Below are 144,179 nucleotides of genomic sequence, written 5' to 3'. Positions count from 1 at the left end.
CAGTGGAGGGCATGACTTGCCCTAGGCCTGCCTTGTGAGTTCAGGGAACTACAGTGGTCTCATGGAAGGGCTTGAGGACCTCCACCCTCTGGGAGAGGGTAAGCCAATCCATGGCACTGATGCACACCTCTCTTCTCCCAGGCAGAAGTGGCATGGAGGCCATGATGTCCTTTAAAACAGAAGTCCCCAATCCCTGGTCTGTTGTCCAGTGCCGGTCTGCGGCCTGAGCTGGACCGGGCTGTGGAGACACTTTCCCCCCACACCTGCCTGCACCCCCCTCACAGCCCCTTTGTGCATGAGCGCCCCCACCCATTAGTGCATGCACATGAGTGCCCTGAGCACCAAGCACACTTTGCACATGTGCATGAGCACCTGCACAAGCACCTTCCTGCTCCTTCGCACATGCGCATGAGTGCAGCAGGTGCCCTGCCTTCCCCAACCAGTCTGCGGGCTTAAAACAGTTGGGGACTGCTGCAAGTTCCAGAGGGTGGGTAGGTCCATAAGGAGAACATGGACAGAAGAACATTTCTTGCAACTTCTCCTGCCTTTCGTGCAGTGCAAAGTGCCCCACCAGGTGGTGGCAGTTCTCAAGGAGTGCCCCCGTCTCCCATGTGCCTGTGTTCCATTCAGGCTTGATCTGGCTCCCCAGGCCAATGGCACTGCACACAAAAAGATGCAACATGCACCATGCACACAATGCCCCCAAAGCCTGCTGCATTTAGCACCGCCAATATGTTTCTCCTGTGCCCATTGTGGTCCTCACCCTCCAGTACCCATTCATGCAGCATGGCCAGAAACTCATTGGTGATGTTCCTCCCCGTTGCTCGAGCTGCCATGTGCCACAACTGCAACAGAATGGCTCTGTAGCCTGGTGGCATGACAAGTGTTGCTGATGCCCTGCTACCCTTCAGGTCCTCTGACTGCCACCCCTGGGCAGTGAAAGAGAGGCACCCAGGGGCTGATCTAATAAAAGAATATTTTTAAAAGAAGGTGGGGTACTCAGAGGAGAGAAACAGGACAGTATCCTGAAGCTGAGGTTCCAATACTTTGGCCATCTCATGAGAAGAGAAGACTCCCTGGAAAAGACCCTGATGTTGGGAAAGTGTGAAGGCAAGAGGAGAAGGGGGACGACAGAGGACGAGATGGTTGGACAGGGTCATCGAAGCGACCAACATGAATTTGACCGAACTCTGGGAGGCAGTGGAAGACAGGAGGGCCTGGCATGCTCTGGTCCTTGGGGTCACGAAGAGTTGGACGCAGCTTAATGACTAAACCACAACATATATACTGGACCCCTTCAATAATAAAAAAGCCATATGAAAATGGTTCAACACATAGTCTCCCTCTAGCCCCCTCCACTGCTAGCTCTGGCAAAGAGTCTCCCAGACACACATTATCTCCACTAATGCCATCCACAAGGTCATCATTACTCAGGCACTGTGCCTTCTTTCAGAATAAATATTTATACAAAGCTGACCTGCGGCTGCTACATTTTCCTTTTATTTGATATCTGCCGCCTTTTGTATCTGGCAGCTAATATCACATTTTGGTCTTCAGTTTGTATGTGGAAATGTGAGTAAAGAGGGGAAGGAGAAGAGAATGTCTTCTCCCTCATACAAAGCTTTCCTTGACAATTGTGTGTGGAACTCTGAAGAGTACTTTAAAAAAAACAAATAGAAAACCAAGAGCAACATGTATCAGGAGCTCACCTAATTCTCAGCTCAGCAGTTTATAAAAGGAAGCATTATTTTTTTCAGTGTTGTTTCCATCAAAGGCTATCTGCAGTACTCAGTTATAGCAATTTGACACCTCTAAATCACAGTGGCTGCATTCTTTGGAATTTTGGGAGCTGTAGTTAGCTGAGTACTTAGAATTCATTGATAGAAAGCTCTAGTTTACTCCAAATTATAGCAGAAAATTCTTAGTAATCAAACTATGTATCCCACAATTCCACATGATGGATTCATGGCAGTTAAAATATTATTAAACCATTGTATTTGTATAAAGCAGAAGTTGTCAACCCCTGGTCCGCGGCCCCGGCCGCACCGGTCCCTGGCCTGAGCCCAACCAGGCCGCGAAGACAGATCTCCGCCCCCACACTCACTCCCGCAAAAGCTGTTTGAGCATGAGCGCTTGTGCGCATGCGCAAAAGGCAGTGTGGTGTTTGTGCAGGAGTGCTCATGCACATGCACAAATGGTGGTGCTGCCATTCACGCATGTGCACAAATGTCAGGGGGGGTGCCCCACCTTCCCCAGCCGGTCCACAGACCAAAAACATTTGGGGATCACTGGCATGTGAACAAGTTGCTATAAGACCATATTGAAATGCAACACTGCAACCAATTTGCGTTAATCCTAGGTGGCTGATTTTGGTTAACTCAACCTTCCTTTTGAGATTGGTAAACCTAGCTTGCTGGGGAGTGGGATTCAGATGTATAGCCTGCATAATTAAATTGTAAACCACCCAGAAAGTGCTTTAAACACTATGCGGCAGTATATAAGCAGCACACTTTGTTGGGTCATACCTAAAATTGTTTTCCCTCTAAATCAATAGTGTTTTTCCCCAAAAATGTCACCTCAAATGAGGACAAGAGGTGGAAATGATATCTAATCAGACAATATCCACAATGCTGCCACTACACACACCCAAAAGAAGGAGGTGAGAGAGGGCCAGAAATGTTAAAACATTTTGTTCCAGGATGGGCGGTTGGCATTCTATGTATTGTAGGGTTTTTTAAAAATTTTTGCTGCCATTTTTCACTCTCTCCATTCTTTCCTCTCCTAGCTCATGGCTTTTCAAACCAGCCCCTCCTTTATATATATGAGGTATATATATACCATCACCTTGCCTCACACCTCTTTCCCCTTTAGATGGGGGATGGAAGTTGTTTAAAAATGTGTACACAAATTAAAGTGGACCAAAACATGCAGGAATTTCCATGATTAATCATTCATCCTATTTCATAACAAATGCTCAAGTGGAGCTAGAGGACAGGAAAAGGAAGTCTGTAACTATGGAATATCGCCAGTACAGTGGTGCCCCGCTAGATGATGACCTCGCAAAATGACAAATCCGCATGACGATGAGGTTTTGCGATCACTATAGCGATTCGCAAAACAGTGTTTCCAATGACCGATTTTTGCTGGACGATGTTTGGGTCAGTTTCTCGCAAGACGACAATTTTGGCACTGATCGGTGCTTCGCACAATGGGTGTTTTCGGGACTGATGCTTCGCAGGACAGCCATTTTAACAGCTGATTGGCGCTTCGCAAAATGGCTTTCCTATGGGCGATCTTCACAAAACAATTACAACTTTTTCCCATTGGAACACATTAAATGGGTTTCAATGCATTCCAATGGGGAAATGGTTTTCACAAGATGATGTTTTCACAAGACAGTGATTTCTATGGAACGGTTTATCATTGTCATGCGGGGCACCACGGTACAAGTAAAATCATGCCAGTGCCACTGATTGTGATAAATGCTGCCTTCTTCTGCCCAGTGGCCTCCCAACCATGAAAGGAAATAAAATGGGAGCCTCAGATATTTGAAGTTTCATTTCCAAAATAAATAAATAAAAATCACTGGTGCTGCTGTGGTGTAACAATCAGATTTCATCCTATAATATAATGTAATGCCATCAACCTTAATATCTGAATATGATCTGTGAATTCTGAACTAGCCCTTGGTTTTTGAAGCAGGACAATCTGAGATATAGTAGAGAACCCCTCATATCTGTGGTGGATTGGTTCCAAGCCCCCCCCCCCCCAGGCTGAAAATGCAGATAATAGCAAAGTCCTTCCCACCTTTGCCAGCTATCTGCAAGGTGAAGGTAAGCCCTTGTAACAAAGTGTTCTGTGGGAACCCCATATCTCCTTCCAATCTACACACACCAAATAATTACTTGAAGGGAGGACGGAACATAGAGGTCTCCGCTGTCATCTTGGGAGGGCTGCTTATCTGCATGCTGAGCTGCTTGCCTTCATTCTACGTATTCTCAAGCCCCACAAAGCCAGCCAGCTGGCCCTAAATGCTACCCCAGAGATGTACCCATCCTGCTTCCCACTAGATCACCTGGCTGATGATTTCAAATCCCCTTATTTTTCCCCCAACTTTCGGGTAAACCAGCAGACTGGGGTAGCTGCCACCGCCATCACCTCTGGAAAAAAAGCTTGCATAAGAAGAGGTCTTAAACTGCCACAAACCATGCAATGTATTCTTCATAGCATGGCCTCTTGACTGTCTCTAATGGTTAGTTTATATGATACATGAGAAAATATTTTTCTGGATTTTTTTTCAGTTTATAAATTTAATATTTTCAAACTACAGATACGTGAATTAACAGATACTGACTCCATGGATAAGGGAGTCCTACTGTATCTGAAGTTCTCCTCTTCACCATCCAGGGGGAGGAGTCAAATCAACACACATATATAAAAGAATAACTTAGCCTAACTGCAGCCATCTTGCCTCTGTAACTTGCTTTGCTGCATGAATATCAGATTTCTGCTTAGTGAACAGAAATAGACAAAGGAGGGAGGCTGCCTGCATTAATTTACTTGCAAGAAAATAATCTAATTGATAGTATTACCTTAGTAGGCAGCCTCCTCGAATCAGACACTCTCTAATTACAAAGAAGCAACCTCATCGCCACCTACAGTTAGTGATTTGAATTTCCCACCCTTTTCCCCTGCCTTTTTGTGTTCATAAGACAAAGCTCCATTCGCAAGTCAAAGCAAAATTATGTGAATGGAGCTGTTCGTAACTCAAAATGTTCGTAGGTCAAGGCGTTCGTAAGTCAAGGCACCACTGTATTCCTTTTAGGATTATTCTCTGACTGATGATGGATTTAGACTGATGATGGATTTTGTTGAGATGATGATGGTGAGCATGTAGCTTGTAGTAGAAAGAAAGAAGGGGGCTCACCCTCTATAGCCTACCCTAGATTAGCTTTTAGACTTTATTATTTTAAAGGGAAGATAGTTATTTTATTTAACTGCAATGATCTTTGAATGTGTTCTTGAATGCTATGCTTTTGCAACATAAACTGAATTCCTATGAATATTTTTCTAATAAAAAATTCAAACTTGAAATCCGTATTGAGGACTGGTCTCTTGAACAGTAAAGTCTGGCTAATTCTAGTAGAGAACAGGGCCACAAATTTACTACATTTCAGAGTCCTACCTCACTGAGTTGTTGTGAGTTCTAAGGAATCACAAAGTCCAGGTGCCTGTACTTGCTAAGTTTCTGAGTAAGTGCAAAGTGTTCTTTTTCAAAGGGCTTATGCTATGCACTGCTGGGGTCTAGGGGACTTGATCTAGTGCAAAGGTGGTAGATAAGTGCCAGAGAACTCCCTGACCGAGTGCCCAGCGATCATTAGGGGGACCGTGAGCATCACAATATATATCCAATCTCCTTGTCCCTGGTTAATTGAACACATATCAGAGACAGGTTAATGTCCAGAAATTAGTTCTGGCACCCTTCATTTTTTGGCAACCATGAAGGGGCTTTGAAGCTTTTTTAAAAATGCCACCAAAATTGCCTGGCTGAATTGGTGGAAGGAAGACCCGGCTCCTGGAAAAACCTAGGATGGCCCTGATCCACCCCAGTGCACCCTGACCATATTTGCTGGGGGGACATGGTCTGAGCCTGTCTGGGGCAGACCAGAGATGCCACGATCGAACGCCTCACAGATATCCGTCAGGAAAATTAAGGGGGAATGGGAAGAAGACTCCAGACGTGAATATTAAATAGGGCAAACAAAGTATGTGTGAACTGTTCCAGTGTGCAAGAGGGGGTCCACATGGATGTGTGAATGTGGAGGGCCCCAGTATGCATTGCCATCTTTCTGAGACAAATGCAGTCAGAACAAGCTCGTGCGCATGTGTGTGTATGCATGGGACCATGTTTTGAACAACAGCAGTGAAAGCAGAGAACAAGGCCAGCTTTGACTCTAGATTGTCAGTAATTGACCAGATCCAAGAAATCTGCATAATCTATTGTAACAGAGTAGATTGTTACATGAGAGTAAACTGGGTAAATAAGTAATATGGGAAATAAACATAGCAGTTCCAGTTATCCCAATAGAATCACTGCGTTTAAATACATATTAAGGAATTGGGAAGTTTTACAAACGCCCAAACAGCAACAAATTATGACAGGGGAAACTGAGGAACCTCTGTACATTAATTTGGCCCACTTATAACCTGGGTCAAGATTTACCTCACTGGCCTTCTGCAGCAGCATGTGATGACACGCTTTTACACTTAATGAAATACCTAGACTCAAATTCTAAAACTGAGGAATGGCCCTATGTCTCCCTCTTCTTGAATCTTTCTAAAAGATGGGATCTGATGGCTTTTGTAACAAGACCAGCTTGCCCAAAAGCCTGGAATCATAGGCATCCTTCAGTCTAGAGAGACTATGGTAGTGTGCTCTGTATGGAGGACTTCCATGCTGTATGTGAAGTTGGAGTGTCCTCTCCAGAGCAAGAAGCCTGGGTAAAATAATATGGAGGATAGGCTGTTACCCAAGCAGCAAATCCCTCCTCTCCACATCACTGAAATATTCCAATGGAAAGGCAAGAGCTAATACGACTGGTTCCAGCGATGTTGCAGGAGTTGCCATAATGACATGAAGTGCCTCTGGGACCCCGGCTCCAGATTTTGCCTCGAGGTTAACTCCTGAAGCCTTTTCCATCAGTGGATATAGCCACAAGGCAGTGGAGGTTTGAAATCAGAGTTTTCCTTCTCCTAGATGGGCTGCCTTCTCAGGCTAACGAGTCCCACCTATCCAGCCAAAAGCCTGGAGCTCCCAATTAAATGACAATCAGCTGTCATTCCCTCTAGCCCCCCCATCCAGTCTCTTAAATTTCAGCCATCTACCCAGTCATCTGTGAAAAAGTTAAAATGGCTGAGGAACATGATTTTCCGCCTCCTGTTCAGCACCCCCAAAAACCCCAGAGGAGGCAGTATTGCCTCTGCCCCCCGAGAGCTTCCTAAACCCAATCAATCACTTTCCACATGATCATCTAAACAAACCATGTGGGGGGTGCCCCCAAACTGCTACACGCCTAAACCTGTTGGGAAAGTTCTCCCCTTAAGGCAGGTTCTGATGGGAAATAAATTGGTTCTGGTCCACACTCCGTTCTCCACTGCTGATTTATTTAACTGGAAACAAGATTTCCCACCATATTGGGAGGCCTGTTAGAGGTATGTGGACCTGATCTAATGAATCATTTACTACTCATCACCCCACAATCCCAGATCATTTCACCCTTTTGAGCAGCCTCCTAAGCGAAGATGAAAGATGCCAAGTTCTTGCTAAAACTTATGCCTGGTATGGCACTCATAGGGTTCAAGGAATAGCTGCTGGTAATGGAACAGTTGCTGATTGGCTGGAGGAGGCAGCCTTTATAACCCCAGCTTCACTGATTGATCCCAATCCGAATGAGCCTGCTGGGTCTTCCTTACTGACAGCAGCAAGGAATGTTGTGATTCATGGCTTTAAACTAGAAGTTCCAAAGGCTGTAAATTTTTACCATGTACATGAGATCATTCAAAAAAACCCCAGAATCCCCAACTGAATTCCTAACAAGGCTCAAGGATGGTTTCTGCCAATATACTGACCTTGATCCAGATTTGGAATCAAATGGAGGTGCTGTGGCCCCAACCGAAGGGAGGAAATATTTATATTTTAACCATATAATATGTTTTATGAACTGGCTGTACACCTTTTTAAATTGCATTTTGTATATTTTAGCCACATAGTATGTTTTATGAATTTGTTCTACATTTTTAAACTGCATTTTGTATATTTTAACCATAAATATGTTTTATGAGGTGGTCACCTGGCCGTAATAAATAAATTCAAAATGCAGGTGTGCTGAAAATGGATTTTGTTGGTCAAAGTGCCGCAGCCATTCGCAAAAAGCTCCAAAAGTTAACTGCTCCTACCATAATAGAGCCTCGTGGCGCAGTGGTTAAAACGATGTACTGCAGCTAAAACTGTGCTCACGACCTGGGGTTCAAATCCCAGGTAGCCGGCTCAAGGTTGACTCAGCCTTCCATCCTTCCGAGGTCGGTAAAATGAGTACCCAGCTTGCTTGGGGGGGCAATGTGTAGCCTGTATAATTAAAAATTGTAAACCGCCCGGAGAGTGCTTGTAGCGCTATGGGGCGGTATATAAGTCCAATAAATAAATAAATAAATAAATTCAATCCATGGACACCCTCCTCCAAACTGCATTCCAGTCCTATTTCCAGAGAGAGGAGGAGGAGAAAAATCATGATACGTGAATGAAGTGACATGCTGCCCTTTTGGCAGCAGCGTTACAACCACTTCCTGCTTTTGGCCCACTGAATGTTTCCTGCCAACAAGGGGTGCAAGGTGTCCACAGAAGGGGTGGGAACAGACCCCTGCGATGGGACAAGTGTGCTTCCTGTAAGGAAAAGGGACATGGTCAAGATCAGTGTGTCAGACCGCCACGGGGTTCTTTCCATTGACGTGACCAACGGAACCGCCAGGGTGGGTTTCAAGGGAGGTTTCAGCCCCACACGGAAACTGATGTCTTGGGCCCACCCAAGGTACATTTTGTTGATATATGTCAATAAGTAACATGCCTTCTCACTAAGGGTTAACACTGAAAGGACCTCATCTGTTTCCTGTAACTAATTAGGCTTATAAAGTCTCGTCTCCTTTACCCTCTTACACAGCCTTCCTCAATGGTGCGAAGTTACGGAGAGAGGCATAAGCTGTCTGTGTTTGCCTGTTTGTCGGTATTACCTAAACTGCCGTTGCTTACTCTGTTTACTGCTTTTGGTATGTTATGTGATACAGTTTTAGCACTTTGTTTGTTTTCTTAAGTATCCCATTTACCCTTCCCTAAGAGAACTAGATAAAATATATATACTATTTACCTCAGTATCTCGAAGCCTCCACTCAACGTTTTCAGCTGGGTGTAAGTAACAGCAGTGGCATATTTGCAATCCCAAAGCTGAACCAGAACAATTGTCAAATGTGGGATGCAAGATTAAGAGTTTCCCTTCAAGTACAGGACTGTTTAAATGTTATAGACCAAGATATATCTGAAAGCCAGCCAGCACAGAATGAATATAAAATTAAAGCAAAAGCTTTAATGATATTATACTCTTGTATAGAAGACCATGAGACTCCATTAGTAACCAAGTGTAAAAAAGCTAAATATGGTGCTTTCAAAATGAAATTGTTCACTAAATCCAGTAAGAATGTAATATTTTTGAAGGAAAGATTACATAGCATGAGAATGAAAGAAGGAACTAGCATTGATGAGCATTTGGATGAAATGTTGAAACTTGTCTCAGAGCTTCAAGCTGCAGGGTCAGAAATATCTGATTCTGAGTTCCATACTTGTATATTACTCAGTTTACCACAATCTTTTGCAAATCAGAAAGCCATGCTTGAGTGTACTGCAAAGTTTTGCTACATTGTTTCCTTAACCTGCTACATAGCGACCTTCTGTGTAAACTAAGAGCTACAGTGGGCCCTCTACCATTCTGGAAGGAAGTTTGTAAGTCGAAAAGTTTGTAAGTTGAATCAGCATTTCCCATAGGAATGCACTGAAAAACATTTAATCCGTTCCAGCTGTTTTTGGTTCTTAAGTCGAGCAGCGGTTTGTAACTCGAATCATTAGTTCCCATAGGAATTAATGCAAAGCCGTTCCTACCACTAGGGGCAGAATTTTTTTTCTTATTTTTTCTTTATTTTCCTTTTAACCTAAGATGACTTAGGTTTTTAAAAAAGGAAAGAAAAGAGGGAGGGAAGGAGGGAACAGACACCTTTTCAACAGAACACCTTGAAAAGCACATTTTCAGCCAAGACAAGCACCTTTTTTTTGAGGGGGGAGGGACAGCAAATGAGAGAGGGAACAAGCACCTTTCAGACAACAGAACACCTTGAAAAACACTCCTCAGCACAAAGAAAGACATGGCTCTGAACTCCATTTTTAACCTTCTTGCAAGCAAGCTTTCTTCCCAGCAGAATTCCTCAGCACAAAGAGAGACATGGCTCTGAACTCCATTTTTAACCTGCTTGCAAGCAAGCTTTCTTCCCAACAGAATTACTCAGCAGAAAGAGAGACATGGCTCTGAACTCCATTTTCAACCTGCTTGCAAGCAAGCTTTCTTCCCAACAGAATTACTCAGCAGAAAGAGAGACATGGCTCTGAACTCCATTTTTAACCTGCTTGCAAGCAAGCTTTCTTCCCAACAGAATTCCTCAGCAGAAAGAGAGACATGGCTCTGAACTCCATTTTTACTCGACCCCCCAGAGACACACACAGCAAGCAAAGATTCCAGCAAGCATGCAGATGTTTTAAAACTCTAAAATCTACCCAGGAAGACCCATGCCTCCATTGCAAAAATGCCCTCTGGGTCCACCAGACAGATTCAGAACACACACCCCCCACACACAGACAGACACACACAGCAAGGAAAGATTCTAGCAAGCATGCAGACATTTTAAAACTGTAAAATCTACCCAGCAAGACCCATCAGAGCTCAGAAATCCCCCCACCTAGCCCTACCCCCCCACCAACAAAAAACCCTGTACAGTAAAGTAAAAACATAGTGTACTCACCCAGAACAGGCAGTCTCTCTGCTTAAAAAAAGAATGTCAAAAATCAAAAATCCAAAAATTTTAAAAAGTTCAGAAAAATTAGAATACTGTATTGTACTGTCCGTACAGCACTGTACCAGTACCAGGCAGTACCAGGCAGTCTGAAGACTGTCTCTCTATCCTCTCTGGAAATGCTGGGAAGAGCGAGGAAGCAGACAAGCACCCTCTTCGCTGGCCAACGGTTAACTGAAAGTTCAAATTTCGTGTTTTCCCTGCCTCCTGCACCTTTTTTTGTTGTTGTTCATAACTTGAACACAAGTTCGTAAGTAGGGCCCACTGTTTTCTGAGATCAGGTTCGTAACTTGGACACACGTTCGTAAGTAGGGCCTGCTGTTTTCTATGAGATTGGGTTCGTAACTTGAAACATTCGTTACTAGGGCCGTTCATAATTTGAGGGCCCACTGTATTCTTCAGTGCTCCCCTGAGGGAATTTCACTGTTCTTGACACCTGAGATTGCCCAGCTCTGGTATGTATGTATGTATGTATGTATGTATGTGTGTGTGTGTGTGTGTGTGTGTGTGTGTGTGTGTGTGTGTATGTATGTATGTACAGTAGTGCCTCGCATAACGAGCACACAGTTTAACGACGAATCTGCATAGCGATCTATTTTTTGAGATGTTTCTAAAACAGCTGATCGGTGGTTCCAAAATGGCCACCGGGTGCCCAAAATGGCCACCGCAAACATTTTCGCACTATTTCCTCGCTTACCAAGGTGGCGAAAATGGCAGCACTTTGGAGGATCTTCGCATAACGGTGAGTTTTCGCCCCATAGGATAGTGACAATTAATCTGGAACGGATTAATGTGGCTATGCGGGGCACCACTGTATGTATGTATGTATGTATGTATGTATGTATGTATGTATGTATGTATGTATGTATGTATGTATGTATGTGTGTGTGTGTGTGTGTGTGTGTGTGTGTGTGTGTGTGTGTGTGTTTGTGTTTGTTTGTTTGTTTGTTTGTTTGTTTGTTTAACTTATATGCCGCCCACTCTACCCACTCTACTGTCCCCCATGCTGTTTAACATCTACATGAAACCGCTGGGAGAGGTCATCAGGAGGCTTGGGTTGAGGAGTCAGCAATATGCTGACAACACTCAGCTCTACCTCTCATTTTCCACCAATCCAGGTGAGGCAGTTTTTGTGCTGAACTTGTGTCTGGACCTGATAATGGACTGGATGAGGGTTAATAAATTGAAACTCAATCCAGACAAGACGGAAGTGCTGTTAGTGGGTGCTTCACCAGACAGGTTGGAGGGCCATTTCCCTGCCCTGAATGGGGTTACACTCCCCCTAAGGGACAGGGTCCACAGCTTGGGGGGGGTGCTCCTGGACCCCAGTCTAACTCTGGAAGCCCAGGTGGACTCGGTGGCCAGGGGCGCCTTCCTTCAGCTGCGGAAATTGTACCAGCTACGGCTCTACCTGGATGAGCGGAGTCTCATGACAGTTACACATGCACTGGTAATGTCCCGTATAGATTATTGCAATGCGCTCTACGTGGGGCTGCTTTTGAAGATGGTCCGGCGACTGCAACTGGTCCAGAATTGAGCTGCATGGCTGGTGAGTGGTGGAGCTGCTAGAGAACACATCAAGCCAATTCTGTTTAAGTTACATTGGTTACCAGTTGCTGCCTGGGCCCAATTCAAAGTGCTTGTTTTGGCATATAAAGCCCTAAACGGCTTGGGCCCTGGATACCTGGAGGACCGCCGCCTTCCATATGAACCTACCCGACAGTTAAGATCTAGCCAGGGGGCCCTTTTGAAAGAGCCGTCCCTCAAGGAGGTAAGAGGGATGGCTTGTAGACAAAGGGCCTTTTCGACAGCTGCCCCCAGACAATGGAATGCCCTCCCAACTGAAATTTGTCTGGTGCCAACATTGATGACATTTCAGCGCCAGGTCTAAACCTTCCTGTTCCAGAAGGCTTTTAATTGAAATAACATCAACTGTGGGTCCTGATGGCAATTTTAATGATCATTTTATCTTTTATTGTATTTTAGTTGAATTTTAATCATTTTATCTTTTATTGTATTTTAGTTGAATTTTAATTGTTGTAAGCCACCCAGAGAACTTTGGCTAGAAACCTCGTAATGTGGATTAGTTGTTAAACGGAGCGCCCGTCTTGCGAGGCACCACTGTATCAGGTCCAGACACGAGTTCAGCACAGAAACCGCCTCACGTGGATTGGTGGAAAACGAGAGGTAGAGCTGAGAGTCACCAGTATATTGCTGACTCCTCAACCCAAACCTCCTGATGACCTCTCCCTGCAGTTTCATGTAGATGTTGAACAGCTTGGGGGACAGTATCGAGCCCTGAGGAACCCCATGACATGAATGCCATGGCGCAGAGCAACTGTCCCCCAGCACCACCCTCTGGACATGGTCAGCCAGGAAGGAGCGGAACCACCGTAAAACAGTGCCCCATACTCCCAAACCAACCAGCCTATCCAGAAGGACACCATGGTCGATGGTGTCGAAAGCCACTGAGAGGTCCAGGACTATCAACAGGGTCACTCTCCCTGTCTCTTTCCCGGCAAAGATCTTCGTACAGGGCGACCAAGGCAGTCTCTGTACCAAAACCCGGCCTGAAACCCAATTGAAATGGATCCAGAAATGGATCCCTCCCAGAATTCTGAAGTCAATCTGGTGGTGAGGACAACTTGTCTCAGTCTCCAAGCCTCAGATGTGATAAACCAAAATTTAAAACAGAAGAAGCAACAGAATCATAGAATTAGGGTTTGTTTGGGTCTAAGGGGATGTGAAGGCTGTCTGTTGTCCTGGCCCAGTATTTTGTCAGATTGATTTGGATTCCTGCCTTTAACAGAAGGTTGAAGGCCTTCATTATTCTGTGATTCTATTGCTTCTTCTGTTTTAAGTTTTGGTTTATCACATCTGAGGCTTGGAGACTGAGACAAGTTGTCCTCACCACCAGATTGACTTCAAAATTCTGGGAGGGATGAGTTACTAATTTTCTGTGTTTTACATACTGAGGTCCAAAAGGGTTCTCCTTTCATCCAGGCAGCATTTAGGAACATGCTGAAGACAATGGTTCCTCAGTTTCTTCTGTTGGGGGTTTTGTTATCCCCTTAAGTTTTTTTTTTCCTATGAGATTTTCCCCTGCATCTGAAGCAGTGTGGTTGCTGCTAACTGTTCTTGGTTGTGTTTGGTGCCACCGACTACAATGGGGCTCAGTGACTGAAATGAATGATTCAATAACCGACTGGGAGCACAGCAGCCACTGAGGGGCTGCAGGCAGACATTTGTTTTTCTTAAATATACCCTGCTGGATCATTATGATGCAATGTTCTTGGATATAAGTTCCTGTAAAGGCACACAAACCAATGCCAACAGGGCAGAAAACACTGAGTGAACCCACTACGGAAATAAAGTTTTACCAACCTCTTCGATGAAATGTCAACCTCTTTGACGAAATGCCAGCTTCAAAATGTTTTTAGTGGGGCTTCCTGTTTCTCCAGCAGGCTTCTGGTTTTCCTGGTTGTGACATTTGCTCTGATACACTCAGACAGAGGGAATATGCACCAAGGTGGCTGGTGCTCCCTGCTCATAAAATGTCAGCCCTTATTGATGTCAGGCTGCAGAGCAGCAATTAAAGGTGCACCTGATTCTTTCTGCTCCAGCTCCAGGCATGCTGGTAAGAGACAGGAGTGGGAGAAAATGGGAGGGAGTAAAGGAGGTAGGTGGGGAGAAGAAGGTGGTGTGAAAAGAAAAAAGATAAAATGAGTGGTGGTGAGAGTGATGAAGAAAAGGAAAGTAGGAAGGAAAAGTAGGAAAGAAGAGAAAGGATAAATTTGAGTTTTCAACCATTTTAGTCAAGAAAGACATGAGAAGTTTTCTACAGGTTTTGCAACAAATTTGCCTTATTTTGTGAGACAATACACCAAGTACTTTCTCATTCAGTTATTTTCAATTTTTAAGATAATGTCTCTGTGCAAAATTATCTTCTTTTACCAATAGAAACAGCCAGCTGTTGCCACTTTTTGCTAGTTCACATAACAAAAGTGTCTAACTGCGGTTTAACATTTTCAGCATGTATGGAGATGCACCAAAATAATCCTTTAAGAAATGCAAGATCTTTAAAAGAAACGGAGGGGGGGGGGAACCTGTCTCTTTTAAAAGCTAATTATCTCATGTTCTCTTGTTTATAGTATGGGAGTGAAACAAGTCAAGCTTCACATGCTGTTGGAGGAATAAAGGGAGAAAGAAAATGCAGAATGTGAGAGTGAAGGAGGAAGAAAATAAAGCAAAGGAGCACTGATCATGTCATTGTTCTTTTAAACCCAAGTTTTAGTGCAAATAAAATTTAGGTTAATAGGGAGACTGGGAAAAAAATGAATCAATTCAATTGATTCAAACATAGGAAAAATACCAAAAACCTTTACCCTTTTCACTAAGCAGGCCTGAACTTAAGGCCAAAGTCTTTGAGCCTCCATTTCTTTATGAACTCACCTGTTTTGCCTCAATACACATTGCAGCATTATTCTTCAGCAATCTAACATGGGAAAGGAACAGCTTTCTTGTAGAGGTTGTCAGACAACTGGGAATCAGAAACACTTGCTGATCTATGGCAAAATTGCCCAGACAGTTTACCAGTTGCTCCTCTTCCAAGGGTTATGAAGAAATTCCTGCAGTCAACCTCACTTGGAAGTTATGAACTGGAGTGGAGGCATGCCTGCACAGGTGAAAAATTAAAGATTTGCCTATTTCAAATCTGATTGTCTGAAATGTAAACAAAAACCTTCAAAGAGTTCTCCCAAGCTTCAATCTGTGCTCTAGTCATTAAGTCTGGGACATAAACATTGATCAATAAACACTGAATATACAAGGGTGAGCTGTGAGGTGTTACCATGTTGCCAGGACTTAGTACTTGATCTTATGAATAATAATGACATCGGAGGTAGAAGTAGCAGAGAACTAGGCATGGGGAAATGGAAGCCTTCATTGCCTTATTATTCCTACATCTGTATTTCTCACCCACTCCTGCCAGAAAACGGTGCAGCCAAAGAGCTAACTAGGCATTAGGTTGGAGCTTTCTGGTACAAGCAGGCCTCTTGTTTTATTGCTCTTTCTTGTTGTGGAGTTCAGTGACAAAAGCAATTGTGATTTACACCTTGTCCCTTTTTGGTGGCAAAATGGTTTTGATTAAGGCACATACCATGATAATTAAGTCTTCCATGACTAAGTGCAAGGTCGAGTTTTGGCTGGGGCACATAAAAGGTAGGGAGATTTACACATCTCCCTGCAGGACTCATTTAATCTCTAGAGGATTTACTGACCTTCAATTAGAACAATTATGTACTGTTTACTTGGTTCTTAATTCAGGAAAGAACTTATTGATTAAACTCTGGCTAGAGTTTAATCAAGAAGGTAAAAACTGAAGAGGTCTAATCATGATGTGATTAAATGGTGGGGAACATAGAAAGTTTGGATCTCATAAACATCAAAAGAGGGAAGAGTTAACAGGACTAAAATGAAAGAAGCCATCAGAAGGGAGATAGTGGAGACATCAATAGGTGGAGGAGTTAGCTCAGTTGTAGGAAAACCTATTTTGAAATTTATTAAGCATTTCATTCTAGTCAGTAGTCTAAACTAGAGTTTCCAAGTATGAGGAAAGAAGATGAAGAATGGCAAACATTTGAGTAAGGAAATTAGTTTAATAACTTCACAAACCATCCTATAATCATAATTTAATGATACCACACAAACTACCTCCTAGTACACTTAACTTGTTATACACCACCAATTTACTAGATGGGTGGTGAATGAATGAATGAATGAATGAATGAATGAATGAATGAATAAATAAATAAATAAATAAATAAATAAATAAATAAATAAATACCCTATAAAGAGTTTGGGACATGGATATTCAAGGTGCCTATACAGTGGTGCCTCACAAGACGAAATTAATCTATTCCATGGTTAATGACTTCTAGTGAAAATTTCATCTTGTGAGGAACGGTTTCCCATAGGAATGCATTGAAATGTAATTAATGCGCTCCTATGGGAAAAAAAAGTCCAAAACAAATAAAATAATCACTTATCAGGTGCTGTAGATTGAGCCCGGCTCCTCACAGTGCCTTGGTAGCCCCAGAAGAGCCGGAAAAAGAGCGCCAAACAGCTGAGAGCTGGCACCCAGCAGGGAGCCAGCAGCCATTTTGTGCTTTTCTCCACTCCTTCCCCCCCCCGCCTCACACCTGAAGTGTAGGGTCTCAGAGGCTTCTCCGGGCTTTCCCAGCAGGTAAACAGTCAGTGGAAATGCACCCGGGGAAGTCTCTGAAAGCAGCTCTTTGCCATGGGTTGGGGGTTGGGTTGGGGTGGGTAGCAGGGGCAGGACCCCGACAGCCCCTTATGCCCCCCATGGCAAAGCACCACTTTCAGAAGCCTCGGGGGGCTTGTTCAGCAGTGGAAAAGCACCCAGGAAGCTTCTGAAAGTGGCACTTTGCTGTGGGGTGGGGGACATGGGGGGGCAGGGTAAAAGGACAGTCGTCTTGTGAAGCAGGGCCATAGGAACAATCATCTTGCGAGGCACCAAAACCCTCACCAGGTTTTTTGTCTGGTGAGGCAATCGTCTTGTGAGGCACCACTGTATATACATTCCTGATCATTAAGATCTAGTGGAGTAGGCATCCTCTTCACCATGGAAAATGATCCAATATGTAGAGAAATTAGGGAGGGCTGTCTCAGCTCTAGCATTTATGGAATGCTCGGATTGCACTGAACTGCTCCAAACCCTTTCACTTTGCACTGAAATCAAAGCTGGCCCATTTAGTCAGTAAGTCAAACTTCAACTGAAACAAGTGCACAATTAGCTTTTTGGAAAATGAATTTGTCATGACTTTGGAAAACCATGAACAGAACAGCAGTTTCCCAAGAAATGAACCCTGTTTTACCCTATTAGTCACCTCTCTTCAGAATGATGAGAAATTCAAGGTAGGGATGGTAGCATCATTTCCACATTTACGTCCTTGGCCACAAGAATATCATGAGTGACCTTGACCTATTTGGAAAAGCACCTCCCTCACTTCCTTCTATCTTTTACTTTGCCTCAGCTTCTTCCTGCCTTCTCAGAGAACACAAAGGCAAAATATTGTTCAGCAGTTAGTTTTGTCCTCTCTGTCAGTCATTTGTATTTGTGCATCATCTCCATGCAACATATTTTATTGTTCCTCTTCTTCCTTCAAGTGTACCTTTTTGTAATTTTTTAAATTTATCATGCAAGTCTGAGCTAAATTGTAAAAATATCAGTGGGACGTTGTCTGTGGCGATGACATTGAATACAATTTGAGCCTTTCCAGATTTAAAATTTTCAGAAAGGAAAAGCTGTACAATAGCAGGACAAAATTAGTATGGCTTCCTGGATAATTGGGGTATTATGTGCAGAAATAAAAGAGCTGATGTAGATGATTCCAAGGTGTTAAAATTAGAACACAATGTGTGAAGATGGGTGTGCATTTCTTGCTGTCATTACCTTTCAACTTCTTCCACCTAAATCCCCATGCACATACATAAATAACAGCACAACAATAGCATGAATGAGAGGCATTTCCCCACTCTCTTCTGGCTTGCTTAAATATCTCTTATTTTTAAATAGCAACAACTATTCAAGAGACTCCAATTTTTTGGAGTTGGCAAGGTGAATCTTGAAGCTAACCTCCCTTTTAGATTTACTTAAAGCAAATATGTTGCAAAACTGGATTTTTATTTCATGGATTTTGGTGAACCTGTAGCACTTCATACACTAGGAGAGAGCAGTCATGTGAATGCTCATCAAAAAAAGTCAGGCAAAATCCAAAGAAAGAAAACAAAGCAAGATAAAAACTTGTGGCAACTTCGTTTCGTCGTTTCGTCGTTTAGTCGTGTCCGACTCTTCGTGACCCCATGGACCAGAGCACGCCAGGCCCTCCTATCTTCTACTGCCTTCCGGAGTTGTGTCAAATTCATGTTGGTTGCTTCGCAGACACTGTCCAGCCATCTCATCCTCGGTCGTCCCCTTCTCCTCTTGCCATCACACTTTCCCAACATCAGGGTCTTTTCCAGGGAGTCTTCTCTTCTCATGAGATGGCCAAAGTACTGGAGTCTCAGCTTCAGGATCTGTCCTTCCAGTGAGCACTCAGGGTTGATTTCCTTTAGAATTGATAGGTTTGTTCTCCTTGCAGTCCAGGGGATTCTCAAGAGTCTCCTCCAGCACCACAATTCAAAGGCATCAATTCTTCGGTGGTCTGCTTTCTTTATGGTCCAGCTCTCACTTCCATACATCATGACAGGAAAAACCATAGCTTTGACTATTCGGACTTTTGTTGGCAAGGTAATGTCTCTGCTTTTTAAGATGCTGTCAAGATTTGTCATCGCTTTCCTCCCAATAAGCAGGCGTCTTTTAATTTCGTGGCTGCTGTCTCCATCTGCAGTGATCATGGAGCCCAGGAAAATAAAATCTGTCACTGCCTCCATATCTTCCCCTTCTATTTCCCAGGAGGTGATGGGACCAGTGGCCATGATCTTAGTTTTTTTGATGTTGAGTTTCAGACCGTTTTTTGCACTCTCCTCTTTCACCCTCATTACAAGGTTCTTTAATTCCTCCTCACTTTCTGCCATCAGAGCGGTGTCATCTGCACATCGGAGGTTGTTGATATTTCTTCCAGCAATCTTAATTCCGGCTTGGGATTCCTCCAGTCCAGCCTTCCGCATGATGTATTCTGCATATAAGTTGAATAAGCTGGGGGACAATATACAGCCTTGTCGTACTCCTTTCCCAATTTTGAACCAATCAGTTGTTCCATATCCAGTTCTAACTGTTGCTTCCTGTCCCACATATAGGTTTCTCAGTAGATAGATAAGGTGGTCAGGCACTCCCATTTCTTTAAGAACTTGCCATAGTTTGTTGTGGTCCACACAGTCAAAGGCTTTTGCATAGTCAATGAAGCAGAAGTAGATATTTTTCTGGAACTCTCTGGCTTTCTCCATAATCCAGCGCAAGTTAGCAATTTGGTCTCGAGTTCCTCTGCCTCTTCGGAATCCAGCTTGTACTTCTGGGAGTTCTCGGTCCACATACTGCTGAAGCCTACCTTGGAGGATTTTGAGCATAACCTTGCTAGCGTGTGAAATGAGTGCAATGGTGCGGTAGTTGGAGCATTCTTTGGCACTGCCTTTCTTTGGGATTGGGATGTAGACTGATCTTTTCCAATCCTCTGGCCAATGTTGGGTGTTCCAAACTTGCTGGCATATTGAATGTAGCACCTTAACAGCATCATCTTTCAGGATTTTAAATAGTTCCACTGGAATGCCATCACCTCCACTGGCCTTGTTGTTAGCCAGGCTTTCTAAGGCCCACTTGACTTCACTCTCCAGGATGTCTGGCTCAAGGTCAGCAACTACATTGTCTGGGTTGTCCGGGATATCCACATCTTTCTGATATAATTCCTCTGTGTATTCTTGCCACCTCTTCTTGATGTCTTCTGCTTCTGTTAGGTCCCTCCCATTTTTGTCCTTTATCATGTCCATCTTTGCGCAAAATGTTCCTCTAATATCTCCAATTTTCCTGAACAGATCTCTGGTTTTTCCTTTTCTCTTATTTTCCTCTATTTCTTTGCATTGTTCATTTAAAAAGGCCCTCTTGTCACTCCTTGCTATTCTTTGGAAGTCTGCATTCAACCTTTTGTAACTTTCCCTATCTCCCTTGCATTTTGCTTCCCTTCTCCTCTCTGCTATTTCTAAGGCCTTGTTCCTTAAATCTGTTCTTTACTTCCACTGTGTATTCATAAGGGATTTGGTTTATATTATACCTGAGTGGCCCAGTGGTTTTTCCTACTCTCTTCAGTCTAAGCTTGAATTTTCCTATGGGAAGCTGATGATCAGAGCCGCAGTCAGCTCCAGGTCTTGTTTTTGCTGACTGTATAGAGCTTCTCCATCTTTGGCTGCAGAGAATATAATCAATCTGATATCGATATTGCCCATCTGATGGTTTCCATGTATAGAGTCGCCTCTTGTGTTGTTAGAAAAGAGTGTTTGTGATGACCAGCTTATTCTCTTGACAAAACTCTATTAGCCTTTGTCCTGCTTCGTTCTGAACTCCAAGGCCAAACTTCCCTGTTGTTCCTTTTATCTTTTGGCTCCCTACTTTAGCATTCCAGTCCCCTAGAATGAGAAGAACATCTTTCTTTGGTGTCAATTCTAGAAGGTGTTGTAAATCTTCATAAAATTGTTCAATTTCAGTCTCCTCAGCAGTGGTGGTTGGTGCATAAACTTGGATTATTGTGATATTGAAAGGTCTGCCTTGGATTCGTATTGACATCATTCTATCATTTTTGAGATTGTATCCCATCACAGCTTTTCCCACTCTTTTGTTGACTATAAGGGCCACTCCATTCCTTCTACGGGATTCTTGCCCACAATAGTAGATATGATAATCATCTGAGCTGAATTCGCCCATTCCTGTCCATTTTAGTTCACTGATGCCCAGGATGTCGATGTTTATTCTTGCCATCTCCAGTTTGACCACCTCCAGCTTCCCAAGCTTCATAGATCTTACATTCCAGGTTCCTATGCAGTATTTTTCTTTGTAGCATTGGATTTTTCTTTCACTTCCAGGCGCGTCCACAGCTGAGCGTCCTTTCGGCTTTGGCCCAACCACTTCATTAGCTCTGGAGCTACTTGTACTTGTCCTCCACTCTTCCTCAATAGCATGTTGGATGCCTTCCGACCTGAGGGGCCCATCTTCCAGCGTCATATCTTTTAGCCTTTTGTTTCTGATCATGGGGCATTCTTGGCAAAGATACTGGAGTGGCATTGCCAGTTCCTACTCCAGGTGGATTGCGTTTAGTCGGAACTCTCCACTATGTCCTGTCCATCTTGGGTGTCCCTGCACGGCATAGCCCATAGCTTTTCTGAGTTACTCAAGCCCCTTCGCCACGACAAGGCAGCAATCCATGAAGGGGCAACTTAAAGACCATTATATTTTAATGTAAGTTTTTGTGGCCATGTCCACTTCGTCAGACATAGAAACAGAATAAAATGTCGAATGAAATATCAATTTAACAAGTAAAGCATTCCTAACATTCCTTGGCTCTTGGTATGGTACATCGACATGCAGTAGTTAAAATGTTTTACTTGTTGAACTGATATTTCATTCAGCATTTCAATCTGTTTCCATGTCTGATGAAGTGGATATTTTTTTCAAGTTACTAGTAAACTTTGCAAGAATTTGAGTGAATTAATGTATTTACCATTAAAGACCAAACAAATTGAACAATATAAAAGAATAAAACAATAAAACAACACAAAACTTGCAACATACTTTATATAAATCAATACAACCCAAAAGGTACAGAATTTATGTCAGAGTTTATATTGGAATAATCCAGGACCTCTTCTGGAAGGAAATTCACTAGGTAATCAAGGAACTGTGGCATAAAGTTTACAAGTAAAGTTGTAACGTTATGCATTCTTACTTGCAAGAAAGTATTGTGAGACTAAAAATGCTATCTTTTGACTTTTATTTTTAAAATTAAGTGTATTTGATTGACCTACCCTCCAAAAGTAGCAAAAAGTGGAAAAATTCCAACTGGTTTAAATTTCTGGTTGAACCCACCTAACCATCCCAAACATTCTTCTCTGATTTTGGACGTGAAGCAGGATTGATCCTGGTTAGTACTTGGGTAGGAGACCAACAGGAAATGCAAGGAATGTCGCAGTACTCTAGGAAAGAATGCTATCTTAAACCCTTGAAAGCCAATGGAATTCATAGTTGTCAATATTCGGGTAATATGTAATGCTGAGGTATAACGCAGCTTCCTATACAGTGGTGCCCCACATAGCGACGATAATCCGTTCCGGAAAAATCGTCACTATGTGGATTCATCACTATGCGAAATAAAAAAGCCCATAGGAATGTATTAAAACCCATTTAATGCATTCCTATGGGCAAAAAACTCACCGTTATGCGAAAATCCTCCATACGGCCGCCATTTTCGCTGCGAGGAATCGGCGCGAAAACATAGCGGGTGGCCATTTTTTTTACCAGTTGCCATTTTGGAACCGCCAATCAGCTGTTAGGAAAACATCGCTATGCGAAAATCGGTAAGCGAAACAGCTTACTGATCATCGCAAAGCTATTTTTTCCTATCTAAATCATCACAATGTGATCACAAAAGTGATCGCAAAAAATCCATCGCTATGCGGATTCGTCATTAAACGGGGCACCACTGTACTTCTGATATTCACTCTTGGATGGTACATGACTGCCACAGAAGAGAGTAGGCAGCTTCCATGGTTCTCCATCTACTAACTTGTATGATGGACATACAGTAAAGTAACATACATAATGTTACTTTATGTCCTTGACAATTTCAGTTTTGCTTTAAAGAAGAAACAAACCAAATGGAGTGCATTTATCTGCTTAATAAATACACATTCTCTATGTAACTATAGCCTTGGATTTCCCCCTGTATTTATTTTCATTTAAAACACACATGGTTTGCCTCACAGACACATATCTTGGTGGTTGGAGCACTTGGATTTAGAGTACTCAGAAAGAAATAGCTTCCTGTAATGAAGTGCCACACTGCAACCAAGTACAGGGTAAGAAAACACAGCAAATTTAGCAGCAGGGCGAGAAAGCCAGATACTGCCTGTTGCTCCCCTTGAGAAAAGGTTTTGCAAGCTCTAAACAAATATCAGCATGCAGTCAGACAGACAGACAGCAGTATCCCATGTTTTGTACTGAGTGTCATGTGTTTGACTATATGCCTCTTAGGCAAAGTTCATGGGTGTGTCCTCATTGCAAGGAGCTCCAGGAACTCAGGGAACAGGTTTGCTCCCTTGAGGTCTTGGTTGTGGACCGGAAGAAGCATAGATAGGGAGAGAGGGACCATGGTGAGACTTCCAGGGACCTTCAGGCATTGCCCCTCAGCTGCTGGGATTGGAAGCAGATTGTCTGGAGGACGCCAGTCTGGGCAAGAGGGAAAACATCCCCTGGGGGGACTCCTTCTACAGGTGATGGGCCCATATCCAGTTGCACTGAGGATACACCTTGTGGGGAGGGGAGAGGGGACATCAGGTAGTGGGTGTTTCGATTGTCAGGAACATAGAGCAAGGGATCTGTGATGGTTGTGAAGATGATACGTTGACTTGCCTGCCTGGTGCAAAGGTTGTGAACATCACGTCTCGTCTGGATAGGCTGGTAGAGAGTGCTGGGGATGAGGTAGCAGTTGTGGTGCATATTGACACCAATGACAAGGTTCTGGAGGCCAAACATAGGTTGTTAGGGAGGAAGCTCAAAGCCAGAACCTCAAAGGTAGCATTCTCAGAAGTCTTACCTGTTCCACATGCAGGGCTAGCTAGGCAGGCACAGCTCTGGGGCCTCAACGTGTGGATGAGACGGTGGTATCAGGGGAGGGGTTAGATTCATTAGGCGTTGGGGAGTGTTTTGGGACAAGCTGGGCCTGTACAAGAAGGACGGACTTCAGTTGAACAAACCTGGAACCAGACTGCTTCTGCATAACATTAAAAAGGTGCCAGAGCAGCTTTTAAACTGAATTCTGGGGCAAATCTGACAGGAGCCAAGCAGCATCCAGTTCGGGACTCCTCATCCCTATGGAATGAGGGTGGAGAGGGTAGAGAACCACAAAGTAATGACAGTGTAGGAATTATGACTGGGAGTACGATGGGACATGATATTTGGTCCACTGGAATGAGAGGCTGTGGAAAAAAGGAAACAAACAAGCAGCTGTTCTTGGAGGACCCCATACACAGGTGCTTTTGTGCAAATGCCCAAAGCATCCAAGCAAAGATGGGATTGCTGGAACTCTTGGTGGCCAGAGATAACATTGATATAGCGGCCATAATGGAAACCTGGTGGTATTTGGAGAACCAGTGAGATACCGCAATCCCAGGCTATACACTCTATAGGATGCACAGTTGGAGGTGGGATGGCCATCTATGTCAAAGAAGAATCCAGTAGAATGGAGATGGATGGCGGGTCGGACTCCATCATAGAATCCCTGTGGGTTAAACTACCAGGCCCAAGAAGTGATGTGATTGGGGTATGTGTGTCTGTGCAATCTGTCCTCCAGATCAAAACCTTGAGGGGAATCTTGAAATGGGGAAGACAAATCAGGAAGGTGTCCAAGAGGGACAGGATTGTAATCATGGGGGACTTCAATTATCCTCACATTGACTGGGACAATACGTGCTCAGGTCAAGAAAGAGAGACCGGGTTTCTTGACATGCTAAATGACTGTGCCTTGGAGCAACTTGTCATGGAGCCCATCAGAGGACAGGTGACTCTGGATTAATATTTTGTGGTACTCAGAACCTGGTTAGGAGTGTGGATGTCACTGAGCTGCTAGGAAATAGTGACTATGCTGCAATCTCTTTCACCATGCATGTTGGGGGGAGAGTGTCCAAAGGGCAGACTTCCCTCAGATGAGGAAACTAGTTAGAAAGAAGTTGAAAAGAAAGGTAAAAATAGTCCATTCTCTGGAGAGTGCATGAACCCTGTTTAAAACAAGTGTAGTACAGCCTTAGCGGAAGTGTATACCGTAAAGAAAGAACTAAGTCCAAGAGGGTGCTGGCATGGTTAACAAGAGGATGAGAGATGCTTTAAAGGGTAACGAGGGGTCCTTCCATAAATGGAAATCCTTCCCAAATGAGGAAAATAAAAAGGGACACAAACGCTGGCAAAAGAAATATAAGAAGATGATATGTAAGGCAAAGAAAGACTTTGAGGAGCATATGCTGGAGCCGCTGATGAGCCGTGGCTTCGGGCAGCATAGCTAGCTCTTTGCCTCCCACCCTCAGATAGCATGAGACCTTGTTTGGTCTCTTGAGAATTCTGAGAGTGAGGGAGGAACAGCAGGTTATTTAAGGGGCGTTACCCCTCTAGCCACCCTCTTCTTTTTTGGGCTTTGAGAAAGAAGGAGGTCCACTGCTGGCTGCTAGTTTGAACTGTGTCATTGAAGATTTGAGTGTTACTGAAGGAAGGTAGGGTAGCATCGGCTCCCTCCCAGGGTTCTGTTTTCAACTTATTCTTTTATAAGCATTTCAATAAGTTGTTTGTTAAATTATAGGAATTTTGTAAATTAAGAAGCAAAAAGAGGGGTAACTGTGGCGGCACAGCTTGCGTTGGCCACGCTTAGGCGTCAAGGAGGTTTGAATTTTAAAAAAGAAGAAAGAAATATAAAACATTAAAGAACAAGTTAATTAGTATTTAAATCAAATTGGTTTATACGGTTTCAGGCTCGGGTCCCAGATCAGTTGTTTGGGGTGGTGGTTAATTTGTACGGGGCCCCATTGTTCTGGAGTACATGTAGGTGGGAAGGGGTGGCATGACTTGTAAGCGGTATTGTTTGTATTTGAATGTTTACCACTCCCCCCTTGCTGCCTCTCTTTGTTATATCTCAGCCCGCAAAGTGACTCACAGACTGAAGGGACAACTAGGCTTATTGCATAGGGCAAAAGGGGGGGAGAAGAAGAAGAAAATAATAAAATAAAATAAAATAGAGTAAGAAGTTGGAATTAATATAATTAATAAATCAAATACTAAAAATATTAATAAATAAAAAATGAGTAATAAAAAGAGAGAGGGAGAAGGGAATCAATACATAGCTAACATATTTAATAGGTTAATTAATTCTATTTATTAACAATAATAAATTAATTTGTTATTAATATTAATTAATTAAATCATCAAGTACTATCATCCAACATAAGTAATTTATTGAATAAATTTATATTAAAAACTGTTTGATTCATTTTAATTTAATAATTAACTTCAATAAGGACAACAATTGTTTAGGATAATCATGTTATCAGAGAGTGAATAGACTAGGAACACAAGCAAATAGTGTTTCACAATTGGTTTATAGACAGGACCTTTCCTATTTTGGTATAAGTGGTGTGTTGTGCAGCCTAGAAGCTGCTAATTAAAGAACCCAGGTCATAGAGAGTGACCATAATTATGAGATAGTGATAGTTACGCACCTAGGTGACGCTAAGCTTGGAGCACAGATTCTTAACCTGTACTGGGAAGAATTTGACTGTATTAGCAACTGAATTGCAGAGGCAATTGAGAACATTTAACCAATAGGAAACCTCAGTTCATAATGGCATCGAGGAAAGGCCAGGGCAACAAGAAGTGGAAACAACCGGCCAAGAAAAGGCTGGTTCCTCAGGTGTCTCCTTCCCAATCCTCTTCTGACAAGGAATCCTGGCCGGTATGGCAAGAGCTTCAGGAAAAAATCTCAGCTTCAGAGGCTGAGCATCTGGTAAGACAAGCTCCCCAGCCAAGTGAGATTCAGCCACGTAGGTCAGCTAGGGATGCCAACAGCCACTGTAGGGCTAAGCTCAAGGCAATGGCGCAGAATTTAATGGCTAGGTTTGCTGTTCTTGAGGCAGAGCAGCTCCCTGAAGTGACTACGAGATGCGACACAGATGGGGCCTCTTCAACACCAAGGTCACAGCACACAGAGAAAGGCAGAAGGGTGTAAATTCCAGTAACAACTGAAACAGTGACTGTGTGCCAGGAAGGGCAGGACGAAATAGAGGAAGTCAGCTCTGACAGACCATACACTGGGGATGGACCAAGTATGGCCATGACTTCATCAGGTGAATTGGCCACTGCACCGGGCACTTACACACCCATCCCTGCATGGCCTTGGGCCAGTGGAGGTCAATTTAATCACACACTGTATTCACCTTACAGCTCACAGAGTGCAGGGATTCCCAACACTATATAGCCATGCTCTAGTCCACAATTCAGTGGCTGGGGTGTGCCATATCCTTCTTTCACTTTGCGAGCCCAACCTAGCAACGTGGCTAGTGTAGGAGTTTGGCCTTACCCATCTGTCCCCGACACGGGTTACAATACCGTCCCATTGTGTGCCTTACTGTATGGGGATTATTCCATGCCTTTTGGCGATCACCTAACCCCGGCAACACAAGAGAAGATATGACAAGGCAAATGCATAGACGTATTCAAATTATTAAACAGTAATGTACATAAGAAAAATCTGGACAAGGAAGATGACAAAGAGAAAGAAAAGCGTAGAAGGAAGAAATCTGACAGAACATGGGCTAATTGGGTTCTTCATTTATGCAGGAGTGATAGTGGCGCCATGGAGGGCGCAATCCCTCTTTCAGTATTTAGACATAATTTACAGGGCCTACATTGACTTTGCGGGGCAGACGTGGCTTCATCATGACGAATCGTTTCATATGCAGAGCACTATTCATCCAAATATGCATTGGGACAAGCCCGTGCCAGGTCTGTGGCACATGATCCCCGCTAGGCCAAATATTGGTGACAGATTCGACAGCAGTCATTTAAACAGGAAAGCTACCCTTAGTCAGAATCCCTGCCCTGGAGCAGGGCAGGCAGTTCAACCCTGCCTGCTTTGTTGGGAGTATAAATCCAAGGGCACCTGGACAAAAAGACAGTGCCACTTCAGGCATGAAGGTACCACCTGCAGAGGCCAGCACTCAAACTCATCATGTTTCAGAGCTAGCGCATAGCACCAGAACAAAGGCACAGCAAGCGGTAAAAACCCCAACAGTGGCGGGGGTAATCCTGGAAAAGGGACACAGCCTAATTAAAGTCGAGGTTTTAGAAGCATGGTTAAGCTCCTACCGCCATAGAGAGGATGCTAAGTACCTGTTAGAAGGTTTCAAATATGGTTTTATGATCCCAGCAGAGGGAGACTGCAAAGCATTTTTTGCGCAGTACCTTCGATCTGTGTGCGGGATGGAAGGTATCATCCAGAGTAAGATAGACAAGGAAGTGAGGGAAGGAAGGGTCCTTGGCCCCTTTTCAATGTTACCTCTGGAGAACTTGAGGGTTTCCCTTTTGAGCATTGTGCCTAAGAAGGCCCAGGGCAATGTCAGTTAATCCACCATTTGTTCTTTCCAGAGGGAACATTGGTCAATGACTATCCCTTCGGAACTATGACCAACAGCTAACCTCTTTTGATGAGGCAGTGTGTATGGTGAGGAAGTGTGGAGTGGGGGCCAAACTGGTGAAATGTGATATAAAATCAGCATTTCAAATTTTACCAGTTCACCCCCTGGACTTTGATTTGTTAGAATTCCAATTCCAAGGATCATTTTATATAGATAGGACCTTACCTATGGGCTGCTCAGTGTCATGTGCTCATTTATTGAATGGAAGCTCAGGTGTAAGGTGGGCTGTAAATTGATGGCCCATTATCTTGATGACTTCCTTTTTTGTGGGGAAAGGAACTCAGGGAGGTGTAGATTCATCCTGAATAGCTTTCAGGCATTATCAAAAGAAATGGGGCTACCCCTAGCCGAAGAAAAAACTGAGGGACCAGCCATATCCCTCACCTTCTTAGGGATAGAGGTAGACATGGCACAGCAAACATTGAGGCTGTCTGAAAATAAGCTAGTGGATCTTAAGTACAGGACAGTGACACTATTACAAAGGTGAAAGGTGTCACTGAAGGAACTCCAGGAGATAGTAGGGCATCTGAACTTCGCCTGTAGAGTGGTGGCATCTGGGTGCACTTTTCTATGATGACTATGCAATGCTATGAAGGGTCTACATCGACCTATGCATAGGACCAGGGTCACACGAGGAATAAAAGAAGACCTATTAGTATGGTGTCAGTTTTTAGCGGAATTTACCGGGATCTCCTTTTGGAGAGGTGAAATTGGGCTGAAAGCAGATTTCTGTTCAGTCAGATGCAGCTGAATCATTAGAATTTTGTATTTATTTCACAGGAAGATGGTGTGCGGGCACTTGACCCGATTAGTGGCATTGCAACAGCATTACCAGAGATTTGACATTCTTAGAATTTTTCCCAATAGTGGGCCCACTTTGGCTATGGGCCGAGGAGTGGTCAAATTCAGTGGTATGATTTTGGTGTGACACTCAAGTGGTTGTTTACATTATAAACAACCTTACATCACATTCAGAATGTGTTATGACATTGGTCAGGGCATTTACGTTAAGGGCACTGCAGTTTAACATACTAGTGCATGCCCGACATGTACCAGGTTTAGACAATAGGATCGCTGATGCATTATTGTGCCAACAGATCGAGCTGTTCAGGGAGCTAGACCATGGAGCAAGGAGTTCCCAGAATGTCTGCTCCTGGAGGCCTGGCAAATTGGCATGAAGATGCATCAAGAGCAATAAATTTGGCTCTGGCACCGAGAATGGGGAAGGGTTATTCAGCCGTGAGTATAGAATTCCAGGAATTTAGGAAAATGGTCGGCTTGGAGCCAACTTGGCCGGCACCGGTTGAACATTTGCAGCAGTTTATCGTACATCTAAATAGAAAGGGACTGGCACCTGAAACTATTCAGGGAAGGCTGTCAGCACTGGCCTTTTATGCAAAAATCAACGGCTGTAGTGACCACTCAGGAATTACCCTATGTCATGGTTAAAACCTGAACTGAAGATGGGATATGTAGTTGTGGAAAGTTATAGAATGAATCCATATTGGATCTGTGTTAGAATGATTTTGTACCATGGGAATGTTTTCTCCAAGAGGCGATGGGAAAGTTCCATGTAAACAGCCATGTTATGAGACGATAAGGAGTAAAGACACAACACCATTGTCTGGAAGTAGACCCGAGACGAGGGGTTGGGAAACAACACCTAGACTTCTCATGGGAAAAGGAGGTTTGATGTGAATGGACTGTCCTTTACACCCATTGGTCAACAAAGAAGATGGGTGATGCCAAGAAGATAGAAAATGGAGAATCGTGCCACATGGACAGAGCTGGAAGAGATGGAAGAGATTGGAGGACTTAGGGAGCTTCCAGACTCAGATGCCTGATTCTAGTTTCTAGAGAGCCATTTTGTATGCTTTATGCTAAGATGTAGTATAGAAAGAGAGTTAGGGGGGCTAACCCTTCCCTACCCTTAAAGAAGCTTTTTAGAATTTTGTTTTATTTCTGCTAGTTGAATTTTGTTAAGATTTTAACTGCAATATCTTTTGGAAATGTAACTTCTGCTTTGCTTATGCAACAAACTGAATATCTCTAAAGACTTTATTTTTCAATAAAAATGATTCTGAGACTAATGGACTAATTGAAAAATTTAATGGCACATTAGTGCACATGATTAAGGCTTATGTAGCAGAGAACCCAAATGATTGGGACTGCAAAATACAACCCTTACTATATGCCTATAGGAGCATTCCGCAGGAAAGCACTGGATTCAGTCCTTTTGAGTTGCGGCTAGGATGGGAGGTGCGTGGACCTTTAGATTTTCTCCGCATGAACTGGGAAGACCATAGGGAAAGTGACCCAGAGTCAGTGGTAGAATATATGCACAGGTTGCAAAACACTCTGCAAAGGTCTCTAGAGATAGCCGGAAAGAACTTAAGGGCTGCCCAGACTAAGCAGAAGTCCTGGTATGACAAGAAAGCCCATGAAAGAACTTTTGGGACAGAAAATGAAGTTCTTTTACTTAGGCCAGCCAAAGTTCTCAAGCTACAATTAGCTTGGGAGGATCCTTATAAAGTAGGGACAAAATTGAACAATGTCAATTATGTGATAGAGAAGGAGGGAGATGTAAGGCCTAATGCCTTAAAGAGGGATGCATCTAAAGATGTTCGGGAGGAGGAGAGGGAACTGCCTACCTTTTCCCTAGCTGAGCAAGTGAAGCCCCGAGTCAGACTTAAAGCTGATGTCACTATAAAATGACTAGCAGACAACATCCGGGGTCAACCGAGTGGTCGATGACCGCCAGTCGACGGAAAAGGTTGCAGAGAAAGGAGCCAGTGGTCGACACAGGGACTCCTGAGTGCCAGCAGAGGTGTGCCCATCTGAAGGAGATGACAACATCTGGGCCAGTCCACGGTGTGCCAGACTACTAAGGAAAAGTGAGAGACTTGGACTTTGCCAATTTTGCCCTTGCAACAGAGACTCAGATCGTGCCTTGATAGCCCAATGACTGATGGGGGTGGATAACACAAGCTGATATTGTATTATAAATGTTCTGTTGTAAATGTGATGAAAAAAAATTGAATTGATGGACAGAAATGTGAAGAATGATTCCAGGACTTTTATTATAAACTGAAATGGACTATAATTCACAGTTTAATTATTTATGTAAAAGTTTCATGATTTTGATTTCTGTATGGCTGAAAATGTTAAATGTAAATAATAAGGTAAAATATATTGTTGAATAGTAGTGAAATGTTTAGAGTAATAGGAATGGTAATTGTTATATTGAATGTGATGTTACATATAGAACCGTGATAAATGTAAGTTATACAATTGTGCCTGTTTGTTTAGAAGGAAAAACGTGTTTTCCCTCCCAAACAAATATATTTAAGGGGGGAGGTCTGTAGCGTTCCCCTTATTATGTCAATGGTTCATGTTTGGTTATGTTAATTTTTCATGCATATTCATGTTGCTGAGAGGCGGAGGCAAGAGAGATGTTATAAGAGGTGGAGCCTGAGAGAGAGTCAGACTAAGAGTCAGAGAGAGTTAGAGAAGAGTATGAGTAGAGTGGGAGAGTGGAGAAGGGGATAGAGTGGGGAGTTTGGAGAAATCTGAGGAGTGATTAGAGTTAAGAGTGTACAGTGGTGCCTCACATTGTGACATTAATTTGTTCCGCAAAAATCGCTGCAGAACAAAAACGTCGCTATGCGATATTAAAAAGCCCATAGAAACGCATTGAAACCCCTTCAATGCGTTCCTATGGGCTGGAAACTCACCGTTCAGCGAAGATCCTCCATAGCGCAGCCATTTCTGGTGCCTCTTAAGCAAGGAATCCGTCCCAGAAAACAGCGGGTGGCCATTTTGTTTACCCAGCGGCCATTTTGAAACAGCCGATCAGCTGTGCGAAAATGGTCACTTTGCGATGATCAGTTCCCCAAGCAGGGAACTGATCATCACAAAGTGAAATTCCCCCAAAGGGAACATCGCAAAGCGATCGCTTTTGCGATCGCAAAAAATGTCTCGAAAGCGATTTCGTTGCCAAACGGAGCGATCGATATGCGAGGTACCACTGTATTATCAAATAGAAGATTGTTGTTAATAATAAATTTACCTAAAGAAGATATTCATGAATCGATTTCTGTAATCAATAAACAAAAGTTATCTTTAAAAGATTTTGAAGTGTGGACCTGAATCTTCATCTTCCTGAAGTAATGGTGATTTAGTGATCACCTGGTGGCAGCAGTGTAAAAGAGGGGATTGTTTGCCTTTGTGTGCTCTGAGGTTTGACGGTCAAGCAAGGGGCACGAGGGTGAACGCCACACACCCCTTTGCCAAAGGATGACAAATCTGAATTATAATCAATGAAGTGTGGCCCGTGTTTTGACCCATATTATTTGTCTCACGTTTTTATTCTGGGGTTGGGAGGGCAATGGTCAACAACATAAAGGGAAACAATAAAAGCTTCTTTAAATATATTAGAAGCAGGAAACCTGCCAGAGAAGTGGTTGGTCCTCTGAATGGTAAGGGGGGGGAAAGGGAAAGAAAGGGGGACTTGGAGATTGCAGAGAAATTAAATGAGTTTTTCACATCTGTCTTCATGACAGAAGACCTTTGGCAGATTCCGCTGCCCAAATGGCCCCTCTTGACTAATGAATTAAATCAGATACAGGTTGAAAAAGAGGAAGTTCTAAATCGATAAATTGAAGATCAATAAGTCACCGGGACCAGATGGCATCCACCCAAGGGTTATTAAGGAACTGAGGAATGAAGTTGCTGATCCTTTAACTAAAATATACAACTTGTCCCTTTAAAAAGCCACAGTGCCAGAGGACTGGAGGATAGCACACGTGACATGGTGGAGAGCCTCATCCAAGATAAAAATCTTAAAACACATAGAAGAACAAGCCTTGCTGAGGGAAAATCAGCATGGGTTCTGTAAGGGTAAGTCTCGCCTTAGAAACATTTTAGAATTCTTTGAAAAGGTCAACAGGTATGTGGATGTGGGCGAACCAGTGGATATTGTCTGTCTGGATTTTCCGAAGGCGTTTGATGTGGTCCATCACCAAAGACTGTTGAGAAACTCCACAGTCAGAGGATAAGAGGGCAGGTCCTCTTATGGATTGAGAATTGGTTGAGAACCAGGAAACAGAGAATAAGTGTGAATTGGCAATTTTCACAATGGAGAGAGGTGAAAAGTGATGTGCCCCAGGGATCAGTCCTGGGACTGGTGCTTTTTAACCTGTTCATAAATGACATGAAACTTTTCTGGGTGGTGAAGACCAGAAGGTATTGTGAAGAGTTCCAGAAGGATCTCTCCAAAATGGGAGAATGGGCAGCAAAATGGCAAATGTATTTCAATATAATGAAATGTAAAGTAATGTACATTGGGGCAAAACATCAAAACTTTATTTATCAGCTGATGGGTTCTGAGCTGTCTGTGAGGGATCAGGAAAGAGAGCTTGGTGTGCTGGTGGACAGCTCAATGAAAGTGTCTTCCAAGGCCAAATCCATGCTAGGTATCATTAAAAAGGGGATTGAAAATAAAACAGCCAACATTATAATGCCATTGTACAAAATGCTGGCTGCACATGGAGTATTGTGCACAGTTCTGGTCGCCGCACCTCAAAAAAGACTTTGTGGAACTGGAAAAGGTGCAGAAGAGAGTGACTAAAATGATGACTGGGCTGAGGCACCTCCCTTATTTGGACAGGCTCCAGCGTTTGGGACGTGGTGGCGCTGTGGGCTAAACCGCAGAAGCCTCTGTGCTGCAGGGTCAGAAGACCAAGCAGTCGTAAGATCGAATCCACGCGACGGAATGAGTGCCCGTCGCTTGTCCCAGCTCCCGCCAACCTCGTGGTTCGAAAGCATGTAAAAATGCGAGTAGATCAATAGGGACCACCTCGATGGGAAGGTAACAGCGTTCCGTGTCTAAGTCGCACTGGCCATGTGACCTTGGAAGATTGTCTTTGAACAAAACGCTGGCTCTATGGCTTGGAAACGGGGATGAGCACCGCCCCCTAGAGTTGAACACAACTGGACAAAAATTGTCAAGGGGAACCTTTACCTTTACAGCGTTTGGGGCTCTTTAGAGAAAAGGCATCTGAGACATATAAAATTCTGACATGTTTGAGTCATGTTGTGCAGATCTTTCTGTCTTCCTTGTAGGGCTGCTTAATGGATATAGATGGAAACTTACCTCAGGGCCTAAGAATCAGACTAAATTTAAGGAGCTCCAGGAGAGAAATTTTAGATGGAAATGTGGAGGATGCTGCGTACCATGGGATTGTTTGACCAAAGTTGGGTGATTTAGAACTCAGAATATCTGCTGTATTTATTTGACTATCAGTACACAACTTCTTACACTTTTTAATTTCCCTTGGGTTAAGAATATATAGAACAGATCTGCCTTTGCTTGAAGTCTGTTTTTATTCCATCATTTCCTTCTTTTGTTTAATTCAGTTTATTTTATCAATTTACACCATCAGTTCAAAATAGTTTACAATGTATATCTGATCTTACTTTATTTTCACAATAAATGTGAAATAAAATAGATACATTAGGGATGTGAAAGAGGGAGGTGCCTATTTTATTGCTATCAGGCTTTTTAAAAATAATTTTTCAGAGGAAATGTTACTAAGTTTCAGTGAGACATTAGAGTAAGGCCAAAGGATGATGGACAAAAGTCATTCTGATTCTATGAACATGGCTCAGTATTATCCGTTTGCCCATGGGCACAACTGTGTCTGTCCTTACCCCTTCTCTCTACCATCCCCCAACATACAAGGCATGAAGATAGGGATAGGTGAGTCCTCTTTGTCCTGTGAGGCAGCAGTAGCATTGACAACCTTTCTCTTTCACCGTATCTGGCCTGCAGCCTCTACCCTGCTGTAGTGCAGTCCTTGCAGTTGGAGTACTTTTAATGTCCTTGTCCAACATCTATGAGAGAATCATGAGGTGTAGGCTGCTATTAACTTTTAAACACCTAAGAAATCAGCAGGATACCACCAACATCCCCCCCCCCCCCAGTTTCTATTGACCATCCTAAATCCTGGTCTGTTCTTTGAGATGAAAAGAGGAATCAATGTTGAGTAAATGAGTGTTGGGGAAGGGAGAGAAGACACAACAGCCATGTGAGGAATAAATGCAATTGCCTCATTTGGAGCTACAGCTGGTTTGAAGTATTTAATAAACGCGTTGACACTCCATGTTCCTCTCATTAGGCAATCGTTTTGGCTTTAGGAGCCATAAATCAAGTGGCCAGCTTACCAAACCTTGTGATCCTGAACTGCATAAGGGCGCCCAACCGTCTGCTTTTAAGAACCTGTAAATAATTAACTGCATATACATACAGAAATAGGATGAGAGAATCTGTCCATTTCAATTGTGCTCCACTTCTCATTTCCATAACTTTAAACTGATTTTGAGCAGCTGACATAGTAATCTGTGAATTCAGCCTCGTTTTAAAAAAAACACCTCATGAAAACAGGTATCTCATAAAATAAGCCTTTTTAAAATGCACTTTTTCTAACCTGACCTTTTTTTACAACCAGTTTTTCCTAATATGAATGAATAGCTTTCCCTATTGTAGGAATGCTTTTGTGATGTTTCTCTCCACATATACATTTGTGTGTGTGTGTGTGTGTGTGTGTGTGTGTGTATACTTTTCAAATTGCACAAATGATACATAAAAACACAAGAGTTACAGATTAAAAAGCAATTAAAGGTATATATTAATTTAAATCAATTAATTACAAAGCATTTAAAAATTGAAAAACAAACAATGTGGTTGTCTTGTTCTATTTGTAGTTTGCCATTCTGTTCTATTCTTGCTGGTAATACAGTGGTGCCTCGCATAACGATTTTAATTGGTTAAAAAAAAACGTTATGTGAAACATCGTTATGCGAAACACCATTTTCCATAGGAATGCATTGGAAACCGGTTAATCCATTCCAATAGGCACGGATTGCTGTCCTTAAGCGAAAAAACCCATAGGAAAAATCGTTAAACGATACAATGTTTCCTCCATTGGAATGTATTATAGCTGACTCAATACATTTCAATGGCTTTCCGAAGTCAATTTTTGCAAAATTAAGTGTGTCATAAAAGGGTCAAAAATGGTTTCAAATGCTTGGATTAGCTTCTGCACCCTCTAAAACGGATGCAAAAGTTAATTTGGCTTTGATCTGACTTTTCGTTAATTAATGGTGAATTTTTCCCCCCCCCAACTTTTGACAGCTGTCAAAATCTGACAGCTCCATTATTTCCTATGGGGGAAGAAAAAATTCACAAAAATTTAATGAAGACACAGCAACTGTTCTAAATGCTTGGATTCGTTAGAGGACCCCCTAAGTCGTGTGCAAACCTGATTTGGCTTTGATCTGAACTTTCGTTAATTTATGGCGAATTGTTTTCTCCCCCATAGGAAAGCATGGAGCTGTCAGATTTTGACAGGTCCATTGGTTCCTATGGGCCAGAAAAAAAAATTAACCATAAATTAACGAAAAGTCAGATCAAAGCCAAATCAGGTTTGCACATGACTTAGGGGGTCCTCTAACGAATCCAAGCATTTAGAACCGTTTTTGACCCTTCTAAGACACCTTTTTAATTGAAAAAAAGAAACATCGTTAAGTGAAGCAGGGGACCTAAAATCGCATTCGTTATGCGAAGCATGGTCCCAAACTTCGCTAAGCGAAAATCGCCCATAGTAAACATCGTTATACGGTGCATATTATTTCCTAAAAAAACACATCGTTATGCGAATTAATCGCTAAACGAGGCAATCGTTAAGCGAGGCACCACTGTATTTGATGAAGTGTATCTATCACATCCTTGTAAATTTTGGCATCAGTTTATTTTTATGATTGAGTTCCCATTCTGTCCATTCCATTCCATTCTGTTCTGGCTTTCATGTAGCCCCACATCCAGAGTATAATTTCTTTCAGGGGTACAGACCAAATATTGTATTATAACTAGATATAATCCTGATCAAAGCCTTATTCAAGTTTAAACATACGCATGTACCATCTCCTTTATAAATCAATTGCTGCTGCCACATTATAGCAAGAAATAAGACTGATCGCTGTAACAAAGTTCGTCTTCGGCTGGGGGTGCGCTGGTAGGAAAGGCGGGAAAAAGATTTGGAGGCTGTTCTGAACGTTTAACATCAACTTCTTTATTTGTAACAGCATTTAACTCAACAGAATCAAATGGGTCCAATAAACTTATTTCTGGTAAAAGTTTGTACTTTTTAACACGAACATCTGGGGATCTTCCTGATTCCCTCAAAAGGGCGCTGGACCGATCGGTCAGCGGTCTCAGGGGGGCACTCTGCACCGCGCAGACCGTCCCACAACACGGGTGCCAAGCCCAATCCCCCTCTGGTGGTTTCTGTTGAAAAGAGGGACCAGGTCGGATCACCCTCCTCCCCCCAGGATGATTTCTGGGTTATACGACCACCGTCCATTCTAGTGCGTCATATCCTCTTCCTTTCACTCCAGCTAGCGCGGGGTCCGGTAACAATCCTCCTCGCAGCTGTAAATTAGGGAAGTCCTTTATAATCCCGGACGCCTCTCCATAATCGTGCATAGGTTCTGTTTGTACCCCATGACTTACAGTTTTCCCCAGTTCTCCGTCCGTAGTTAGTCTGAATACACACGTTTTCCTCTCCTTTTATATCCTCCCACAGTATCAAGTCCAACTCCTCCCCTCCTTCATCTGCCAGACACACTTCTGCTGGTTTCCTGGGTATCACTTCCTCCTGATCTATCTCCACCAATATTCCCTCCACACATCCACTTTCCATTATGGTGTCCTGTTTCTCTGAGGACGGCACACTCTCCTTCTTGCCTTCACAATCGCAGAGGTTCAAAATGAACTTTTTGAACCTTACTATCTTAGAATCCTTCAATTACACCAATTGTTCTTTGTTCCCTTCTCTATTTTTGTCAACTTTTCCTTCTCCCAAAGCAGCACCTATCTTACCTAAGTTCCCAGAAATTTGTAAAAGACAAATGAAGAGGATGGTTCTGGAAGGAATCATAGGCTTGTAATAATTTTAATGTGAAGTTCAACCTCCCACCTTAAAACATAAAAAATGGAGTAAGCAAACAATGAAAAGCACACAGCGTAAGAGCTACATAAATTCCTTTTGTGGATTATAGCCTTCACAATCCTGCAGTCGATATTGGTTGCTCAAGGTTACCTGCTTTCTATACATTGCCTGCAGGCAGTATGATTTGTCCAGATATCTATGATTTACAGATTTCTCCTATTAAAACAGTAGGTGGCTTCACTCTTTGGTGAATCACACGGAATAGCTTGTTTCTTCTTGCAAAACAATAGGCCCAAAGCGGCTGCACATTTTGCCTGACATCTCCAGGTCTATAAGGTTAGTCCATCCCTATAGTTAAAAAGAAGATTTTATAACACGCTGTTGCTGGAATATATTCAGGTAAATTGACATAATTATTTGAATACAATTTTAGCTTTTGAGTTTTAAGCTGAACTGTGAGGAAGGCAGCACATTCTTCCAGTCTCTTTTTCAGCTGGCTCATTTTCCTCCATGATTTTCAGAGCATCATTGTTGCTTTCCTGGCCAGCATTTGTCCATTCTGTATCAATGCAGGTTGGGTCCGCCCGCCACACTGTGTGTCAGGTTATATTTGTTTGAGTTGGTTTTGCTCTTGCCATTTTCAGCCTAGTTCTCTGGCTCATCAAAATCATGTTGAATCCCCATCCAGTCCTCCAAAGTGTCCACAATGTTTCCTGGTTTATGTCCCCTAAGGCTTTATTCTTTCAAGACCTTCTGGGACTGAATCTGCAGCTCTTATAGGTCTACTTGCGGCATGTTTGTGATATATTTGTACATCAGCGTGCTGGCTTCCTCAGTTTCTCAGCCTTTTAATGAAAGGAAGTGCCCTTAAGGAACAAAAAAAATTATAACACAGAATCATGACAATCTGCTCCTTCAAGTTAAGATCAAGCTGCCATGTGATGCTGAAGAAAAAGTTATTGGTGGGGGGGTGGAAGACAGAGAAGCCAGGGCATGAAAGGATCTAGGCTTTTTGCTACCAGTGCAATCCTTTTGCTGTATTTTGCCTTCAAAAGCACAAGCCATGGGAAATTGTTCCTGAAGTTTTTTTTCCCAAGCAGTGTTGCTGTGCTGAATTAAAGCCATGATTCTTCAACCAGCAAGCATTTCTTTTCCCATTTCTTTTACATGGAATGACCAGCTGTAGCAATCTGTACCTTTTTTCCAGTGATGTGACCAAAGTATGCCAGCTTTCTACATTGTACCGGTCCTTATTCATTTATCTTACCACTCCCTTGCACTAAGTTCGTCATATCTACTATATTCTTTGCATCCTGTAATAAATACACATTTCAGTTTGTTTTTAATAGTTGTTTGTGTCCAGATATTCCATGACCTAGATTAGAACAGAAAATGCATAGTACCATGTACAGTGGTGCCCCGCATGATGACGATAATCCGTCCCGTGAAAATCGCTGTTTAGCGAAATCATCGTCATGCGAAAACCCTTTCCCCATTGGAATGCATTGAAACCTGGTTTAATGCATTCCAATGGGGAAAATACCTCGTCGTCCAGCAAAGATCACCCATAGGGAAACCATTTTGCGAGCACCGATCAGCTGTAAAAATGGGTGCCCTGTGAAGCATGGGTTCGGAAAACAAAGGGCATCCATGCTGCAAAGCCGAAAAGATCGTCGTCTTGCGAACAAACGGTTCATGAAGCCTGGACCTAATCGACGTCCAGCAAAAATCCCCCATAGGAATGACTGTTTTGCGAATCGCTATAGCAATTGCAAAATGTCATCATTATGCAGATTTGTCATTTAGCGGGGTCGTCGTTTAGTGAGGTACCACTGTATATTGTTCAAGTCACATTTATAGTGTTTTGTATACCAAATTGTTCATCTCATGAAAGCTATTCTGCACCATTTTTGTTCTGACAGCTATTGTATAGTCTCTACTTTTTGTTCAACAAAATAGAAATATGCCTATAATTGTCAACATATACCCCACACATTCATTTTGGATATTTAGCTGCATTACTTGGGCAGCTATTTTTTTAACTGAATACATATAACATGGATGAGTTTTGGTTTCTATAGCCTGATGATGCAGACGTGAGTGCAAGATGCGCTGAATGCCTTCTTGTAATGGGTAGGATTCCAGCATGCTTAAAGGAGGCAATAATAAGACCACTGTTGAAAAAGCCCTCCTTGGCTCCGACATCACTGGATAATTACTGGCCAGTCTCTAATGTTCAATTCTTGGACAAGGTGCTAGAGTGGGTTGTGGCTTTTCAACTTCAGGGGTTCCTGGATGAGACAGATGAATTTCCGTCTGGTCCCAGACATGGATATGGGATGGAGACTGCATTGGTCACCTTGGTAGATGATCTACACAGAAAACTGGACAAGGTGTGTGTGTGTTGGTTCAGCTGAACCTCTCAATGGCTTTTGAAACCATTTACCATGGTATCCTCCTGGCCTGTCTCTCTGGGTCGGGACTTGGACACATTGTTTCAAAGTGGCTTTCGTCCTTCCTGGAGGGCAGAATTCAGAAGGTATCGGCAGTATGCAGATCACCCATCTCTATCTTTCCATCTAAATCCAAGGAAGCTGTTTCAATTCTAGATCCATGTCTGGTGTCAGTAGGGACACTAGGTATTGATCTAGAATTGTAACAGCTTCCTTGGATTTAGGGACTGAATAAGGCCAAATAAACTTAACCCAGACAAGGCAGAGGTACCTCTGGTCAGTTGAAAGACAGATCAATGAACAGAGATTCAGCTTATGCCGGATGGGGTTACACTCCCTTTCAAAACACAGGTGCACAGTTTCAGAATGGCCCTGGACTTATTTATTTATTTATTTGATTTATACCCCGCCCACCTGGTCTAAAAGACCACTCTAGTCTCTGACTTATCTCTGAGCCTGGATTCCCAGGTTTCGGACATGGCCAAGAGTGTATTTGCATAGCTGAGTCCATTCCTGAAGAGGTTTTAACTGACCACAGGTGACACATGTCTTAGTTACATCTATGCTGAATTACTATAACATGCTGTACACGGAGGCATCCTCTGGAAAGTGTTCAGAAACTTCAATAGGTCCAAAACGCAGCAGCCAGATTGTTAACTGGGGCTGGTCACAGGTATCACATAACCCCCTTGTTACAGCAGCTCCGCTGGCTGCTGCTGCATTTCTGGGCACAAGTCAAATGCTGGTTTTAACCTATAAAGCCCTAAATGGCTTAGGATCAAGCTATCTATATTTCCCTTTATGAGCCTACCCTGGTATCCAGTTTCTTCAGACTGGAAAGGAACTCATTTTTCCACATTTCTGTAAAATGCAGTTTACATTTAAAAGTTGTAATTATTGGCTTCTTACATGAATGGCTTGCTGAGTCATTTTGTACCAAAGACAGGAAACATGTTGCATAGTTATTCTGGAGGCAGGAACCTGTATGGTATTTGAAGAATCATCAACTGGATATGTTGCCCTGTCTCTACCAAAACTGAGATAATTAAATAAAAAGGTACATAATGCACACTCAAAATTCAGTTATGTAGATGTCCATGAGCAACTGTAGAACCACAAACCTTTCCTGCTGTTTTATGCCATGTTAATCAATCCTACTTTTTAGTAGGATTACTACAAAATATTGCCTGATCTTCCGAGGTTGTGTCCTGTAACCAAGTGGAGAAAACCTTCTATGACTAAAGCAATGCTTTGAGCCAATCATGGCTTTTAAAAATCCTGTGAGATAATAATCAGAAAAAAAAAATTGTGAAAGGTCAAAGTAATTTGTTCAGTATTAATTTATCTTTTCCTTAACACTACACACAAGAGAGCCAAACTGATTGAGTTTTAATTCCACACTCCCTTTCTGAAGCAACAGCATGCTTTTTCCTGCTGGAAGAACAAGACAGCTGACTATGCTTGTCAGATCAGGTAGCTAGAAGAGCCATCACAGACAAGAATGCCATTGGACGAATTTCCTGTGTTCCCTGCCAAACAAACTTAGATATAATCTGATCAAGTTCTTTAAATATTGATTGTTTCAAAATCACTGGAATGTTATGAAATAAGAAAATCAACTTTGGTGAAATATTCATTTTGACTGTTGCAATTCTACTGATCATTGATAACTGTAGATTTCCCTTTATTTTATTTTATTTTATTTTCCCCTTATTCTCAAATCTTCCTTTATTTCTTCCATCAATTTTAGATAATTATCTTTCATTAAGGTACTTGTGGTTTTTTTTTTTTGCAAAATTTATTCCCAGATATTTTACTTTCTGTCCCTCCTGGAAATTTGTATGATTCAAGAGGTCGTCTATGTCGTTGCACGTTTTTAGATAACATTTTTGTCTTTCTGTGGTTTATTTTCAGACCCTTTTTCACGTCCACCCAGTGTCCTTTGTTTATTTTCCCTAAACACAAGTCCACCCTCTGGATGTATTTCCTCTCTTCATGCTGCCACCAATCAACCAGTGTTCATCCATACTATACCAAATAGATATCTTAGACACATGCTGCCAATACAACAGATTTATTGAGATTATAGTTGTTATGCAAATCACAGATGTAAATCACAGATGTTTAGGATCATTCATTAAATAGCATTTGATTTCCCATTGGTTTTATGTGTTGTTATTCACTTTAACAATGTTCTTTGACTATCTCTTTATTCTCTATACTTTTTAACTCTTTCCTATTCTCTCAAGCAATCCAAATTTCCAACCTCTGTCTTAACTTTCTCAATTCAATCTCCTAACTCTCTCTCTTCAATTCCCTACCTCACAACCTCTTTTCTCCAACTCTCCTTTTAACTATCCAACTAACTGTCTAACTGTTCTCTTGGTTCCACCCCTCCTGTCCTATCATCCTGCCCTTGAGCTCCCCATGATGGAAAGGCATGACGTGGGGCATTCTGCCACATTACCCCTCCCCCACCCCGGAAAGTTTGCTTCATGGGGTAAAACTTAAAGTGGTTTACCCTCATGAGCAACATAGGAATTACTTAGCAATTTTCAAACCATGTTTTCATATATTTCTCAGTTATACATTTAAGCCAAATTTATTTTTACTCTTTTACCTAGTCTATGCATGCATATTATTGTTGATCACAATATAACACATTTTAATCTTATCACTTTACCTATTTAAATTGCATTAATAAATATTTGCATTTCTTACAATTTCTTTACTACAATACTGTTACTTTTATCACTACTTACCATTTTTCATCTAAAAATTACATTTTAAAATACTTTTATTTATACATAACGAGAACAGGTCTTTTTTCACATTAAAGATACATATTACAGGAGTCATTTTTGTCAGTCTTCTGGACTTCTTGTCACAGCATTGGCCCCCACATTTAGAGTCCCTTTAACACTCTGGATCCCAAAGTACAGTCTTGTAGGAGTATGGCACACCTCCTCAATTTCTTATTGTTCTCTCTCTTAGTCCTCAACCACAGCTGTGAGGAATGGTCTGTGCATGGAACAAAGTGTCTTCCCCATATGTATGGTCCGAGCTTCTGCAAAGACCATACGATTGCCAGACACTCACTGTCTATGATGGAAATGTGTCTCTCACCAACCTGCAGCTTCTCGCTCAGGAATGTCACCGGATGAAGGTCCCCATTGTCATCCTCCTGGCTCAGCACAGCTTGCAGTCTGATGTGGGATGTCTCTGTGAAGACGGTGCAGCCTTGCAGGAACTCTGGTTCTCTCAGGGCATGACCGGTCATCAGCACAGTCTCTCACCTCTCGAAGGTCTCCTCCCAGTTGCTCGATAACAGGATCTCGCCAGCTTTTCTTTTAAGTGTTCTGTGTGATAAAGGGGCCTCAAAGTTTTGGATAGAGTGCCTCTCATATCTAACTAACCCTAAGAAATATCTGACTTTCTTTGTTGTTGGTTTGGGCCAGCTACTGATTTCTTTAATCTTTGTTGTTAGGGGCTTGATTATGCCTCCCCCATCAATATGGCCCAAGTCCTTTAACTTGGAGTTACCCAGCAGGCCTTTGCTAGCCTCCACTCTTAATCCAGCCTCATTTAACCTCTGTAGCACTTTTCCAATAAGGTATAGGTGATCTGTCCACGTCTGACTATAAGTTCTTATCTCATTGACATATGCTACCATGACTTTTCTAAACTTGATCAAACTAATCACATATCTTTGAACTCTAGAAACTTCCAAGAGGTCCTGCCCAGGTGTAGAACAACCCAATTGTGTGAATTCACAGAGGACCACTCGAAGAACCATGGTTACAGGTAAGTAACCTCTCTTATATATATATTCTCTCCACAACAGTTTACGAATATATGTCTTAGTCAATGTCTTATTGTAACCATCATTGTGTAGCTAAAAATTATCCCCCCCAGCTTTTCAGCAATTCAAGTTCCTTTAAAAGTTGCCCTAAGTGACAGGAAAATAACATCTAGCCATGTCCTTCTGATTATATGCTGCAGGAGGAACTGTTTCCCTGCCATATATACTACTCCATCTGCCAGTACTGTGGTTCCTTTGAACGTCCAACTATTTCATCACTTCTTGCACTTTCACCCCATCCTGTGGCCACTCCTAGTTGGCAGGTGATGGCTGTAATGGATGAAGCTAATAGTGTTGCTCTAGTGGTGGCAGGTGTTTGATCTTACTAATATAATCAATTCTAGGCTGTGGCAAGATTCCTGATGAAAATAGCAATGACGACATATCAGCAACATGCTGGCAGACATACTGTCTCATATTTCCTGTGCTCCCTGCCAATTAGAATATGGATTTGAACACAGTACAGTTGTCATTGATTGCTGCCACTACATGGATTGCTGCCCCATTCATTAATTGCTGCCTTGTCATGGTGAAGGGGCTTGAGTAATTCAGAGAAGCTATGGGCTATGCCATGCAGGGACACCCAAGACGCACAGGTCATAGTGGAGAGTTCTGACAAAACATGATCCTGGAGCAGGAACTGGCAAGCCACTCCAGTATCTTTGTCAAGAAAACCCCATGAACAGAAACAAAAGGCTAAAAGATATGACGCTGGAAGATGAGCCCCTCAGATCAGAAGGCATCCAACATGCTACTGAGGAAGAGCAGAGGACAAGTAATTCCAGAGCTAATGAAGTGGTTGGACCAAAGCCGAAAGGATGCTCAGCTGTGGATGTGCATGGAAGCAAAAGGGAAGTCCGATGCTGCAAAGAAAAATACTGCATTAGAACCTGAAATGCAAGATCTATGAACCTTGGTAAGCTGGACGTGGTCAAACAGGAGATTGCAAGAATAAATATTGACATCCTGGGCATCAGTGAACTAAAATGGATGGGAATGGGTGACTCAATTCAGACGATTATCATATCAACTATTATTATGGGCAAGAATCCCATACAAGAAATGGAGTAGCACTGATAATCAACAAAAGCATGGGAAAAGCTGTACTGGGATACAATCTAAAAAAATGAAAGAATTATTTTAATATGAATCCAAGGCAGACCTTTCAACATCACAGTAATCCAAGTTTATTCAACAACCACCGACGCTGAAGAGGCTGAAATTGAATGTCTATGAAGACTTACAACACTTTATAAACTGACACCGAAGAAATTAAAAGACGCCTGCTTCTTGGGAGGAAAGCGATGACAAACCTAGACAGCATCTTAAAAAGCAGAGAGATCATCTTGCCAATAAAAGTCCGAATAGTCAAAGCTATGGTTTTTCCTGTCGTGATGTATGGAAGTGAGAACTGGACCATAAAGAAAGCTGACCACCGAAGAACTGATGCTTTTGAATTGTGGTGCTGAAGGAGGCTCTTGAGAGTCCCTGGACTGCAAGGAGAACAAACCTATCCATTTTGAAGGAAATTAATTTTGTGGCTACTGTCACCGTCTGCAGTGATCATGGAGCCCAAGAAAGTAAAATCTGTCACTACCACCATATCTTCCCCTTCTGCTTGCCAGGAGGTGATGGGGCCAGTGGCCATGATCTTAGTTTTTTTGATGTTGAGTTTCGGATCATTTTTGCGCTCTTCTATTTCACCCTCATTAAGAGGTTCTTTAATTCCTCCTCGCTTTCTGCCATCAGAGTGGTATCATCTGCATATCGGAGATTGTTGATATTTCTTACGGCAATCTTAATTCCGGCATGGGATTCCTCCAGTCCGGCCTTTCGCATGATGCATTCTGCATATAAGTTAAATAAGCCGGGGGAGAATATACAACCTTGTCGTACTCCTTTCCCAATTTTGAACTAATCAGTTATTCCGTATCCAATTCTAACTGTTGCTTCCTGTCCCACATACAGATTTCTCAGGAGGTAGATAATGTGGTCAGGCACTCCCATTTCTTTAAGAACTTGCCATAGTTTGCTGTGGTCCAGACAGTCAAAGGCTTTTGCATAGTCAATGAAGCAGAAGTAGATGTTTATCTGGAACTTTCTGGCTTTCTCCATAATCCAGCACATGTCAGCAATTTGGTCTCTAGTTCCTCTGCCCCTTTGGAATCCAGTTTGTACTTCTGGGAGTTCTCGGTCCACATACTGCTGAAGCTTACCTTGTAGGATTTTGAGCATAACCTTGCTAGCATGTGAAATGAGTGCAATTGTACAGTAGTTGGAGCATTCTTTGGCACTGCCCTTTGAGATTGGGATGTAGACTGATCTTTTCCAATCCTCTGGCCACTGTTGAATTTTCCAAACTTGCTGGCATATTGAGTGTAGCACCTTAACAGCATCATATTTCAAGATTTTAAATAGTTCCATTGGGATGCCATCACCTCCACTGGCCTTGTTGTTAGCCAGGCTTTCCAAGGCCCACTTGACTTCACTCCCCAGGATGTCTGGCTCAAGGTCAGCAGCCACACTATCTGGATTGTCCGGAACATACAGATCTTTCTGGTAGAATTCTTCTGTGTATTCTTGCCACCTATTTTTGATGTCTTCTGCTTCTGTTAGGTCCCTACCATTTTGTTCTTTATCATGTCCATCTCTGCACAAAATGTTCCTTTAATATCTCCAGTTTTCTTGAACTGATCTCTGGTTTTTCCCTTTCTATTATTTTCCTCTATATCTTTGCACTGTTCATTTAAGAAGGATCTCTTGTGTCTCCTTGCTATTTTTTTGAAATCTGCATTCAATTTTCTGTAACTTTCCCTGTACATTGTTAGAAGCCTCCATCCATAGTTCTTCAGGCACTCTGTCCACCAAATCTAGTTCCTTAAATCTGTTCTTCACTTCCATTGTGTATTCATAAGGGATTTGGTTTAGATTATACCTGACTAGCCCAATGGTTGTTCCTACTTTCTTCAGTTTAGACTTGAATTTTGCTATAAGAAGCTGATGATCAGAGCCACAATCAGCTCCACATCTTGTTTTTGCTGACTATATAGAGCTTCTCCATCTTTGGTTCCAGAGAATATGTGTAGACTCGCCTTTGTGTTGTTGGAAAATAGTGTTTGTGATGACCAGCTTGTTCTTTTGACAAAACTCTATTAGCCTTTGCCCTGCTTCTTTTTGAATTTCAAGGCCAAACGTACCTGTTGTTCCTTTTATCTATTGACTACTTTAGCATTCCAATCCCCTATAATGAGAAGAACATACTTTCTTCTCTATAAAGCATATTATCAGGCAGTAAGGAGGTAGAGAACTGTGATACAGGAAAAGATTATTCACCTATACTATGGCAATAAGTCATGTAAATAAAGTGTTGCACAGAAATATATATATATTCAGTTTTAAAACCTTGCCTTGCACCTTTTCACATAGTATAGGCATCCTTCAGTCTCGAGAGACTATGGTAACATGCTCTGAATCGAGGAGTGTCCTCTCCAGAGCATGAAGCCCGGGTAAGGTAATATGGAGGATAGGCTATTACCCAAGCAGCAGATCCCCCCTCTCCACATTGCTGAAATGGTCCAATGGAAAGGCAAGAGCCAATACAACTGGTTCCAGCAACGTCACAGGATTTGGCAGAACAACACATGCTACCTTCAGGACTCCAGCTCCGGGTTTTGCCTCGAGGTTAACTCCTGAAGCCTTTTCCATGAGTGGATATAGCCACAAGGCAGTGGAGGTTTGAAATCGGAATTTTCCTTCTCCTAGATGGGCTGCATTCCATGGCTGACGAGCCCCACCTACCCGGCCTGCTCTTTAATGGTGCAAAAGTATGATCTGATCCTTAAAACTTTCCTAACTCCAAGGCTTGTGCAAATCTAATTGGATTTCCTATTTACCATATTAAGGCCAGAGATACAATTTGACAATTTCGCATGCCGTTAGGCACGCGGTCCTGGGACATGCTCTTTTATAGCAGAAAGTCCCACCCCTAGGCCCCACCCCCAGACCATGTGGTCAGGAGACAAAAAGAAAGCCCAGGGAAAAAAAAACTCAGCGAGGCATCCATGCAAACAGACCTGGCCTTCGCCCTCGGCCCAGCTTCCTAGGGAAAAGAGTCCAGGGTCCTGAGACATGCTCTTTTATAGCAGGAAGTCCCACCCCTAGGCCCCACCCCCAGGCCATGTGGTCAGGAGACAAAAAGAAAGCCCAGGGAAAAAAAACTCAGCAAGGCATCCATGCAAACAGACCTGGCCTTCGCCCTCAGCCCAGCTTCCTAGGGGAAAGGGTCCAGGGTCCTGGGGCACGCTCTTTTATAGCAGAAAGTCCCACCCCTAGGCCCCACCCCCAGGCCATGTGGTCAGGAGACAAAAAGAAAGCCCAGTAAAAAAAACTCAGCGAGGCATCCATGCAAACAGACCTGGCCTTCGCCCTCAGCCCAGCTTCCTAGGGGAAAAGAGCTTTCCTAGGAGAAGGACCTTTTCACAATGTTACCCTTTTCTTAATTTCAAGAGTCACAATTGTAGGAGATGTTGACCAAATAATTGTAGTTCTAACTTGGCCATTCCACATGGACAACTATCGAGAGAGAGAGAGAGAGAGAGAGAGAGAGAGAGAGGCTATTTACCACCATTCACTTCTTGGCAATAATAGAACTGAGAGGTATGAGAGCCATTATCACACTGTCCATTTATCACCTCCCTTCTTTCCTCAGAACCAATGAAAGACCTAAGGGAACAGCAGACCACCATGCTTGTTAGTGGAGTGAGGGGTTGTGGAAAAGGACACTCCCGTAGTTGATTCTAAGAAATATCATATAGATTACAATCTTTATGGGTTATGCATTGCTTAAAATATGGTCATTCCTAGGTAAACTGCAGCTTATAGAACTATAAGCATTTTTCAGTTCAAATGCATACAATGTTGGGGCACCCTTTTTAAAAATCCCAGCCACTATATGTTTTCCCATGCTCTTTACCAATATATCAGTATACTTTGGAATACAGTAGTGCCTCGCATATTGATGTTAATTCATTCTGCGAAAATAGCTGTCTTACGAAAACATTGTCTCGCGAAACGAAAAAGCCCATTGAAATGCATTGAAACTGGTTCAATGCGTTCCAAGGGGCTGAAACCTCACCATCCAGCGAAGATCCGCCATAGGGGCGGCCATTTTTGCTGCCTGTAGAGCGGGGAATCCGTCCTGAAAACACAGCGGGCGGCCATTTTAGAACTGCTGATCAGCTGTTTCTAAATTGTCGTTTAGCGAAAAATTGGTTCCCGAAGCAGGGAACTGATCATCGTTAAGCGAAATTTCCCTATCTAAACATCATTTTGCGATCTCAAAAGTGATCGCAAAAACTTCATTGTCAAGCGGTTTCGTCATTTAACGAGGCAATCGTTAAGTGAGGCACCACTGTAATCTTATTGAAATTTCTCCTTAGCAGTCCCACTGTGCAGCCTCTGAGGTGTGTGTTATATATGCAGAAAGCTTGTGGAATTCAGCATTGCCAATTGACCAGACGACAATCAAATCAATGACCTTTGGAGGTCAGGACTTTGCATGACTTTGCTCACTATTGGTTATCTCCCGGTCATCAGCTATAAAAGCAAAGCTCTAATGTTGCCATAGTGTACTTTGTGGTTTGCTCTGAAATGCAATGCTCCCCTTTTGTTACTCCTTTAATTTTTTTTCTTTTCTGGGGCACAGGCAGAAGCTGCATAATAATGTACGTTATATTTCCAGATCGAAGACACTACAAGCCCTGAGTGCTTCCCATTGCATCTACTATCCCAAAAGAGTCTGGATAATTGCTCTTCCAACCTTCTTTTTCTATTTTGCTCTGTCCATGGACTGCATGTCATGTCCTCTCTAATTGATACTTAGCTGGCTGAGAACGGCCAGGTGCAGTGCTAGCAGGAGGTCCAAGGAGTGGTGATTATCAGTGACCCTCAAGAATGTGCAAGTGCGAACTGTGGAGTCAGCTAAGTGGTCAACAGCCACTGCTTTGTTGGGTCAACAGAAGGACAGGTTAATTAAGTGAACAGTTGGGAAGCACAGACTGGAGATGAACCCACCCTTCCACACATACCGACTAGCCAGAGGTCAAAAGAGAAGCACTTATCATGGACCATCAGTAATGCACAATGAAGGACTCTGGAGCCTGCTGAATTAGAGGACCATGGGTCATGTTCAATGTCAACTGTATTTTAATAGGTGATGATATCTTAAGACTGAATTTAAGAATGGGGATCCACCCCAAAACAAGGTTATTGAGGTGAAAATTTGGGCAGCACATTATGAAGATGAAGCCATTCTTTCACACCCTTTGACGACTACCAGGAGGTTCAAGGAGTAGCTGTAGTCAGTTGCCCTAAATAATTCTCAGAGTGGAGAGTAGTAAACAAGTGTGCAACAGCTATTGTTCTCTTCTAGTCCTTTTATAATGAGTGCAAGAGAACAAATAACCATTTATTTGTTACCCTTGATAATTTGCAAGGGAGAATACTGGAGACTTTTAAATTAGTAGGCAATTACTAGTCTTCTCTTTTACTCAATTTTAACTCAGTTTTAACACTGTAATTTAAAAGAAGTGGGTAGACGGAAATACATTTTGGGCTGCCCATGAGGAATATGAATCCTCCCCTTTCAACCCGTTTTTACCCCCAAAACTTGATCTGCTATTGCAGATCAGTTTCTTTCCCAAATTTCCATTGCCATTTCAAGGGGAAGGTAAAAGGGTGGAGCGCCCTTAGGGGAAAGCACAGACAAAAGAGTCATTAAAGTGCCCACTTCAGAACTACAATTTCGCTCTTCTTTCCCCCAGCAGTGACAGATGCCCATGGAATGTGGGGAAGGGGGATGCTGGGGCAGAAAATCTAGGCACCCTTGGCTGGCTGCCCAACTCTCAAGAAAGCAGTATAATAAGATAAAAATTCAGTACAAATGTCAGACTGATTTCTCTTGTGTTCTTTTATGGGAATATTTTCCTCACAGGATTTGGTTTGCAGGGCCGAGTTACAAGTTTAAAAGTTACCTTCAGGAGGCACATGTGAGACATTTAGTGTAACTGCTGCCACAACATGACAGCTGTTGTTGTTGTTTAGTCATTAAGTCATGTACGACTCTTTGTGACCCCATGGACCAGAGCATGCCAGGCCCTCCCGCCTTCCACTACCTAGGTTTGTTCTCTTTGGAGTCCAGGTGACTCTCAAGAGTCTCCTCCAGTACCACAGTTCAAAAGCATCAATTCTCCAGGGATCAGCCTTCTTTATGGTCCAGCTCTCACTTTCATACATCACTACTGGAAAAACCATAGCTTTGACTATGCGGACCTTTGTCGGCAAGGTGATGTAATGCTTTTTTAAAAAAAATACATTTTATTGGTTTTTCAATCTATCTACATTTGGTTAATGCTCATCAAACATTGTGTTACATGGGTTGCTTACAATAATTTGTTTTTTGCGTGTCTTCCCAATTGTCCCCCCAAATTCCACACATCTCCCAATCATTCAGACCATTCATGTATGTATTTTAGTATACAGTATTGGCTATCCCCTTCATGGATTGCTGCCTTGTGGTGAAGGGACTTGAGTAATTCAGAGAAGCTATAGGCTATGCCATGCAGGGACACCCAAGACAGACAGGTCATAGTTGAGAGTCCTGACTAAACGTGATCCTGGAGCAGGAACTGGCAAGCCACTCCAGTACCTTTGTCAAGAAAACCCCATGAACAGAAACAAAAGGCTAAAAGATATAACGCTGGAAGATGAGCCCCTCAGATCGGAAGGTGTCCAACATGCTACTGAGGAAGAGCAGAGGACAAGTAGCTCCAGAACTAATGAAATGGTTGGACCAAAGTCAAAAGGATGCTCAGCTGCGGATGTGCATGGAAGCAAAAGGGAAGTCCGGTGCTGCAAAGAAGAATACTGCATAAGAACCTGGAATGTAAGATATATGAACTTTGTTAAGCTGGATGTGGTCAAACATGAGATGGTAAGAATCAACATTGACATCCTGGGTGTCCGTGAACTAAAATGGATGGGAACTGGCGAATACAATTCAGACAATTATCATATCTACTATTGTGGGCAAGAATCCCATATAAGAAATGGAGTAGCTCTCGTAGAAAACAAAAGAGTGGGAAAAGCTATATTGGGATACAATCTCAAAAATGATGGACTGATTTCGATATGAATCCAACATCACAGTAATCCAACTTTGTGCACCAACCACTGATGGTGAAGGGGCTGAAATTGACCAATTCTATGAAGACTTACAACACCTTTTAGAACAGACACCAAAGAAAGATGTTCTTCTTATTATACGGAACTGTAATTCTAAAGTAGGGAGTCAAGTGATAAAAGGAACAACAGGAAAGTTTGGCCTTGGAGTTCAAAACGAAGCAGGGCAAAGGCTAATAGGGTTTTATCAAGAGAACAAGCTGGTCATCACAAACACTATTTTCCAACAACACAAGAGGCGAGTCTACACATGGACATCACCAAATGGGCAATGCTGAAATCAGATTGATTATGTTCTCTGCAGCCAAAGATGGAGAAGCTCTATACAGTCAGCAAAAACAAGAAGACCTGGAGCTGATTGTGGCTCTGATCATCAGCCTCTTACAGCAAAATTCAAGCTTAAACTGAAGAGAGTAGGAAAAACCACTGAGCTACTCAGGTATAATCTAAACCAAATTCCTTATGAATACACAGTGGAAGTGAACAACAGATTTAAGGAACTAGATTTGGTGCACAGAGTGCCTGAAGAACTATGGATGGAGGTGTCATGATCCAGATTATGTGGGTTAAAGCATGTATGAAGATGGGATGTGTAGTTCTGAAGAAAGGTCAAATGGATCCATATTGGTTCTGTGTAAGAATGATTTTGTATGATGGGAATGTTGTCCAAGAGGGCTCTGGAAATGTTTTTACTTTAGGCCAGTCCAGCCAAGACAAAATAAGAAGACCAGACACTTGTTATGTTGGAAAAGAAACTAGACGAAGGCAAACAACACCTGCTTTCTCAGAAGAAGAGAAGGAGGGGATTACTTCTACCACCTTACATTGTGATTGGATGACATTGTGGAAGATGAAGACGACAGGAGTCTAGAAGATAGAAAAATGAACTTTTGCCATGTGCAGTGTTCCTTCTTTTTCCTTAGTTTGAACCAGAGATTTTTTCTAGGTCTTTCATCTCTTATGCCCTTTGCTAGGAAAAGGACTTGGGTCATGTAGAGAGTTGAAGAAAGTGAAGGGAGGAGGCTTTATGCCTTTTGCCTACCCTAAGGAAAGCTTTTAGAGATTTTTAGAGCTTTTGAAATCAAAAGGGAATTAGTTGCCTTAACTGTAATTGTAATGAGGCTTGGAAATGTATTATTGTTATGCTTATGCATCAAACTGAATTTATTCTGTAAATCTATATTTTTACAATAAAAAGATCAGTTTTAAAATATTTGGTCTCTTGATCAGCATAGCCTGTTGCAGCCATTCCTAGAGGGGGAGGCAAGGCCACAAAATGCTACTGAGTCCTTCCTTATTGAGTTTTAGTAGATTTTAGGACTAGAAAGCTCATGTGTATCTTCTTGCTGAACTTAATTAAGTGTAAGCAACTAGACTTGGGAGAAGGAGTCAGTTGTACACCCTGGCTAAGGTCACCAGGACCCTACGCAGCTGTGTAGGGGTACTCAGGCTCCCAATTGCTCTCTGTCCACTGATCAAGCTCTCCCTAACAGGAATTTGGGAAGTAACAGGAGGCTCATAACATTGTACAAGAGGCAGCAACAAAAACCATCCCAAAGAAAAGGAAATGCAAGAAAGCAAAGTGGCTGTCCAACGAGGCCTTACAAATAGCAGAGAAGAGAAGAGAAACAAAATGCAAGGGAGACAGGGAAAGCTACAAAAATTGCATGAAGATTTCCAAAGAATAGCAAGGAGAGACAAGAGGGCCTTCTTAAATGAGCTGTGCAAAGATATAGAGGAAAATAATAGAAAGGGAAAAATCAGAGATCTGTTCAGGAAAACTGGAAATATTAAAGGAACATTTTCTACAAAGATGGACATAATAAAGGACAAAAATGGTAGGGACCTAACAGAAGCAGAAGACATTTATTTATTTATTTATTTATTTATTTATTTATTTATTTATTTATTTATTTATTTATTTGTTTGTTTGTTTGTTTGTTTGTTTGTTTGTTTGTTTGTTTATTTGTTTAACTTCTATGCCGCCCACTCTACCCAAAGGTCTCTGGGTGGAAGAAGTGCCAAGAATACACAGAGGAATTATACCAGAATGATCTGGATGTCCCGGACAGCCCAAATAGTGTGGTTGCTGACCCTGAGCCAAACATCCTGGAGAGTGAAGTCAAGTGGCCCTTAGAAAGCATGGCTAACAACAAAGTCCATGGAGGCAATGGCATTCCAGTCAAACTATTTAAAATCTTAAAAGATAATGCTGTTAAGGTGCTACATTCAATATGTCAGCAAGTTTGGAAAACTCAACAGAGGACTGAAAAAGATCAGTCTACATCCCAATCCCAAAGGACAGTGCCAAAGAATGCTCCAACTACCGTACAATTGCACTCATTTCACACGCTAGCAAGGTTATGCTCAAAATCCTACAAAGTAGGCTTCAGCAGTATGTGGACCGAGAACTCCCAGAAGTACAAGCTGGATCTCGAAGGGGCAGAGGAACTCAAGACTAAATTGCTAACATACACTGAATTATGGAGAAAGCCAGTGAATTCCAGAAAAACATCTACTTCAGCTTCATTGACTACACAAAAACCTTTGACTGTGTGGACCACAGCAAACTATGGCAAGTTCTTAAAGAAATGGGAATGCTTGACAACCTTATCTATCTCCTGAGAAAAATGTATGCGGAACAGTTAGAACTGGATATGGAAGAACTGATTAGTTCATTCAAAACTGGGAAAGGAGTACAACAAGGCTGTATATTGTCCCCCGGCTTATTTAACTTATATGCAGAATCCATCATGCGAAAGGCCGGACTGGAGGAATCCCAAGTCAGAATTAAGAATGCCGGAAGAAATATCAACAACCTCAGATATGCAGATGATACCACTCTGATGGCAGAAAGTGAAGAGGAATTAAGGACCCTCTTAATGAGGGTGAAAGAGGAGAGCGCAAAAATGGTCCGAAACTCAACATCAAAGAAACTAAGATCATGGCCGTTGGTCCCATCACCTCCTGGCAAATAGAAGGGGAAAATATGGAGGCAGTGACAGATTTTACTTTCTTGGGCTCCATGATCACTGCAAAAGAATTTAAGTGGTGCCCGGCATAGCGACAATAATCTGTTCCGGAAAAATCGTCACTGTCCGGATTCATCGCTATGCGAAAAGAAAAAGCCCATAGGAAGGTATTAAACCCCATTTATGCGAAAATCCCCCATACGGCCGCCACTTTCGCTGCCCGGTATGCGAGGAATGGGCGCGAAAACACTGCGGGCAGCCATTTTCCCCCCGGTGGCCATTTTGGAACCACAGATCAGCTGTTTTAAAAACATCGCTATGCGAAAATCAGTAAGTGAAACAGCTTACCGATCATCGCAAAGTGATGTTTTACCATTAAAAACATTGCAACGCGATCGCTTTTGCGATCGCAAAAATCCGTCGCTATGCCGATTCGTCATTAACCAAGGTGCTTGTTCAGCGAGGCACCAGTGTATTTCCATTAGGTGAGGTTATAAGAACTTTTGTGCAATGTTTCCAATAGCATTTTTAAAGAAAAATAATGGCAGTGTTGCAGAAAAAAACCATATGAAAACCTTTTTAATAAAATGGAGGCCCCAGTTTACTGGGATGCCCAATTTGTGGCTGCTCAGGAAACGGAGGCAAGGAGAAAATGGCGCTGGCAGGAGGGCTGACAGAAGAGCTCAGGGCATGGTGGCCTCCTATTGTTTGGACACATAATTCTGAGCAGCTCTCTTGGTGCAGGGATAAGAGTGAATTTCTCCAGTCTGCCTCTCCAGCTTGAAGCTGGTGTGTCTTGGCTTCCTGCAGCTTCTTCACCCACAATGCCCTTTTTTATTGAATATTTTTTTTTTTGTGGATGTAGGTTTTTTTTGTTGGGAATAAGGTACAGATGGTTGCATTGGGGTCCTCTTGCCGTCTATGCATTTTGGTAGAACTTTCATTTGGCTTTGTTGTGTTTTGTTGTGTTGGTGATTTGGCACATTGGGGTGAATCCAGGCAGTATTAGGGGTGGCAGGCTAAATCTGTTGGCTCCAGAAATGGGGGGGGGCTGGGGTAGGGTGTGAACCAGCCTAGTTTGGTTCCAGGGGCCACCTCTGTCACCAGGTGGCAGGAGCCATTCAGTGGCATACGCCATGTGGTCTCCATGGTATGTCATCCCACAGTGCACTAGTGATGGCCTCTAGAAACAGTTGGGTCTCTCAATGCAGTGGATTCACCCCCAGTGCTGGGCCAGAAAAGCTGCTGCTGTAACCAGTGAAGTTGTGTCCTTTTTCTTTCCAGAGGTGTGTCAGTGTGTTGTTATTCACAGGTCTGCAACCTGGGCATACTCAGACTTCTTAATGCGACTGTGGTTGAAATAAGGAGCTGGTCCTTTTATTTCTGTAAAAGAGGAAAACAAGCAAACAAACAACCCAGCCCTTTTCCTAACCAAACACACCAAGTTCCTTCAACTGGCTTGAGGCTTGACTTCCAGACCTTTTCCTATCTCCTCTGGACATATTCCATCTTCTCAATATCCTCCTTAAACTGTGGTGATCAGAACTCATTAGTCATTGGGATGTTAAAAATATAACAATACGTCATATACTAGTTTCACTGTTCCTTATTTTTTCATTATTTTCTGCTGCCTTTGGGGAACCTTCATGACTGAAAAAAAGCGGGGGGGAAAAAAGAAATCTGCACATTTCCTCTCCAAACACCTCCAAAAATGCATGGATGAGCAATGTTTGAAAGTAACTAGAATATTTATCTTATTGCATTCATAGAATATCTTCATACCTGCTCATTATTTTACCTTAATTATGTGTCTCTTTTCGAGAGCATAGGGAACAATGGTCTATAGGGATGGCCATTCCTTCGATCAAGGATGGCCAGAAAGTGGAAGACCTGCTGTCTTTTCTCAGCTGACAGGACAGCAGCCTTTGAACTAGGGCTGCTGAGACCAGAAAGTGATGGAGAAGCAACATGTTCCTAAAGGTAGAGAGCGGCATTTTTGCGAATGGGATGGAAGAAGCAATTATCTTCTCTATTTGTGCTGCTCTGTTCCTCAGTAAGAATACAAAATAAAAAGGGGAAATTAGTCCAAAGAACAAAAGTAAACAGTAGGCCATTCCCCCCCCCCCGTCTCCCCATTTACAGACCTCCTCCAAGGGAATGATTGAAATTGGCTGCCCTGGATAATAAAAGTCTCCCAGGCAAAGAGGCAAAGCCAGAAGTGCCCCCTGTCCCTAATGAGCCCAGGAGACGCCAGCTCAGGGGGGCTGTGTAGCCAGTGTTAAATTAGCAGAGAAGGCCATCTGAAGTGGACTGACTCCACTGTATACTGCTTTAAGTGTCTCTTTATTAAATTACACCACTGCTTGGAGTCTGCCTTGCTGCCACATCAGAGCTGTCTGCATCCCAGGAAACCTCCTGGCATTCCCATGGGAGGTCTGGGCAACCGAATATATTGACAATAATCATTGGTAATATGGGACAGGGGTAGTAAATGGGACTCAACATCAACAATGTCTTTGTTACAGTTTTATCATACACTGCTCTTTAATAGTACAGTGGTTTCTTTTGAGAGGTGGGTGCAAAACATTACTTGATGTTTTTCAGCTGAGAAGGCTAAAGATCAGGATTGAGAACACCAGAGATTCTGCATATTTTGCACTGGAAACAATGAGAGATCAGTTTTCTTCTGTAAAATCTGAAGATGTAGAATAGTTTTTCAGCCTTTTTTTAAAAAAAGTAATCAGCTTTGAATAGCACAGATATTTCCTGGTAGCTCCACATTCTGTCATTGTAAGCAAAATAGTTATTAACAAGTGTCTTAACATGTAGCATCAGCTGGGAGACTTAAAAGTTTGAAAAGCACTGCTGGATAAAGAGTAAGTTTTTGTGTGTGTCTCAAGTGGCTTTAAAGGTCTGGGCATCAAGCTCCAGATATTCCCAGCTGTGGCCAGTTGGGGATGAGCATTCCACAAGCCTCTGCAGTCTGCAACCTACTAAGGTGGCATATGTGCTAACAGTGTGCAAAAGATATAGGCAAAGATGGGGAAAGTACTGGAGAAAATATCTCTTCCCCCTCCACTACCTTGGCTCTGGTCAAATACCTGGCTAGATTGTGAAGTGAGTCTTGTGGCACAGTGCACACTATTGCAGCCAAAATTCTGCTCATGGTCAGCATTCAATATCAACGGATCTGACAGCTGGCTCGAGTTGGATTCAGCCTTCCATCCTTCAGAGGTTGGTAAAATGAGTACCCAGCTCGGGGTGGGGGTGTGTGTGGGATGGATGAGGCAATGTGTAGCCTGTGTAATTAAAAAGCTATAAACCACCCACAGAATGTTTTAAGCAGCAGACCTTTTGCTTTGCTTTCGAATGCGGCAAGCCAGGTATATGGATTTCCCTCATGCCCTTTTCTACAGCTGGCTTCCCAGAAGGAGTTAAACCTTCTCCTACATTTGGTTTGCATTGTCTGTAGCATCTGAAAGCCAAAGCCTGCCCCTTGTTTCAGGTATTGACAAGAGAATGGGATGCTAGAGACCTGGCAGATCCTATATATGTATTATTTTGGAATCACTATACAAGAATCCAACTTCTGTGATAACTTGTGCCCACTTATTGTTTCAGGGTTTGGTTCTGGAATCTCTGGAAACAAGAAGCTGCTGGCAAGACTATGGCTATAACATAAAATCACTACATCTAGCTCTGCCAGGAACAACTATTTTATTTTTCTGTGTAACAGAGCTTCAGGTATTGAAAAACACCCTCGTGCTTCCTCCTGTCTTCCCCAACTACTCATCTTCCTTTGTTTGGGCTAAACATGCCCACGTCTTGCAACTTTGGGCTCTTCCAGACAAAGCAATGTTCTCTGGTCTTTTTGCTTCTTGGCACTGAGGCATTTATAAGGATTCATGTGCAAACAAACCCTGCTTCTCTTTTTCCCCCTCTTTAATGTCTCTCTAAGGGGAAAAATTAAGAAACATCTTAAGTTTTTTTTTTTTAATGTACTGATTGAGACTTTCGAACTGGGAAACTCTTGCTGTGGGCATGAACGTCAGTGGGAAACACCACAGAACTAAATTCCACCACATGAAAAATAAACCATGATTTTGAGAGGGATGAAAAAGTCGTAGTATTAAGAGAAACAAAAGGAATGTTGTGTGGGTGGCAGGAAAATAGCAAATTCAGAGCACAACCCTATAAACTGAGAAGACCTGTTCTGTCTGAAAGAAACTGTTTCTTATAGGACCTATTTTCTTGGTGATCTTCTGCAACTCCACAACTGAGACATTTGAATACCAAAGAGTTTATCCTTTTCACAGTATGACTTCATGTCTCATCCAAAAGCTTTGGATGTCTGTTTCTTCCTGGGTCTAGAATTGTGAAAGAGGCTGGACTCTGCTGCACAAGATCAAGAAAATTGTGTCACCTTCAATACTGTAGTACCGTATTTGCTCAAGATGGTACAGATCTTTAGGGACCCTTTGTGATTGTTCAGAAATCACCAGGAAAATATCCTAAATGTTGCAAAACAACATCAGCTCCTGGGGTCGTTGTGTGACCTTTGAGAGGACTATCATGACTTGAAAGGTGAACATGACCTTTGTCAATGACATAGAGCTTCCTGTCACAGGCTTTTGCATAGACAAGTCCTGGAGGTATAACTTCATCCTTGAAACTCCCTGGCAGATAAGAGTTCTGACCTGCCACAGCACACATGGAAAAACCTGCTGTGGCCTGACTTCTCACCTTTTAGATTCTTCTCCACAAGTGAATTAGAAGGATGTGCAGAAGATACAGCCTGCATGTTGGCACTACTTGCCCCTCATCACCCCAACTGCCTGTAAAAATAGATGAAAATAAAGGGCACTGATGAGTTATTTTCTTTTGAGTATCCACTTCGCATCCCTTGTTATGGATAACAGTTATAGAATAATCTTTGCAAAGTATTTGTTGGAGCAGATGTGAACGTTGATGGATAACAGGTGATTGCAGTGTGACACCTTTAAATCCCTGAATAGTTTAGGACCAGGATATCTGAAATATCACCTTCTTTTCCATAGAAAAACATACGTACATATTGTTAGGGATGAAATTTTTCGATTCTCCATTTTTCTGAGTTCTGCTCAGAAAAAAAGCTTGGGCAGAACTAGGCCTAGCTAAGCTTCAAAACCTACTTGTTGAGGCCTTTCTCTCAGGTACATCACGTTTAGTTGTTTGTAAGGTGTCTGTAAGGTAGAAGTACAGAGCATCATGGGATCTGTAGTACAAAAAACCCAAATCTCCCACTGAGGTCATGCTAGAAGTTGCAGTGGCATCTTCTGCATAAGAGAGCATCTGTTCTGGCTAAAGATAGCTCCAGGTTCAATCCCTGACATCTGCAGGTGGAGCAGGGAAACAATTCTGCCTGAAACACTCAAGCAGGATGATGATTAGCTAGGGACCATGCCCGAGAAAAATGTATCATATGAAATCAACCAACCAATTAGTTAATCAGTCTGAATATCTACGATACTGGACTACATCATGACCTGATGAGTGACTGCTTATTGAAGGATGATGACCTTGCACTTCATAAACAGAATCTCACACAGGGGTATCATGGGACTTTGAGGCAGATACAGGGAATAGAGATCCCTGGAAGTCAAATCTTCATTGAGAGATTTCTCTCATTTTTTTCTTTTCTTAAATTCCTGAGCTCTCAAGGAAGAATCCTGTGTTCTGAATATACTTAGATATTAGATGGGGGAGATTGTCAATTTTGTGTTTTTCCACGTTAAAAGCTTTTAAACCTCAAGTCTCCCACTTTGCCCAAATTTTAATAAATTCTTCAATAACAAAGTGAGATGAAATTTGCAATTATCTGCACTGGACAAGTTCAATTGTTAAACAGGTATGGCTAATTCCAGCATATATGCTTCTTTATATACTCATTGCCATATTTTAACTATATGTCTTAAAAATCAGAAAATATTCAGAAAAAAAGAGGTGGCTCTAATTCACCACTAACTGAGGGTGCAGTCACATGTGCCAGAAAAACCCTGAGTATTATTGATTCTTCCTGTTATTTAAATTTCCGTTCATACGATGCATGGGTAACATTGATTCATTTGGTCAGCTAATCAGGTTTATTTCCACCTCACCAGCATAGCCTTTAAAAAAATCATCCAATTCCTGTATCACATAAGCACGTGTGATGTTGCTGTCAAATTGCTGGGGGGGGGGGGGGAATTGCTTTTTCTTTTATATTTTTTCTCTCACTTAGCTCATGTATTCCCTATTGTAATGGTCATATAAGGTTTTCTGATATGCCACTTTACTGATATGTCACTTATGATTATTTTAAAAAGAAAATTTTAGGGCAGTTGGGATTCAGAAACTGGATGGAAAATGAATCGATTTATATGAGATGGCACGTGTAGCCTACAAAACTGGTACAAATATCAAGAAATGTACCAATTGAAATGGCAGTCCTATGAATGGGACCAGAAGTATATATACCACATGATTATGCATACAAATATATTTATATAAAAAAAGGAGGAAAAGGAAACAATTCAAGTGGTCTGTGATTAGGCTCTCTGAGTTAGATACAAAAGGATTTAAACCCAGACCATAAAGAGGTAAGAATTCAAAACTCTGGCCTAGATACTGGTAAGTGAATGCGATCGTTCTAGGTTTTCCCCACATCTGATTTTTCAAAACGACAAGTTCCTTCAAGTCCGCATACACAGAAATTTGCAGATTTTGGAATTTCTGTCAGAAATGAAGAGAAACAAAATTCTCCCCCTCACTATCTTTTCAAGTATAAGAAAAATCAGTGGTAGTTCTCCAAGAATAAAGAGATGTTAAGGAATGCTCAGCAATGAAGAGGAGGGAGGAAAATTTGGTCCATTATTTTGATTTCCTCAATAGATGCTGGAATGCAGAACCACAGTCACGGTCTCCTTCAGTGGGGCTACCCATAGTCATAATTGTGATCATGCATATAGTTAATGCAAGTATGCTGATGACAGACAAACCCCTACCATCTCTCTTTTACCCACCCACCCCCATGTGCACACATACACAGAGGCTTGCGAGCCACATGGGTGAAACACTGACAAAGGCAAGGCTCTTCCATGACAGGAAGGAAGACTTCAGATCTGTTGATGTTCTGATTACTCAAAGACTGTCCCTGGTGTATACCGGCGCCGGACTCTCTTTTCCTCTACTTCTGTCTCCCATATTTTCTACTTTGCAAGCTCATAGAGAGCTTCCAGCTGCCCCCACCATCATGTAGATCCCCTTCAAAGATTAAGTCCAGTGAATATTTCATGACCCTTGAGTGACAGATCTTAAGGACCTGTTGGAAGACTGGCGCCCACTTCTTAGTTAAAAAGAAAGGGAGGGGGCAGGAAATTGTGTGTGTGTGTGTGTGTGTGTGTGTGTGTTTGTGTGTGTGTACACAGCTCCTTCTAAGCTACACAGGCCCCAGTGTTGAGGAAAAGCAATACACAAGCATCTGCATCCCCCCCCAACACTTCATGATCTGTAAATAACAGTATAACTAATTTAAGAGCCACAGAGTGCTCAGGAATAATGCTCATGCTCTCTCCACTATGCCTGGGTTTTGCGGCATGCAGAATCACAAATACAAAAGCTCTTTTTCCTTCATTCCCTGTCTATAACAATGTGCTGTAACTAACCATCAGCCTATGGCCCCTCATTAGAGGCGGTGAGCCTCACACTCTCCTGCAGCCTTTCCATGTTATTAGGGACTTGTTTCGCTTCCCCCTAGTCAACTGCCGGAGAGGCAGGCAGCGACCTGGAAACCCAGCATCAGGCTGTTTTTGATTTTCTTTTTAATCATCTTCTTCTGGGTAGATGAAAGAAAATCCCAATTTATTTACAAAAAGCAGTCTGACACTGGCTCCACGTATGCTGGCCTTGGGGAGACATTCCTTGATGAAATGGGGAATGGGGGCGGGGTGCAAGGAAAAGTGGAGGAGAAGCCTGAACCAACTCTCCTGTTCCAGTCTGGCTCCAGTCTATGTGGAATCAGTAAAATTTATGGTGCAATCATAGGTGTGACACAGTTCATGTACCAATAACTGATGTGGTTATTAGAATCCTGTTTCTAGACCATCCCAAGCAACTCAAACCAGCATAGGTGCTAGAAATATAAGAGAAGCATAGTAAACATCTAAAACCTCAGCTGGCACTCTGAATCCTCACAACTATAATTAGGAGAACCTCCTCTGCTTACATTGCTGCACTGTTTTCTTTTTATTTATCACAATTATTTATTTCTATAAATAATATAAATAATTATTGTTCAGGATACAAATCTGAACAATAAGTGGCGATGAAATAGCACCAGTATGGGTCCCATAAGTGGGAGAAAGGTGGCATAGAAATAAAATAAAATAAAATGATTAAATATAATTATTATTATCTACTTCTAACAAATGCTACCAACTGGGAACAAATTTGGCCTCACCTGCTTCGCTCTCTCTCTCTCTCTCTCTCTCTCTCTCTCTCTCTCTATCTATCTATTTTACCGCTCATCTGGTAGCCAAGGGCACTCTGGGCAATTTACAACACTAAACAACAACAGAAACATTTCAATGGTATTTTGCTACCTGGGGTAGAATAGCAAATGTTCTGACCCCTCATTGCTGTGCATAGTATCAAGGGTCATGTGCAGTGTTTGTTTATTTATATGCTGCCTTTCTCCCCATAGGGAACCCAGGGAACTGCTAGATAGCTCAGTGGGTGTTTGATTCCCACTGTGCTGGACCCAATGGTCCATAGGGTCCCTTCCAGCTCTGCAGATCTAAGATGATTATGATGATTCAAAAACGCCAGGCACAGCAAAACAAAATTATAAAAACATTGACTGGTATTATATAATAGATACAAGTGTTAAGAAAAAAAATTAAGTACCTGTTAAATATGGGCACAGTATGTATACTGTTCCTAATATTGCCATTTTTTTGGTAATTCTCGTGGTGTGATTTCTGAGATCTGCAACTGCTTATGGTACTGTGTGAAATATCTTGATATTGTTCCCAAAGCCCCAATGACTACGAGGGGGGGGGGGGCACTGAAGAGTTTCATCTACAAGTGAGATGTTTCAACATCTAGGTCTCTGTACTTTGTTAGTTTTTCCAATTCTTTATCTTCAACTCTGGCATCCCCTGGAATTGCAATGTCAATGATCCAGACATTTCTTTGTTCTATCATTACTATGTTTGGTGCATTATGATCAAGGTGTCTATCAGTTTGATCCAGAAATCCCACAGGATCTTGATTTCCTCATTTTCTGACACCTTCTCTGCCTAATGTTCCCATGGGTTTTTGGAAGCTGGCAAGTTGGGTTTTTTTCATAATGATCACTGCACTAGTTTTGCCACTCTATCATGTCTAATTTTATACAGTAATTCCTTTGTGCAATCTTTGGAGATTCACTGATGTGGTGTGTCACCTTTTTCTTTGCAGAGTTGGCATTTGCTGTTAGCACAAATCCCTTGGATCTTAGCTTTCATCACATTAATTTGGAGTGCTTGTTCTCATGCAGCAAAAATCAAGCCGTCAGTTTCTATCTTAATGATCCCCTGTTTGAGCCATGCCCATGTTGAATTATGATCATGCTTTCCATTCATATTTCTCAGGTGTTGTCCGTGTAGTAGTTTATTTTTCCAGCTATTTAATTTGTTCTCAAATTGTTGTTTCTTATATTGAGCCTTTGTTTCTGTTGTTTTCAAAATATTCTCCATTTTCACTGCCTTCAGTAATTTTTCTCTACTTGTACTGCTATAATCATCTACACTTCTTTTTTCCTCCTCTACTACCTGCTGTATTCACAGTAATCCATGGCTTCCAGTTTCTCATGGGAAATATAATCTGTCCACATCACATTTTGGATGAAATGCATGATGGACGTCTATTAGTTTCTGTGCTTTTCAAACCAATTATTCAAATTTGTTTTTGGTCCAATTTGTTGTCCCAGCTTGGTATCTAATTACTGGAACTGCCCATGTGTTTATGGCTTTGATTTTATTTCCATCATTTAATTCTGATAAGATTTTCCACAGTCTTGATATATTCTCTTTGTAACAGTTCTTTATGTTTTGTGTGAACGATGTTATCTGCATCTAGAATTCCAAGGTATTTATAATTTTCATCACTTGATAGTGATTTTATAATATTGCTGTTTTTAAATTCTATTCCATCTAGGTTTTGGATCTTGCCACGGTGTATAGACAGAGCTGCATATTTCTCAATTCCAAATTTAATTTGAATATCTCCATTAAATATTCACACTGTTTTAGCAGTGATTCCATCTCTGTGGAAATTTTTGCACATAGTTTTAGGTCATCCATGTGTAAGAGATGATTGATTTTTCCTGCTTGTTCTGAAATATGGCAGCCCATTCCAGTTTTGTTTAAAATTATTGACATGGGATTATTGAGATGTTAAACAGCAGTGGTGACAAATAACCCACTTGATATATTTCTTTTTTGATGCTAACTTTGCCAAGTTTTTCACCATAAGTCATTAAAACAGTTTCCCATTTTTTCATGTTTTTCTTGAGAAACTTCTGAATATTTTTTAGGTAAGCGTTAATCCAGCTGTGTGGCAATGAGTCAAATGAGACTTTTATAGTCTATCCAGGCCATGTTACAATTTGTTTTTCATCTTTTTGCATTCTTTAGTATCATTTTATCAATAAGCAGCTGATCTTTCAGGCCTCTTGACTTTTTAAAGTTCCTTTTCTTTTCAGTTGGGTATAGAGTTTTCAATTAAATAAATATATATGAATATTGCAAGTACTCCTATGAGGAGCTTGAACAATGTGAAATAATCAGCAATATAAAAGCATTAGATAAATACCATATGAAAAACAATTAAAGATTAAAACTAAGATTTAAAACAATTTTAAAAAATTAAAAGCCTGTAAATTGATAAAGAATGAATTCCTGAGACACTGACTGCTTAAAAGCCTGCCTGAAGTGGAAGGCCTTTGCCTGACAGTGGAAAGACAAGAGGGAAGGGGCTGACCAGGCTTTTCGGGGTGGTTCTTTCCAAAGCCTGGGAGCAAGTATTTATTTATTATTTATTTTATTTATTGGATAAAGTATAAGAAGTTCATATCTTGCGTCCTCACTAAATGAGCTTGGGGAGGTGGTGGAACGGAGAGAAGGACTTCTTCAGAAGATCTTATAAGCTGAGAAGGTTCATTTCTGTGAAATGATCCTTCAAATAGCCTGTACACAAGCTGCATAGGACTGTATATGTAATAACCAGTTTTTTGAACTGACCCCAGAAACAGATTGGCAGCCAATGAAGCTGTTAATGCAACTAGTATCAGTCAACAAACTGGCTGCAGCATTTTGAATCAGCTTGAGGTTCTGGGGACTCTTCAAAGGCAGCCCCATTTACAACACATTGCAGTAATTCAAATGGGATGCAACTAAAACACATGCCACTGGAGCCAGATTGAACATTTTGTGGAACAGTTGCAGCTGGCACATCAGCTTTAATTATGCAAATGCCCTCCTGGCCACATGCTCAGGGTTGAGTCCTGGGGCACAACTAAGTTGAGGACCTGCCTTTTCAGGGAGAGTGTAACCGTTTCCAGGACTGGCTAAATCCTTATCCTCTGATTTGCCTTTTGATTAACACTCCTGGTCTCTGTTTTGTTTTGATTAAGTTTCAGTTTGTTAGCCCTCATCTGGTCCATCAGTGTCAACAGACATTGGTCTAAGCACCAAACAGTTTCCTTGGAATCAAATGGGAAGGAGAGATAGAGTTGGGTGTCATTGATACACTGATGGCAATGAATCCTAAAACTCCAGAAAAAATAACATAGGGGACAGGACTAAGGGGACAGGACCACAGACCAATGGGCAGGATGTCAACACGATTCTCCAACACCACCTTCTGAGTCTGGCCATGCAGGAAGGATCAGAATCATTATAAACCAGTGCCTCCAAGACCCATCCCAAAATGGTATGCTGGAAGCATACCATGTTGATAGTACTGAAAGCTATCCAGCAGAACCAACAAGGATACTTTCCCTGTCCAGTTCCCGACATAGGTCATCCACCAAGCTGACCAAAGCTGTCTCTGTTCTGTAACTAGGCCCGAAGCCAGACAGAAATTGATAGACATAATATGCTTCATTCAGGAATCCCTGGAGCTGAGATGCCACAACATACTCCGAGACCTTGCTCCCAAATTGAATATTGGAGACTAGCTGATAATTATCCAATATAATGTGATTCAAGAAGGAGTTTTTAATATAGTCTTACTCCTACCTCCTTTAGGTATTTTGGTACCTTGCTTTGTTGCAGCGCTGGGAGTGTTGTGGCATCCGTAGCACAAGCTCTGCAGTTCCAGTATCTTAAGGAACCAATAATCTGCTACACTTTAAAACACCCTAAATGTCGTCCTTCCTGCCCATGAAACTGGGCCAGACACTTTCTTGTGAGAACATTTACATCTCCAGAGGTTAAAAAGGAAGTGAGATTTTTGGACTACAGGTCCTGGAACCCTCTGCCAGAATGGGCATTGGCCACCATGACAAATGCACATTGTGGCAGGGAGTTCTGGGAACTGTAGTCCGAAAATGTCTGAGAGATTCAGGGAACTACAGCCCGAAAAAGGGATATTTGGAAGCTCTAGTTTCAACCATGCTTTTTACTTTCCCTAAAGCCCCAGGCAAGCTCTTGCGATCTTATGTTCTTTTCTACATATACTGGTAAAAAGAAAATGGTGGGTTGGTCGGCCAGAGGATATGTTATTGCAGATGGGTAAAGAAGGAAGGAGGGAAAGTCCATAACAGCCAATCCCCCATCAATATTGGTTATTGTCTCCAAATCATCAAAATGTTCACTAGAATTCACAACTGTGAAATGTTGTGGCAAATTGGAGGATTATTGCTGTATGCTTGGAAGTACACGGCCCTTCCCCCCACTTCATTCATATTTCTTCATAGAAGACTCATATCTTCTACGAAGCTTTAAATTCACCCTCTTAATTATGAGTTCTAAATTTACTGTCAAAACAGTCTAATATCACCATTAATTTTTAAACCATATCCATAAGGTACAGTACTTCAGTTGGACTGCAACTCCCCCAAATCCTGGGCAGTACAGCTGGTGATGAAGACTTCTGGGAAGTGCAGCTTCAGAACATCTGGGTTACCCAAAGTTGGGAACCACTGCCATATATCATCCCCACCACCAGCATCACGATTATTCTTTTCTACCAGAGCTTGGAGAAATCCTTTCTTTGAACAATAGAGTAGTATTTTAGGCCAGATGGGCGGGGTATAAATAAATAAATAAATAAATAAATAAATAAATAAATAAATAAATAAATAAATATGAAGGCAAGGGCAGGTTATCCCTTTATTGGACCACTAAAAAAACTGAACACACAGCTAGCTTTTGAACCACACTTTGACAGGTTGGTGCACCAATATTTTGTGGATAGTGCAGAAAGAAAATATACCGTATTTTTCGCTCTATAAGACGCACCTTTCCATAAGACGCATCAATTTTTTAGGAGAAGAAAACAGAAAAATATAATCTGTTTTCTTCGCTCCGTAAGATGCACAGACTTTCCACCCCCCTGTTTTGTGGGGGAAAAGTGCGTCTTATGGTGCGAAAAATACGGTATATGAGTGTCCCAAAAACCATTGGCGGAAGATTGTGTCAGATCTGCTTCTTAAAAGTGACTTAAAAAGCATGGGCTGCAGTTGCTATTGGTGGCGTGGTTTCAAACTCCACACCTAGGAGCTGTTGGCTGGATTTCTCCCCTCAACTCTTCAAACAGAGGAGTGCTCTGTAATCTGCCTCTGCACTCAACTTCCTTTGAAATTCAAAGTTCCTATTTGGCTGGAGAAAAGGAAATACAGAAACGAGGCAAGCCCCCATCAGGTAATTCTATTCCCAAGAATTTCTGGGACTCTCATATATATTTTCTGTCTGCATTATCCACAAACTATTGGTGCACAGCCTGAGAAAGTGTGGTTCAAAAGTGGTCCAATAAAAGTATAACCCTGCCCTTGCTTTTGTATTGTTTGTATGTCTGCGCTGGATAAATCTTCCAAGAATCCCCCAGTCAACTCTGCATTTGGAGTGCAGCGTACGTACAAGCAGAGTAGTTCAAAAAGTATAAAGAAGTTTTAAAATATTGCCGCCATGGGGCAATAGCATCATTCTTGGGCCATGAAGATCACTCAGGATCAGCATGAGCAAAGCCTGCTAATTTTAGAAAGCATCCTCTGAGACAGTATGTTATCAGATAATGTCCCCATTTAATGTCAATCAGTGTTTTAAACAAACCACTGATGTGGCAGCTTTGGTGCAATGCCAGAGCGGCAGCTAAGCAGTGCTTATACCCAGCCAGGGCACTCTGCTTTGGGATACACATCTAAGACTGAAAATTGCTTGCTTTCTCTTATTGGGTTCTGCTGTTGCTCTCACTCTCACTTTGTATAGGATGGTGAAATTCAGTATGTGTATAATTATACTGAAGGTTTCAATGGGATTTATGCATTATACAGACACAAGGCCAAGAGATTTTGGGCTGTGGCTAGGTCAAGGAGCACTAGAAAGCTGATTGCTGAAGTAATGTCTTTTCTTGGACAAGAAACCGGACTCAGAAAGGTGATGGAAGTGAACGAGTGAGAAATGGCACAAAGCAGGTCTCATCATCATCTCATCATCATCATCTCATCATCAGAATCGCGCCTAAACACCCTCTCCTTCGTAGAGCTTGGCCAGCACCCTGGTTTAACCAGGAGCTCCGTGCTCTGAAACGACATAGGAGAAGGCTAGAGCGTAGGTGGGGGAAGAGCCCAATGGATTATAATTGGATAGATGTCAGGGTCACAACTAACCTTTACCTCTCTAAGGTAAAGGCTGCTTATCGAACTTGTTTCGCTAACCGGATAAGCGAAGCGTCCAACCAGCAGGCGGAGTTATTCCGTATAGTGCGCGACCTATCCGGAACTGGTCTGGATGATAGGCCTCCCCCTAGTTTTTCACCTGACCAGTTTGCAGCCTTTTCAAAATCTAAAGTGGAGGCCATCCGACGGGACCTCTCTCCTTTTTTGAACACAGTGAGTCGAGCTGAGATGTCCAGCGCTCTGTCTTGCCCGGTAACCCTTGACTCCTTTCAGCCTGTCACGCCTGATTCTGTGGCCAGAGTGCTTGACCACTGTCAAACCACCACCTCCTCCTTGGACCCTTGCCCGGCCTGGCTAATCAAAGCAGCCAGGCCGATAACAACAGAATGGGCCACTGCAATAATAAAGGGGTCTTTCCTTGAGGCAGGTTTCCATCTGCCCTCAAGGAGACACTCATTAGGCCCATAAGAAAGAAACTTAGTTTGGCGGCGGACGAAATTGGCAATTATAGGCCCGTTGCCAATGTTTCTTTCAAGAGCAAAGTGGTCGAGAGGGTGGTGGCTGATCAGCTGCAAGCCCACTTGGATGAGACAGATGCCCTGGATCCGTTTCAGTCGGGCTTCAGGCTGCGCCACGGTACAGAGACGGCATTGGTCACCCTGTACGATGACCTGCTGAGGGAGGCCGATAGGGGCAAAATGTCTCTGCTGGTCCTTCTCGACATCTCGGTGGCCTTTGATACTGTCGACCATGGTATCCTCCTCGGGAGGCTCTCTGAGTTGGGAATCGGTGGCCTGGCGCTAGCCTGGCTCCATTCCTTCTTGGAGGACCGCCCCCAGAGAGTTCAGTTTGGGGAGAGTGTTTTGGCTCCGTGGAGCCTCACTTGTGGGGCCCCACAGGGGTTGATTATCTCCCCAATGCTGTTTAATATCTATATGAGGCCGCTGGGAGGGGTCATCAGGGGATGTGGGGCATCGTGTCATCAATATGCCGATGACACCCAGCTCTACATCTCCTTTTCACCAACTGCAGGTGATGCCGTCCTGTCCCTTCAGAGCTGCCTGGAGGCTGTACTGCAATGGATGCAGGAGAATGGGCTGAGGCTGAACCCAGACAAGATGGAAGCTCTGAGGGTGGGTGGCCCTGTGGCTGGCAGCTTGAGTGACTCTTTCACATTTGGGGGGGGTGACCCTGGCCGCGAAGAGTGGGGTCCGCAGCTTGGGCATATACTTGGACCCGACACTCACCATGGAAATGCAGGTGGCGTCAGTTGTCTGTACCGCCTTTTTCCACCTTTGACGGATTGCCCGGCTGCGGCCCTATTTAGACACGGGGGTGCTCACTACCTTGGTACATTCGCTCGTAATAGATTAGACCATTGTAACGTGCTCTACGTGGGGCTGCCTTTGAGGCTGCTGCGGAAACTTCAGGTGGTGCAGAATGCGGCGGCCGGACTTCTTACTGGAGTGAAAAAATACCAACACATTTCTCCAACTCTGGCCGCACTGCATTGGCTACCCATTCATTTCCGCATCGACTTCAAAGTTTTAATGCTTACTTATAAGGCCCTAAACGGTTTAGGACCTCGATATTTGGCGGCACACTTGCTCCCACCAAGGTCTACCCGGATCACCCGTGCGAGTCAGGAGGTGAAGCTGAGGAGCCTGACACCGAGAGAGGCTAAGAAGTAGAAAGCATGAAACCAGGCCTTCTCGGTGGTTGCTCCTCGCCAGTGGAACAACCTCCCTCTAGAGATTCACGTGGCCCCTATGCTGGAAATCTTTAAAACACAATTAAAAACACGGTTATACATCCAGGCCTTCCCTCCAGTCAATACCTGATCTCTTTTCTTATTTTCCCTTATTTTATTATCCCTCCATTTCATTATAATTGTAACGATTGAACGGTTATGTACTTTTCTGTGTTTTATTGTTTTATCCTATATTGTAAGCCGCCTAGAGTGGACAAGTCACCCAGATAAGCGGGGTATAAATCAAATAAATAAATAAATAAATAAATAAATAAATAAATCATCATCATCATCATCATCATCATCTAAATGGATATAATTGACATGACAGCTTCCTCGCATCAAGTTATAGTTTTGGCAGTCTTCCCATGGTGAGATCCCTTATAGGTCCTTCCTGTAAAAATGCTCCTGTGCCAATAACATTCAACACACTGTGATACAAGAAGAAGCTGTACAAAAGGTAAGGCATAACTATTGGTGAGAAAGTAAAAAGCCAGGCTGGGGATCCTTTGGAATTCAGTTGTGATGCACTATGACTCATAAGTGGTTGGGTTGTATAGGGCTAATTGGAGTTTAAGAACATGGAGGGGGAGATGTTTCCTCTACTTGACTAAAGGCTACAGCTAAAGTGAAAATATCTGTCTGATAAAGTGAAGGCCAATTCTGCTATCTCCTTGGGCATGGAATTATTTTCTGTACTAACAACATCTCCAGGTGCCAGATTTTTTTAATAGCTCAAAGAATATCACACAAAATACAAGACAGAAGTATCTCGGGGTGGAATGCCGCCCTGAGAGTGATCACTTCCCGTTGTCCATATCAATCAACTGCAGAGCCGCTAAAGTATTTGCGGACAGCAAATAAACGCTGTCCAAATAAAGTGGTCCACAAAAATGGTCACCCTTGCAAGATAGTTACTATTAACTGAGCCCCTTTCCTCTTTTGGTAATTCCATTGAATCAGCCAACTCAATCTTGGCTGCCCTAGAGGCCTATAAAGGGCTGATAAATCATCTGCAACCTTATCTGACATACAGAAAGTTAAAGCCTAGACCCTCCCAAGCTGTCCACTCTAAATCCTGGTTTGATTCAGAATGCAAAACAGCAAAGTATGATCTAAGAGCCCTATACAGGTGGTACAAAACGCATAAGCTCACTAAGATTCCTCCAGACTGGTTTATACTTAAGAAAAACTATAAAGCCTTGATTAGGAGGAATCAAGCTCAGAGAGAGAGATGGGAATGACTGCTATTAGCATCCAAATTTAAGGACTCAGCCTCCTTCTGGAGGATTGTGGCAGGGGCTACGTGGGACTACTCTCCCAAACCTGACTGCTGCATCCTCCCAAAGGTCTGGGAACAGTATTTCCAGAGCATTTATGCTATGCATCTGGACAGTGCTTTAGATTCATTCACACCTTACAAAAATTTACCAAACTGGCTTCCGGTATTCCCAGGTGAAATCTCCTTAATTTGCCAAACAAAATCATGTAAAGCCCTTGGTGCTGATTATATCCCAGTAGACTTCTGGAAGACCAACCTGGACTGATGGGCCCTAGTCCTGGCCTCCATATTCTCCTGGATTAATTATACAATGTGTATTCTGGAGGACTGGGGATTAGCCATTACAGTATCAATGTTTAAACGGGGCAATAGAGGAGACCCTGCTAATTACCGTCCAATAAGTCTATTTAGTACAATCAGTAAGTTGTATGCAAGATATCTACTGGGGAGGCCTTTGGACTGGCTTCAAGCAGAAAATATATTGACCGATGTGTGGGCAGGATTTAGGCCAGGAAAGTCTACCTTGGATCAGGGCTTTATCCTACAACATCTAGTTTATAAATACTCCTCCCCCCAAGGAGGCGCCTTGTATGCAGCCTCTATTGATTGTAAGTCTACCTTCGATCTTATCCAAGAAGTAAGCTTTGGGCCAAATTTACATCTACGAACATAGACAGACAGCTGCTTATGCTAATGAGACGACTGTATGAAAATACCCCCCTGAGAGTCCTCTGTAATCCAGCTGGAGTTCTATCCAATCCAATCCCAGTTCTCAGTGGGGTCAAACAGGGTTGCATATTGGCTCCCACCTTGTTTAACTTCTATATTAATAACAGAGCATGGACAGAGTTCCTACTCCAGTCCTCTGAAGATGCCGGCCACAGAGGCTGGCAAAACGTCAGGAAGAACAACCTTCAGAACACGGCCAAAGAGCCCAAAAAACCCACAACAACCAAAACATAGTTGAAGATTTATCTAATCCTGAATTTCATCCCCCAAACTGCACTCACATCATTTATCAATACTGCTTTATGAAGATGATGCGGTTCTACTCTCATTAACGTGTGGGACTGAGAAGACTCTTGAGCGGGTTTTCTTCCTACTGTAATTGAAAACAGTTAGTAATTAGAGTGGTAGAATATACCAGATGGGTGGGATATAAATCGAACAAATAAATAAATAAATAAATAAATAAATAAATAAATAAATAAATAAATAAATAAATAAATTGCCAGAAGACCAAAGTTCTCGTGGTCAATAGAAGAAGAGGGCTATCAATTGGGCTATCAATGGTCATCCCATAGAGCAGGTTTCCAGCTACAAATACCTGAGCATAATCTTTCATGTCACGGGTTCCTGGGGCCCCAGTGCAGCGGCATTAACAAGATTTTTTCACACCAAAGGGGGTCACCGTATCCCCTCAGCCATTCAGGTTTTTGAGGCTAAAGTTGTTGCTCAAATGCTCTACAGGTGCCAACTGTTTGCTTTATCTGACCTACGTCCTCTTGAGCTTGTTCAAATTTTTGAGATCTACAGTGGTGTCTCACTTAACGAGTGCACCGTTTAATGACGAATCCGCATAGCGACACATTTTTTGTGATCACTAATGCGATCGCATTGCGATGTTTAGATAGGCTAAACATTGCATTGTGATGATTAGTAAGCGTTTCGTTTACCGATCTTCGCATTGCAATGTTTAGAAAACAGCTGATCGGCGGTTCCAAAATGGCCGCCTGCAGTGTTTTCGCATCCTGCCCTCGCTTACCGGGCAGCAAAAATGGCAGCCAGATGGGGGAATCTTCGCTTACCGGTGAGTTTCCCCCCCATAGGAACTCATTAAACGGAGTTTAATGCGTTCCTATGGGTTTCCCCCCCCCCCGCATAGCGACGAATCTGGATAGCGACGTTAATCCTGGAATGGATTAATGTCACTATGCGGGGCACCACAGTATTCTGACTGTACTCCCTGTACACCTAATGTAGCCCTTAGTTTGGAGGCTGGCCTAATTACCATAAGAGCACGTGCCAAAATCCATATGTTTAATTACTGGCCAAAGCTTCTCTTCTTTTCAGAAGGCTTGGCTGTGAGTGGGTTCTCGGTTACCTTTGGGCATTTCTCTCTCAGGTGATACAAATGAGTATTCAGAATTATTAAATAAAGAATTTTTATTAACAGAACTGTTTAAATCTTCTTTGTTACGAACAATTGAACTTTGTATAGATAACTGGGGTGGAGAACTCTCCCAAAACCACAACAATGATTTTTCTTCGTTTAAGTCCTTCAATAATAGGTTTTTGTTTTTTCCTCTTCCTCCATCGGTTGCCTCTGGAAGTTGTTGTGGACCGCACACAAGGTCCCGCAACACGGGTGACGGGCCCACTCTCCCTCTCTCAACACTTCTTTCTCTAGCATCGGGTCTACATGATGTACCAACTGGACAGGACCTTGATTCCTGGGATAAACCAGCACCGTCTATTCTTCTGGACTGAGGCCAGGAATGATCGGTCTTAGTTTACTCGAAGTCAGGCTCTCTGACTCCACTTTAACACTATCTGCCAAGGGTCTCTTTACCGGCACAGCGAAAACCTGAGCACTACTGTTAGCTCTATCCGTCGCTGCCTCTCTGAACACTGTGATTTTCTCCGTCTCTTTGGATGATATTCCTTCCTCGGTGATCAGGAACACATCCACCTTTTCCCTTTCGCGGTTCTCCTCCCTCCTCTCTCTTGCCCCGGTCCCAACTAACTGCCTTAACTGACTTTTTTTCCTCCCGGAATCTTTGGTCTCGAGCCCTCACTGCTTCTGGCGCGTGACCTTCTTCTTTCTCCTCTGATGGTGCTCCTGTCTCTGCTATCTCCCGCATCTGCATATCTATGCTAGCCCTTTGAGGGGACGGCACACTCTTTCATGTTTCCTCAGTCTCTTCTTCACATTGGCACAGATGTCACTTTTTGACTCCTTTCAATCAGAATGGAAACTACAACTTACAAAAGAAATAAGGCAAATGGGTTTTTCCACCAATGTTCTTTTGGTGATGAGGCATGTCAGTGCTAAAGCAGCACTCAGACAAAGAACCTGGGACATAGCATATGAGCCAATCAGGCAAATACAGTGTTGTTACTAATAATGCCTTTACAATATCTTCATATTTGACGAGCACAATGACAACAAAGACCAGAAGAGCCTTCACATTAGTGAGACTGAATGTTTTACCCTCTAAGCTCATGGAGAGAAGATTTCAACATATACCTATCTCAGATTGCCTGTGTCCATGTAATGATGGCCAAGTGGAAACTGTAGGTCATGTCTTACTGCAGTGGTTCTTAACCTTTGTTACTCGGAATCTTTTGAACTGCAACTCCCAGAAACCCCAGTTGGTGGTGAAGGCTTCTGGGAGTTGCAGTCCAAAACTCCTGAGTAACCCAAGGTTAAGAACCAGTGTCTTACTGTACTGTCTTTTCTATAGAGATCTATGCACCAGCCTCCTGAGCCCAATCATTCTCATATATCCAGGGAGACCTGATCAATTTTGCATCAAGCTACTTCTTTCCGCTCAAGACTCCCTTATTACATGCTCTGCAGCAAAATTTTGTGCAGCAGCAATGGTACAGCGCTCCTGAGTTCACAGGTTGACTGGTTTTAGCACGAGGGTGGTTTATTGTCCAGCGTAGAGAAATGTCCTCCCCAAAGGGAGGAAATGTTTTCCTACAAATATGTAGAAAGGACTCCCTATAACCCAAAGACCCTGTCCAAACCAGTTTGCCTAGATGATCTAATGGTTCAAAGGATACCTATAAAAATGCTGTATTTGATTCTCCCCATATTTTAAAACTTTTTTTTCCTCGGTGGGACTAGTTTAAAACTAGTACACAATTAATTATCTATAGTACACTTTTTAATTGCATTTTGTATATTTTAACTACATAGTATGTTTTATGAACTGGTTCTATATTTTTAACCTGCATTTTGTATATTTTAGCCATAAATATGCTTTATGAGCTGGTCACCCGGCCGTAATAAAGAAATTCATTCATTCAAGACAGAAGTATCAGCATTCTTGGGGAGTCAGGTTAGGGAAGAAACCACCTTGCTCAGTGCACATGTTATGCACACTGCTTATGGAGGAGAATGGAATTGTTTGTGGAATCCTGAAGATCAGAATTTCATGTTACAACATTTTGTTACGGGTTGCAGTTGTGTTTCTTTTTTAATATACATGTAGAAATTTTAATAAGAATTAAAAACATTATGCAAAGATTAAAAAGAAAAAAAAGATAGTGCCTGTCCAGATGCTTATGATGATATGACATGATCCAAACAGAAGAAGGAAGGAAGAGAGGAAAGCCTATTCAACTAAGTTGCCATGATTTTCAATCCTACAGAAATTTTATTCTGATATTCAAAGCATGTGTGAGTGGGAATGAGTCAGCGAGATTGCACCAAGCAGCCCCATCTTCTGGCATTGGTGTGTACAGCATGAACACATACAGAACAGAAGTCTTATTTATTATAGTTATGTCCCACCTCAAGAGGATGTAAGGTAGCTTATATTATAATGAAAATATACAAAGTTAAAAAATAGTTAAAAAGAATCAAGCAGGTATAAAATAAAAACATTTTAAAATCATTCTAACATGTATTGTTACTAAGTGTAGTTATTAATGTAATCATCACAATCATGATCATGATCATGATCATGATCATCATCATCATCATCATCATCATCATCCCATGGGAACATCAGGTAGAGAAGGTGTCAGAAAATGAGGAATTCAAGATCTTGTGGGATTTCTGGATTCAAATTGATAGACACCTTGAATATAACACACCAGATATAGTAGTAATGGAACAAAGAAATATCTGGATCATTGACACTGCAATTCTAGGGGATGCCAGAGCAGAAAATAAAGAATTGGAAAAACTAACAAAGTACAGAGACCTGGCAGTCAAAACATATCATCTCTGGAAGAAACACACTTCAGTGGTCCCCATAGTCATCAGGGGACTATAAACAGTTGCAGATCTCAGAAATAACACCACCAGAGCTACAATTTTTTTAAAAAAATTCTGATTGATGGTGCCTGGTGTTTTTTTTTTTAATAATAACAACAGAGATGATGATGATGATGATGATGATGATGATGATGATGATGATGATGATGATGATGATGATGATGATGATGATTCTCCATGTCTGAAGTTTCCCTAGTGAAAATGCCTTTTTTTCTTGGTCCATTATTCTGATAGTCAATCAAACTGATGAGTGTAGGAAGTAGTAGCAGTTTTCCTACACTGTCACTGCGTGAATTTCCCAGAATGCTTTAGATGTACTATTACTACAGTACTATGTGCAGTGTGGGGCAATTCACATGGCAACCCTTTGATCCAACCCACCAATATTGATCGGAAAATCAGTCTGTATCTATTTCTCCCATCTTTGCATATATTTAAAAAATCATGAGTATGAAGAATGTGTGCATATTAATAAATTCTTCGATAGTAGCCTGAAATTATCTCCAATCTGCACTGACTACATTCATATGTATGGCTATTCCTAGGGCAACCTGCCAGGTTTGCATAACAAGGGCTTCCAGCAAGCACTAAAAGTAACATCGCTATCTCTGTTGCTGGAATGTGGCTCACGTTTTATCAAAAGAGCCTCAAAAATAATTCTATCTCAGAATCAACTGGTCTTGGCCAATACTTGTATTCCCTTCCATTGGGGCTGATGACCATCCTTGATACAATGTTCAGCCAGTCCAGATATTTCAGGCTATTGTAATCTAATATATTGTGAATGTTCTGATGTTCTCTCTGAAACAGATCTTCCAGTCTGGCCAATATAAGATTGACCACAGCAGCATGATACTTGACAAATGCCTGGGACTCTGAGTCCCTGAGGGTCTTTAACTGGACAAATCATTTGTTTGATTTTGTTAATAGGACGGAAAACAAGTTTGAAACTTGAGAGCCAATCTTCCCATCTTTGCTGAAACCTGTCCATAAAAAGGAAGAATGACCACTCCTTTTATCTCTTCTTCATCATCTTCCCTTTGTCTCATTTTTCTATTGTTATAATCCAGAGCGCAAATGATGTCCCTAGTGGAATATGCATTTTCTCTAAAGATGGACTGTAACAATTGGAGCTCATCATCTAAAGAATCTGGATCTGATACCACATATGCTCTATAAACCAAAATACAAAGGGCTAATCTTTTCTGGGCAGGTTGATGATGGCTGAGGGCACTCAGATATTGGTTGGTATGAGTGGCTTTTCTATAGACTGTATGACCATGGTATTGAAGACTAGCTTTGTTTGAGTTGATATCTTGCCTTCTGAGGATGGTTCATGATATTGCCATTGAAAACTCAGACTATTTTAACCATAAACATGAACTGACATGACTGGAAATCCGTGAGCTGTTTACACAAAATGTTTGTCATGAAAAATTGAGATTTCCAGTTGGTGAATTCTTTTAAAGATGAACTGATCTGAAATTCTTTCTCATTCCTTCTTGGGCAAGACATTTGTTCAACAACTAGGGAAAGATAGCTATCATTTATATGACTCTCTGGGTACTAGTGCCTCAGCAGCTATCCAAAGAAGCTTATGTTAGGCCTTGTATTCTTTCCTATGTTGTTTGTTGAGCTTTTAGCTACATTTCCCACATTTTGCTCAAAATGTCTCTGCACAAAGCTGCTGCACTTCCCCTTATTGAAGCTAATCGAGGTTTCTCATACCAAGCAGAACAGGACAGACTGACCGGGCACAAAGACACAACTGTTTCTGTCTAGTGTTTTCCTCATCAGTCACCCACTACAGATATTTTGAACCCACTGGGAAGGAAAGGGTTACAATCACCAGTTCTGTGAGCCATCTGCAGCAGGGGATGACCCAGTTAAAAAGGGTTAATTTTATTTGGTTTTTAAAAACTATTTGTTATATCAAGTTAATGCAAGCAGGGTTCACCAAGGTCACCTCAGTCCCTTTGCCCTTTTCTCTTCCATCCCCTGCGTCACTTATTTCTTATTTTTCTGCTAATCTGATGATCTCAGACAGAGCTCTTTCCTTATGATGTTCTTGACAGCATCTTCAGACAATATGGAGCTCTGTGACGCCAGTGGTCTCCCCTTTTCTTTCCTGAGCCTCAAGAGAGCATCATGGATACTAAAAGGCATCAGTGCTGGGGGATGGGAAATGTTTGTAGTGTGGGCAGGAGGGGAAGTGCAGCATTTAGCTCTGTGGGTTTCAGATAGAAGAGACATTGGGAAAGACTTCCTTTTCTCTTCGGATTTTATTTCCTTCTTTCTTTCCTTTGCCTCATCCTCCTGCATGACAGTTCAAAACAGTACTGCATACCTTGGGGGCAGGATACCCCGAGCCCAGAATTGGACTACACATGCCATCATCAACAGCAGCAAGGTCAATGTCGCAGGAGTGATGGCAGTTATAGTCCATCACAACACCTGGAGGGCTGTTGGCACCCCACTTCTATGGTACACCTTGAAAAGCTGCTGATATGGCAACTCAGCTGATCCATGCAAGTAGGTGTATCAATAGATCACCAAGCTCACACTAAAAATATAAAAGTTAGTCTTGATAAACCTCCTTGCATGCTTCCAGGTTCAATCCTGAACACACAACAAAATCCAGTGTTTACAGCCAAGCCCTCAGATACAATCACATTTGCTTGGACTCACAAGATAGAGACTCCAAACTCAAGGATTTACAAAATGCATTCCTCAAACTACAGTACCCACCCAATGTAATTAAGGAACACATTAATAAAGCAAGACAGATACCCAGAAGTAACCTACTACAGGATAGACCCAGAAGGGAAAATACTCAAACACCAGTTGTCACTTTCAGTCCACAACTGAGACCACCCACACGTATCATAAGTGATCTCCAACCCTTCTTTGACAAGAACATTTCAGTCTCCCAAGGCCTGGGTTGCAGACCTATACTGGCTGATAGACAACCTTCCAACCTCAAACAACTTCTCACTACGCAACACTGACACAAAGATGGGAACGAAACCCAGCTACAAACCCAGCTTCCAGCTCTACCCCAACATTGTTTAATATTTTTCCCCTCAACAGATTCATCTTAAAAATTTCTGAGGTAAACATATCTTTACTCTGCTATTGTGGTCATCCATTGTCTGAAATAATTCATACACTATTGCTACTGTTTTACAAAGATTATAAAGAAAAGCTTGTAGGGGGAAAAGTTCATCTAATTAATAGTCCATCTAATTAACATTCATGTTATTCTACCATTGTTATCTTACCACTGTTATTTTATCATTGTTAATCACATCATTTACAGCACAAGCTTTTATGAAAGAACTGCATATCAAAGACACTATCATCACAATGCTTAACACCTAGTGACTTTCTTACCAACCACCCAATCAACCACAATCTCTGTAAGGAGTGAGGTGTGAACATTGCCCTTTACTGCTGATCAGTACCCATAGGCCTGTTTGGTGTCTTAACGTGGTCAAATAGAAGCCACACATCAAAAGACACAGAGGGGAAGTGGTAGGTGTCCTGCAAGGCAGTCAGTCGGTGCCTGGGCATCCTCATCCGGGCACGAGCATCCGTCCAGTGGCCCACCGCGGGAGGGCCGGCTGAGGATGCCATTCAGGGTGCCTGCAATTTTGCATGCGAAGCTTCTGAAAGGCCACGGAGAGGGTGTCCCGCGAGAGAGGGAGAGTCTGGGTCCCTGGGGGGGGGGACCCTCAGGCACATCCATGGCTGTGCCCCCTTCCGAGAGGGAATCTGGACCCAGCCCAGACAAGGGGCCGCCTCTCAGAGCCAACCCCACACTCCACGGCCAGGCCTCTAATCTCACCTGTGGACGATGCCAACATTGTGACAGTGTGTGACGGCGCTGACAATCTGGCGGAAAAGCCTGCACGCTTCCTCCTCCTCCAGACCCTGGTACTCCCTCCGGTTGGAGGTGGCGTTGATGTGCTCCAGGAGGTCTCCAAGCGAAGCCAGCTCCAGGACCAGGTAAGTGCACGTGCTGTTCTGATACATCTCGTAAAGCTGGATCTGTGGGAGAGGCTGGCTCACTGAGTAAAGGGGTCCTGCTGCCAGGGTTGGGGGGTGGGGGTGGATGGAGAGCAGCAGAGAGGATCCCACTGCAGCTCCGTTTGCTCTCTCTTGAGGCAGATGGCTGCACAGCACCTACATGTGTTGAACAGCCCTCAGCTGGCACGGAAGCAGAGCCCAGGAGAGAGGCATTGCAATCACTTCCATGGGGGAGAAAACAGCCACGGGAGTGTGCGCGCACACATCTGCCTCGTTTGCTCTTGACCTACCCCTTGGGCACTCTGCTTGGCTGGGGATGGGCCAAGGGAAAGGAAGACCAGCCTCCAGTCAGATGCAAGTTCAGCACCTTACAACCTATGTTTCTGAGTCCTCCTGTTCCCACAAGACCAACATGAGCGGAGCTTCTTCCATACATCTGCACGCAATGGATTGGGGAGAATGACCAGATGCTCCTGCTTTTAAAGAAGCCAGTTTTATAGTGTTTTTTAAAAAACTTTCTTTAACATTTGTTCTATTTATTTATTTTATTTATTTATTTTATTTCTATCCCGCCTATCTGATCATATTAGACCACTCTAGGCGGCTTACAGTAAAAACAACAATGTAATTTTAAGACTTTACAGCAGAAACGTAAATAATAAAAAAGAATAAAGAACAGAATAAGAAAAAAAAGATCGTCAAGGGTTTTCTGTTGGGAAGGCCCGCCTATACATCAATGTTTTTAGTTGTTTCTTAAAAATGCCCAGCGAGGGAGCCGCGCGAATCTCAGGGGGCAAGTTGTTCCAAAGTTCTGTCACTAAGCTGGCTTTGGCCTTGGTCTCCCTCTAACCCCCTTTCTTCAGCTCATGCTGCAGAACCATGAGTTCATTGACAGCTCCCCCCATGCCATGGATGGACCGCTGTCGCTTTGCAGGCTGAGCTTGGGTGAACATCTACCCACCTACCAGCATCATCTTCTACTGACCATGCTTTCTACTATACATTGGCCAAGTAACTTTTCTGCACTATACAGTGGTGCCTCGCTTTACAAAGATAATCCGTTCCAGTAAAATCACTGTTAAGCAATATCCTCGTCAAGTGAAATAAAAAATCCCATTGAAATGCATTGAAAACCCATTCAATGCGTTCCAGTGGGCTGAATAACTCACCGTCCAGCGAAGATCCTCCATAGGGCAGCCATTTTCTGCTCCCTGTCTTACGAAAAAGCCTTCCTAAACACAGCAGGGAGCCATTTTGTACATCTGGCGGTCATTTTGAAACCCGACAATCAGCTGTTTTTTTATCGCTGTAATGCAAAGAATTGGTTCCCAAAGCAGGGAACCGATCATCACAAAGTGAAAAAAAACCCCATTCAAACATTGTTTTGCGATCGCTAAAGCAATCGCAAAAACTTCATCATGAAGCGGATTCGTCGTCAAGTGGGGTAAGTGTTAAGTGGGGCACCACTGTGTGATGAGATGGGTTTTTGAGTTAAAGTCTTGTAAGGAATATGGGGTTTGTAATTAAGAAATGAGCAAGAGAGGTTCCATCTTGTTTCTTTGTATAAAGTATCTATGTTATGCTAACAGGTTGTTTTCTAGGCGAGCAGAGAGAATGTTATTCTGATAGCCTGAGAAAAGGACTCGGTGTGATTAGATGGGAATTGTTGTGACTTTTTGCGAAACCACAGTAAACCCAAATAACATCTGGTGTGTATGGGAAAGAAGTCATGTGGTGCAACAGGACTGTTTGCCTAGTAACGAACTCTGATTGGATGACATCGTGGGAAGGTGCGATAAGCCCTTGCCAGTTACTCTTGAAAAAGGAACTTTTTGCCTATGGACATTGTCTTTTAAGACCGACTCTTCATTCATTCGTGACACACGGGACTAACCTTTACTTGGACTGATCTTTGTACTATACTGGATTACTCTTGGATTTATGGGCTTTTTCCTATGGACTATGGATTATTTCTCTATGAACTATTATTTCTGGAATACTTCATATGGACTATGCTCTTGTAATTTTGTAAGGACAATGGTACATTTACTGGATTTTTCTTTCCTAAGGACAATGGGACTTTTACTGAATTTTTCTTTTTAGTATTTGATTTTTGTTCTACAGGATCACTGAGGACTACAGCTTTTTTATAACCTACTTGGATTATTTTGTTTTTACTAATGAATTACTGGACTGGAACTGTTGTTATTCTTTTTAATGGCTTTTTGTATTTTTGTAAGGTTTTTGAACACTTTTCTATTTTTCATGTTTTCTTTGCCTCACTACAGAGTTGTAAATAGCTAACACAATGCTTATTTACTTGCTTTGGCTTAGTTTGGTTTTGATACCTAGTAACATGCTTATTTTTTTAATAAATTAAAGATTATAAAACTCAATTGGTTTCCTGAACAGTACACTTGTCTTAGGGTCATCTGAGAGTGCTGCCTCGGCCTAGCATACTTAAGGAGTCCTGTCAGTGGTGCAAATTAAGTCTAAGGACTACAAAGCCCACTTGATCTTTTCACAGTAATATCTGAGAGTACAAGGGTGTTCTTATGTGGGCAGACTTGTAAGATGGAGTGTTGTAGCATGGCTAGCTGAGCTTGGACTCACGCAGCCCATTTTAGCATGTGCAAACTCCTGATTGCTCTCTGTCCAGGCTTACGCGGACGTTTTCGAACTCTGTGTTTGCTCGCATCATTCCTCTGAACTACTGAACATGCTGGCCCAGAGGTTCAGGGGTCTGTACTTCATAGAAATCCCTTTCCTATGCTCTGGAATGGTCTCCCCGGTCTGGAGAACCGTCACACCTACTCCACTCCCCTTTCTGAATACACTCCGATTTCAAACCTCCACTGTCTTGTAGCTATATCCACTGATGGAAAAGGCTTCAGGAGTTAACCTTGAGGCAAAATCCGGAGCTGGAGTCCTGGAGGCAGTTCATGTCATTCTGACAACTCCTACGACATCACTGAAACCAGTTGTATTGGCTCTTGCCTTTCCATTGGACTATTTCAGCGACATGGAGAGGGGGGATTTGTTGCTTGGGTAACAGCCTATCCTCCATAATATTTTACCCAGGCTTCGCGCTCTGGAGAGGACACTCTCCAAATCCTCCATACAGAGCACGTTACCATAGTCTCTCGAGACTGAAGGATGCCTAAGCTAAAATATTTGCCATGTTATATCTCCTTCTCTTATGTCTGATGAAGTGGACTTGTCCATAAAACTCACATTAAAAAATGTAAAAGTCTTTAAGTTCCCACCATGTTTTTGTCTTTTTAAAACTTTTTTCACCCATCATGCTTGCATAGATCAACACAACAACTCCTTCTACAGCTACCTCAATGACTTCCTTTTCATTGAGAGGGCTGGGACTTCCAAATGTGGATATCTTTCAGAAACTGGCAGCTGAGTTGGGCATTCTGCTACTGGAGGTCCAGTAACTTCTCCGGCTTACTTGAGCGGCTCCCAAGGAAACCATAAAGCAATGGTCAGAGCTATTTTTCAACAAGTGTGAATGGTAGTGAGCAGAAGAGGGTATCCTGTAGACCACCTTGAGTGCCACCATTGGTGTTGTCGATATTCAGGATGCCTTTTGCTATGTAAAACTTGACATCTTTTTTTTTCTGCTGGTATTGTGGGCAAAATATTTTGCAGCAAAATTGGGTGATTTCCTTGCTTTTGTAACTGTGCGTACAAAAGCACAATATCCCACTTTCATAAACTGGATGTTTCTTGAATAACTTAATTTCCTGGCCTTCAAAAATGGGAGTTTAAATATACATATGCTACCCAAAAATCCAATCAGAAATTTCCCTCATTAAAAATACACCAGTAGTAGAGGACTCCAGAATATAAGTGTATGATCTGTCCTGTGGTTACTGACAGAAAACAGAACTGTTTGAACATGGCTATACTCCCTCTGTGCCAAAATATTCTGAAGAGCTGTTTTCGGACTTAGTGAAATTAAAGTGTGAGCAGGTACAACACATGGAGAAACATGCACACTAGAGATCAGCACCAACCTCAGTTTGGAGGTTCATGCTTTTTCATCAGCACAGCACCACAGGTGCTGAGTGTTCACTTTTTCCACCCCTGCCAGCTCTCCCACTCACCCACTGGTGCACACTGATTTTCTCCTGCTCTTTGCATGATCGGCCAGTCACAGCAGGAGCACAGACTTCCCTTCATTGTCTGCTCCAGCAGCCATCTACTCAAATAAGGAGGGATTTTTGGAGTGCTGCCTTCAGTGGGCAGCTGCTAGAGGAGGAGGAGAAGGGAAGTGCATGCTCCTGCTGTGACCGGATGATCATATGAAGAGCAGGAGAAAAGCAGTGTGCTCTGGCTGGGGACTGGCATTAACCTGCAAACCAAGGTTCATGCCCATCTCTAATACACACCCTTTAACCTCTTGGTTAAACTAATGTTGCCATGCCCACTCTGCCAAATGCAGACTGGAAAACTGTTCCAATTTCATATCTCTTTCTTTGAGTTAGGCAAGGTCAGGAAGAAAAGTTGAATTGGACCAAAAGCTCTATGGATATATAGTGCAGAAGTTTCCAAAATTTGTCTCTTTGCTTTTTGAAATTAAAACAAAAAAGTAAAAGGAAGAGGTTGGTGTGATGATTTGTGTTTTTATGTGTATTAGAATGGGATATGTAGTCCTAAGATTGTCCCAATAGCATCCATCTTGATTTAAAGTCTGCTCTGTAGTAGGAAAGTTTTTCATGCTGTTTCAGAGAAGCTTCGCTCTCTGATTATCTCGTTGCTAAGATGAGTAGAGAGCAGAGACTTTCGTAGTCAAAATAATTCTGCCACAAAACTTGATAACAACTCTCAAGCTCTCATGAGAAAGTTAGGCGGGACAACAAGACCCAGGAGGGGGTACTCCTTATGAAGAATTCTGGGAAGAAGAAGGAAGTTGGTAAGGAGTGGGAAAAAGATGGAGTTGGACTGAGAAAGGTCAAACATGTGCTTTTTCCTATAATGGATTATAATTTTGCTATGGACTATTTTTTTCAACCATGGACTGATGGAAGTTAACTGGATTTCATCTAGCGTCAGCCTATGAAGACCCAAGACACGTGAGATGGACTGTGTTATGCTTTTTATTAGTCAGCATAATTCCTTTTCTTTATTTTTATAGCTGGAGTGGGGGAGGGGAGTGTTCCGTTTGTCTTGATATGAAAATGTACCTACTGAACTATTTTACCATTAACTGAAACCTTTTCTAAAGCAATTCTTTTCAATAAAGCAGTAATGATTTGATCTGCATGCATTGGTTCTTGTACAGACTAGCTGAATGTCTAATTGGCCATGTGTGTTTGCTACCAAAGATTTAGAGCCAGATTATTCTGAGTATAACTCATGGATTTGTCTGTGTGTGTTGCTTTCTTAATAAAGGAGATTGGCTTTTGAGGAAGAGGTTTAGACAGGAACTTGCTGAGACCTCAGGGCTCTGCTCAGCAGTCAGAGGTTTGTCTGGATTTCGGACTCATCCCAGTCTCCGGCACCCCCGTAAATCTCTTTGGAGATAAGGGGCTGCTTACAGTTGGAGTTAGCTGTAGCGTTCACCCTTATTATGTTAAGTAGTCATGCATATTCATGTTGCAGGCTAATGTTGCTGAGAGGCGGAGTCAAGAGATATGTAAAAAGAGTCAGAGTCAGAGAGTGAGTCAGTCAGAGTCAAGAGGGAGATGAGAGTGGAGAGGGAGATAGAGTGTGGTATTTGGGAGATCTGAGGTGTGATTAGTGTGAAGAGTGAATAAAAATTGTTATAACAAATAGAAGGTAGATATTGATGATAAATAAACCTGTAGGAGTTACATATAATTAATTAGCAAACATCTGTAATCAATAAACTTGTTTTAAGACTGTGATGTTTGGACCTTCACCTTCATCCTTCCGTAAGTAGAGTACGTTGATTTAGTGATCAACTGGTGGCAGTGTGTGAAAAGGAGCATTGGTTTGCCTTTCGTGTGCTCTGCGTTTGGGGAGTCAGGTAGGGGCTACGAGGTACGAACGGCACATTAGCGAAGAACATAATTGAAAGGCAAAGTCAAAATAATGTATAATATGTCAAAGGAAGATAATGAAGAAAGATACGGACAAAAAAATCAAGTCATTTGAAATGTCATGTTGGTAGAGATACTAAAGACAGCCAGAAAAGTAGAAAAGTAGGTGTTCAGTCAAGTCAAGCTTGAACTTTCACACAAACAAAAAATGAGTAATCTGAGTCCATTGTACCATACACATATACAGTGGTGCCTCGCTTAACGGGCGCTCCGTTTAGCGATGAAATCGCTTAGCGATGACTTTTTTGGAGCATTTTTGCAATTTTTTTTAACGATGGTCCCTATGGGCGATTTTTGCTTAGCGATGGTTGGGACCATGCTTCATGTAGCGATTAAATTTTGGGTCCCCTGTTTCGCTTAACGATGGTTTAAACAGCCTCATGTTTGCTGTTTTTTAAATGTTTTTCTGTTATTTATAAAGTTAAAGTTTACTGTTTAAAATGTTTGGAATCATAAAGTGCACTTAACCCCTTTGTTAACCAAATTTCACTTTGTTCTGACTCTTTTTTAATTTGTTGTATTTTCCCCCCATTGAGATGCATTGAATAGGTTTCAATGCATTTCAATTGGGGAACCACATTTCGCTTGGTGATGTTTCCTATGGTGATTTTCGCTTAAGGATGGTAATTCATTCCTATTGGAACGGATTATCCGGTTTTCAATGCATTTCAATGGGAAACCGCATTTCGCTTAGTGATGAAATCGCTTAGCAGCAATTTTTTTGGAACGAATTAACATTGCTAAGCGAAGCACCACTGTAATAGAAATGTGAAATGACTGAACTATTTGCATAGCATAGCATTCTGATCAATCAGAATGTGTCTGGAGTAGAGATGGGGGAATTTGTATTTATATATGAATATGAATACCTCTGCACAACTGCAGATAGCGAGGGTCTAGTCCCATGGTGCTGGACAGTCCACTCACCAATCTGCTACTGCTGTGAGCTCCGTGCTAGCATCCTATTGCTCCAGAGCTTGGGGTGATCTTGCAGAAAAATCATTTGGATCCATGATGATTCATGCATCATTTGTGGGTGCAAATAGAATCTATGATCTGACATTGGTTTAGGAAGGATAACATCTAAAAATCATATGGATCTGTAATCTTATGAGTTAACTGGGTAAACTTACTCACAAGTAAACCAGGTAATCTGTGCTTTGAAGTCCATCAAAGTCACAAAGGGAAAAAACCTGTAACCATAGTCTCTTGAGACTGAAGGATACCTACACTGTTTTTAATCCACATGAAAATCTTCACTTAAGTAAACATTTAAATAAGCATGTCTAAAGCTGCTTTCTTGGAAATGATGCATTTTAAATTATTGTTGGACTGCATTGGACCATTCACAAAGTGGGCAACCTGGTGAGTAACTACGGATGTGATCAGTTGGCTGTAAAGGCACACACCTCATTACACTGGAAAGGATTATTTTAAGAGGACTGATCTCCTTAAAGTCAGCCTTCTGACTGCCATGGAATCACTCCTTCCAGGCCTCAAGAAGTAGAAGCCCCACAGATGGGGTCAATCTATAGCTCATTTACTCATAGGTAGTGTGGTGGTTGGGACATAGACAGCACCAGATCACACCGGAAGTGGTCCCAATTGTTGGTCTCCTGCTGTTAACACAAGGAAATGAGATATTGAATCTCCTGTTCCACCTTATTGTGGTTATTTTAATTCAGACTGTGTTGTGTGTAATAATACTGGTAGTGTTATTGGACTACGATTTAAAAAAATCAGTAATCTACATCAAAATTTCAGTGACTGAAGCATCAAATAACTGATGTTGAGCCAAACTCAATTTCCAAGTTACTTCCAACAGGGATTCAGTTTTGGCCAACAGCATGTCTAACTGGCGTGAGATCTGAGTTACTCAGGTCCAAGGTTCCCTCAGGTGTCTTCTGCACAGACCTCCACCTCTTTCTACGCAGCTTTCCTCCTCTTCCACATAGCAATCATTTTCAGCCTCTTTGGTTCCAGTTGCAATGAACCTCCTTGGGGGGGGGGGCTGAGTTGTGCGCATATGCAGGGGCAAAGTTGCACATGTGAGAGGAGGAGCTCTGCCCAGCAGGGATGAAAACCAGAAGGTATGTTGTTTAGGTCCTGAAGACACCTACGTAATAGGAACAGGGGTCAAAAGGGGAACAAGCCAGAAGAAGGGGCAGGAAGATGACTCAGAAGCAGGTCTGGCTTCCATATACAGAAGAAAATGCTATCTGCCTGGAAATCAAGATGCTGGGGCCAACTTCATGGTATTGACACAGCTTCTTTGTACCCAGAACAATGATGTGTGGACCGCTGGAAAATCGTTACTTCATGAGCCTGGGATGTTCCTTATATATGGCACCCAGGGTTATGTCACCCCTAAAAAACAACAGAGAACTGTTTCCACAACTTGGGAAGAAGGTAAAGAAACTAATCAGAAAGTGAGAAACTTTAGGGATGTCAATGGAACAAAAAGCCACTGCACTCTGAGAGAAGAGGCTGCTCCCCCTCAATCTTTTCCCTAAAATCTTGATTCCTGATTCTTTACCCTTTGGAACGGAGGAGAACTTTTCTCCCATCTGGAATCTAGGAGGAAGCTCTGCTGGATTCATCTATCTGGACTTCCGGGAACAAGCTCTTCCGGGAACAGATGTCAAAATCGGGTTCAATGCATTTCAATGGGGGAAAACAATTCACCAAAAATTAACGAAGAGTCAGAACAAAGCCAAATTAAGTTTGCACACATTTTAGAAGACGCACTAATGATCCCAAGCATTTAAAACCATTTTTGAACCTTTTAAGACACACTTAAAATTGCAAAAACGGACATCGCAAAACCATTGAAATGCACTGAATAGGCTTCAATGCATTCCAATGGAGGATACATTGTTTCGCTTAGCGATGTTTTCCCATAGCGATGTTTTTTTTTAACCAATTAACATCGTTAAGCAAGGCACCACTGTACCTGCAAGTAAGTAAATGTGATCACAACCTAATTAGGAAGCAACATTAGCTCTGGAAATGCAGATATATCTGTTCAGGTTAGATTTTTTTTAAAAGCACCCTCCCAATATCTCTCTTTCCCACCCTTGGCCTACACAAATGACTGAGGTAAGCCAAAAGGCCCCAATATGGTCACTCTTGTCCAATCAAAAGGAGATTTTTGTCAGATGATGCGGGGTCGCTTTCACTTTTATCTTGCCTTTCTTTCTGAGGCAGCAGAGAAATGGAAAAAACAAACATTGCCTTTGCTGTGTTTCCAACAAATGTGTGGCAACAAGGAGGTCCCAGCCTGTGACATCAAGATCTGTTTTACATGTACTCTGAGAGACTCTGTATTCTCCCCTGTTGTTTTTACCATGGTCTTATGAGCTCAATAGGAAGAACAGGCACTTCTCATCATCCCATTGCCTGGCTGCCCTATAATGGAAAGAAAGGGTGTTGGCGCCACACTTTGCCATTGGTAACAAATGAAGCTGTCATCAAACACCTCTGGGGGAACGGAGGAACACATGGTGATGGGTTTGCCTCCATCTTCTTGAGCCTTCTGGCTAATTGCTTGCTGTGAAGAATACACACTTAAAGTGCTACCGTCACCATCAATAATAGAGCATTAGGTGCCTCGCTTCCTGCATTACATTGATCTGTTCCATTCTGCGGCTGTTGTTGTTGTTGTTATTGTTGTGTGTGTGTGTTTCTCTCTCTCCCTTCCCCCATCTCTTTCTCTCCCCTGCTTTCTCCCCCCTGCTTTCTCCCCCTGCCTAAAGTGTTTTCTGAGCATGTGTTTAGTGTGAGTGATACTTAAGTGCAAATTGTTACATCACAGATTGATTGGCGACAAGGTGGCTTGCCAAGTTCTAACTTCTCCCAATAAGGCAGCGAGAGAGGAAGGCCAGGGAGCTGGAATGGAAAGGGAGAATCCTTGTGTGTTTACCAGCATCCTCCTTTACGCAGGTTTCCAGAATGGAAAGTAAGAACCAACCATTGTTCCTACTGCCAATTTCCATTCATATTCTGATGTATTTCTCTCTCTTCAGCAGACTGTGGGCAGTTTTTAGAACATTTACACACATACACATTATTGAACAGCAAGAATTTCCCCTTATAAAAACAGCACACTGTAATTCTAAAATAATAGGGTGTTGTTTTTTTAAGTATGAGAAAGGGAAAGTATATACAGTATTGCATAAATAAGAAGCCCTGACCCTACTTTTATCAAACTGTCAAGGCAGGATACAATTTGTTACACACATGATCACACATGAAATGTGAGGCTAGCTTTAAAGAGCAAAGGGTGGAATCATAGAATAACAAAGTTGAAGGGCTTATAAGGCTTAATGTTTCCTGTGTTCACTGTGCGCAATATCATCAAGAGGTTTACAGCCCATGGCACTGTAGCTAACCTCCCTGGACTTGGATGGAAGAGCAAAATTACTGAAAACAAAGGCCCAAAGGGCATCCAGGTCTCTCCTGCATTCACCAATTCTCATTCACAACATGGTAAGGACAGTAATCAGGGACTCCGTGAGAGCAGAGGCAGATATAGAGAATTTCACTTTGGTCCCTCTAGTTGGAGAACTCTGGTAACTGTAGTCTGAAAAGTAATGTTCTCCATCTCTGAGCAGTAGCCAGTTTGATTCAAAGGAAAGCAGGCAGAAAAAGGCTGGGTGAGCAAACAACCATGTCCGACAAAAATACCTCAGACTGTGGTCCCTTTATTTAGAAAGAATCTCACAATTACAGCTCAGATAATCTTTCAGACCTTTTTTGCGGTATGTACATATTCGAAGAGCTCTACAAGGTGGGAAAAAAATCAAGAGTTACATCAGAGCATTTAACTGATCAGTGATTTAATCATTCATGTATCTTATTTATGGCCTACCTTTCTCCGAGTAAAAGGACTCCAGATTGCTGAAAAAATGAGAACTGACGAGATACAATAAAGATATAATAAATTGCAATTGTTGTTTTGTTGTTTCAACTTATATACTGCCCCACAGTGCCAGAGCACTGTCTACAACATACTGTACATGTTTACAACATAATTATGCGAGGAGCACCTGCCCGCCAGAGAGCTGGGTACTCATTTTATTGACCTCCCTTTGATCACACTTAATCATACAAAAATGATACATGCCCTATTGCTATACCAGAAAAGTACACAGCAGTTCTTAAAGAGGCAGGATAGAGCAGTCTAAGTAGAAACACATGTGGATGCCATCATTTGGTAGGAACCAAACTGTAGCCACAATTATCCATATACCAGTCTATATGCTAGTCTGGACAGGCTGGAGAAGCCTCCCTGAAGATAAAGATCTTTGCCTTCCAGCAGAAGGACAACAAGGAGGGGGCTGGGCTGGCCTCCCATGTGGGAGCTGCAAGGGATTATGAGTCTGGAAGCTGTGTTTGTTGTTTGTTTTAAAAATGTTTCCTGATGGGCAGAGACTACCAGACCAATAATCTCTTCGACCTCTGACTGAGTTTATCCCTATCCACCCATTTCTCCTATCTACTGAACGAAAATAGCTCCTTATTAGCTTAAGAACTTGAAAACACTAGCTAGATCTTTGATGCCATGCCTAGCTTTTTCCTGGCAGTTTTTTTTAAGTGTTAGTTTGAAGGTTTTGCTAGGACATTTGTGAAGAATGAACTCATGTCTCATTATTCTCTGAGTGCTCCTCACTATGGCAGCAGCCTTTGGTTTTGGATCAGGATACCTTGTTGTCATTGGGTTGGTCTTTTTAAAATTCTTGTAGCTGCTCAGCAATTTCTATTTTTCCTCTCTCCTGCTTTTTCTAATGAAGCTCAATTACGGCTAACATGTTCTCCTGCCTTATTCATTTCACTAGTTACATTTTCAGCTTTGTCTCTCTGCCAAAGCAACCCAGTGTGGTTTACGGTTTAAAATTGCTGTTCTCTATTTAAGACAGCTATTTCAAAATATGAATAGTGACAGCGAAAGCAATGAATATTAAAATGCACAAGGAATGATAAAAAAATTCAGTTTCCTCTTCTTCATACATCTATCAGTTTTCTCATCTGGGGCATGTGCAGACATCTTCAACCATATCCTCTTCCATAGCTTCTTCAACCAGCTGTAAATATCATCTGTAGGACAATCAACTTGAAATGTTTTCATTTGCAGTTGCCACCTTTGCGTTTATGTTACTGAGAGATGAAGAGAAGTGCTTTTAACACCATCCGCTGACCCAGCCTGAAGTACAATCTCCTGGATTTGATCTAGCACTAGCGAAGGGAGGTTGGCTTCAGGAGACCATGAGCGTGAGAAAAACTGTGTCAGTCGGCTGCTCCTATCGTGTTGAAGTGGTGAATGATAAGTGGGTGACACGGCACAGAGTGCAAGAGTGCTCACCTGGAAAATGTTATGGAAAGCTTGTCAGGAGTGTTTAAGTGCTGAAAAGATGTGTCTGAGCAATCCTTATACTGCATTTGGGAGGAATAGGAGCTTATTTCCTTCTTGGTTCACAGTACCAGAAGGAAACTGATGAATTTCCTCAGAAAAATGCTGCTTTGTTTCAGGGCTGTTTTTTGTTCATTTTTTTTCGATGTTGTTGATCGAGTTAGAAAAGTTTTGGTTGTAGATTTGCAATGTAGACTCTAGCATACTTTGCCTGCTGCCTAGTCCATTGTAAAAGGTAGCCAAGAAGGAAACTTTAATCCTCTCATTTAAAATAATTACGTCACCATGAATGTAGTAGTAAAGATACTGTTAAATACTGACATATTCCCAACTCAAGCAATCTGTTTCCTGTTTAAGGGCACAATCCGAACTCCATGATACGCTGGCTGTGGAGGGTTTAGATTGGGTGTAAGTCCCTGGTGCTGGAACAACTGCTCTTCTGCTGGCCCGACCTCCCTTAGGCTGGTCTAATGCCCTGTGCTGGCTGATCTCACAACTGTGCTGGCATAAGATCAGCCAGCAGAAGGGAGAAAAAGGGGAAGAGAAAGGGAGAAGCAGTGGATGAACTGAGTTGCACCAAATCCAAACCACTGCTCAGCTCAAAATCTGGACCCTTTATGCCAGCACAAGTAAGGTCAGAAACATAGTAGTCCTAAGAAGCCACTGGTAATGGTGAAGCTAAAAAATATTGTAAACAAACAAACAAACAAACAAACAAACAAACAAACAAACAAACAAACAAACAATTTCCAGCACATGGAACCCAATGGGAGCTCTCAAAATAATTAATCTTCCCAACTCTCAGGGAGATACACTCAGCTGATGTTAGGATACAGCACAACCACCAACCCATCAGAGCACACCAACACCAGTATATATACAGTAACCTCATCCAGGGACGACCTCATCTGGATGACAATGCATGTGCCAGGGACTTATCTCTCTAGCTTCACAGCACACCTTCTGCACTTACAAGAAGACACTTGGTTCACACATGAAATTCTATTTCAAAATACTGAAATACTGGACAACACCAGCAATCATTATGTTACACTGCACAGGGAAGGCATTGAAATCCACAAACACCAGCAGAGCTTCAACAAAAAAGAAGGAAGTTTAAAACTCAACAAAGCCTGGCTCTCAGCACTGAAAAATATAGCCTGCAAAAGGTCAACAAACTCTACCAAGCTACAAGGACCGGTGATCACTGCACACAAAAGACCAGCTAACGACACCCATCAATCACAGTGACAGATAATCTCTCCCGCTTATCACAACAATTACACCCACAACAAAAACAAATGCTGATCAACATAATCACCCATCTCCTGAAAAGGACAAAAGCTGACCACACAGCTATACTCGACTATCCAAACAAACTACCCCAGAGTTCTGACTCCTGTCCTCCGAAGATGCCGACCGCAGAGACTGATGAAACGTTAGGAAGAACAACCTTCAGAACATGGCCAAAGAGCCTGAAAAACCCAAAACAACCATCAGATCCTTTGAGAATACATCTCTAACCTCTCTCTGCATGGTATCCTATGAGGTGGAGCCTTCCAGGAATGCAGGTGCCAGCAACGAACACTCAGAAACCTGGGGCTTCTGCTTCCCAAAAGGACACCCGGGAAAGTGAAGGGGCGAAAGTCATGACATGGCAGTGTTAGTATCTGATACATGTTTCTGAGCTTCTCATGTCTGTGCAAAAGCTGTGGGTTGTACTTTAAAACGTTTCATTCCCAGCAGGTGGACAAACACGTACAGGTAAGCAAGGGAAGAAAGAGCACTCCCCTTCCAGGTAAGCAGACTCCCACTGGGGAGAGTGGCTGGAAAAGTGCATAGATTGAGCCACATCTCCCTTTGCCTTTTTCATGGCAGTCTGGTTTCTTAATAGCAATTTACATAGGCTTGTGTTTCCCTCTCAATACTGTCCTTGACTCACAAGGAGAATGCGAACAGCTGGGCTAGGAAATAAACAGCCATTCCTATGACCATCCTGGTTTTTGTGTGTGTGTGTCTTTCAAAATAGTGGCTGATGCATCCAGGAAGGTCCTCAGAGTATGCTGTCAGCAGGAAGGGCCACAGAGGATAGCCCTGATCACCTGGAACGAGGAAACATGGCTCAGCATCTCATAGGTCCTTCCTATCCCTTCTCATTCAGCATACACTAAATGTACCCAGCAACCAGCCATAGCCAGTGGGCTAGCTCTGCAGCAAAGCAGGCAGACTGGAGGCCCCAACACCTGTGTATTGTGAATCATGTTGATGGCATACTGGTGATGTCTGGTGCATACACAAAGGCGCTGTCAGGAGAAACCAGTATGCTCACAAAAGTTCCATCAACGAGGCCAATAATCCCCTGGAAAACCTGTAATTGTGTAAAAGGCCTCCCTGGTCACTACAAACTCTTCCTGAGTGGTGGGGAATCAGATAAACCATTGGCAGTGGTGAACCATGGTATCCAGGAAATTACTGAGAACCCTGCTGGTGGGAAGACTGTGACACGCCATGGGTCCTGCCCATATCCCACTGGAAGTCTCCAATGGTTAGGTAATGCAGACCCTGTAGGATCTTCTGGAGAACAGGGATGCTCCATGTTGACTGGAGTGACCTCTGGACCTGTGACATGAAATTGTCACATGAAATTGTTGGAAGACCCCAATGCACTTTGTGTCTATCAGAATGAGACTGTTGATCTGTCAGATGCACAATTCTGCCTCAATGAGTGGTAGTAGGAATGGGAAAAATGCCAGGCCATGATTGTCCTCTTTCGTATTATGTTGCTCTCCTGCAGGAACAAAAGATTGGATGGAGGGAGAGTTAGGACTTTATGTTCCTTCCTCTTGCGCTGTTGTAATACCTTTCTGAGAGAGCCTGGCTGATATGAGCTGTATCAGCAACAAGAGTACATTCCCTCACACTGCTCCATCAGGATTGTTTCTTAACTGCACATTCAGGATTGTCCCAACTCTTGTTGCCCCCCACCCCTGCCCATTCACCCTTGCACCCACCTGCTGGAATTGATGTGTGACATTCCTGTGAATCCATTTTCATCTGCTCTGTCTTTAGCAACAATGGATGTCCTAGGGGGGCTCTCCACGAAGGAGATGCTGTGTGCATTGGGATTATGCCAGACACCCATCAAGCTGGCCAGCCTATTGCTGGTGAGATGACCCTCAGTGGGGAATGCCCGCAGTGTAAAATAAGTATAATAAAAATTCAATAAATACAATAAACATCCTGCTAAACTAATAAACCTGCTGTTCAATAGAATTATACAAACTAAAACACATTTAAACATCTCAGGCAGTGAGACAGATAGCTATTTTGTGGGGGAGGTGTTCTACCAAATATCAAGGTCCTAAACCAATAAGGGATTTATAGATTATAACCAGTACCTTGAATTGGGCACAGAAACTAAAATGGGGCCAATGAAGGTGTACCAAAACGGGGGATATGTATTCATATCTGCTGGTGCCTGTAATCAGTCTGCATCTTGGACCTGTTGAGGTTTCTTTACTGATTTAAAGAACAGTCCTATGTATAGAGCACACAGAGAGCATTACAGTCGTCTATTTTAGAGATTACCAGTGCATGAACCACTGTTTTAGGTGCTCCTTATTAGGTTGGGGTGCAGCTGGGTAATCAGCTGAAGCTGATAAAAGGCAGTCTTGCAACTGGGGGGGGGGGGACTGTAATCCCATGAAGGCCAGGTAAACATCCCTCCAACCAGTCCAATGATCCTCCCAACAGTCAAATCTGTGTCTTATTTAGATTCCATTTAAGTTTATTGGCCCTTATCCAGTTCATTATCAATGCCAGGCAGCACTCAATGACCTGTACAGCATCACCTGCAGATGAAGTAAAGAGACCAATCTCCGAGGGATCATTGCCTCCTCGGGTGGTACTATTTGGGACTGCCCCTAAAGAAAGGATTGGAACCACTATAAAAAAGGGAGTTCCTGAGTCCTAAATTCAGTATCCATCTCAGAAGGAAACTGGTTGACAGCATCAAAGGCTGCCAAAACTGTGCTTACGACCTGGGGTTCAAATCCCAGGTAGCCGGCTCAAGGTTGACTCAGCCTTCTATCCTTCCGAGGTCAGTAAAATGAGTACCCAGCTTGCTGGGGTGGGGGCCAATGTGTAGCCTACATAATTAACTTTTAAACCGCCCAGAGAGTGCTTTGCTTTTGGAATTTAATGTTGGAAGGGCCCGTGGCCCCTGTTTGTTTCACCAAACAGAGAGCTCGCAAAGGTTTCCCAAAACACCCTTTAACACGCTGCCACCAGTTGATCTCTTTATCAATCTATATTTCCTATGAAAGACTGAGGTCCATTCAGTAATGAACTTTTAAACAGAAACAGGTTTATTGATTACATGTTGTTTTAGGAATAGTTCTTAAGCACATTCTTAAAGTTACAGAAAGCTTCAGTATTTTACTTTAACCTCTTCTATCTTAATTAATACAGATCACACTCTGACTAATCACTCCTTAAACACTCTCTATGCCTCAAACCCCAGACTATCTTCTTCTCTAGCTTTCTCTGACTGAACTCCCTCTCCCCCAGGCTCTGCCTCTCAGCACCCCCTTTGGCCCCGGCTCACAACCACATTAACAAACAACTTATGAATAATGCATAACTTAGGGTGAACACCACAGGGCCTTGTAGTGGTTTCTTTCAGTGGGAAGGTAAATGACCCTAATGATGTATCAAGCCCATTCCTTGCCAGTGGGCAAGGATTTAGAGAAGAGGTGCTGGCTTTGCAGTATACAAGTGCCTTGTCCACCATCCTCAGGCCATGCTAGCTGAAAGTGATCCAATGCTACTAGATGGTACTTTGGACATCTCTGTCAGAGCAGGTGGCATCAACAAGGAGTCAAGGCCCTGAAAGGTGCTTTGTCAATCAATCAGGGAAGGCTTCAGGGGCCTACCGTATTTGCTGGCATACAAGATGACTTTTTGGGCCCAAAAAACAAGCCTCCAAGTGGGGGGGGGGGTCGTCTTGTACGCCGGCTGCATTTCATTTGGGCTCGCTTGCCCGCCACCCGCCTGTTTCCCTTTTCCTCCTCCCCCTCCCCCTCCTGCATTTCATTTGGGCCCCCTCCCCACCTCAGCCTCTTGCCCTCTTCCTCGGCCAGAGCCCACCGCCCCGCGCGTGCTGAGCCAGCGGCGCACTCGCTCGGCCGCCCCCATCTCGTTTCCCCTCTTCCTCCTCCTCCTCCTCCTCCTGCCGCCCCCCCTCAGCCTCTTTCCCCCTTCCTCACCCTCGGCCAGAGCCCACCGCTCCCGCGCGCTGAGCCAGCGGCGCGCTCGCTCACGCGCCACCCCATTTCCCCTCTTCTTCTTCCTCCTCCTCCTCCTGCCGCCCCCTCAGCCTCTTGCCCTCTTCTTCGCCCTCCCGCTGCTGAGCCAGCGCGCTTGCTCGCCCGCCACCCCCCATTTCCCCTCTTCCTCCTCCTCCTCCTGCCTCCGCCCGCCCAGGCTCTTCCTGCTGGGGGGGTCGTCTTATACGGCCAGTTGCCTTGTAGGCCGGCAAATACAGTATTATAGGCCTAAGTCTGCTCTAGATTCCTTTGCAGAAAGGTAAAGTGAATGGGCAACACATAGACTTCATGAAGCCCCCCAAGCCATTTTTTGCTGCCTGTAAGAAAAATTAAAATTAAAATGAAAAAGGTATAAATAAATAAATAAGTGGTATCATTCATTGCTGAAAACTGGTAGCACGGCTTCCTTCTTGGTACTGTGGCTCCATGGCTTTCCTCCCATCTGTTTTAAGCAAGATCTGTATTAAAAAAATAGCGCTCCTGAGTACTAAACTCGATGGCTGTCTCTGAAGGACACTGTGATCAGTGGTATCAAAGGCTGCAGATAGACCCCAGAAATAAGGTTCTACCTTTTATTCTTTTCAAAGGGGCTATAAAGCAGATATCTGATGCCAGAAAGTGAGGAGGAATTAAAGAACCTCTTAATGAGGGTGAAAGAGGAGAGCGCAAAAAATGGTCTGAAGATCAACATAAAAAAATAATAATATCATGGCCACTGGTCCCATCAACTCCTGGCAAATAGAAGGGGAAGATATGGAAGCAGTGACAGATTTTACTTTCTTGGGTTCCATGATCACTGCAGATGGTTACAGCAGCCACGAAATCAAAAGACGCCTGCTTCTTGGGAGGAAAGCAATGACAAACCAAAAAGCAGAGACATCACCTTGCTGACAAAGGTCTGCATAGTTAAAGCTATGGTTTTTTCCAGTAGCGCTCGCTGTGTGGAACTGAGAGCTGGACCATAAAGAAGGGTAACCGCCGAAGAATTGATGCTTTTGAATTGTGGTGCTGGAAGAGGCTCTTCAGAGTCCCCTGGACTGCAAGGAGAACAAACCTATCAATTTTGAAGGAAATCAACCCTGAGTGCTCACTGGAAGGACAGATCCTGAAGCTGAGGCTTCAATACTTTGGCCATCTTATGAGAAGAGAAGACTCCCTGGAAAAGACCCTGATGTTGGGAAAGAGTGAAGGCAAGAGGAAAAGGGGACGACAGAGGACAAGATAGATGGACAGTGCCACTGAAGCGACCAACATGAATTTGACCCAACTCCTGGAGGCAGTGGAAGACAGGAGATCCTGGTATAGGGTCACAAAGAGTCAGACACAACTAAATGACTAAACAACAAACAGCATAAAGCAGATAAATCAAGTTTTCTTAACTGCTCAGGGAACTCCTCAATCCTGTACTGTACTAGACTGAAGACAGCCTTCTTTCCTACCTGGGTACAGTCTGCTCATTTTCTGGGATTCTCTGATGCTGATGGTGCTCCTCAGAGTATCTTAGCAAAGTTAAGTGCCAGGAATTTAAAAATACATTTAAAATGACATAGGATTTATGGATGGATAAGGAGTGGGTTTGGTTCTCAAGCAATGAACAATATTTTATTATATTTTATTTATCATGTCAGCATGTGTTGCCAAGACATTTATCATGTATTTTTAACTATTTATTATTAAAGTAAAAAACTAAATAGGCACGTTAATCTCTTTAACCACATCTACCCTGTTACCTGGGCCCCTTGGGGGAAGTTTGGCTCTTGAGCTGCCAGCCAGTCTGAAAAATGTCCTCACCACCACTGAGGTTGTTGAGCTCTGTGGTACAATAGTTTCAGAAAGATGGCACAAGACAATTACAAAGCAGGCTCTCTCTCTCTCTCTCTCTCTCTCTCTCTCTCTCTCTCTCTCTGTGTGTGTGTGTGTGTGTGTGTGTGTGACTGTGTGTGTGTGTGTGTGTGTGTGTGTGTGTGTGTGTGTGTGTGAGAGAGAGAGAGAGAGAGAGAGAGAGAGAGAGAGTGAGTGAGTGAGTGAGTGAGTGAGTGAATGAGAGGGGGGGATACAATGAATAAAAGTACTTTAAAAGAGTTTAAAACAGTCCAGATCTTCATGGGTAGAGTGGACAGAGTGGTAACACTGGATGTGGTTTCATGGATGGAGTGAGGCACTAGGACTCATGAAACCTGGGTTTGAGACCTCACTTGGACATGGAAACTCACTGGGGCGGGGAGTGAAACTGATCAAATTATGGCTGAAATACCTTACAGAACTTGAAAACCCCATTAAAAGGTAAAGGTAAAGGTTCCCCTTGACATTTTTAGTCCAGTCGTGTCCAACTCTAGGGGGCGATGCTCATTCTATTTTCAAGCCGTAGAGCCAGCGCTTGTCCGAAGACAGTTTCCATTGCCATGTGGCCAGCATGACTAGGGAACGCCGTTTTACCATCCCACCGAGATGGTACCGATTTATCTACTCACATTTGCTTGCTTTCGAACTGCTAAGTTGGCAAGGAGCTGGGACAAGCGATGGGGGCTCATTCCGTCGCGTCGATTCTGGCAAGCAAAGCAACCTTTATTGGCATAAAGCGTCGATTCGATCTTACAGCAGCTGGTCTTCTGACCTTGCAGCACAGGCTTCTGTGGTTTAGCCCACAGCGCCACCACGTCCCTCCATTAGGGTTGCCATAAATCAGTTCCAACTTGACACAGATCCCTTTGGCCTAAATCTAATTGGTAGCCCTAAGCTTCTATTGAAACAACAGACAAATAGCAAATATATACTTAAATAAATCCCACTGATTCAAAAGGTCTGCTTTCGATGCTAGATTCTATCGCAGCCACAGCTGCTACAGCCTCCACTTGCAGTGGCACTAAAATGGAACCATTAGGACAGGGCGTGGGCAGTATGAAACCCATGTTCCCCATGGGCACTCCTTTTATAATTTTGTGGTCCTCATACATAGCAGGTGTGCATAGGGGTTTTTTGCCATTAAGAATACTCCTGAGTCCACAGGTATAATGTTTTGGAATGCCTGCCTAAATAGCTAGGTTTTATGGCTTTTTTAAAAATGGTTTTTTGACGTGTCCAAGACAGCTGTCATCGACATGGAACTGAATAGGCTGCAGATAGACACTGTTACCTTGCAAGATACGAGATTGCCAGACATGGGATCTGTCAAAGGAAAAAAATTCTCGTTTATCTGGAAGGGAAAACCATTGAATGAGACCAGGGAATATGGTGTTGGCTTTGCGGTCAGAAATACTCCATTGTTCCACAGTAGAATCCATTGTTCTACTGTGGGGAGTGAAAGAATCCTGTTTCTGCAGCTCCACTCATCAGCAGGACTGGTCACCCTCATTAGTGTATATGCACCACCACTGTCATCTACAACAGAAGTAAAAGACAACTTCTACGACAATCAGGCAGCTACTATCAAAAAGACCCCCAAAAGACAGCTGCTGTACATTCTTGGAGACTTTAACGCGACAGTTGGTGCTGATCACAATTCTTGGCCCACTTGTCTAGGCTATTTGGCACTGGGAAGATGAACAAAAATGGCCAACACTTGCTGGAGTTTTGCTGTTACTATGGTCTTTGAGTCAGCAACATGTTCTTTAATACGAAGCTTCAATACAGAGTTTCGTGGAGACATCCAAGATTCAAGCATTGGCATCAGCTTGATTTGATCCTCACTAGACACTCTAGCTTTCCTAGTATTATGATCACACACAGTTACCAGAGTGCTGATGGCGATACTGATCACTCTCTGGTGTGTAGTAGAGGAAAACTGCCAACAAAGAGATTATATCACATGAAAAAGGAAAGAAGACCACGTATTGAAATCAGCAAGACTCTCAATCAAAGGAAAGTGGAAGAATTTGTCCAAGTGTTTGAGGAAACCTTTCCAGGCCCGGCTGCTGCAAATGCACCTGAATGATGGGAACATTTCAAGAACACTGTTTATAACACCGCATTGTCCACATTTGGCAATAAGATCAAAAAGATGGTAGAGTGGTTTGAAGCCCATTCGGAGGAGTTGATGCCAGCCATCAAGGAAAAGAGGAGAGCTCTAGCAGCACACAAAGCCTGTCCTAATGAGTACAACTTGCAGGCTGTTTGAGCTGCTCGTAATAAAGTCTAACAGGCTGCCAGGAGATGTTCTAATGATTATTGGCTTCAACTCTGCTCTCAGATACAGACTACGGTGGACACAGGTAACATCAAGGGAATGCATGACGGTATCAAGCAGGCTTTAGGTCCAATACAAAAGAAATCTGCTCCTTTGAAGTCTGCTACAGGTGTGATCATCCAGGACCGAGTACAGCAGATGAAACACTGTGTGCAGCATTACTCTGAGCTATATTCCAGAGAGTGTGTAGTAATCAAAGAGGCATTAAATAAGATTGAGGGCCTGCCTGTTTTGGAAGAGTTGGACAGCAAACCAACTTTAGCAGAAATCAAAGTGGCCTTGGATTCCCTCACCTTTGGCAAGGCACCTGGGAAGGATAGCATCCCTGCTGAAGGGCTCATCAACACCAAGCTGTATAAAATCTTTTGTCTTTGTTGGAGGGAAGGTGGAGTACCACAGGACATGAAGGACGCAAACATCATCACATTGTACAAGAACAAAGGTGACGGGGAGACTGCAATAACTACTATGGGATCACTCTTCTCAGTTTTGTAGGGAAGCTGCTTGCCCATGTTGTGCTGAAGAGGCTCCAGGTGCTTGCAGAAAGAGTCTATCCAGAATCACAATGTGGATTTCGATCTAATAGATCCACCACTGACTTGGTATTGTGTCATGTTGAAGCATGCCTTTGGAACTGCAACAGAAGGTGCCTGGTTCTGGACTAGATCAGATGGAAAGCTCTTTAATCTCTCTAGATTGAGACTGAAGACCACAATCCATCTGAAATGCATGCAGGGCTTCCTCTCTGCCGATGAGGCAGCTATTGTTGCCCATTCTGCTGAAGACCTCCAACAACTCATGAATCGTTTTAGCAAGGCTTGTCAGGACTTTTGATTCACAATCAACCTGAAGAAAACACAACTCATGGGCCAGGATTCATCTCCCTCTATTAGCATCTCCACACAAGAATTGGGGTGCATGTTAGAATTTAGTTTATAATAAGCACTATTATTTGCATTTTTTTTGTATTTTTGTTGTATATGTTTTTTGGTTTTTTTGTATTATAAAATAAATTTTTTTAAAAAAACAATTGGAGGTTGTTCATGATTTCGTGTACCTTGGTTCAACCATCTCTGACACTCTCTCCCTAGATGCCGAGCTGAATAAACACATTGGCAAAGCAGCTACCATGTTCTCTAGACTCACAAAGAGAGTATGGCTTAAGAAGAAGCTGATGGCATATACCAAGATCCAGGTCTATAGAGCCTGTGTCCTGAGTACACTCCTGTACTGCAGTGAGTCCTGGACCATTTGTGCATGGCAGGAGAGGAAGCTGAACACATTCCATATGCGTTTTCTCCGACACATTTTTGATATTACCTGGCAGGACAAAGAGTAGTCCTAGAATGAGCTGGAATTTTTAGCATGTATACATTACTGAAACAGCAATGTCTACATTAAAAAAATTAAGATCATGGTCACTGATCCCATCACCTCCTGTCAAATAGAAGGGGAAGACAGGGAGGCAGTGACAGATTTTACTTTCTTGGACTCCATGATCACTGCAGGTGGTGACAGCAGCCACAAAATTAAAATATGCCTTCTTCTTGGGAAGAAAGCAATGACAAAACTAGACAGCATCTTAAAAAGCAGAGACATCACCTTGCCGACAGTGGTCCACATAGTCAAAGCTATGGTTTTTCTAGTAGCAATGTATGGAAGTGAGAGCTGGACTATAAAGAAGGCTGACTACTGAAGACTTTATGCTTTTGAATTATGGTGCTGGAGGAGACTCTTGAGAGTCCCCTGGACTGGAAAGAGAACAAACCTATCCATTTTGAAGGAAATCAACCCTGAGTGATCACTGGAAGGAGAGATCCTGAAGCTGAGGCTTCAATACTTTGGCCATCTTATGAGAAGAGAAGACTCCCTGGAAAAGACCCTGATGTTGGGAAAGAGTGAAGGCAATAGGAGAGAAGGGGACGATAGAGGATGCAATGGTTGGACAGGGTCATCAAAGCAACCAACATGAATTTGACCCAACTCCAGGAGGCCGTGGAAGACAGGAGGGCCTGGCGTGCTCTGGAGTCATGAAGAGTTGGACACAACTTAACAACTAAACAACAACAAATTTGTTGTTTAAAAAACTGTTACCTTTATATGTTAACATTCTTCAGAATAATTCTTCCTGTCTGTATTATTGGAGAACAAATATAGTTCAGTGGTAGAGCACACATACTTCAGATCCATTCCATAAACAAATCCAAGCCATCTCCAGATAGAACCATAAAAAATTCCTAGGGTACCATTGTTAGTCACTGTTTTAGTCTTGTATTAAACTTCTATCCTTCAGATTCACACTGACCCAATGAGAGAGTGATACTAGCTTTGTCTTAAGATTGCATATATCTATGAATTTAACACAATCAGAACCCACACTATGTCCAAAAGGGCAGAAATATTAATGTCTGGACATGCAAATAAGACCATTTGCACTGATGTTTCTAGACAGATGTAAGTTTGTTTATTTTTTTAAAGACACCAAATCTTTTATGAACATGGCCTCATCCTCCAGTTGTCTGAGAGTGACTTTTTTTAAAGCTTCAGATTAAGACATCAACTCTCTGCCCCCAAGCCTTCCCCCACCACATCTTTTCTCTTTGAAGAAGTCTGTGTTGATGTAAGCAGACAAGGCAGAGAGTCAATAAAGAGGGTATCGGAGAGCCTGGGAGCAGAGTGCCTGCAGCAACAGAGAAGACACAATTACTGCAACAACTGTCCAACCAACCGCAGCTCAGAGACTCCACTTAAAGTAATTGAGTGTGAAGGCAGGCTGGAGACATAGGCCCCCTATTTCTCCTGCCCCCCCAACCACTGAGACAGTATTGCCTGCTAATTGGCGCCAGTGGGCTTGTGCTAATTGTCCTAATGCTTTGGGTCTGACAGAGGAGGGTTGAGAAGGATGGAAGGGATATACTACGGAGAGGCGAACTAGGTGAAAGGAAACATTGGGCAGGGGAAAGAGGGAGAAAGAGTGAAACAGGTTATAAAAGCTGTAGTGGGGTTTTAATCTCGTATCACATTTAAGGATATGATCACAGGATTTGTGGGTGTACCTTGTGGCAACTATTGACAGGCCTCAGAAAACAGCCCCCTCTTTGGTGATAAAACGTGTATTTTTCTCAATGTTATTTAATTAATTATGTGGATTTATTTCGTTCTCCCCCATCTTTCTCTTGCTTCCTCCTTTGGTTCTACCTTGTTCCCAAGTTGTGAAGTTTACTCTGTTCATGCTGTAGACTGAAGAAATGTCAACACAGGACAAGAGTAGGGATAAGACAGCATTTAGATCAGTAATGCTTCTTCTTTTTCACAACTAGAATGAAAGAATTTGCAACATTTTTATATGTGGAGGAAACCAATTAGAAATATTCAGATCTCCAGGCTGTGAGTTGTTCAGCCCTTCAAAGTCCGGTTCTCAATCCTTGTGTATTTACCACACCACCTTTTTCCCCCTCAAACACTATTCACCGTTAACTGTTACTTGTCAGGAAGCTAAAGCAAGACAATCAATCCTTGGGTTAGAAATAGCTGTAACTGCTGAATTGTACAATGTTAATGGCTGACAATTTCATTTAGTTCATTTTTTGAAAAAGGCTTCCCTAAAATGTATATCCCCCACCTCAGAAACTGGATGGAGAAAAGTGTAGATCAAATGAGAAAGTAAAGTGACAAATTTCTCCGTCCATTGATAAGAATCTATTCAAGGCCTCTCATCTCTCATGCTAATTTTTCAGAAGCACTTCTGTCCCTCCTTCTTCAATCCCATGGGCTTCAGGTACAGAACTCAAGCACCTTTGTACCTGGTATGTAGAGGTCTTCTTGCAGAACCTACTTTTATTTGAAAAGAGTAATAGCTCTGTTTTTGTGCCTTTTTTGTGCACATTTGTCCATTCATTCTGCTTACTCCTTCCTTCCTTCCAGTGACTAATGTCACTTATGTGATTCCCCCAACTCTATGCATTCTATTCCTTTGCATTTTAAAGTGTGTACAATGTTTAGTGCATACTTTAATTCTCCTAAATGCCCGTAAGCCATAGAAATGTGCAGACTAGTCGGGTGTGGTGCATTTCTTCCTGCATGACATCTTTAGAGGTGAGAAATTTCCACTGAGGTTGCTGAATCCATCAGAATGGTTTGCTGAGGTTGTATCTTTTCACAGATGCAACAATAACTAGATAAGGGCATGGATTATTCCACCTCAGCACAGTAGCAAATGGTTTCCTCTATCCACCCAAGCCAAGTGCATAGTACCAGAAGCTATTTTTATTTATTTAATTAATTTATATCCCGCCCATCTAGACTGAAGTCTACTCAAGAATAATAAAAAATAAAACAACAATATTAATACAATTGTATCATAGGCATCCTTCAGTCTCGAGAGACTATGGTATCATGCTCTGCATGGAGGATTTGGAACAGTGTCTAGTATGGCTGAGAAGGCCAATTCGAGAGTGACAATCCCTTCCACACTTAGGACAAATCCAATCTGTCCCCCGTCTAGTTCCCTGATTTTGCTGCTTTCGTGACTGCCTCTTTGCCTCAGCCTGCTGGACAAAGGTCTCTTCAAATTGGGAGAGGCCGTGATCCACCGCATGCCTCCAGGCTGAACGCTCAGATGTCAGGGTTTCCCATCTGTTGAGATCCATTCCTAAGGCCTTCAGATCCCGCTTGCAGATCTCCTTGTATCGCAGCTGTGGTCTCCCTCTGGGGCGATTTCCCAGCACTAGTTCTCCATACAGGAGGTCCTTTGGAATCTGACCATCAGCCATTCTCACAACATGCCCGAGCCAACGTAGGTGTCGCTGTTTCAGTAGTGTATACATGCTAAAAGTTCCAGCTCGATCTAGGACTACTCTATTTGGAACTTTGTCCTGCCAGGTGATACAAAAAATGTGTCAGAGGCAATGCATCTGTAATGTGTTCAACTTCCTCTCCTGCCGGGCACAAAGGGTCCAGGACTCACTGCAGTACAGGAGTGTGCTCAGGACACAGGCTCTATAGACCTGGATCCTGGTGTATGCTATCAGCTTTTTATTGAGCCATACTCTTTTTGTGAGTCTTGAGAACATGGCAGCTGCTTTGCCAATGCGTCTATCCAGCTCGACGTCTAGGGAAAGAGTGTCAGAGATGGTTGAGCCAAGGTACACAAATTCATGGACAACCTCCAATTCTTGCATGGAGATGGTAATAGAGGGAGGTGAGTCCACGCCCTGGCCCATGACTTGTGTTTTCTTCAGGCTGATAGTTAGTCCAAAGTCTTGGCAGGCCTTGCTAAAACGATTCATGAGTTGTTGGAGGTCTTCGGCAGAGGGGGCAACAATGGCTGCATCACTGGCGAACAGGAAGTCCCGCATGCATTTCAGTTGGACTTTGGTCTTTGCTCTCAATCTAGAGAGATTAAAGAGCTTTCCATCTGATCTAGTCCAGAGATAGACACCTTCTGTTGCAGTTTCAAAGGCATGCTTCAGCATGACAGCAAAAAAGATCCCAAACAGGGTCGGCGCGAGGACACAGCCCTGTTTCACTCCACTTTGGATGTCAAAGGGATCTGATGTTGAGCCATCAAAAACTACAGTGCCCTTCATTCCCTCATTAAAGGACCTGATGATGCTAAGGAGTCAAGGAGGACATCCAATCTTAGGAAGTATTTTAAAAAGGCCATCCCTGCTAACCAAGTCAAATGCTTTTGTAAGGTCTATGAAGGGCACTAAGAGTGGCTGTTGTTGTTCCCTGCATTTCTCCTGCAGCTGTCGGAGGGAGAATACCATGTCAGTGGTGGATCTATTTGCTCGGAATCCGCACTGTGATTCTGGATAGACTCTGTCTGCAAGCACCTGGAGCCTCTTCAGCACAACACAGGCAAGCAGCTTTCCTACAACGCTAAGAAGAGAGATGCCACGGTAGTTATTGCAGTCGCCCCTGTCTCCTTTGTTCTTATACAATGTGACGATGTTTGCATCCTTCATGTCCTGTGGTACTCTACCTTCGCTCCAGCAAAGATGAAAGATTTCATACAGTTCAGTGGTGATGGTCTCTTTGCAGCACTTCAGCACTTCAACAGGGATGTTATCCTTTCCAGGTGCCTTGCCAGAGGCAAGGGAATCCAAGGCCGCTTTTATTTCTGCTAAGGTTGGTTCACTGTCCAACTCTTCCAGGACAGGGAGGCACTCAATGCTATTTAATGCTTCTTCAGTTACTGCATTCTCTCTAATTCTCTCTAATATAATTGAAAATAACAAATAAATTAGGAATTGACAGGAGGGAAGGCCTGCTTAAAAAGCCAGGTCTTGAGTTGGCTCTTAAAAACACCCAGTGAGGGAGCCAGACAAATTTCTGGGGGGAAATTGTTCCAGAGGCCAGGGGCTACTTCTGGGAAGGCCCGCTTTCTTGTTCTTTCTCTTTGAGCCTCCCTTGGCGTTAGGCCCCTCAGCCTCCCATCTTGACTAAAGCGAGTGATCTGAGTAGATCCAGGTGGGAGGAGGCATTCCTCCAGATACTGAGGTCCTAAACCATTTAGGGGGTTTATAGGTCATCATTAGTACAGTGGTGCCTGGATTTACAACCATAATCCATTCCAGAAGATGAACGTAACTCGAAATGGTCATAAGTTGAAGCACCATTTCCCATAGGAATGCACTGAAATGCAATTAATCTATTTCGGCTGAAGAAAAAAAAATCACACACACCCCCAAAAAATCACTGCAAGACTCATTGGAAACATGATTAATCCCTTCCAGCCGAAGCGGGGGGGGGGGGGGAGGAACGAAATCAAGCGTGCAAGACCCATTGGAAATGCACAGAAAACAAACGGAGCAGATAGGAAATGCGCAGAGAACAAAGAGGGCAGGTCGGAAATGCAAAGGAAAAAGCAAGGGAAGCATGCAGGACCCATCGGAAATAGGAAAAAACCCCAAAAAGCAACCAACCCCCCTAAGACCCATCGAAAATGAGGAGGGGAAAGCCAAAAAAACAAACAAACCCCAAGACCCATCGGAAATGGGGAAAAATGCCCCCAAAAGGAACAAAAAACCCAAGACCCATTGGAAATGGGGGGGAACCAACCAACCAACAACCCCCCAAGACCCATCACAGCACAGAAACATAACCCTCCTAGCCCAAAACCATGCTGCAAAAACACCCAGGACAGTTTTTTAAAAGCAGAAAACAGCACCTTACCTTACCAGGCAGCCTGAAGCCTCCCTGCAAACACACACTCACATGCTCAGTCAGAAGCAGAAGCGAGGCAGTCCCAAGCCTTCTCCTACACACACTCTCTAAAAAATGCTGGGCGAAAGAGCTACAAAGAAGGAGCCTCATCACCACTTACAGTTAGAAATTTGAATTTCCCGCCTTTTCCCCCTGCCTTTTTCTGTTTGTAAGTGGAAGCTACGGTCGCAAGTAGAAGCAAAATTTTGTGGCTGGAGCTGGTCATAACTCAAAATGATCATAAGTAGGGACGTTTGTAAGTTGATGTACCAATGTACGTTGAAATCAATGTGGAAACGAACAGAGCCAATGCAGAGCAGCCAGAGTGGGGGAGATATGTTGATGCTTTCTCACCCCAGTAAGAAGTCTGGTCTCCACGTTCTGCACCATTTGAAGCTTCCACATCAATCTCAAAGGTAGCCCCATGTAGAACACATTACAGTAGTCTACTCTCTAGACTACAAGCGCATGAACCAGAGTGGTGAGGGCCCCCACATCAAGATAGGAATGCAGCTGGACAATCTGCCAAAGATGGAAATAGGTGGTACAGACCACTGACGCGTCCTGGGTCTCCATGGTAAGTGCCCCAGACTGTGAACCAAATTCTTTGTGGTGAGAGTCAACCCCCCCAAAAAAGAGAGGGAGTTCCCCAAACCAATGACAGCAGGGCCACCCACCCTCAGGACCTCCATCTTGTCCAGGTTCAGTCTCAGACCATTCAACTGCATCCATTTCAATACGGCCTCAATGCGTTGAAGGGACGAAACGCATCCACTGTGGTTGGAGAAAAGGAGATGTAGAGCTGGGTAATATCAGCATACTGATGACACGAAGCCCACACCCTCTGATGACCTGACCCAGCGGCCTCATGTAGATATTAAACAGCATTGGGGAGATTATCGAGCCCTGCAGAACCCCACAATTAAGATTCCACAGAGCCGACACACTCTCCCCAAGCTGTACTCTCTAGGGACAGTTCTCCAAGGATAGCACCAGACCACTGATTCCCAGCTTGGAGAGCCTCCCCAGGAGGATACTGTGGTCGACAGTATCAAAGGTGGCTGAGATATCGAGAAGGACCAACAGACACATTTTGCCCCTCTCGGCCTCCCTCAGCAGGTCATCAAACAGTGTGACCAATGCCGTTTCCGTACCGTGGCGTGACCTGAAGCCCAACTAAAATGGATCCAGGGCATTGGTTTCATCCAAAAGGGGCTGGAGCTGGTCAGCCACCACCCTCTTTACCACTTTGCTGAGGAAAGAAACATTGGTGACAGGCCTATAATTGCCAATGTCGTCCGCTGCCAAATTTGGTTTCTTCCTAATGGGCCTAATGAGTGTCTCCTTGAGAGACCCATTAATCATTCCAGTGGCCCATTGGGTTGTTATAGGCCTGGCTGCTTTGATTAGCCAGGCCAGGCAAGGGAGGAGGTGGTGGCAGGATAGTGGTCAAGCGCTTTGTCCACCATATCTGGTGTCACAGGCTGAAAGAGATTGAGTCTCATCAGGCAGGGCGGAGTGCTAGGCAACTGTCCCTCCGTTCGTATCAGGAAAAAAATACAGCATCCCCCAGTAAAACATCCGATTCTTAGCATTTCGTAACATTCAGATTTACTGCCCAATGCAGCTACCTCACTAGATGTAGTGGTAGGGCTAGTCCTGAGCCATCCCTTGGTATCCAGTTCTGATTATCTGTGGGTGGGGAGGACACACCTTGCCTTTATCTGGGTGTAGTGATTTCTCCCTTTTCCTCAACTCCTCCATGCATGCCTTCTGTCTATTCAATAGCCACAGAATAAGAGATCAAGCAGGTTGATTCCCTCTTTCAACACACACCTTCCCCTCCTTGTTTCAGATTATTCTTCATTCATTTTTCATGCATTTTTCCTTTGAGGGCTATCAGCAAGAAATGAGCACAAGTAAATTCCACAGGTTTCAGAATGTGTTTATTTCAGGCTATTTCTGCTGTTCATCACACATGTTAAGTGAATTTATTGCTGCAGAGTAATGTCAAAGCGACAGAACTCAGATCTCTCAGCTATTCAAGTCACTACTTCTCAACCAGTTTACTTTTTTATTATTTTATCATTTCTGTCCTTACTTTAACCCCCTCCACACACAAATAAATAATAACCTATGTAGATGATGTGTGGCCATTGTAACATGAACAGACCATGTAGTTCTTGCTAGTATTCTGACAGCCACATCCATTGATGAAACTAAAGACTTACCAAGATACAAATTGTATTTATTTATTACACACTTAAGTACAGTGGTGCCTCGCTTAATGATGATAATCCGTTCCAGGAAAATCGCCGTTAAGCGAAAACATTGTAAAACGAAATTAAAAGCCCCATTGAAACGCATTGAAACCTGTTCAATGCATTCCAATGGGGTAAAAACTCACAGTCCAGAGAAGATCGTCCATACAGCGGCCATTTTCGCTCCCTGTATAGCGAGGAATCTGTCCCTAAACACAGCGGGGAGCCATTTTAAGCACCCGGCGGCCATTTTGAAAACGCGACGATCAACTGTTTTGATTGTTGTAATGCGAAGAATCGGTTCCTGAAGCAGGGAACCGATCTTCGCAAAGCAAAAAAACCCCATTTAGACAATTGTTTTGTGATCGCAATTGCGACTGCAAAAACATCATCGTGAAGCAGATTCGTCATAATGCAGGATAATCGTTAAGCAAGGCACCACTGAAATCCAATTAATTGGGTATTTTCAGTGAGTGGTCTGCTTTACATTAGAAATACAATTCAGAAGCAACAGATAAGGGTAAAACCAACGCATAATAAAATCAAGCACAGAATCAAAACATTGCGTGCATAAAACCAAATTAAAACCAGCGGCAACATGGAGCAGTGCTAAGATCTGAGAGCTCTAAGAGGAGTTTCTAAAGTCTCTTGGAGATAAAAGACTGTTCATTTGGCAGCAGGAAAAATACACAAGGATAGTTTACTTATTTATTTTATTTATTTATTCTATTTATATCCCACCTATCTAGGCAGTTTCACTTGAGACATTTTGCATTTCAAAGATAAGATGCCACCACAGATAAGTCCCTCTCCCAAGCAACTATCAGCCTTACTTTATTTGGTTGGGGCACATGAAGGAGAATTTTGCATGATGACTCAAGCTTTTGCAAAGCAGGACACACTATCGTCCTTGGGGTTTTTTAAAAAAATGGTATTAAAATGTTATGTTTGGTTTTGAGTTTAGTTCATGTTGCTTTGCATATTTATTCTGGCTTTACAGAGAAAGCATCATACATAAATTAGAGAAACAATTATAGTTCAGAAAAGCAGCACAAACATTAGTAAGTTTTAAACACGTTAAGGAAAATTTGGCTGGCTGCTCAGTTAGTTCGCTAATATGCACAGAGGCGGAGTTTGGGAGTTCAGTTTCACCAATGTGCATCCTAGAATAGCCCGTCTGTGTTGCTTTGGGCAAGCTGAACAGTCCCCGGGCACACCTTTTCCCCATCCCAGAAGAAGGGAATGATGAACTACTTATGAGTGGTTTCCGCCAAGAAAACCCTGAAAAGGGTTGCCATAAATCAGAATTGTCTTGATGGCACATAATTAAAATTGTAAGGCGAAATTTAAAGTTGGCTAACACAAAACACTTCTGGTCTCAACAAATCAGTAAGAGATTTGGGGATTTAGGTTCTGGGTTTGAATTAGAATTTGGATTTGATCAAATCTGAACTGGTCTGAACAAAATATGACTGAAGTCCACATTTCTGAATCAGGTCACAATGCTAAGCAGGACACTGTTTCACAGTCCTAGCTATAACTTGATAGATTCGTTTAAATAATATAAGATTTATATCCTTCCTTTCTCCCAAAAATTTGGATCCAAGATGGCTTTCAACTTTATATATATATATATATATTTAAACATAATCCATAGAATCAGAGAATCATAGAAAAGTGAAGTTGGGAGGGCCCTATGAGGCCATCAAGTCCAACCCCCTGCTCAATGCAGGAAGACTATCAAAGCATATCTGCCGGGTGATTATCTAGGTTTTTCTTGAAGGCCTCCAGTGTTGGAGCCCTTGCCAAGTGCAGCATCTCTGCAAAAGCCAGTATCACTAGCTGCAAAAGGCATGTGCCTAAACAAGAAGGTTCCTGGGTAGGTATTGCTGGAAAATGCCTTCTCTTGTGTCTTCCCAAGTGTCCTCATCAAGAGAGCAAGATCAAGGACTCAAAAGTCTCTCTGGCAGATCTTAAGAGCCTGGACAGGTTATTCATAGGAGGATTATCACATTTCAGATAGGCTGACCCAAGCCTTAAAGGTGTTCACGGGTTAGAACCACCACTTTGAATTTTGCCTCCAATGGAGCTCATCACCAGAGAACAGGGAGATTGCATGTTCCTTTTAGGGGGATTATGCCATACAGTATTTACTAAAAATCAAATTTAACATTTTAAATATAATGCATAACTCTTTTAAAATATTTGTATACTTTTAAAAGCTTTTAAATATTGTCTTTTTAATGATGTCAGCTGCCGGACTACATTCTTCTTCTAAGGAGAAAGGTGGGGTAAAATATCTTAAATAAATAACTGATTTTGTGTCTCCAGCTATATCAGGCAAGTTGCAGCTCATGACCATTTTTCTACATGGATCACTTCTTTATCTGGTGCTTCCTTACCTTCAGTTACTAATGTCAGTCCTGGTGCCACTATGGTCTTGTATCAATATTTGATTAGCAGAGTGAGCAAAGAGGAGAAAACTAGGGAGGACCTCTCTCCTTAATGGCCCCTAAGAGCATTGAGGTTTCTGTGGTTTCACGTTTTCCTTCAACATTCCTTGTATGTTTGCTTCCCTTACTTCAAACCCTGGAGATGACTTCTCTTCAAAAGCTAAAGGAAATTAAGCTTCCTTTGTATCATATCCAGATCTCGTAATTTATTGTTTGCATCCGACCAGTAAAGTGTTTTTTCCCCATTGTTTTGCTTTTGCAATAGCATCAATTTTCCATTTTTCTTATATTTGAAATTTTTCATATTTGAAGTCCTCATCTTCCTATATATGACAAAATCTGGTCACACAACTGGTTTCTTTGTATATATGTATTTTTTAAAAAAAATCCTTCTGTATTATGATTAAAAAGAAAAAAAATCTTGCATTGACTGATTATCTGACACTAATAGAAACTCCGTTGTATTAAGGCTTAGGGTTTGGGTTAGGGATACATTTTAATGTACAGTACACTTCTCATAATGATATTTTGGTATGAATAATTATATATAAAAAGGGATATGTAATTGAGGGAAGTTTTTTATTGGGAGGTGGGATTTTTTATTTCTTGGACTACAAATCCCATAATTCTCCATTCTGGGGAGCGCTCTCTGACTGACAGGCACTTAACTGTAGCTCATCCGGAAGAAAGGCCTCAATTGGAAGGCTTTGAGGCTTAGCTAGCTTTGCGAAGCTTCCATTTCAGGAAGAAAGTTTCCAGCTAGTACTGGGGCAGGAAGAGGAAGCTTGGGTGGAGTGAGGCCTAACTAAGTCTCAAAGTAGTCCAGCTGAGGCCATTCTCCCAGGTGAGCCATATTTAATTGTAGGTCTTGTCAGGGAACACTCCTAAAATGGTGAATTATTGTTTGCTAAAAGACTTACAAGAGAAGTTGCAGACAGAAGGACAAATGTATAAATGTTCATGATGCATTAAAGAAATCTGAGAGAAAGTGGTTTAAAAAGAACCTGCTGGAGGAAAAGAGAAGAGGTTCTCTAACTAAAAGTGGATGAGATTTCAATGAGCTGTACAACTTTGACAAATTTACAAATGTCTTCATATTCAGGATGGAAAAAATTCTTTCCCAACACAAAGTTAGGGAAAGAATGAAACTGACACCCCCCCCCCCAAATGAAAAAGACTTAGAATGCTGGACATTTAGCTCTTCATCCTCTGGATTTGAACTCCCATGTGTTCAAAGAAAGGTTCTGGGATTTTGCTGTAATTCTTAGTTCCAGGCACACACAAAAGGCTAGGATAGACTCTTGAAACAAGCAAAGTGGGTTCAACTAGATGCTTGGAGTTTATTGAGTCATTATCCTGTCAGGAGTTACTTGTGGACATTACTGACCTTGTACATAATGGAGTTTTTTTACCTGGACCTCATCATTGACACATTTGAATTGCAGGCTGGTGATACTGTATTGTTTAAGACTGTATAGTGCACATACATGTAGTTTATGTACATTGCATATTGAGAGTTTAGAATATATAGCTTTGTTAGTTTTTGCACATTATTAGAGTTTGGCACATATACATGTTACTATAGGCTGTCATTCAATTCCTGTTGACTTCATTTGAAGTACAGGTGGCCGTGGACGGGACAGATTTCTGCTGAAACATACTGGAGAAAGGCTATCAGCTAGAGATGGGGAAACACTGGGCCTTCCGGGTGTTCTGGACCAACTTCCAGAAGCTCCAGATATCATATCTAATTCTGAGGGATTATGAGAATTGTATTTCAAAGCATCAGGAAGGCCAATGGTTTTTCTCCCCCCACCCTCCTGGATAAGGAATAAGGTACCATTGTTTTTTTTTCTGGGACTGTGTTAGTAGCATCATCATGTTTCAATAGATACAACTGGACATATGGTCATTGTAGTGGGCATGCTGAAGCCTCTACCAACTCAGGCCTCCAGGAGTGCTCACTCTTCTTCTCAGGTAGCTGCCACCAGGTATTGCTGTTTCAATACCAATAAATCACTGAACCATGTGTTTCTTCAAAACTTAAACTAGTTTATTGGTTTAACAAAATAAAGTAAGTAAATCACAAAATGGTAATCAAGGTCTCTCACTCACTGACACACACAGACGCTTCCCTCGCTGACTGTTTGGCTCACAGGCCCATAAACACACTCATCACTCACTCTCTCAAACTCTCTCTCTAATCTCCCCTCTCCCTCATCATACACCCCTTTTATATTCCAGCTCCTCCCCCTTCTGCACCACCTTCCGTCCCCTCATTGGCTGATGTTCCACTGCCCAGCTGTGACGGACAGGTGAGGGCAGGGCTGAATGCTACAGTCATGTATGATACGATGCAGGGTTGGGTTGAGATCCTGCCCCTTGTTTAATCTATGATATGAATTAGTGGGATAATTATAGAGGGAAGCCAAGAAACAAAATGCATAATTTGCCTTGGTGTTTAAACTGCAATAGTGCAGTCAAGACTGTGCTCAGGACTTGAGTTTGATTCCAGACTCAGGCAGCTGGCTCAAGGTTGGTGGGGACATGGGACGCGGCCCTTCTCTGTGGCTGCTGCCAGACTCTGGAACTCCCTCCCATGGGAAGCTAGGCTGGCCCCATCTTTGTTGTCCTTCTGCAAGCAGACAAAATGTGTCTCTTCAGGCAAGCTTTTCCTTAATGACTGGTGGTCTGAGAGGGATTTTTAAAATGGATTGTTGTGCTCTGTTGTTTTAACTGTGTTTTCGTATCGATTTTATTTATCATTTTGAATATAATACTTGTTTGATTCTTTTTAAATATTTGTATGCTTACTGTTTTTAGCTTTTAAATACTGTATTTTAAATCATGTAAACCGCTGTGGGTCCTTTATAAAGAGAAAGGTGAGATATAAGTATTTTAAATAACAAACAAACCTTCCATCCTTCCAAGGTCGGTAAATTGAGTATTCTATCAAAGACAAACACTTGATTTATTATAGCAAGAGTTTGGTATGGAGCATAGAAGTAATATGTTAAAAGCACTGATGTTACTTGTTACTTTTCTGAGCAACAAGGACAACATCATTTAAACATTTTAATGCCAGTGAACGTTTTAAACAGTGAGTAGCATGCTTGTTATTTCAAAACCATTATTTTGGGGACAAATGGATATACCTTTAGGGAGCCATTAGTGATTTTTCTTAGAAAAAGTAGAAATTCCAGGTAGGGGCTATTTTCTGACTAATAATCTCAGCTCTGGAACTTAAATAGGTGTGATGTGAAGTTGGAGGCACATCCTGGTATTAGTATGTTTAGCACTGCTACAGTAAAAGTATTCGGGAATTTTCTTTCAATACACAAGGCATGCAGAATTCTTAAGTGGAGATCTTAATTGGACATTTTAAAGTGAAAATATGAGGCTATAGGAGTTCCTAGTTAATGGAATGTCAGTGTCTATTGCAGCAGGGCTCATGTGCCTCTAAACTGTTGTATGAACTGTTTATTGGCTGAATTGCTGCTATGAAAAGTAGAGGAATTCCACTAAACATGTTGGTACCTAGAGGAGCATTGACTCCTTTAATTTCTTACTGTCCTGTCATTTCTCCATGGATCAGGTTGGTGATAATCCTACTTTTTTCATTGTCACAATCCTGTGAGGCAGGGAAGGCTCAGAAGGATATGGCTCAGAAGATGACACGGCTTTCATGTTTCATGGTTTCGTGTGAATTTGAACTCAGTTCTGTACCAACTTGTCTATACCATCTCTCCCCCACCCACATTATCTGCTCTTAACAAGAAGGGAAAGGTGTCAGCTAGTGTCAACAATGAGGCTAATGTCACCTCTTATTTGTAGCTCTGTTATATCCTTGGCATATGCCAATGTGGCTGCCGGAATCTCAGGCAGCAACTCAAACAATAGTTACCATTCTTTCCAGAGCTGCTGCCTGCCAGCAAATAGGAAGCTCCGGAACCCTTCAGGACCTCACAGCTTTAATGAAAACAAGGAATTCCCTAGAATTCTTCTGAAACAAACTAAATACATTCACTCTCTTGACCTTCACCTGACCTCCCAATGAGGTGTTAATTACTAAGGGATTAGCACCTTTCCCCTATCACACCCAGTTGAATTGAAGAACAAGAGGTGACGAATATGGAGACACAATGCAAATCCTAAGAGACTCAAGTCACAAAGGCGGAGAAAGAGGGTCTGTCTGTGTTTTCAGACAGAATTTGCAGAGACTCCCACCACTCTCTGCCTTTGTAATCAGATGTTAAGATTTCTGATTCTTGAGAAATTCCAACTGAAAAGAATTTCCATGTTGTTGTTGTTGTTGTTACCTCCCACCAAGTCCAACAGGGTGACCTTGTGGAAGAGAGACCTCCAAAATGGCTTGTCCTCAGCAGCCCTGATCAGCTACTGTAAACTCAAGCCTGGGGCTTCCTTGAGGGGGTTAACCTAGCTCATATTTGGTCTTCCTCTTTGCTTCCAGCCTTCAGCCTTTCCCAGCATTATTCTCTGTTCCAAAGAATCTTGCCTTCATATGATATCACCATAGAATGACAGCCTCAGTTTCATCATTTCTGCCTTTAGAGAGATATTCAGGCTTGATTTTATTTAGGACCACTTGTTAATGTTTCTGCTACTCCAGGATATCTACAAATCATTCCTCCAGCACTGTATTTTAAATAAACCAATTATTTTCCTGTCAATTTTCTTCACTGTCCAGCTTTCAGACACAGAGTGTGAATGTTTTTGGTTTTGGTCTCCAGATCACACATCCTTACACAATGATTTTATTTAATTTATTTAATGCTGCCCTTCCAAGTCTCAATGTTCTCCTTTCTTGGTTGGTGATTGACCAATTTAGTAGTCTATGCTTTTTTCTTTCAGTAAGATGGTATTATCTGCATGTCTTAAATTCTTGATGTTTCCTCCAACAATTTCACTCCTCCTTCATTTGAATCTAGTCTGCTTTCTTTATGATATGTGCTCTGTACTGATTGAACAGATAAGTGGATAAAATTGACCCTTTTCTGACACCTTTGCTTATAGGAAACTGTTCTCTCCATATTCTGTCCACAATCCAGCTTCTTGTCCACAATACAGGTTATGCATCAGGACAATCGCTTGGAGATGCACATCCCTTTCTTTCAAATCAACTCATAGATTCTCATGATCCACACAATCAAATACTTTGCTGTAGTCCGTAAACCACGGACTGCTCTTATTTTCAAATTCCTTGGTGAGCTTCAATATCTGGTGAATATTTGCAATATGATCTCAAGTATCTCTTCCTTTTTAGAATCCAGCTCGAACGTCAGGCATTTTCCCCTTCATATAAGGTAAAAGCCTTTGTTGCAACACCCTAAGCATCACTTACCAACATGAATTTGACCAAACTCCGGGAGGCAGTGGAAGACAGGAGAGCCTGGCATGCTCTGGTCCATGGGGTCACGAAGAGTCGGACATGATTTAACAACTAAACAACAAGCATCACTTTGCTTGCATGGGAAATTAAAGCAATGTTCTTTTAGTTACTGCACTCATTGATATCTTCTTTCTTGGTGATTGGAATGTACATTGAACATTTCCAGTCTGTGGGCCATTATTTTGTTTTCCATATTTTTTGGCACATTTTTGTCAGGATTTTGACAGTTTCAGTCTCTGCGACTTGAAATAGTTCTATTGGAATTTCTTCTTCCCCTTGCAACACTTCCTAGTGTTTTCAAAACAGCTTTCACTTCCTTTTCTTGAACTATAGGTTCTTCATCATAGGGTTCCTCTTCTAAGGAGCATGCCATTCTTTTATGTCTTCTGTATAAGTCTTCAGTATACTGTTTCCACCTTCTTTTTGTTTTCTTCTGATGTATTTCCCTGTTGATAATTCTCTCTTCCTAATCTAGGAACTTTGATTTATTGAATCTTCTAGAAGAGATATCTTGTTTTCCCCCTTTTGTTGTCCTCCTCTATTTCTTTGCACTGGCCATTATAATAGTACTTTCTTATAATAATACTGTCTCTATGTAACAGTCACTGAAAAACTGCATTTGGGGTTCTGCCACCTTTTAGTTTTGTGTCTCACTTGTCCTTTACAATTTTAAGTGTTTCTTTCATCATCCATCTAGTTTTTTCTTTTCTTTTGATTAAATTTTCATTCTTCTCTAATAATACATCTGGTTTCAACTCACAGTTCTTCTGGTAAATTGAGTTTAGTAATGCAAATCTGTTCCTTATGTGTATCTTAAATTCATCAGGAATGTTTAAATTCTACTTTGGTACTATGATTCTTTTAGTGTTTTCCCCCTCTAGCTTTATTCTAATGTTGGATATTAACAGCTTATGGCCAATGCACAGTTCACAATCTACTCCTATAGGAAAACATTCTTCTCTCCATATTCTTCTTTAGAGAGAGAGAACACAGCTTATCCATCTCTTTTTCCAATTATGTAGTTTATTTGATTTCTGTATAGACCATCTGGTGATGTCCATGTGTGTAGCTCTTTGGTTACTTGAAGGATGTATTTGCAATAAACATATTGTTGGCTTCACAGAACTCTATGAGTCATTCTCAGGCCCCCTAAACCAAATTGGTTCTGTCCCCTAGATCCTTTGGTTCTGTTTTGTTCCCTACTTTGTGTTCCAGCCACCTGTGCTTATATGCATGCACTCTAAATAAGGGACAAGGAAGGAACCTCCTTGAAGAGTGGAAAGCACTGCAAACTTGCTGGTGAGTGAAATGACACAACCATCCTTTTAGGACCACAAATGACAATAATTTCTAACATTTTAATTTGTTTTTAATTTTTACCTATAGTTTGTATACATCCATTATTTTAAATCATGCAGTGCTTTGATATGAAGAAAGAAAAAGTAAAGAAAGCATATTTTGTTTTGGCAATTTCCACCTGGATGCTTCTATAAAAGCTATCATTTTTTTTCTTCTTCAGCATCAGTATTTGGAGCATAGACTTGAATGATGGCTACATTGAGTCTAAATGATATTATTTTACTTTATAAATAGAGATGGACATGAATCTGAAAAGTGGTAGTTTGTGATGGTTCTTGGTTACAAAAAACCACAAACTACCATGAACCAACCGGAGAACTGAAACTGGTTTGTGATGCAGTGTTTTTCGTGCCTGTTGGAGGGAGGCTATTCGCTCTTGTTGTGTCAGCACTGCCACCCCCAGCTTCTCTGCAAGGAGCCTGGTTGCTACCTCAGAGCATGGTACCCAGAGTGGCAGCCGTGGTGCAATAGGAGCAGGTATCCCCACCCCCCACCCCAGGCATGAACTAAAATCCAAATTGCCCTGATCAGCTGGGAGTTGGGTGTATGCTCAGAGGCAGCAACCTCAACATATGCCATTCCAGTCCACTTTAGTTCACTGACACCAAGCATTTCAATGTTTACATGTTCCATTTCTTGCTTTATGGTTTCCAGTTTACCATGATTTGTATTTCTCATGTTCTATCTTCCAGTTGTATGTGTTGTGTAGCATCACACTTTCCTTTTACTTCTTTGTACCTCAGCCATCCTTTCAGATTTAACCTGGTTGCATCATTAGTAACAGAGCTATTCCTACTTTTCCTTTGCTCTTCTTTAGTAGCTGATTCAGTGCTTTCAGGCAAAACCCAAAGGGGATAAATCTGTACTACTACTACTGCTGCTGCTGCTGCTGCTAATGCTAATGCTGCTAATCCTGCTGCTGCTAATGCTAATAATAATAATGCTAATAATAATGCTAATGCTAATAATGCTAATAATGCTAATGCTGCTAATCCTGCTGCTGCTAATGCTAATAATGCTAATGCTAATAATGCTAATGCTAATGCTAATGCTAATGCTAATGCTAATAATGCTAATAATGCTAATGCTAATGCTAATGCTAATGCTAATGCTAATAATGCTAATAATGCTAATGCTAATGCTAATGCTAATGCTAATGCTAATGCTAATGCTAATGCTAATGCTAATAATAATAATAATAATAATAATAATAATAATAATAATAATAATAATAATAATAATAATAATAATAATAATAATAATAATAATAATAATAATAATAATGTGCAGTTCTGTCTATACACCGTGGCAAGATCCAAAAACTAACATCCTAGACACAAAAGTTAAAGAACTGACAGAAAGGGAATATATCAAAAGACTGTGGAAAATCTTAAAATCAAAATCAAATGGTGGAAATACAATCAAAGCCAGGCAGGTTCAGTAATTAGATAACTAGCATGAATAACATTGGACCAGAAAATCAATTAGAACAATTGGATTGAAAAACACAGAAACTAATAAACATGCATCACATACTACATCCAAAGAGTGATGTGGACAGATTATATTTACCATGAAAAATTTGAGGCCGTTGATTACTGCAAATACATCAGGTAGTAGAGCAGGAAAAAAGAAGCTGTACAAGTAGAGAAAAACTACATAAGGTGGTAAAAATGGAGAATATTTAGAAAACAACAACAACAAAGGCTCAGTATAAGAAAACATTATGGAAATAAATTAAACAGCAGGAAAAATAAACCTGAGATGAACACCAGAGAAATATTGATGGAACTGGGGACTATTAAGAAAGAATTCAAAGAGTTGATTTTTGAACAAGCTCTCCAAACCAATGTGATGAAAGCTAAGATCCAAGGAATTAGTGCTAACAATAAATGCCGACTCTGCCAAGAAAAAGATGAAACTGGGTCACACCTCCAGTTGGTAGATGTCCAAAATTTGCACAAACAGATTACAAAATGAGACATGATAGAATGGCAAAATTAGTGTACTGTTCATTATGCAAAAAAGATAACTTGCCAGCCTTCAAAAACCTATGGTAACATCAGGTAGAGAAGGTGTCAGGAAATGAGGAAGTCAGGATCTTGTGGGATTTCCAGATAGACACCTTGAAAGTAACACATCAGACACAGTAGTAATAAAATGAAGAAATGTATGGATAATTGACATTGCAATTCCAGGGGATGCCAGAGTTGAAAATAAAGAATTGGAAAAACTGACAAAGTACAGAGACTTGGCAATTGAAACATCACACTTGTGGATGAAGCAGACTTCAGTGATCTCCGTAGTCATTGGGGCTTTGGGAACAATATCAAGAAATTTCACACAATATTATAAGCAGTTGCAGATCTCGGAAATCACACCATCAGAGCTACAAAACACAACAATATTAGGAACAGCATACATACTGTATATTTGATACTTAGGTTTTTGGTTAAAACTTTTATCTGTTATATAATAACAGTCAATATTTTTATAATTTTGATTGACTGTGTCTGGTGTTCTTGAATCATCATCATTATCACCATCCATGGCAACCTTAAAGACTGTTATATTTTGATGTGAGCTTTCATTGACATTATAATTCTATTATAATTCCGTGGGATACACAATAGCAAGACTGCTGCCCTATTACTGATAAGAAAATGATAATCAGTTTTTGTAATATATGTCCTCTTCAGTATAGATTTAGTATCAACAATGAGACACTATGGTTGTTTATTGGCACCATGATTGTTTATTGACAATTTTTACTTACACTTTATAAATGTTCATTATTTTAAATCATGCAATGCAATGGATTTTTATATAGAATAATTGTCTACAGTTCTTCATAGGTGAAGTGTCTTTTGTTCCTGAAGAATATATTTAAAGGTTATTTGGGAATGTAGTTGATTTACAACCTGTCCAGATTTCTGGATTGCTAGTTGAGACTGAGCCTTTTATACTCATGTATAGGGTATGTGATGTGTCTCTGTATCATATGCTTGCTAAAATACATTTAACCCCAGAGGCAAAGATGATGGTGTAGACCACTGGTTCTTAACCTTGGGTTACTCAGGAGTTTTGGACTGCAACTCCCAGAAGCCTTCACCACCAGCTGTGCTGACTGGGGTTTCTGGGAGTTGCAGTTCAAAAGCATCTGAGTAACAAAGGTTAAGAACCACTGGTGTAGACTATACTATGCTTAATTCTACTCCAGTTCTTTTAGTTCTACCCTATTAGGTAGACAGGTGATGTGTTAAATTTCAAGATTTCTAAAAATAAAAAACCCATCAAAAATAAGAGCATAATTAGTTTCTTAACTCTGTACCAAACAGAGCCCAGTAAGAATATGAAAAGCTATCTTAATTTGCTGGATTTCTGAGTATTTTATTTGCATTTTGTTTTTGTCTTTTTCTCATATGGTTTGGGTGAAAATCCTTGTGTATTTTTATGGAGTTTCCCTGCTGTATGCATTTATTGTTGCATTTTTACTGATTTTCAGAAGTCCCATATTCATTTTATAATGTTTGCGTATTTTTTTTTTTACTTTTGCACATATTCAGCAATTTGTGTTTTAAAATGTGCACCCTACTTTGTGCCAACATCACGTAACTTGCAATGTCTAAATTCATGAGTCAAGTTGTGTGTTTCTGCTTGCAATGAATTTGAAGAGACAGAGAACAGTTTGAGTGAGAATGTTCAGTCCTATAGATGTGAAGAGTACTTTATAAAGTTCATGTTCTTGTCAATTCAGGGCATCTCAACATGAACAGAGAACTCAATAGGGATTTTTCAAGTCTTGGAAGCCTTCTTGCCTTCAGTGCAAGAGTGAGACATACAGAGTTCTTTTCCTCTTTGGGTCTCTGTTATTTGCTCAGAATTTCTTTACACAAAACTAGTGTCCTTTCCCACTGAGAAGCAAGCACAAGAAGACATGCCTCAGAGGGATGGCAGAAACACACCTGCACCCACCCACCCCTGAATGCTTCTAATCTGTAAAAGTCTATGCATCAAAGGAGCAAATATTGTAGCTTTGTGAAATTACACAACTGAACAATTTTAATTTTTTTTAAAAATGCAATTTTCCTTAGTACACCTGTGCCCTGCTTAACAATTATCCTGCATTACGACGAATCTGCTTCACAACGATGTTTTTGTAATTGCAATTGCAATTGCAAAACAATTGTCTAAATGGGTTTTTTTGCTTTGCGAAGATCGGTTCCCTGCTTCAGGAATCGATTCTTCGCATTACGACATTCAAAACAGCTGATCGTCGGGTTTTCAAAATGGCCACCGGGTGCTCGAAATGGCTCCCTGCTGTGCTTAGGGGTGGATTCCTTGCTATATAGGCACTGAAAATGGCTGCCGTATGGAGGATCTTCGCTGGACGGTGAGTTTTTAGCCCATTGGAATGCATTAACTGGTTTTAATGTGTTTCAATGGGTTTTTAAATTTCGCTTTACGACGTTTTCACTCTGCAGCGATTCGCTGGAATGAATTAACGTCATTAAGCGAAGCACCACTGTATCAGAATTCACATTGTGAGTGTAAAAATAATCTCACCTACATACAGGTCAAAGAGAAAAAATGCTGCTTTTGGTTGTAGCATATAAGGATGAAATGACTGAGGATCTATGTCTCTACTGAACAAAAATAAGTATTTTTCCATGCCTCGTCGTATCTGAGGCTTTCTTATCTTATTCTCACCCAGAGGGTTTTTTTTTAAAAAAAAAATCTGTGTTCCTCTTTTTGTTCTGCCTTTTATGGCATGTTCTTACCCTAATGATGCTGACCAGTCTCAAAAACCCAGGCCTTCTTAGTGACCATCTGTGGTGATGGTGGTGGAAGAATATTAAATGCAGCTTCACCGCCTTCCTGTCTCTGTGTTGGATGAATAGTTAAAAATTTATGGTTGTGATATTGTTTTTTTTCCCCTTGAAAGCCCTAAATTGCCTTATCCTCTTGCAAATTGTTCCCCTTTGAATTAAAAAAATCAAATCTTTGTCTAGACTCAGCTGGACTCTCTGCTGATGGGTCTGTAGTGGGATTAGATAACTCTGTCCCAACTACACTTGTCCTCCTTTTAGGATGGAATCCCAGGGCTGCTACAGTGTAAGGCAAGATGAAGTAGGACAGAAAAACACAAGCCAGGCAGGGTAAGGAATGCTGGTCAGCTACAGAGATTTTGTCAGCCTGTGATGGATCGGCTCATCCGGTTCAGGGTCTTACCTCTTGCACTCACTGGCTGCCTTATTTTTTGTCCTCTGGCTCCTTCGCAGGCTTAAAGAGTTTTCTACTTAATTTCTTGCTCCACCTCTTTATTCTCCATAAGAGCAATATAATGATATAGCCCAGGATATAAACTTGCTATCACTTGACATTTCATGATTCCATCCTGTGCAATTTTGGGATCTGTAATATAGTAAGATGCTTAGAATTCTGTGCAAAAGTTTGTAAAGCAAACTGCAGAATTTGGGGTTTCAAAGGATTGAATCATGGCAATTAAAGTGGCATCAAACTCCTCTGCAATTTAGGTAGAGAATCTCTTAGACAGGAGGTTCCAACTTCAGTGAGCTGGGCCAGCTATGAGTGGGACCTGTAACCATACATAGCAGGGCATCCTTATTCTTGTTCAGGAATCCAGGCAGATTTCCATGCCCTCATCCAGGAGAATAGTTTATACAATTTCCCCCTTTCTTTTAGTTTTGCATTGATATTCACTATTCTACGGCTATAGAGTAATCATGAAATCCAAAGTCCGAATCCAATATTGCAGTCCAAAGACCTGCATTGGTATAAATGCCCTGGTGCTGGCTGATTTCAGACCTGCAGAAGTACTAGACTGGCTGAGAGCAGGCAGCAAAACAGCAACAAAAAGGGAGTGAAGAGGAGGAGAGGGGAAGGAGCTGACTTAAACCAGATGCAGATCCATCAGCCCAGAGTTAGTGTAGTTGACTTTGCATTAGTCTAGGATCAGATTAGTCCTAAGTAATTTCCAACATCACCAGATTAGGAAGGCTTTGGATTCAGCACACCCTCAGCTAGTTCAGTGTCAACTCAGCCAGCCCTCAGCCTAATTGTAGCTAATTAGGGCTGTATTCTCCAGCCAAGCTGTGATGTAGCTAGTTGAGGGCTTTCTAAGCATGTTCTGGTATTTTGTATTTCAAATACATGAAGCCAATCAACGTATTTGAAATACAAAATGCCAGAACATGCTTAGAAAGCATGCAGTGTGGAATTCATTTCCATGTTAGTTTAAGGGTTTTTTTTTTTTACAGTCATGGAAATTTGCACTTATGGGTGTACACATTTCCTTCAAATATAGGCAATTGTTTTTCAAGCCCATTTTCTGAATATGCCTTTAAAAATTTAAGCTTATGTGGAAATGGGAGACACATAATTTTGTGTGGAAGATACAAATGTCAAAGAAGGAAAAACAGACAGATTTGTCTATTCCTAGTTTAGCAGTAGAGGAGATACTTGGCATATGAGAGGCCAGATGATAACCTGTAGTAGAAAATTATGTGGTAGCAAATAGGCATGGACTTTCCCAAATTCATGAGCTACAGCTCCCCAAAGTCTGCAGGAACTCCCACAGCCAGATTTCTGGAGGCTTTAGAGAAGACAAAACAATCTAGTTCAGGGGTGTCCAACCTTTCACCTTCCCTGGGCCACATTAGAAGATGAAAATTTGGTTTGGGCCGCACATAAATTTGATCTGAGCCGCATGGGGGGCAGCCCTAGTCATCCTCCACAGCCCCGCTCCAAGCGCGCTTACCGGCAGCTACAATCTCAGACAGCAGAGGCTGCCAGCTTCAACTCCGGTGGCATTATGGGGCCTGGAGAGGGTCCACCTATTAACGGGGATGGCACAATGCAGTCACACAGCCCCCCTCTCCCCTCCCCTCCTGCTCCTTCCTTCCTTCCCTCCACCCCACCATTTTGACGTGCCCCAGTCACATTCCAGCCGCAAGTGCCAGCAGTGTAACTTGAAACTTTGGAATTTCTTTAAAAATAAAAAATTGCACTGGGCCGCATTATGAGCCAACCTGGGCCGCATGCGGCCCTCGGGCCGCAGGTTGGACAAGCCTGATCTAGTTCTTTCAGGTGCCTGTAATCACTTAAAGTTGAGAATAATGGCTTCTCACAGACATGAAGCAGGCAGAGGAAATAGCTGGGTGTGGCTGATTTCTATGGGAACTGCAGGTCATTATGCGCCATACAGGGTGCCTCTCAGGAAACTACCAGACCCATAATGCTTGGGATTCCCGGAGGGCTTAGTTCTGCCTAGCTACTTCCACCATCATCATGTCTAAGAACAGCTTGTGTAGGGACACTTGGCTGTGGGAATTCAGGCAGACTTTCGGGGACAGTAGTTCAAAAAAATACAAAAGCTCATGCTTTCTCTGTTCATTTCTTTATTATGGTTGATGACTAGCACAAGTCACATTTCAAATTTGTGAATATTATTGATAAGTTAATAGTGATTCAAGTCTTAGATAGAGAGATAAATGAGTAAATAAATACTTCACAATGTTTCACAATTACCTAAATAAGAAATAAAATAAATACATAATATTAAAAATTATTCACTAGATAATGTGTCTTTTCGAATTCTACCAGTGGCTAAAAAATCCTTGCACAGGAAGCAGTAGTCTGTAGACTGAGGCCTATGAGCAGCTTCCTAGCACTCTCAGAATCTGAGTAGCCTGAAGACATCTAAGCTGAGGAACAGTAAACTTGATTTCCTGGAAAAACTGGCAAAAAATCATAACATGTTCTGTTGTTTCCACTGTGCCTGCACTGCAAATGCAAACACTCTCTGGCATAAGGCTCTTACTGTATCCTCCCTCCAACACTGCAGAGGGGGACCCATGCCATCTGGTTAGGGAGAATGCCCTAGAGTGGATAGGAGACTCCGGAAAGAAAAGATAGGCTGCCAGGGCTACAAAAGATCCGGTGTTCTCTGGTGCCAAAAAGTTTGGTACTCTGTTAATTTTCATCACTTTGAACCAAGATGATTGAAAGCTGGCCCACAGGATTAAGGATGTTAATCTGTGGGGGCAGTACCTTATTTTTCGCTCCATAAGACGCACCTCTCCATAAAATGCACCAAATTTTTAGGAGAAGAAAACAGGAAAAAAATAATCTATTTTCTTCTCCTAAAAATTGGTGAGCTTTATGGAGAGGTCCGTCTTATGGAACACACCCTAGGACCCTTTGGAGGTTCACCCAGCCCCCCCCAGAGGGGGTGAAATCGCCACCTTCTGGGACTCTTCTGAAGCTTCCCAAGCCTCAAAAGAGTCCCACAAGGGGGTGATTTTGCCCCCTCTGACCCCCAGGGGGGCAGGGTGAGTCTCTAAAGTGTCCTAGGGTGTGTTCCAGGACCCTTTAGAGACTCACCCTACCCCCCTGGGGGTCAGAGGGGACGAAATCGCCCCCTTCTGAGACTTTTGAGGCTTGGGAAGCTTCAGAAGTATCCCAGAAGATGGTGACTTCACCCCCTTTGACTCCCGGGGGGGGCAGGGTGTGTCTCTAAAGGGTCCTAGGGTGTGTTCCAGGACCTTTTAAAGACTCACTCTGTCCCCCTGGGGGTCAGAGGGGGCAAAATCGCTACCTTCTGGGACTCTTCTGAGGCTTCCCAAGCCTCAAAAAGTTCCAGAAGCTGGCGATTTTGCCTGTGCTGGCCCCGTGGGGGAGTGGCACAAGGGCCTGTAAGGCTCACTCAGACCCTTTCGCTGCTCCCCCCACCCCCACGGGGCCAGCGCGGGCAAAATTGCCGCCTTCGCTCCATAAGACGCACAGACTCCCCCCACATATTTTTTTGGGGGAAATGCATCTTAGTGAGCAAAAAATATGGTAATTTAATTTGAGCCAACAGTTAATGGAGGTCAGACTTACCCTTGTCTCTATCTTTGTCAGACCAGATTCTAAATGCAAACCTGCATGAGAAACACAAACAAGACCACCCTTACAAACTTTGACTGAACTCTTTCTAAAGGGGAAAAACAAGAAGATAGAATGCCTAGTATTGTCCCATGCAGAAGCTGAGGTCATATTTTAGCCAGAAATAATTTGAGGGCAGCAAGCATGCATTGCCTTCCTTTGGTAAGAAAAAAAATCTTGATATAGACCGGGCAGATTTCTGGTGAACCTCTGCCACATACTCATGACAGGCATTCCTTGCCTCTGTTGATTGCATGATTGCAATGTCATCCCCACTTACTTAACGCTCACTACCTGCTCTACTATGTGCCCATTGATATACCCAGACCCTAGTTTTCTGCCTCTTTCTGAAGGACATGGTTTCTTTATATTGAGAGAGAGAAAGAGAGAGAGAGAGAGAGAGAGAGAGAGAGAGAGTTAATCTTCAGATGGTTCTATTTGCAAATAGGACCAAATGTCTTCAAGGCTCTTCTCAGCCCTGCTGGGATTCTGGAAAATAACACTGTATCATTGTCATATAAGAGTGCTGGGATCTTTCTATTGGTGAAAGTAAGGGTGTGGGTATCAAAATTGTTTAAATGGTGAATAATATCATTAATATAAAAAATAAATAGTAGTGGTGCCTTGTTTCACCGCCTTTGATGTTAAAATGGAGCTGATAAAATGTCAATTCCTATTTCATCTAACTTTCAAAGATTTATAATATAATGCTTGCATTAAATTAAGAAGCCTTTGATCAATACATGTAGCCTCTCATTTAATCTACTGTATAATCTTTCTGTTGCTAAGGTGGCTGGCATAGACTTTACGGATTATATTGAGCAGGCTGATTGGCCTGTTGTTGACTGGCCATCCCTCCTTCCTTAATACATTTATTTATTTATGTATTTATGTATTTATGTATTTATTTATTTATGTATTTATGTATTTATTTATTTATTTATTTATTTATTTATTTATTTATTTATTTATTTATTTATTTATTTATTTATTTATTTATTTATTTATTTATTTATTTATTTATTTATTTATTTATTTATTTATTTAATATCCCACCTATCTGGTCGGGTCAGGACCACTCTAGGTGGCATAACTTTGTGGTAACATTTTTGAATCACAGAATTACATCACAAATTCCAAACAAGTGTTAAAACAGAAGGAACAATTTTAGTTCAGTTCTTATACTTAGGAAGTGTAAATTATAATGAGTTTCTATCAAAATCCAATCCAAATGAAGTATGCCAGAGCTGTGCCTAGCCACGTTAATCTTCGGTTGCATTGTCCTTGCATGCAAAGTTCAGAGGAGGGCGACAAGGATTATCAGGGGGCTGGAAACCAAGCCTTATGAGGAAAGGCTGAAAGAATTGGGCATGTTTAGCCTTGAGAAAAGAAGACTGAGGGGTGATATAGTAGCACTTTTCAAATACTTGAAAGGCTGTCATACAGAGGAGAGGCAAGATCTGTTCTTGATCATCCCAAAGTACAGGACACACAACAATGGGTTCAAGTTAAAAGAAGCCAGATTTCAGTTGAATATCAGAAAAAACTTCCTAACTGTTAGAATAGTACAACAGTGGAACCATTTACCTTGGGAGTTGGTGAGTGCTCCAACACTGGAGGCATTCAAGAAAAACTTAGATCATCACCTGCAGATATGCTTTGATTGTATTCCTGCCTTGAGCAGGGGGTTGGACTTGATGGCCTTGTAGGCCCCTCCCAACTTCACTTTTCTCTGATTTCTATGATCAGCAACTGCAAAATTATTCTCTCACCCTGTGGGAGGGCAGGTGTTTTGTGGTATTCCTGAGCAAAAACAACCATGATTTTTTTTGCAAATTTAACAAAACTCGGCAATGCAAATAACACAAACTAAATAAGATGGTGCATGAGGAATGGGTTTTTGGAGATTAGTGACATCAGAGGGGCAGTTTGTATCTTTTTTTAATGTGTCTGGGCACTTTGCTTTTCAAAGGTAAAGGACACCAGTTTTGTGCATTGCCACTTTGTACAAATTAGGGAGATTTTGAAAATAAAAGAATATCATTCCTAGTTTTTTTAAAAAGGAGAAGAAATCAGGCCTTAGGATCCACTTTAGGTTGTTAAAATAAGCAAGGGCTACAGGAAAGAGTGACATTGCTTGGGGCTGAAGGAAATCCCACTGACCTCCATGCCTGCCAGTCAGTGCATCAGAAATGTCCTCCCAAAGCTGGCCAATGATGTGAAAATTAATGTGGAAACCTGGTGGGGAATATAAGATGAACAATTAATCCACAGGGTGCAGGGTGCTGAGGCCAACAAGCATCAGCCCATTTACTTATTTGGCACTCTTGTCCCTGCTTGTTTAGCTGAAGTGGAAATGATGTCATGAACTGTTTGTCTCTTTGGTTAAAGTCTATTATTTTTTACGCCGGCACAATGCATGTCTTGGCCCCAGGAGACCTTAAGAAGTGTCTCGGTGGCACCAACGTGTGCTTGAACAATGGGCTTTTGTTGTTGATATTTTCCATATCAGAGCATCCCAGAGACTGGGTGGGGAACGATAGGATGAAGGCAGGAGGGAAAAGTTCAGGTGTACCTTGAATTCCATTACTTTACTTCTGTTTTCTCTCTCACCCTGACTCTGAAGTTTCAATAACTTCTTCATGAGGTCTTGCCTTTATGCTATAAAAGCACCTATTCAGCTCCGCTTATTGTTGTGGCTACATTTTCCTTCCTTCTGCACTGGGAGACTGGCTGACCTGTCTCCTGACTCCTATATACTGAAAATGGTGTCAGGAAATAGTTGGTGTGAAGGGATGAAATCACGCTCTTGATGTTAGTAGCAATCAACAGATCAGGAAGGGGAGTCTTTTTCTGTCATTTCAGGTCAATGATGTTTGGCTTTGGTGCCCAGATCTGATATTTCTAATGCAGAAGCATTTTGGATCAAGTCTCCAGCCAACCCACTCGCAGCCTCTCTCCCCCTTCACTCAAACCACAGTGGCTCCTATCTTGTAGTCTCCAAGGAGGAAACAGGCCTTGTAAGCGAGTTTCCTGGTATTATGCCATTTTAACAACCTCTCTCTTGATTTAGGTGTTAGGAGGCAGCTAAGAATATTCTTTGACACTTGAAAGAGACCTTCATTGTTTTCCTAATTGGTGAAGAATTGCTTCCCCCACCCCAACACACTCAAAACTTTTCTTTGTAGGAGCAGACTGGAGCCTAGTTATTGTTGTTAAATTTAGACCTTGGACTATATTAAGTCCTCTGGCAGCCTGCCTTTGTGCTTTCACTTCTTAAAACAGGAAGTTGGCCTATTTGTATCCGTGTGCTTTAAGTGGGTGAGAAGCTGACCTTTAAAAAAAGAAGGGTGAAATAAACAGACAGCACCCATTCAGTGCAGAAGGAGGAACAGATTTTCAAAGACACAAAATAAGAAAAACCAAGCAGCCAAATCTTATAACTCTCAAAAGGAGCTGATCTGTCAATTCCTGTGTGAGCACACACCATGGATCATCTGGGTGGTACAGTGCTTGCGTAGCCCTTTTATGTTCTGTGGGGGCAATTTACTTACTTAGGTACCTATTAATGAACTTTGCAAACACAAAGTTTTACAAAATGAGTATTTTCTTATTCAGTTATGTAACAAGCAACATGACCAATTATAACAACAAAATTCTGCAATTTGTGCACCTAAATCATAGGCAACAGCACCAATACAAAACCTGCTTGTTGAACTACAAAGTTCAAGAGTCCTTTTAAATTCAAATTCAGATAAAAACCCAAGACCTCTTCCTGAACTGGACTGAGTGTCCAGTATATGGAAGAATCAGCTCCACATGTAAAATCTTCAAAACCCTAAAATTAAACATAAATTCAGTTGTATACAGTTCGTGAATTAATTGTGTGGATTCACTCCTCCAACACAAACATGTGGAAAATCAAGTACCCCAAGTGGCAACAGCAGCTTTGGCCTCTTCAGCTCTCACGTTCTTTTTGATTCACATCTTGTATGCAGAGCCCTAACCCTTTCTTAGTCCCACCTCTTTAGACTAAACCAATATTTCATAGAGGATAGCATTTGCATGGCAAGGTAAAACATACATACACATGCCCTTCACATGTCATATGTTTGACCACCTCATTTTTCTTATGAGGGATGTACACCGCTATCAGATAAGTTGTTGTTGTTGTTTTACAAAATGATTTTGCTACTCTCAGGATCATGGACTGTGGCAGCTACCCTTTTTGAAGTACTTTTAAATAGTTCTTGACTTGCTCTTGTGTATATATAGGTTTATTTTGTCTATTTCCTGTTTTACCAATGCAGCAGTTGTTGGCTTTTCTGTGATTTGGTGTATACCATTCTATCTGCCATGTCACTATACTGGTTTTGAAATGTTGCACACTTTTGAATTTATTTATTTATTTATTTATTTATTTATTTATTTATTTATTTATTTATTTATTTATTTATTTATTTATACCCCGCCTATCTAGTCATTTCGACCACTCTAGGCGGTGAATTTGGTGACATTCCTTTTGCTTCACCATAGAAGTACTTAGACTCACAAAGGTAAATAGCTTCATGTTCCCTAGGAAGTCCACCCCTTTCTCATTGCTTGTCATTTAAGGTCTCAATAACTCACTCTGACAATTGTAGGAGAAAGAATAAGAATGTTTCATTACCAATTGCAAACATATCAACATCAAGCTAACAATAATGCTTCCAACAGACTGAAGAGAAGGGAAAAATTCTCAGGAGAGTTGGGGCTGTCCTTGAATTCAGAGACAAGAAGAACTGAATGGTTAGCACTAAATAGATTGACTGTCACCAGCCCAAAAAGGTCCCTGCCAGTCACATCTACTAGAGGCAGCATGAGAGATTGTAAAAATTCCAAATCCCTTCTCAAACTTGCATGCATCCACCCTCTTGAAGTCCCATCTTGCTATGCAAGTTGTGGAAGCACTCTCTCAGAAGTGGCTAGATTGGATGTCCGCTGTCCTCTCTGTGGTGTAACAGGAGACCATCTCAATGATGCCTTTCTCAGTCAGGCCATGAACCAAGTGGTATCTCACACCAGTGTGTTTGGTGTGGGCATTCATTTTCTCATTTTGCAATAGTTAGATGCAGGTCTGGGTGTTTTACATCGCTCAGATCAGCATCTCTCCGTTTATCCCAAAGTCATGCAGCAGCTTCTCCAATCACGGCAGTTCTCTGCATGCTTCAACTGCTGCAATGAATTTACTCTGTGGAAGACAAAGCTAATACAACTTGTTTCTAACTAGCCAGTGAAATAGAACTATTACCATACATGAACAGGAAACCGCTAGTGAAATAATAAGATCTTTACTATACTCTGCCCATTCTGCATCAGTCTACCCTACAAGCTTTAGCTGGCGTTTTTAACTTAAAGACCACAATCCCTTTCAAATATCTAGCTACCCTCTTTACAGCTATCCATTCATTCTGTCAGTATATTTCTGGTCAACTTGGTTTGTAAATCTGTGGAGGAAAGGCAGTTTGATGATAAATAAATATCTGGGAGGTGGAGAAGAGCTTTCAGCTACGTACATATTTATCCCCCACCTTCCACAGTAATTCCCAGAGTGACTTGCAGTAGCAAAAGCCATAAAAATTAATATAATTGAACTCATTTAAAACCAGAAAAAGATTTTGTATGACTGATAATTAATTATCAGAGTCATCATTAACAAAATAAGGTGAATAAAAAAGCTGCCTTAAGAAAACCCACCTTCTCTAGGTGGCAGAAACAAGAAAGAGAGAAATATGTGTATATGTGTTTGTGTGAGAGAATGGAAGACAATGAGGAAGAGAATTCCACCACAAAAGTGGGGCCATAGAAAATGACAATTTGGTCTGCAGGGATTGTTTTTTAAAGGGCCAATGCATTGTGGCTTGTCAGCAACACGTGTGTGTATAACCCATTGTAACACTGGGTGTCTATATGTGTACATCAAAATGATAAATAAATACAAAATTCTTCAGAGACAGTAAACATCCTCCTTGTTCATCACTGATGGACAATCGTAAGAAAAAGCCTCAGATGTGTGATGCTAAACATTTATTTATTTTTATTTATTTATTCAATTTTTATACCACCCATCTGGCTGCCAGGCCACTCTGGGCGGTGTACAAACAAGCGACAACATGACAACAAATGTACAATAACAGCCATGAAATTAAAATAAAATAAAATAAAAGCGCTTAAAAATGGGAAACAACTACAAAAACTACAAGAGAAGACATAATGAAATAAAGAAAAATAAAATAGAAGCATGGCGGTGGTTTGGAGTTAATTGTTCAGGCATTATTGTACCATAATATATGTGGATCTGGAAATGCTTCTCCATATCATTTAACATGATACGGAGAAGAATATCTTCATCTGGTATTAGGGTCCAGCTCAGCTAGGAGGGTATAGAAGAAGGCAACTCCTTAGTTTTTATGTTCTGGAATAACTCAACAGTTACATTGGAGCGAAATGAATATAAGGACATAACCGATCAGTAGTAAGACTTCCCTCTTTCTCTTTTTTTTACACTGGAATTATGCTGGATGCAAACTAGTGATGTGAAGAAGTCTCATTTAAGGTAGAGACAAATTATGTCATCTTTGGTGGGGGTTTTTAAAGTTAGGGTTTTTAAAAATTACAGTACCCAGAACCCCTTTACTGATGATGCAAGTTGGGGAATTCCTGGTCCACAATATCCAAAAATTTCTAAGTGCTTGGTGAGAGTACCTGTCAGAATTCTCAAGCCCTTGTCTGTAACACAAGATTAGGATGGATGCCTTTCTCCCTGTTGTGGCATGTGCAATTTGTGCAAAATGCCTCTAGCGCCTTTTTGTTTTCTACACATAAGGGGATACATGCATGTCATGAGCACAAAAAGGGAGATAGGTTACTCACCCAAAGAGACCTTTGGGTAGTGTGGGCGGCATATAAATTAAATAATAAAAAAAAGTGCAACAAACATTTAATGTAAACATCCATGTAAAAACAAAGTAGTAATTATAGTTTTGAGTTTTGTGCTGGTGTGCTAAAGGTAGCATCACAGATGTGCAAATTGTGCAAAGATTTGGGGGGGCACTTTTTCAAACCAGGCATTAGTCTACAAACTTGCATACGAATTGGTATAGATGGTCCAGATGAAGAGGATTAACATGTACCTCTCCATCTCCATTATTTTCCCTATGCCATCTCCATAGCTCATCCTTTCCATCACCAGACACGAAGGAGCCAGGCTGCTGTCAAAAGAGCAATCAAGCTGAGGACAGGCTATTGACAGGAGGCCTCTGTAAAAATTTGTGTCCTTGTCCCTGCATGTATGTGTTAAAAGCAGCCTTATTTTTGCTACAGGAACTGTGTGAAATGATGGATAAGAAGACTTCTACCCATTTCCTCAATTCTGGAGGCTCTCCATCACAGAAGCAAAGATATCCAACCTCTGCTTTCCCAAACAAGAGTAGGAGCACATGTCTGTTGATGTTGCAGTGGAAGACATGTATATGTAGGATACTAGGGGAACAGAAGATACCTCCTGGCTATTATTCCAGCTTCCCGAAGTCCTTAAGCTGGCAACTGAAAATGCAAACATTTTATCTGACATCCTTGGCAGTTAATGCACAAATTGACAACTGGGCGAGACTGACATGTTACTCTGTGCTTCTGCTGTAAATCAGCATGGGAGGCAAGCATTTGAGAGTGCCCATAACGAAAGCTGAAATAACTTTAATGTTGCAGTGAGAGTATTGAGGCAGTCCTTTCCAAGTTTGTGAAATGTCACCAACTCCCGGTGAGGATTGATTAATTGATTGATTGATTTTGGACTTCATAGGATTCCTAGGCAAAAATCGTGGAGCCTAATAATGAAATAAAGAAAGCTAAATTTTGGGACTAGTCAAATGCTGGAATGAAATGGTATGGAAGGAGGACTTTTTAATAAAAATTGATGCCAAAGGCAGTGGGGTGTGCTGGGCAAACATCTATACAATGTTGTAGACCTCAAACTCAATATTGCTCTTCCACTAATGCTTTATTATCCCAAAACCCACTGGAATGGAACACTACATCCCAGAATGGGAAAAAAGCAGCTTGGAATGGTGACTTCTAAGTAGGCCAGACCAACCAATTACACATCCAGCTAGAAAGGACTGGATACAAAAAACCACAAAACACTCCCCCAGGACAATATTCCATTACCTGTTCTAAGCAGAAAATCTGTACTGTGAAAAGAAAAAGAGAAAAAGAGAAAAAGAAAATGAGCCCGGAACGATAGCTTTCAACTAGGACAGCACAACTAAATTCAACTGCCCCATTGGACTAGAGGAGACAAATGCACCCATCCAGGGAAAATGTCTGAGTACCCATTTGAGGCAGAAATCTGATATTTTAAAAAATAGCCCAGAGCAGTATCACTCAAGTAAGGCAGCCTGAAATAATTCATACGTTCCATCAGTCTATAGGAGAGCGGAATAGACTGTGGATGTTCTGTAACTTCTTGCATTGTCCCATTCAATTGTGTTTGATTGATGAAGATGGTTTACTTGACCTCCCCATATACTGCTGTTTTGAGATATTATACAGAAAACACATTTGTAGCCAGAAAAATAACCCTCATATGGTTCATGTAGATCATTCATGGCTACTTATGATTTACATGACAGATATATAGCCTATTCAGGAGTTCCATTTCCCGGGTGCTTTCTGGAATGTAGGACTTCAGCCAAGAAGAGATACCAGAATGTGGTCCCTTTGGATGTTTTGTGGCTTGTTCATTAACTGCCATGGAGCCCTGGATAGCTGGGGAAAAAGGCAGCTTCTGTTGCTCAGATGTTACTGTTGCAAACTATTTCCTAGAACATAGATTTTAGGACATAATAGATACTGGAATATACTTCCTGGAGATGGTTTGAGCCCTGCAATGTTGATTCCTTCTAGTTAGAGGAGCTTGCAGATGGTTCTTATGTTTGCTTGTTTATTACAAACAAATTATGACCTAATTCAATTGAACTGTTCTTATTAAACCCAAAACATGAATATCTCCCGGTACTACTATTGGGAAAGCATATAGCCACTTCCTTTGTGTTTCTTTGTGTCGATTTTGGTTCCTGTGGAAGGTTGGTGGTTCGAAGTATTGCTCCTATCCAGTCATAAGTGACCAATGTATTAACTGGTCTCATGAACTTTGAAGCTGCTGTTCAGGGACCATTTCTAAAAGATGGAACTTGGACCCAGAACAAGCCTGGGAATGTGGTTTATGGGGTTGTTTTGTGTAGTAAGATCGAATCCACGTGACGGAGTGAGCTCCCGTCGCTTTGTCCCAGCTCCTTGCCAACTTAGCAGTTTGAAAGCATGTAAATGCGAGTAGATAAATAGGTACCATCTCGGTGGGAAGGTAAACAGCCTTCCATGTATAGTCGCGCTGGCCACGTGACCACGGAAACTGTCTTCGGACAAACGCTGGCTCTACGGCTTGGAAACGGGGATGAGCACCGCCCCCGAGAGTCGAACAAGACTGACTAAAATGTCAAGGGGAACCTTTACCTTCACACCAGTCCCTTATAGTCCCGATGAGAGGAGTGAATCTGGTCCTGCTGTCCTACTTGGAAGTTGCTGTTCCTAGCTCGCTTGCACAATGTTGGTTTTCTGCCTAGAATAGACACTGGAATGTGGTTCCTGTGGATGTTTTCCGGCTTCTTACATCATTCTTCTCTCTTCCGGTAAGACAGATGAAAATCACTGTCTCAAGCTGTTCTGTGCAATGTCGATTTTCTGCTTGGAATGGGTACTGGAATGTGGTTCATGGAGACATTTTGTGGCTGTTTCCATCAGTCCCCTCTACTCGGGCGGGTCTGGTAAATTTGGTTGGTCTACTCAGAAGTCACCATTCTGGGCTGCTTTTTGCTGTTCTAGGCCATAGTATTCCATAGTTTTTCAGTAATAAAAGGTTAATGAAAGAGCAATATTCATCGAGTTTGAGGTCTGGAACACTGTTTGGATGTTTGCCTAGCACATTCCTCTGCTTTGGGCACCATTTTTTATTAGAAAGTTCTCCTCCTGCTCCTGGAAGTGAGAGAAAATTGAGCTGTGTCATTCAGGCACTCTCATTTGTTAAGAATTTTCCCTTTTCTAGGAATAAAGAAAACTGTTCTGACAACTGTTTATGCTCTCAGACTCTATAAAGGGCAACAGACAATTGCCAAGATTCTTCTCAGCCACCGTTCCAGTCAGAGACAGAGAGAAACCATCAGCTGTGTACGCCAGCGAGATGAAACATAAGCGCTAGGTAGCTCAGTGGTTTAGCCGCAAAGCCAGAGGTTGTGCCTACTTGTAGGGGGCTGGACTTGATGATCTGAAGTGTCTCCTCTAGTTCTGCAGTTCTAAGATTTTAAGATTATTGTAAGGTTATTATACTCTATCCTATAGTCTTCATTGAATGTGTACTCTTTCATCCTGAAGCTCAAAGAGACATAATAGCCAATCCATTGGGCCAGAACTTTGGGCTTCTTATTTCTCCTTCTTTTGTCCTCTTGGTACCGGCCAAATTCCCTCCCTCCCTTCAGTGTGCCTTGCACTTTTCTCCTTGTCCAGGTCTTGCTCTTCCATGAATCTACCCTGCACCAGCCAGGGCGAATTCATGGAAAGGAATAGAAAACTCAGGTGAGTAAGAGGGATTTACAGGCACTTTGTTGAACTATCCAGTCAAACCTTCACAACAGAGGCAGTCATTCCTCCGATATTCACACACACATTCAGTCAAAAATGTCATGGACTCAGGGCAGTTACCCAAAAGAAGACAGGAAGAACATGATCACAATTTCTCTCACAGACTTATATTTACTGCCTTTCTTTCCCTTTTTTTCCTTTTTTTTATTTTTTGGATTGAGTGAGAGGTCCATTGCCTCTCAATTCCCTTGGTTACCATCTCCACACCTGTCAATTTGCTTGTTCAGCGTTGTTTAGGTGTAAATTATCTGTTTATGTGGAAGTATGAGATGACCCATGATGGTTGTATAGCTCACAATCCTGGAGCAAGGTGTTTCTAAAAATACTTTAAATGATCCACATTACTGTACTTATGTGACATTTTGACCTACAACCAAACTTAGGGTTCAACAGACTTGGAGACCTGATCTCTTAGGAGGCCACTGCTTTCCTCCCCCCCTTTTTTTTCTACAAAGCTACAGTCCTCTTGTCCTCATTTTTATCTTCTGAAGGGACAGGTGCTATTCTGGCTATGAAACCCTTCTCCTCCCACTTTCCAGCCTCCTGTTATCAAGCAGCTGGTGTTGACAGAGTCCTTGACACAGGGGTGTGGATATGAGAAAGGAGGATATATAGCGGAGATCAGTGGACAAGATGTCTGACTGTGCAGTGATGCTTATCTCCGGGAGTGGGTGGAGGGGCA

Source organism: Pogona vitticeps, chromosome 14 (assembly GCF_051106095.1).
Source record: "Pogona vitticeps strain Pit_001003342236 chromosome 14, PviZW2.1, whole genome shotgun sequence".
In the NCBI taxonomy this organism is placed as follows: Eukaryota; Metazoa; Chordata; class Lepidosauria; order Squamata; family Agamidae; genus Pogona; species Pogona vitticeps.
This window is presented reverse-complemented; position numbering follows the sequence as displayed.